Source organism: Megalops cyprinoides, chromosome 5 (genome assembly GCF_013368585.1).
Source record: "Megalops cyprinoides isolate fMegCyp1 chromosome 5, fMegCyp1.pri, whole genome shotgun sequence".
Lineage (NCBI taxonomy): Eukaryota > Metazoa > Chordata > Actinopteri > Elopiformes > Megalopidae > Megalops > Megalops cyprinoides.
Genome location: NC_050587.1, coordinates 29,721,254 through 29,825,742, shown reverse-complemented (window position 1 = coordinate 29,825,742; position 104,489 = coordinate 29,721,254). Strand labels below are relative to the sequence as shown.

Genomic DNA, 104,489 nt, shown 5'->3' with positions numbered 1-104,489 from the left:
GTCAAAATATAATTCCAATTTTAGCAAATGACATAATAAATAACAAGCTAGTCTCCTTTTCAAGTTATGTTAATAATACAAATCAGTCATTTTGTCCTAGTGATAAATGATATTGTAAATCATTATAGGCATAATTATTTGTTTCGAGGTCACAGATGTGTTCAAACCATGTTTGTCATGGTTTGCCTAACAGCTTTTTTAGTGGCCATTTTGACAAATTATAGTTTTGCTGCATTACTGTCTATCTATTTATTTTATTTAAGTTAACCTCAGACACAATTATTGCATTTCATTCAGACAGAGATGTTTTTTTCCTTGGTTGCTCCAGCTTAACCACAAATATTGTTAGTTACAGGCACTGTTTTATGCTAAACTTACAAAATAAAATATGAAACATACCTGAAAAAGACTTCAAATATGGAGCCACCTTGAAAACAATTGGGAACCTCATGAAACTGATAATACTGCAAGTGAGAGCCTCCATTAAAAAACCTGCAAAAATTAAAATGGCATCACAACACAGAAAGTGGCAAATGTGTCGTTTCATGTTGGATTGTCAGTGACATTAATATGTTAATACCTCCATGACATTTTTTAAAAACTTACTACTGAGCTCAAAGAGATTGAAGATGAGGATTGATGATTTTAAGGACTGAGACAGTGTGGATCCTATAAATTCATCTTTTCAAAGGTAATTACTACCAAAAGATCACTATGCGAAATTATTAAAACAAGGTTGAATAAATAAAACTTTCAGTTTCCACTGCATTAGTGGACAGCTGTTGCATTAAAACTGTGTGCATGGGTGACCATGTTGAAAGCGGAGAGGACAAACTTACCTTCAGTTAGGCCCCATAAAGCGAATGCAATGGACATCATGAGGCATGGAATGATAACTTGAAGACAGCACAGCAACAGAGCTCTGTTGCTTTCATCTGAAATACGGAAACATTCTGTACGCAATCATATACCCTTCTATCCTGTATTGTCTGAGAGATACAACTATTTTTTCATTTGTTTTTTTTTTATTTTTTTATTGTTATTGTATTTTGTCAAATACAATAACAATAAAGACATGTATTCATATGAATTTCCTAACTGCAGCTGTAGTCTACTGTTTTAAAGTGTCACATGCTTATCCAAACACAGGTTTTCTGGATGTCTTCACTGGATAATTATGTTTTGATTCAGTTTTAACTGATGTATAATTTATAATTTACCAAGTTTACAAGTTTTTACCAGTGAACTCATTAAATATATATTTTTAAACTGACAGAATATACATATACAGGAACACTGCACAGCACATAATTAGGAGTATTTTATCATCAGTTCAAATGATATATATGCTTAATTACTAACTAACAAGAAACCATACAAGGCATGATCTGGGCCACATTCTACAGTCATATGACTAGCAAGCAGTAAAATGAGTGAAAACAAGTGAAAATGTGAACTGAACACACATTTACCTTTCTTGATTATATGCAGAAGAGATGGAACACCCACTGAAATTGAAACAACTGCAGCAGTGATGGACAAAACCAGCACAGAATTGTGTAAGGAGGAAAAACCTGTAAGATACAGATTTCAATTTAGCAAATTTTGCACAAAGGAAAATTGTGGCAGCATTGCTTGAACATGTGATACTCATTGCTCCTGTAATATGGGTAATCTGTAATATGGGTATCTCAAAGACCATAATTAGCTCTGATCCAGGATTAAATCATACATGAACGGCATATAAAATTAAGCTGCAGATTAAAAGGCAATCAACGCATCTCTTTTTCAACACTTTTCCCACCTAACTGACACTCTGCCAATTGTAAAGTAAACTCACCTCTCTGCATCATCCTCACATGCCATCAAGTTACTTACCCAGTTCTTTTATCCACGCTGTTGCATTGACTGATTCTGTTATTGTATGGACTTTGCACATGAATTCCCCCCTGTCTTCAGTTCTCACATTTCTCAGCTTCATAGAGAAGTTGCCTTTGGGGATCTCCTCAGTGAAGAACTCGGCACGTCCACTGTACCTCTCATGCTGGGACTCAGGTCTGCTCTCCCTCTCAAGGAACAGCAGCACCAGGATTTCTTGGTCAGTCTTTATCCACTCAACCTCTAATTCTTCAACAGGCACATGGGTGTCCACAGAACAGTTAAGAATCACATCTTCACCCGCATACACAGAAACAGCCTCATCTGCACCCGTCACTACCAGCCATTCTGCAAAATACATCAGAGAGTTCAGAACAGAGCTTCTTGCAAATAAAGAGCAGTGTCTGACAGCTCTAAAAAGGAACAAAATTTAAATGGAGCAATGTCTTCTCTGATACACTTTTGTCCAGTATTACAGTTAGCTCTATGTTCTTTTACAGTAAATATTTTACCAACAGTTGAGATTGATTTTTTTCAGGAGAGGCACACAGGCAACTTGGCATAATATATTTCCTATTTTTTCCCATTGCTTGTATAGGTGATATAACACATGTGCATGGTCACTTACCCATGACTAAATCTGCATAGGCTTCCCTGGACTCCTGGCTTGTGTGAACGACACACTTGTACTTGCCTCGGTCTTCAGGAGTCACATTCACAAGCAGCAAAGAGAAATTGCCTTTGGGGATTTCATCAGCAAAATACTCAGCTCTCCTACTGTATCTTTTATCCTGTGACTCTGGTCTGCTGTGTCCATCTTGGAACAGGTGCACCATGGTCTCAGAGTCTGTCTTTTTCCACTCCACCTCCAGCTCCTGCAGTGGTAGTGGGGTGTCCACAGAACATGGCAGCATCACAGACTCTCCAAGCTGAACAATTAGAGGCTCAGTCGGGCCGTGCACTGAAAAACCTGGAGAAAAGCAAACAATGCTTAACTAGCAAAAATGATACGAGAACAGAAAGCACAAATAAATGCCTTGGTACCGTTTAAAATAGTTTACAAATAATATACACTACCACCAGCATAGTAAAATGTAATATCAAAATTATAATTTAAATCACTAGTTTTTTAAACAATATTTTAAGAATAAAAAAGTTATAGTCCAAACTAAAGCAAATAACTATGTAATGTATTTCCTGTTCAAGACAACAACACTTCCTCATTGGACAGATGATTCCGGTCTATGCAGGGCAGTACTCAAGACTTATCGTTTTATCGGTTTAAATATCGAATAAAAACATACGCAGTTTCTGTTAAAATGTATCATGTTAAGGAGTTTAGTTTACGGTACAAAGACGGGTCATTGAGCATACCCCTGGAACGAGAGCACTTACCGTCAATTCTGGCGACGAACAGCATCAATAGGAGCGTGCTGAAAACTGGAATTTTCATCTTTACAACTATACGAATTTGTCCTATACCTGTTTAAATTAGTGAAACAAAGAGCAGTTAACCACAACTGAATTCGGAAAGGTCAACAGGCGTCCATGTTAACAACGCACGTTAAAATGGCACTCGTTTAACTTTTACTTTCATTTATAGATTGCCACACCTTTATCATGCGTTAGCAGTCAGCAGCTTGCTCACTGTCAGCAGCTAGCTCTAAAACGGAACAGAACCGGGGACGTTTTTGCACGAAAAATAACAGGCGTCTGAATTTGCTTATTAGGCAGCGCAATAGTGTTATCAGATTCCGTAAAGATGCATAGATTTCAACTAGTTCTCCCCTTTTTGAGAACTAGGTTTCTTGTAACCGTTTTGCATGTCTTTCTGTGGTTTGTGTACAGACAGTGTTTTCATCATGGATTCAAGATTCAAGAACTTTATTGTCATTGTGCAAGCACAACGAAATTGCAAAGCAAGAAAAGGCACCGCGGTAAGAGGAACACAAAGCCACTGCGTCCGTGCGCGCCGCCATTGCCGCCATATATCATAGGTTATTCTATGAATTATAAATGTCTTGTACTTCTCCCCTCCTCCACTAGATGTGCAAGTTCAGTCTCATAATTTTATAAGTTTGACATAGCTATATGACATATTTGTTACCTAAAGAGTAGTAACAGTTTTACAGGAAGACGATAGTTTGGGACCATTGCATCAGGCTTTGAGTTACGCGTGCGACTTTGGATAAGTGAGAGACTGCTGATCAGGTGTCTAGCCAAGAGCTCAAAATCCATTAATTAAAAATTTTATAATGCCACACAAGTTTACACATGAGGCATATAGGTTACTTATGGAACTAGGAGCTCAGGTGAAAAATTTCCCCTAACACTATAAAGCAAACATATGAAAATAAATGAATAAAGGTACACAAAAAAACAGTGATTAACACATTAGTAAATCTGAGAAGGTAGGTAATGCACACAATCTACAGTTACTCTTACTGAATTACAGAGCATATGTCTTTCTGATGATGTCACCATTGCATGACTTGAGTCACAGTATTAAAACAGCACTCCTTCAAGTTGACCAGTTATCAAGGGATACAAAATGAAAAGTCTGGTGATGGAAAGTTTAAAGTGGTGAGTCCTCTGTGCAAAACAACTGAGTTTGTGAAGGAGGAAAGAATAGGTGGGTACAATACCTGAATTAGTTTGGCAGTGTGAAGTGTTGGCATTACTGTTTTGGCTGTATTAGTTGAACAGCACTCTTAATTCAATCCTTAGTCCTTAATTAACCAGTTCATTTTTCATCTCGGGGTGTTTTGAAAAGTTTTTCCGACCTACCTCATGCACTTACACCACATTGTGTTTTGGTTGCTTTGTCTCTTTTCTTCACTGGCTCCATCCCCCTTAGAGGGAGTGATTCACTTCCTTTCAGCACAGGTTAAAGGGTTGTGACGTCACCTGGGTGTTAGGAGATGGGAGCTCTTGTTGGTCGGCATTGGAACAACTTGTAGTGGCCATTGTTTGTCTGCCGAAGCATCAGCATCGTTGTGTACATAACCTCATTTGGTGTTGGAGATAGCATCATTTTTGTCCATACATGTTTGTCCCTGTCACTAACTAACCGGGAACTTATATTTATTCATTTATTTTCCTCTGCTTTCCTTTTTAGGAACTGTGGAAGGTTTACCATGGTGTTAAGGTTATCAGGTACATCAATTAACCAGAACAAAATGTAGATTGCCCAAATGATGAAATCCAATAACTCATATTCAGAATAAAACTACTAACAAAACAAAACAAACAAAAACAGGCTTTTGCAACTTTTATACCTTTGCTGGTCAGAAGAACCTGTCACCGCAATCACATTTCCCCAGTTCCAATGAAAATGCACCAAGTTTGGCATTGATCAGCTTATTGGAGTGAAAATGCAGTCTGTTCTTCAATTCAATGCAGTTCACTCAGAAACACAGAATTGCCCATGTAAAGCTGAAATAAATTTAACACTTGTACTATACTATAGCTTTGAAAAGGTTCATTACGGGCTAAAAGTCCAAGATGATATTGCATGATGCTTACCTCTCTGCAGTACTTCTGTGTTCTGGAACAGGTCTGCCTGAGGCAAACTGAGCCTCGCCGAACATTTCCGCACCGAGTACTGTGGCTGTCCTCATGCTTGTGTGAGTGAGCAGGAGTGTGCCGTTATATTCACCAGCATAGGTCTTTGTGCATGTCTCTTTCAGTCATTATCAGTGTGCTGTATGCTTATCTGTGTCTGCTTATATGATTCTTCTTTGTTTAGTATATGAAAATGTGTACATATATGCAAGGATGAATTTTTAGATGTGTATATATGAACCCATTTTCATATTTGTATATGGATGTGTGTGTGTGTGTCTGTGTGTGTGTGTGTGTGTGTGTGTGTGTGTGTGTGCATGAGTGCATGTTTGCCTGTACATACGTATGTTTCTGCCCCCAGGGGTTTCCCTGGCGTCTCTTTGAGGAGAAGACTGAATGCAGCCTGGTCTTGGCTGTACCCTACCTTGACTGTCTGTGCCTCTCTGTTTCTTGCAGCATTTTGTTGTGGTGCTCACAGAGCTCCCTGTGACCAGTCATTGCTCACAGTGAAAAATATGTGTCATGGCCCAGAGGTAACTCGGTCCAACTAACTAACAAACCAACTAACACCTTCCTGACAAAAGGTCAGAGACAAGTTTGCACTGAACTCTTAACAAAAGATAGTTTTCCACCCATGTTTTTATATAATTGACTTAGAGGGGCTAATGGTAATGAAATAAAGGTTTAAGTCTTATTCCATTTTGCAGACCCACCACAGTACATGAAAATCAGACTGCACTATTCAGAAAATAATTTATGACAGAGTCATTATGGAGGATATATTACAATTCATAGTTTAAAAAATATAAGTGCTTGCTTTGCAGAAATTAGGCTGAAAGGCACAAGAGGGTATATCACTCTTGCCCTTCAACATAATTTCAGTAACATGTCAAGGAACTAAGGAAGCAGTTATATTTTCTAACTATACCCAGGCAACTAAGGTAGGGCTACATCATATGGGTAATGAGTTCCCCTCCCTGCAATAAGATGCCAGGCAGGCTCTTCATGACAAGCTAACCTGTTAATCCAAGTACAGCCAGGATGGGTTTGAAACCCTGGCCTCCGCCAGCTATGAGCCAGCCAATGTTGACAGCTGCCTGTCAGACTTGATGAAGGCTCGGCTGAGCCAGATGCATTTTTTTGACTTACATTATAATTTATATTACATTCTAAATTATATTCAGGACGAGTCAAAAGTTTGGACACACTCAGTTAAGATTATGGGAAACATGCATTCAAAGACACTTTTATCTAAAGACTTAAAAGGCTTAAATGCTTAAATTAAGCATATAAATGGTGAAGTTGGTGCCTATGTATGAATTTCTTCCCAAAAATATTAAATTTTAAAAATAGTAAAATAGTTTCTGGCTTCTTTGAAGAATATAAAATATATTATAATTCTAATTTGCTTAACACTTTTTGGTCACTGCATAATTCCAGTTTTGTTATTTCATCATTTAGATATCTTTATTATTATTTTAAAATGTGGAAAATTGCAAAACTCATCTATGTGTGTCCAAATTTTTAACTGGTACTATATGAATAGCATTTATGCAGAAAGAGTAATATCAGAAAGAGTAGGATCTGTCAGCAGGATAGGAGAGTTTTGAGGTTTACTGTCCATACAGGACAGGCTAGTGCCCTGCCCAGGGCCAAAGGTACTCGGTAAGGGGCAACAGAGGGAACTGGATATCCATCTAAGTAACCAAGAATCTGAAGTGACAGTGTGTTGCCATATGAAGCTGCTCGTTCCTCAGACTTGTGAATTACAATTTTGACTGTAACAGATCATATACAAGAGGAAGGCACAATAAATCATGCTGATAATGAGTATAACAATACTGTACTATTGAAAAATAATGGTGATAGTTTTAGGAGACGGAGTTGCTAGAGCAGTGTTAGCAGTTACAGTAGTGTTGGTACCCCAATTTCTTGTTTAGTTTTCATTTTACAGGGTAACAGACCACAAAGTAGACATATGTTTATTTTTGTGTACAGTCAATTTATAAACAATATCAATGTCTGCTGACTGCAGGCACAGCTATAATTGTACACGTGAGGGTTTGTCCTGTCATGGAATGTAAATTATAGTATATATCTGATGCCTGTTGTCATTAATATTAAACTACAAATTTGTGCTGGGCCTTTCACAATTGATGAAATGTCTTTCTGAAGTTCCTTAGATTGATAAATCATTGTGGGTGTAGAACTTATTTCTGTGTTTCAGTTGTCTATACTATGAACTACATGTGGTTTCTAATAGTCTTTTGAATCAACTGTCTGGCCACTGTACTGAAATGGTTCTTCCTTCTGTCACAAACACCCTTCACACTGCAAGAGCTGCTTCCCAATCTGCTGTCCTGATCCTCCTTGACCTTTCTGTAGCTTTTGGTATAGTAAATCACCATGTCCTCTTGGGTACTTGAGCAGCTACTGTTCTTAGGTGGGTTTCGTCTTACGTCTCAGGCTGCACCTATCACGTGTCTTGGGGAGGTGCCATTTCAACCCTTTGGAGTCTTACTACAGGAGTCCATCAAGGTTTAGTCCTCAGCCCATTTCTATTTTCATCATACCTAAGATTGCTTGGTTTTGTCATTTCTTCTCTTGTTTTTTCCTGTATCACTGTTATGCTGATGACGCTTCACTGTTCTTCTCTTTTCTCCCATCTGATCCCTGGATTTCATCACGCATCTCAATTTGCCTGGCCGTTGTCTCCTTGTGGATGGCTAATCATCACCTGTGACTCATTTTGGCCATGACAGAACTTCTGTACTTGACACTGACAAATATCATGTTTTGTTCATATAAACAATGTAATATGTTGTTATAAAAACCACTTGAAAGCATTTTGATAAAAGTAGTTATTTGTATATTTTCTGTCCATGAATCATGAATTCCACACTCATGGCTCAGAAGCAATGCAGTTTCAAGAAAATAACAGATGCAAATATGCAATATGTATGTACAGAACATATTGAACAGAATTTGTACAGAATTTCTACACACATTTTCTGTGTACACATACCCCATGCTTTTACGTATAAATCCTTGACACAACATTGTTTGGTATATCAATGTAACGTAAATGTACACGCTTTCTTATTTGACTGTATGAGACATGTTTATACTTTAAATACAGCACTACAGTCATTCAGTACAATGCAGCAGTTTAAAAGACCAACAGATTCAATTAAGGATAAAACACTGCTTCATTACTTTTCGGGGTAAATAAATCAAGGGGTTCTTCATGACACAGGAAGTGAATAAAGCTTACAATATGAGGCACGTGCAAAATCTAGAAGCATTCAAACAAGAAAAATTCTAGATAAAAGCAAGGGGGTTGTGCATTAGTACTCAAGTACCGTATGGTCAGAAAGACCTCAGTAGTTAATGCCTGCTTCAATCATGCCAAAATGCACTTTGTTCCTAACCTGAATGTCAAAATCTCAAAAAGTTTTTTTTTTTTTGCTTGCATAATTTTTGTTAATTTCAGTCAATTTCATTAACAACAAAAACTGACGGAAAGTGCACTGGGGTTAGGCTGAATCTGTCCCTGAGATTTTGGACACAGATCTGTGTCCTTGTGATGGTAACCAAGGATCCTTCACATCTTACTGAGTGTTTTGCTCTGCTTCCTGCACACAGACAAAAAAGAGCTATTAAAATACAAGAACTTACATAATGAAAGTGTATGTGATCTGAACTACTGCATGAGAAGTGTATATGGTTATGGTGTGGGATCTGAAGTTAATATGGGAGGTTTTGGGTTCACTCTTATGAACTAGTACTTATGTGCTATTGTATACATGGCAATTTGCCTTTCTTTAGGATTAAATGTAAACATTCCCACACATTGTAATTCTGCAATTCTTAATATTTTTAAATAGTGCAGGGCTTTCAGTGTCAGACATTCCTTAAATGTATACCGACATATTAGTATACAGTAGGAAAACTGAATATTGACAACAGGTGTCTTTCCTTGAAAACTAACTAACTAATAAATATAGGTATCAATGTAAGGAATTTGGGCATTTTCTGCACTCTCCACTACTTTTTCAATTTAGCATTTGCAACAAATCAGCCACTAGTAGTAAACTAGTATTTAGTAAAAACTAAATCACAACAAAAGAGTGACACATTTGTCAACATCTCAGGACTAGGGCCAGAGAATATTAAAGTTTCTTTATAATAGATTATATAGGCATGATATAAAACAGTTGAACAGGACTGTTGCTTGTAGATGGTGAATAAATTGCTTGATTCTAAATGGACACCCTTACAGAGCACAGAAATCAAAGTCATTATTGGACACATTATTTGGGATAATGCCTGTGTTTCTAAACTGTATTTAGTACAGACAGCAAAACCTTGCGTATTTAACCATTTATTAATCAACATGGATGAGCCACTTGTCTACACAGTCATGGCTGTGTTTTGGGAATTGACTGGCAATGGGAAAGGAAGGCGATAGTTTTAAAAATGTACGAAAAGTATATATTTTATATGACTACTCTTAAAACAGTTAATGGAAATATAGAGGGAAATATTGACAATAGACTGCTTCATGGTAAATACCTCCAGAGAGTGTGATGCATTGTGTGCATCTGGAGAGAGCTCTACCATTTCTGTGGCTTCATGTGAGTTCTACAAAATGAAGAAAAATCAATCATTTACTAAGGACCATGGACTAGCCATTTGGCTACATAGTCATGCCTTTGTTTTGGAATTTGTCTGCCAACAAGAAAGAAAATAAGTTGTCCTGAAAATGTGAAAAATGTGAAAAGAAACTATGTATTTCATATTACTATTCTTTAAACAAGTCCCTTGGTTAATGGAAATACAGAGGCAAATATTGAAAATAGACTGCTTGATGGTAAATACCTCCAGTGAGTTTGACAGATTGAGTGTATGTGGATGAAGATCTACTATCTCTTCCTCTTCACATGAGTTCTACAAAATGAAGAAAAAACAATCATTTACTAAGGACCATGGACTAGCCATTTGGCTACACAGTCATGCCTCTGTTTTGAAATTTGTCTGGCAACAAGTAAAGTAAAAATGTAAAAAAAATACCTCCAGTGAGTCTGACACATAGGATATAGGGAAATCTCTCTCTTCTATCTCTTCCTCTTCATATGAGTTCTACAAAATGAAGAGAAATCATATTAAAATTATACATGACATTTCTGAAATGTGAGGAATGGATTTTATCAATCTACAGATGCACTTCTGAAAAGTACTTCTCTTGGTATTTTTCACTCATGACCAAAAATGCTCAATCATCATTTTTTGTAGTTATTATTTAATCAATACTGAGTTGTAAGTATTACTCTAACGCACCTGACTTTGCTGAGATGATGTTGGCACAGAGGTTTGTTGTTGGTCTCTCTGAACAATGGACATCAGTGCTGTTTTTAATCTTTGTAAAATGAAGTAAAGATGTTACAGCATCATGCAAAAACAATTTCATTCAACTTGTAGCATCAATTTAGCACATCTGTTTGAGGTATTTTATTCGGTCACACTGCACATTAAATGCAGCTACAATAAGCACACATAAAAACTATGTAAGTATAGTGTAACATAGGCATAGGCATTAAGCATTCACAATATATTGTTGGTGATACATAAGACACATCATAATGTGTTATGTGTTATAAATGATTAAATCAGTCATTATGCCATGTACATTGTGTCATTGTTGCTCTTAATGGTTTTATGATGTGACCACTTATTCTATATTACATATTACCTGCTTTACCTATAAACTGAGGTTTGAGAACAGATGAATATTCAACTAAATCATTTAAAAAACCAAAAAGTTTTTACTTACTCTTCTTTTTCCTCCATGTCTAGTAAAAACAAAAAATAATGTTTAATACACATTTGTATGTCATATATACATTAAAAAAGACATATAATACCTGCACTTTCACATAAAACATGCTACCTGTATTCATGTAAGAGTAAATCCTCCCTTTCCTGCTACATTAGAGAACCACATTATGAAGATTAAAAAAAGAACAAATGGTAAAACGCTTGCAGGACATGGCATGTCTTGCACAGCATAACAAGTCAACTGACACATCAATGGCAGTGGTGGTGGCAGTGGTGCCAAACTGCTAGACAATGTACTAGCTAGCAAAAAGAAAATACTGGCACTGCTTTTGAGGGCATCTCTCTCTCTCAGGTTCTGTGAGAGCTGTGTGTCAATCATTTTGGTTTCTTTTGCTGTTGCCAGAGATGGAGATTTTGATATTTTACTCTCTAGACATCTAGCTAGGTAGGTAGGTAACTGGCAAAGTGGTTAGACTCACTTTCTGACTGTTCCAACTGTGTCAGCTGTTTCACAGCACTGTGCACAGTCTGGAGCTAGCTACCATTTAAACCATAAAGAATGCAGTTATCAAATAGAGGTCTGAATTGTGATGCTGATCTCCACTTTCATATGACAGTTACAGTGCAGTGTGTTGAAAAGAATTATTTACTTGCTCGCTGGCTAGCTACTTGTTTTCAGAGAATACCTGAGATTTTACCACCTGTTCGCTAACCTCAGTAACGCATAATACTTACAGGGCACATGCCAATTTGATTTTATACAAAACCATATGACAAGGAACATTATACACAAATACACACCTCCCCGGCCTAGCCCATGCATACATTCACACATACACACCCACACTGCAACCAACTGCAAAGCAGAATATACTGGGGCCTGTTGTGATTAATGGCAGATCTGACATGTATAAAAAAGTAATTTACCATTCTTATGATACTTACAGTATGCATACAGCTGTAAACAGTATAAACCGGTAACAAAGATGGATTCAAGTGGCAAGACGATCAACCGCAGATCTTTCACTGTTCGTTCACCTTTGTCTGAAATATGTTTACTTGAGTTATTACAGAGAAACCCTAAGATTGTTTTTAGGATTTTCAGTGACATCAATCAGTCATGTTTCAGTCCAGTCACATTTTGAATTGCTATTTGACATCACTAAGCAATAAAGTCCAATTTACACAAACAGTCCATATCAGAGTGGTTTTAATTAAGGCATCAATTACATCAATATAAACTGGTGCACCCTCATAGCTATTTTATGCCTAATTTTTGGTTTTGAATCCTTGATTACTGATATAAATAGTAACACCATTACAGACACGTTCCATGACAAGATTTCTAATGTACTTACTTGCTTTTTGAATTAGTTCAATTGCTAGTGCAGCAGAATTCAGGACAGTGAGGCCAGCAGCCCCAAAGACGTACACAATGATTTGAGGTTTAGCTGAAAAGTAAAGCATGCAATAGCATGAAAAGAGGATTGTGTTTCCATTTAGGAAGAAAAATTACAGATTTCTGTTGTTTCCACTCTGACTAATGTGCAGTTTGAGGATGTATTCAAAGATGCCACATTTTTATCTGTATCCCAAACCTTATTGTTTGCTGTCAACACATCAAATGGGATTCAACAATCAGTGTGAATAAAATAAATATATAAACACAGCAGTAAATAAACCTATGTACTGTACCAGGTAAATTCCAACGGTGCCAAAGGCCTGTTGTCGCAGTCAGAATGTAGAGGAACGCTATAAAACACATCCATGCAGAGCGTTCTGCAGCAAGATATTTTCAGTTTATAACTGTACAGTAGTGGGCAAAATGTCAAATTTATGACATAATATTGACATCAAAAACACAATTTGAATTTTATATCACTTTTCATGGACAGGTTATTGTATAAACATGTCAGAGTGAATCCTTCAGTCAGAGTGAATCCTTTACTTTTCAAACATGAAATTAAGCAGTCAATTACAATGATTCTCTCAATATTGACAGCTATATCTGAATGAATTAGTTAAAAAGAACATTATTTTTCAATATGTATCTGTATTCTGTATGACTAAAGAAAGTGCCGACCATTCTTCATTAATCATGAGGAGCAGACATAATATAGTGATTTATATATCACAAAATATTTCCATACCTTTATCTTTTTCCAAAAACAAATACAGATTACGGAAGCTCAATGTAATATGAAGTAGGAAAAAAATCACACGGAAGATTTTCTTAAATAAATCTGGAAGAGTAAAAAAGGTGTTGCCATTAAGGGAGACTGCCAGTCACATTGTTCTATTTACTCTATCATCCTGTTAATAATGCTAGTGTAAAATTTTATTTCACAACTTATACCAGTTATTTTCTATATTGCACCAAACCTGACTTCACTGTTCTTTCCCTTGGTAGTGTGCTTTCAGTTAACTTTGGACTGGTTTTGTGAAAGAGTGATATCATTTAAATTTATTGTTTATTACTCCTTTAGCTTGTTATAACATTGCTGTTTTATATAAATTACACTATAATATCAATTGTATAAACTGCAGCAATTTCCACTTCTTAACCACAATTCAAAATAGTCAAAACATTAATGACTAGAAATATAAAATAGTACACTTACATTCATGTCTTCTGCAGCACATGCATAGAGTTTTCATGAAAAAAAAAGCGTCATACCAGAAGGGTAATGCAGCAATTGCCACAAATTCTGACAAATAAAAAGTATTCATTAGATACATTTTTGTGCATAGATGGTGGCTCATTCTCCTTTATCCAAAATAAAATTAATCGTTTTTGATGTTGAACCAATATAACAACACCAATATATGTATCAGAATGAACTGTATAGATATATTTCTGTATTTCCTAATCTACTGTATTTCCTAAAGCTAAAATCCCAGCCAAAAAGTTGTCATAGTGTACTCTCTAAAGCATTTGGTATGGATTTTAAAAACCTTGACCCACTCTGTTATCACCAAATTACACATCCTGTGCAAAAAGAACCTGAAGTTTAGATATTGAGTAGGTCTAACAGCGCACTGTTGGATGCAAGCCACTATTTGTATAGTTTGTAACTCAAAACAGGTTATAATCTCAAGTGATTACATGTCTCTCTGAGCTGAACAGGTAAAAATTATATTATTGCAATGGCCCACTCATATAAAATTATGACATAAGTATATTAATTATATCAGATATTATCATAAAATTATTTATATTTCTCTAGTATTCAGAGATTTGTAAATTGATCAAATGAATAAAACAAATACATGATTTAACAGATCTAACTCTCTTATAACTTTTTATATACATACAGTATAGACAAAATGTTAGTATTCAAATATTTAATGGGTACATGTCATGTGTGGACATTAAGAAAATTACACATACTGCTTCCTTTCATGGCTTAGATACAGAATTAATATGAGGGCATATAAATATATAAAATGAATAAGAAAATTTTCTTTTCAACAAAGAAATGCAAATTATTCACATTTTTAATATGTAACTTACCTAGCGTGAAATAAGCTTCATCATGTGTCAATATTAAGAACATTATTTCCATGGACATGAGCAATAAATAATCTTCCAAAAGTAGGCCTAGGGGCAGAAATGGACAAAGTCATACATCTTTAACCACTGTGTAGACACATACCTCCTGCTTGTGTAACAGTAAAAAGCATAAACATGGAGCTGCATTTCACATCTCATCTTCCAGTGCCACTAAAATTACTGTCTTAGTGGGTTTCTCACAGCCATTTCTTGATTTCTGTCCCAAACAGAAATCAGTAAACAGTAATATGCCTTGCTGTTGATTTTTTAAATCTGGAATGCGCAAATCTTTTTCCCCCTTTTCTCCAAATTTGGAATGCCCAGTTGTATCATAGAGATACTGCTTGTCCTTATTATCTCTGCAGACAAGCCAGGAATTCACAGGTAAGCAGATGCTTTCTACTGACACAACTGATGCAGAGTGCTGCTTTGTTTCACACTGCAGTGCACATGAGCAAAGCTTGAACAGATCTGAGCTGGAGGAAGAGACTTAATGCACGACTTTATACAAGACTGTGGGAATCTGATTGTCCAGCAGGACAGCAGAGATCACTGGTGTGCAATGAGATGGACAAACCCCTGGCCGATCCACCCACCCTGATCCCAGGTGGAATGAAGTCAATTTCTTCTGCCATTGTGGGCTTCCATCATCATCGGACCTGGGCTACAGAGCTCAGCTTGTGTTGTGAATGCCTTAACCTACTTGGGAGTCCTGCCTTGCTTTACATGTAATTTCAAGCACTAAATTCAGTTTTTGACATTGCTCAGATGTTGAAAGAACCGATAACTTTGTGTTTCGGGACAGACGGCCCAATCATAGAGAAAATACACTCTTGCCTTAGAAAAGCCTCCTGACAACATATAACAGTTTAAAGGCAGTTGAAAAACCTTTCAAATTTTGAGAAGGAACAAGAAGCCCCCACACCACATTTTGTCTCATAGTCCTACATTTAATACTTTTTTATGCTTCAGACTGAATTTGAATCAAGGTGGCAATGGAGACTTTGTCTTTGAATTACAAAAACATGCTGGAGGATGGAAAAAGTCTTCCATGATATAACAATTTATCACGTATGGATGCCAGTTCAATCCCTACTGTATGTAAGAATGCCCTTTAGGGATAAAGAAAGTACCATACCAGAGTACCTCCGATACAGTGGATCCCCTTGAAAATGGTGTATATTCAAGTCCTGTGTTATTCTCATTCTGATCTACACCTGTGGTATTAACTTAACGTGTTCATTGTAATTAAGCCTGCTGGAGAGCACTAATCACTGACAAGCAGCTTGGCAGACCAATTCTAACTCGTAACTGCTGCAACAAGCAGTAACAAGCAGTGAATTCAGTTTTTGAAGTAAAAATTCTATACAGCGTGGTTGCCAAGCCCCAATCAGTTTCGGGGAAACTGTCTTTTTTCACCACAAAACGATAATATTTTTTTCACATGCCCTTTTTGGTGCTTTGTTTCCAATAAAGTTCCACATGGGCACTTCCTGTATCAAAACGCAGTTGCCATAAATATCAAGGGTGATGTTGTTAAAAAGCCATAAGAGCCTCTGCTAAATTACTGTAATGTAAGGCATAGGTTAAAGATCTTACAGACAAACTTGCTTTTTAATGTACTGTCATGCATGTTAAATCTGAAAATGTTGAAGAATATTCACCATCTTGGGTTATACCTGACAGTGAAATAATCAGACTATTCTCACATTTTGAAAGAGTTTTAAGGTTTTCAACCAAATGCACTGGAACTCATGACCATCCTGTACTTAATAATCCATGTTAAACAAGAAAAGCAAATACTTTGCTTCCCTCAGTTTTGTATGATGCATGATTTTGACATCAGTGAAAGATCACCTATCTGGACTTGTTATGTGAACACATATGGACCAAAATAGACAGGCACATGAGGATAAATCCATAATCAAATTGAATGGGAGAGACAGAGGAAACACAAGAATAAGGCTATACCAGTGCATGAGGAGGGAAAAACTGCCAAAGAGAGGGGTGATTGTTGTCAAACAGAATGAGAGACCATGTCTGCTTAGATACATCACCTCATTAAATTAGATGCTGCATATATGTTCCCATAAAAGAAATAAAGGCCATCATCTAGTGCTTAAATGAAGAATTTTGTCTGCGTCCAGTTTGTTGTAAACTACTTTCCTTTATTGAATGAGTTGAAGCCAACTGCTGCTTTCAAATTCATTCAGATTTGAAGTGGCAAATAACAGCACTGCATGAGAAAGGTTTGGGCTCAACTGAAAATAGGGTAAGATGCATTCCCAAGAAGCAGAAGTAATTGATGGAATCTGCAGGTGCTGAATTTAGATATCTGTATATCACATATTTCTTATCTTCGGAGGGTTACACTGTGAAGTAGAAGTTGCATTAGATAAGTCGAGACTTGTGTTTTATTTCCTCTTTTGATTCACATACTGATATGTTAATGTAAATGTAAATAACAGTGGGTTGCAGGCAGAGATTGTAGGTTACTGATGTGCTTTGTGCATTTGCACATAAAATACATATATATGTAGTCTAGAGGAACTAGTGTTGGGTGGCACAATTTGTACATCTGGTGGTTCAGGTAGGAAGCATATGGTGGGGCACACAGCCTGTGAACAGGTGATAAACTTGCTTCTGCTTTTCGTATGCCAATCACTCCTCAATTGTTTAAGACACCGAGATGCCATTATCTGGGCTCCTGCATCTAGTGTGTATTGATGTTTGAATGCTGTTGGTTATGTTAGGGGGATCAATGTGTTTGTAGAGCTGGTATTGCCTCCTACATGGATCAAGTTCTCCTTTAAATAAAAGTTGAGCCTTATTGCTATAAGGAGTAGCTTAGTCTTTGATCATAAAGCATTGTCAAACCGTAAAATTAAGATGAATTATGTAATGACAGAAATTTCACAGGTTTCGTGTGAATGAATGAGGCTGAATGAGCCTGCCGTGTTGATGCTGTCCTTAGCCAGCAATGCACTTTATTGTATCTTCTTTTTCAAGTCTGCTTGCTGTATTAAATTGTCACAATAAACTTTGTTAATTTTTATATATTTCTTAGTGTATTTCCAGTCTATTTGCCTGCCAAGAAGTTGCATGCCCACTCAGTTAAGTGCAGCCCATTGAGAGGAATGCAGGCTGTGCAATATGGCACTCTTACAAGGCAGGTTACCAGCTTCTGCTTTAAGGTAAGTTTTTTGCATCTATATAGATATATATGTTCCAATGGGCAAATACAATAAAACATTGATTGTATCTATGCATTTATACAGATGAAAAAATTACTCCTCCATTTTTGTATTTCGTGAAATACATTCTTACCTGAACCAAAAATTATATCGAAAAACCAAAATGACATCATTGCAATCATCATTCCAAAGCCTTCCCTTCCCTTTGTTTCTGCTGTAATTTCTGTAAAAGACCTATAGAGAAAAACTAAAAGAGAATTCAAAGACAAGAATTAAATTTTGTACAAAAACACTGAACGATGATTAAACAAACGGGGATCATGAGATGGGGGGGCTAACATACATTCTTCTGAGAGGCTGTGCTGTCTTATGCCCCTACCTAGACCTCACTGTTTAACTCAAAATGAACCCCATGCCAACCTAACCTCCCCATCGGTCATCGTCAGCTGATGAGACGACTGGGATTGAACACGGCCCATACTGCTCAGCCTTGCACCTGGAACAGTACCTTTACTGGTTGAGCCACTCAGAATACCTACTTTGAAATTTTATGATGGTTAAATTTACCATAATTACATTTTCACTACGCAGTGGTGGAATAAGCTTCCACAATTCATCAGTTCTGCCAAGTCCCTCACTATCTTCAAGAAACATCTGAAGACACAGCTCTTCCACGCTCACCTGATCACCTGAAACATTACCATCTACAGCGACTTCTTATGTCTTGAACTTTGTTTTCCTTTTAAAAAAAATTCAGATCTGCTTTAATGCAGTTGCACGTCTACCAGCTAGCTTTTAGCCTGTCTGGGCAACTATTGAAACTTGGTCATGCAGTGCATCTAATATTTTTGACTCCTTTAAATAGCGTTTTGCTTGCGTTGTACATGCACACATCGCCATCTTCTGTGGGAAGATTAAAAAGGAAAAAACTTTCAAGAGTAAATAAAACCAAATATTTAGTAATCAGACAAAAGGACAATTTCAGAGACTCTGTGTATGTATGAAAAAATATGTCTGAATGGAAAATTGCACTCCTGAGAAACATTTACTGAACTACAAGACCTGAATGTGAATGTGATAATATGATAGACCACTATCTCATCCTTGATATGTCTGAATTATCAGAGACTTTCACGCAGAGATTGAATGAGATTGCAGACAGAAAGCACGACTGACAGAGAGTGAGACTGATCAGAAGAACACTTAGAGCAGGTTGTTACTGGTACACAAGTTACAACATGTTTTTCTGGTGTGCAGGAATAATTTTATACCTGTCCTTATGTGGAACATCATAAACAACACTAAATTGGAGAATTTGGATAGGGTCCACTTTCATAACATAAACATTACATTTTCTTGATTAAATCTCAGTAAACCAGAAAATATTTGCTAGAAATTTTGCAATGGCCTAAAATATTTTTGTGGTTTTGGATCATATTACAAATGATATCAAACACATTCCTTTTTATTTTCTGGAAAATGTAAATTAAATATATTTCTGAGTGGTGGAAATATTTGGAGATACATGTAAACTAGTGTTACAGTTACAGGAAATCCATATTTATTCATATATCATGCATACATTTTTGTTTTGTCATGTTTTCTTCCTGTTTAATTAGGGGTATGAATAATAGAGGGAAGTGTACAAGTGAAATGCAACCTACTGTAACCTACAGCTGTTACTTATGAACTGCCTATCAAAAACAAACACATGCACTTCTGCCCTGCAGTGCTGTTGTATTGTGCTGTTAATGTTATACTGTTAGTATACCTGCTGTGGAGTGGATATAAATCTGAAAACACTTCCATGCAGCTCTCTGTGTTCATACTTTGCTTGAAAATGCGTGCATTGTTAAAATTATATTTTTACATCAGGCAGTAGATAAACTTTTTATGTAATATGTATTGTATTGGTGTATCATCTTTACATTAGCTTATATTTGTGGTAACTCCATTTAGGATTTAAAACATAATCTTAACATTGTAGACTGTCAATGAATACAATGTACATTTCACTTAATATGCTGTTCGATCAGCAGGGCCCAAGTGCACTGTGTGATGCAATGTTCTAACTGAACATATTAACATTTAGTGATATTTTTGTTTTCTTCAGAACAATAACCATAGGCTCTATTACAACTGTATTTTTGTAGATGGATTGGTTTAATCAATTATATTAGTTCAGCTACTTCAGCAAAACAATACTCAACTAAACAAGACCTAACACATTTGATTGTGAACCACAGTACATGTAGAACAATAACTTGTTCTTCATGTTCTTTTTGAACCATGGAATATGGTCAAGAAAAGCCCAGCCAATGCTTTTAATTATCAAAAGTATTATATTTATACACAGAGCGCACACTTACCAGAACTGATGCCTACTATAATGAACATAAATTCAAATGGGACACTCTTTTTTTCAAATCTCTTGCGCCATTTATCTGTGATAACAAACACAAGAAGCACTTTCAGTAGACAGCTGAACCCAAAAGTATTCTGACTCATTTCTGTGATAACAGGTGATTCAAGTTCTCATTCCATCTACATTTCTACTGAAGTTGAAACTTGTCCCTGTAGCTGAGCTCCCGTTTCTGCTCAAAAGGAAGTTCCCTCTTAAGAGCCATGATGTTAACTAGCTGCTTAAAAATGAATCATTATTTCCTAAATTAGCTGAACATAAATTAAAGTTCCATTATCAGGAAACATAGCCGACTCAGTTAATTCACTGAGGTTCAATTTGTCAACCATCTTCTTGTCTAGAGATATCAAACAATGACACAATTTAATAATTGTCTAAATTATAATTATTAAATCTTCCCACTACAGTTAGGTGCAATGTTTCATGCAATTTACAATTAAATATATCCATAAAACTTTTCAACACCCTGTGTCATAAACTGCAATATTTTTAAGATTTTTGACAGCAGTCACACATTCAAGTGTGCCAACTGTGAGATGAATGAGTGAATGCTTTAAAATATCTGATGTAGACAGCATGAGCAACACAGGTAAGATATTGTGAAGAATAAAAGTTGTTTGCACACATTTTCTGATACCATAATGAACCAAATATTTATTTGCATTGACTTTTCTGCTTTGAGGTTTTTTTTTCCATGTACGAATTCAATCATTAATGATACATTTATTTCTGAACACAACATTTATGATAATGCATGGAAATATATAATTCCATCCATCATGTCAAAATATAATCCCAATTTTAGCAAATGACATAATAAATAACAGGCTAGTCCCCTTTTCAAGTTTTATTGATAATATAAATTAGTCATTTTGTCCTAGTGATAAATGATATTGTAAATCATTATAGGCATAATTATTTGTTTCTAGGTCTCAGATGTGTTCAAACCATGTTTGTCATGGTTTGCCAAGCAGATTTTTTGTGGCCAGTTTGGCAAATTACTGTTTTTACTGTTTATTTATTATTTATTTAAGTCAACTTCAGACACAATTATCTCCATTCCATTCACACAGAGATGTTCTTTGTCGTTGGTTGCTCCAGCTTAACCACAAATATTGTTAGTTACAGGCACTGTTTTATGCTAAATTTACAAAATAAAATATGAAACATACCTGAAAAGGACTTCAAATATGGAGCCACTTTGAAAACAACTGGGAACCTCATGAAACTGATAATACTGCAAGTGACAGCCTCTATCAAAAAACCTGAAAAAAATAGTGTCACAACACAGAAAGTGGCAAATGTGTAGTTTCGTGTCAGATTGTCAGTGACATCAATACCTGTAAGTTAATACCTCCATGACATTTTTAAAAACTCACTACTCAACTCAAAGAGATTTAAGATGAGGATTTAAGGACTAACACAGTGTGGATCCTATAAATTCATCCTTTCAGAAATAATACGTCCAAAAGAACGGCATATGAAATTATTAAAAACAGGTTGAATAAATAAAGCTTTCAGTCTCCACAGCATCAGTGGACAGTTGTTGTCTTCAAACTGTGTGCATGGGTGACCATGTTGAAAGCAGAGAGGACAAACTTACCTTCAATTAGGCCCCATAAAGCGAATGCAATGGTCATCATGAGGCATGGAATGATAACTTGAAGACAGCATAGCCACAGAGCTCTGTTGCTTTCATCTGAGAAATAGGAATATTCTGTATTCAAACATATACCCTTGAATACTGTATTTTCTGAGTGATGGAACTATTTCTTCACAGTCAAGTACAATAACAATATCGACATATTTTCCTATGAATTCCCTAAATTCCAATTTTAACTGAAGTGTAATTTGCAACAGAATCATTTAAAAAGATTTCACAGGTGAACTCATTAAATAAATATTTTAAACTGATAGAATATACACATACAGGAACACTGCACAGCACATAAATAGGAATATTTTATCATCAGTTTAAAGAAAAAATATGCTTAAATTAAAAATAAAAGGAGAGCATACAGGACATGGTCTGGGGCACATTCTACAGTTATATGACTAGCAAGCAGTGAAATGAGTGAAAACAAGTGAAAAGATTAACTGAAAACACATTTACCTTTCTTGATTATACACAGAAGAGCTGGAACACCCACTGAAATTGAAATAACTGCAGCAGTGATGGACAAAACCAGTGCAAACGCAAGTAAGAAGGAAAAACCTATAAAATACAGATTTAAATTTAGCGAATTTTGCAGGAAGGAAAATTGTGGCAGCATTGCTTGAACATGTGGTCCTTATTGCTCCCTTATTGCTCCTGCTCTGTAATAGAGATATCTCAAAGAACGTAATTAGCTTTCACCCAGGATTAAAGCATACATTAAAGATATAAAATTAAGCTGCAGATTAAAAGACTATCAATGTATCTTTTTTTCAACACTTTTCCCAACTAACTGAGACTCTGCCAATTGTAAAGTAAACTCACCTCTCTGCATCAGCCTCACATGCCATCAAGTTACTTACCCAGTACTTTTATCCACGCTGTTGCATTGACTGATTCTGTTTTTTGTACTTTGCACATGAATTCCCCCCTGTCTTCAGTTCTCACATTTCTCAGCTTCATAGAGAAGTTGCCTTTGGGGATCTCCTCAGTGAAGAACTCGGCACGTCCACTGTACCTCTCATGCTGGGACTCGGGTCTGTTCTGCCCCTCATCAAACAGCAGCACCATGATTCCTTGGTCAGTCTTTATCCACTTAACCTCTAATTCTTCAACAGGCATATGGGTGTCCACGGAGCAGTTAAGAATCACATCTTCACCCGCATACACAAAAACAGCCTCATCTGCACCCGTCACTACCAGCCATTCTGCAAAATACATCAGAGAGTTCAGAACAGAGATTCTTGCAAATAAAGAGCAGTGTCTGACAGTTCTAAAAAGGAACAAAATTTAAATGGAGCAATGTCTTCTCTGATACATTTTTGCCTAGTTTTACAGTTAGCTCTATGTTCTTTTACAGTAAATATTTTACCAACAGTTGAGATTGTTCCTTTCAGGAGAGGCACATGGCCAACTTGGCAAAATATATTTCATAATTTTTTGTAATTGCTTGTACAGCTGATAAAACACATGTGCATGATCACTTACCCATGGCTAAATCTGCATAGGCTTCCCTGGACTCCTGGTTCGTGTAAACGACACACTTGTACTTGCCTCGGTCTTCAGGAGACACATTCACAAGCAGCAAAGAGAAATTGCCTTTGGGGATTTCATCAACAAAAAACTCAGCTCTTCCACTGTATCTTTCGTCCTGTGACTCTGGCCTGCTCTCTCCATCTTGGAACAGGTGCACCATGGTCTCAGAGTCTATCCTTTTCCACTCCACCTCCAGCTCCTGCAGTGGTAGTGGGGTGTCCACAGAACATGGCAGCATCACAGAGTCTCCAGGCTGAACAATTAGAGGCTCAGCCGGGCCGTGCACTGAAAAAGCTGGAGAAAAGCAAACAATGGTCAACTTCAGCAAAAATGATACGAGAACAGAAAGTACAAATAAATGCCTTGGTACCGTTTAAAATAGTTTACAAATAATATACACTACCACCAGCATAGTAAAATGTAATATCAAGATTATAATTTAAATCACTAGTTTTCTGAAACAATATTTTAAGAATAAAAAAGTTAGAGTTAGTCCAAATTAAAAGTAAATAACTACGTGGTGTACTTCCCGTTCAATACAACAGCACTTCCTCATTGGATAGATGATTCCGGTCTGTGCAGGGCAGTACTCAAGACTTATCGTTTTATCGGTTTAAATATCGAATAAAAACATACGCAGTTTCTTTTAAAATGTATCATGTTAAGGTATAGGTATTTAGTTTACGGTACAAAGACGGGTCATTGAGCATACCCCTGGAATGAGAGCACTTACCGTCAATTCTGGCGACGAACAGCATTAATAGGAGCCTGCCGAAAACTAGAATTTTCATCTTAGCAGCTATACGGATTTGTCCTATACCTGTTGAAGTTAGTGAAACAAAGAGAAATTAACCACAACTGAATTCGGAAAGGTCTACAGGCTTCCACGTTAACAACGCACGTTAAGATGGCACTCGTTTAACTTTTACTTTCATTTACAGATTGCCACACCTTTAACATGCGATAGCAGTCCGCAGCTAGCTCACTGTTAGCAGCTAGCTCTAAAAAGGAGAAGAGCCCTGGACATTTCTATATCAAAATTTTCCTATCAGGCAGCCTTATAGTGTTATCAGATTCTTATAAAGATGCATAAATGCTGTTTTTTTTTTTCTTTCGAAATCGTTGAATTCCAACAAATTTCAACCAGTTCCCCCCTTTTTGGGAACTAGCTTCCCGTTTTGCGTGTCATCTTGTGATTTGTGTGCTCACAGATATTGTTTTCATCAGAAGTTGTTCTATGAATTACACGTCTTGTACTCCCCCAAGGATGAGTTCAGTCATGAGTTCTGTCACAACATTGTAAGTTTGACACGGCTATTTGACATGTTTGTTACCTGTTTTGTATTAACAATTTTACAGGAGGACCATAGTTTATTTGGGGACATTGCAACAGCATCTAAGTACTGTGCGTAACCTTGGCTAAGTGAGACGCAACTGATCAGGTGGCTAGTAGGCTAAGATGTCAAAATTCATGATTTAAAAATTGTATGATGCCACACGAATTTACATAAGAAGCATATAAGCCATTTATGAAAGTGAGAGCTCAGGTGATAATTTTCCTCTGTCAATATGAAGCAAACATAAAAAATAAGAAATCAAGATCAGGGATCTTTTGTTGGATACATTCTGCATGTTTATATAAAACAATAGAAAACCCACGTCACACTAAGGTAGTGTACACAGTCCACAGTTGCTCTTACTGATGTACTGAGCATTACATTAAACTACAGTCATTTAAGCAGATGCTCTTATCCAGATGGACTTAGGATAGGATACATTATTTACTTTAATTTAATTTAGTATGTTATCCTTTTATGCAGCTGGATATTTATGAAGGCAATTTTGGGTTTAGTACTTTGCCCAAGGGCACAGCAGCAGTTCTTCAGCAGGGAAACGAACCAGCGAACCACCAACTTTCAGTTAGGAGCCGTGCTCCTTACTGCTACACTCCACTGCCACTGAGCATATGGCTTTCTCATGATGTCACCATTCCATGACTTGTGAAGACTTTCACTTTATTAAAATGGCACTCCCTCATATTGACCAGTCACGGAGGGATCTAAAATGGTAAGTCTGGTGATGGTAAGTCTAAATTGGTGAGTCCTCTGTTCAACCAACTGAGCTAGTGAAGGAGGAAAGAATAGGTGGGTACAATATCTAAATTAGTTTGGCAGCATAAGGTGTTGGCATTACTGTTTTGGCTGTATTAATTGTATAGCAATCGAATTGGATTCTTAGTCCTTAATAAACTGGTTTCATTTTCAGGTGTTTCCAAAAATTGTTATGACCTACCTCACACACTACACTGCCTTTTGGTTTCTTTTTTCTTTCAGGACTGGCTCCATCCTCCCTAGAGGGAATCATTCACTTCCCTGCAGCACAGGTTAAAGGGACATGACCTCATATCGGTCTTAGCAGATGAGAGCTCCTGTTGGTTGGTATTGGAACATGGTGCAGCGGCCGAAGCATCAGTATCATTTTGTACCTCGTTTGGTGTTGGAGACAGCATCATTTTCATCCATGCATGTTTGCTCCTGTCTCTCACTAACTGGGAACCTAACACATATTATTCATATGTTCTCCTTGGCTTTCCTTTTTTGGGAAATGTGCAGGGGTTAGCGTGGTGTTGAGGTTGTTGGGCACATCAGTTAACCAGGACAAGCAGTAGAGTGCCCAAAATAAAACTACTGACAAAACAAACAAAAGACAGGCTTTTGCAACCCTCGTATCTCTACTGAGAAAAACAACCTGGCACTGCAATCACGTTTCACCAGTTCCACAAATTCCCCAGAGTCACAATGGATACCATTCTCCTCCATTTCAACTATGGAATGTGCCATACTGTAAAACATTGCACGGGCACCTCAGCCGGGCTTACCAAGAGTGCCCAGTAACGTGATATCCCCTCATCTGGGAACTTAAAACATATTTAGTCATTTGTTTTCCTTAGCTTTCCTTTTTTGGGAAATGCTGAAGGGTTAATGTGGTGTAGAGGTTGTAGGGTACAACAATTAACCAGGACAAGATGTAGAGTGCCCAAGTGATGATGTTTATTAACTCAGAATTAATTCAGAATAAAACTACTGACACAAAACACAAACCAAACAAAAAGACATACAAGGATATTTACTAGACAAAACAACCTGTCACTGCAATCACATTTCTCCAGTTCCACAAATTCCCTTGTATTATAGTGACAGTGGAAATCATTCTTCCCCATTACTAACCATGAAATGCACAATGCACTGGCACCTTGGCCAGGCTTTCCAAGAGCATCAGTGTCCACCAACTTGACAACCCCCCCCCCCCCAATGCACTCTGGCAAGTTAAACACACTCACGTAGGCCTATATTTTTACACTGCTTACATGTCTCAATAGAAAATACATTGCAAGTTTGAGCTGCTGAAGAGAGAGAAACATTCTGCACAGATGTTGTTGTGATTCATCTAAACACAGATAGCATGCATTCACATGAGTGTTAATCTCCTATATACCGTAACCTCCACAACTCAAATGAAGGCTGTTAATTTAACAGGTGACTAAACATGGTCATCAACCAGTATCATGTTGTCCATAACTTTTAAGCACAACTAACATTAATTTTTGTTGCTCAAAATACTTTATTTGTGCAACATAGGCTACTTTTTTTCCAATAAGCAGTCTTGAAAAACAGAACATGTGAGTGTGTGTTATGAAGGAGGGAATGATGCTGAACTGAATGGAACACAGGAGATTGGCACCAGTCTGAGACAGAGCTGCCCCAACAGGTTACTGGAAACAGGCCCTCTGACAGCGGTGTCCTCCAGGTCCCGCTTCCCAGGTGAATCCCTGGTGAACCGGTTGTGTCACTTGGGATTGTTAGCTGCCTACCTTGAAGCAGTGCCTTTTACTTGGTTTTGGTTTTCAGTCTTTTCTTTTGTTTCTATCTCCTTCACACATTCACATGCACACGTACACCACACGTTGTTAGGATTTATATCTAGCATAGGAGAGGCCAGGTTAGGTGGCCAGGCTGGGTGTAGTTCATAACACAGTTAAGGTCACTTAAGTTGTAGCTTTAAATATGTGTGTATCATTTTACAACTGCCACAGAATAGTTTTACCAATGGTGTTATTTATTTATTTGGTTTTGTTTGGTACATTATTACTTACAGCAACTTTCAAGGTCACAATGCCAATACAATTTATTGCATGTGATAAGAGCAGTAAAACAATGCTAAAATTCAACAGAAAACTATATCACCCTTTTAACATTTGTATCCAGTTGTGCTCAAAATGATCATAAAAGGAAACATTTTATCTTTGATAGTATGGACATATTGGCTAACAACAAAAGAAAACATAACATATTGTCACACTAACATGCATACAATGATGAGGAGCCAAGTGTAAGATAATAGTTGGTTGAGGGTAGTAAGATGTTTTCTGAACAGGTAGATTTTCAGTCCTGAGAGAAGATGGTGAGTCATTCTACACCACACATTGACGCCATTGTCCTCCAAGAGATAATACCTTATACTGATCTATCTTAGACTTTCAGCCTCAAGTGCTCCTCAAGTGCTTAATGTCACCTGAAGGTAAATAGTTACAGTCATGTTATGGTCGTTGTGCTTATCTTTTACAATGTAAATAGCAAACTTTTTTTTTTGTTCTGAGACCCCTAAAAAGGTGATGTTCTACAAGATGAAACCAAAGAGCTTGCTTTGCATGTGGTAGTATGACTTGCCAGTTTTGATGCATGTGCACTATTACTGAGCCAAAGCATAAGTTCCAAGTTCCACACACTTATGTGTTGGGTTGTAATGATTGAAATGGGTCATTTTATCCCATATTTGTTCTATACTTAGTTTGTGCATAATAATAATAATAATAATAATAAAAACTCATATACAGTATACAGGAGTTGTACAGAACTATCAATGTGCACCATCTAGTGGAGACAACAGAGTGTTGCAGGCAATTCAATTTACCACCGGGGGGTTAACACTGTTGCTATGACTTGAAAAGGTTCATCAAGGGCTAAAAATCTGAGCATTTAAGATACTGTTGTATGATGTTTACCTCTCTGCAGTACTTCTGTGTTCTGGAACAGGTCTGCCTGAGGCAAACGGAGCCTAGCCGAACATTTCCACACTGAGTGCTGTGGCTGTCCTCATGCTTATGTGAGTGAATGGGAGTGTGCCATTATTTGCGTCAGCATAGGTTTTTGTGCATGCTCCTTCAGTCTTATATGATTGTTCTTTGTTTAGTACATGAAAATGTGCAAGTACCTATAAAGTTGATTTTTTAGATGCATGTACGTGTATGAACCCATTTTCATATCTATGTATGGGTGTGTGTGTGTGTGTGTAATTGCATGAGTGCATGTTTGCCCCCGGGGGTTTCTCTGTTCTGTCTAAGAGGAGGAGACTGAATGCAGCCTAAAAATCAGTCAGGCAACCCTCAATTGATCAGGCCGTACACTGGCAACAGCTTAGGCAGCCACAAACATTAACATACAAGTTAGCTGCACATAAAATACTGTGCTGGGCCCTATAGCCCCAGTAGCCTATTAATGAGAGCAAAGAAAGCCAGGAACAGGGCTGGGGCCAACCACAGCAAAAGACTAGCTGAAGGGTCCAAATACTACACACCACAATCCAAGTAACACCCGAGTGTTCCACAGTAAGGGACTCCACCACCAGGGAAGACAGCCCGCCAACCACTAGGCCCAACAGCTCCTGTCCAGCAAGAGTTAGAAGAAAAGAAAAAAAAAACCCATGGGGGGAACAAGGAACAACGGGTAATTGCTGGTTCCTGAGAGTACAAGGGCCACTTATCTTTTTAACCAGGATGAACACCAGCGTTGCCTTCCCGCCACCCCAACACTGTATACTGGGCCAAGTAAGTGCAACCCAAGGGTCAGCTGTAACTGAAGGACACAGTAGCTCTAGAGTAGTTAAACCAAATGGGAATCAAAGACAAAATAAAGACCAAGATCAGGAGAGAAATGAAGCAGCCAGCAATTGCCATACACATCAGGCAAAGAACCAAGTAATACAGACACCAAAACTGATAATAGTAAAACAAAAACATAGGGACGATACAGCAAAAATCAGCGTGGAGACAGCAGCGCCGCCGGGGAGAGGGTAGTGCGTGTGGAAACAGTGTTGCCAACTACTTTCAATGAAAAGTAGCTAGTCTAATCGAAAAGTCGCTGGGCGACATCATGCTCTAACATTTGTGACGCCATCGCGTCGTATTTGCATTCTGCCTAGTGTCAGATGGTGTCAGCTCTTTACATCTGGTTGCTTCTCTCCTACTCTGTGCTCACATATACTGTATTTTAATACAGCCGAATTCCCAATAAATTGGTTCTCATTTACATATTTCTGTTGTCAGACAACGGTACGAGTATGAAATAGTGACTGAAACGCGGCCCATTAAGACTACATGTTAACCAGCAGTCACTTCCAAGCTGCTGCTCTGCTAAAATTCTGATTTTACAACCCCGACGTCGTCTGACAAAACCACCACACACAATTTAAAGACAACGGCTATGTTGTGATTTCGGCTATATTTACATGTAAATGATCAGAGAGTTAGAAGTTAGAAGCGATTAGAATCTTTTTAAGCCTCACACAGACCTGGGTGAAGTTGGCACCCCAAGTATATAAAAAGTTCGAAATGGTATTACTGGTCGTTTGTGCTACATTTGTGTCGTAAAAATTTGTTTGTGCCGCTGTTTTTTTTTTAGATATAACAAATTATAATGTATGTGCTGTGACGTCACCCAGCACCCCAACGTTCTCCGAATTGCTCCTAAATGGTCACGTTAGTTTCTGCTACGTTTGTGCAATGATGATTTTCGTTCGTGCAGGGATCGTTCGGTCGGTCATGCTTTGGATAAATTGTACTTCATGGCAAAAATTCTGTGACAACTTCCAGAACGCTGCTTTCTCCACAACGAAGACAGTGGGTTCTACTGTGCAACGTTTTGCTGGTTGGTGCCCTGAAAAAACTTTGGCATTACATTATTTCCTGATAGGCCTACACAGAGCGCTTCAATGCCAAGAGCAATAACATTACATGGGATCCTTACGTTGCAGTGCTATTTGGAAATATCCAACACTTAAAAATGACAAGCACTTGTAGCTGTTTTAAGCCAGCTAATTACTTACAAGGCCTGAGTTGTATTTGCTAATTAGCTGGTTAACGTTAGTTACATAGTAGCCGTCAAGGTAAGGTGGGGTGCCAGCTTCACGCAGGTCTCACACAGCGCACGACCTCCGTGTAATAGTGAGTGATAAGACAGTGATAACGGTCAAAACGATCAAAATAAATTGTTTAAAAACAAAGGAGGCGCAAACAATACATGATTAGTGATAAGTCCTCGGCAACACTTTGCACATGCGCAGCTCATTCACGTCTATATCAGCTGCCATGCTGAATGTGCTGCTTCATCTCTCTGCCACTCACTGAAGAGTAGACGCAGAGAGGGGTGCGTCTCTCGCTCGGAAAGTAGCTAAGGTTTCTCCAAAAAGTCACTAGATTAGTCGCTAGGTGCTTTGAGAAAAAAAAATCGCTAAAGGGGTCTGAAAAGTCGCCAAGTTGGCAACAATGTGTGGAAAGGACCATCCACCGTCGTGCACAGCCGGGACTATGAATGCTTCCCGAACGGCGAGGGGTGTTCACTCACAGCGGCCCAGATGCTGAGAGAGAGCTATATTAGCTAAAAGCAAAAAGGGAACCGAACAACATAAGCTGATTCATTTTAATTTTGCCTACCTTGAACGAAAGCGAAACTGCCTTGAGCAGAGACTCAAAGCGGAACAATGCTACTCCGTATACGCAGCAAAGAGACGAGCCAACTGTGCTACAAAGCAAAGAAGCGGGGTAGATGTAACGCCAGTGACTCATGCTATAAACGTACCGTACAGGGAAAAAACGCGGTAACTCAAGCAGCCAGCCAAACTGTACACGCCACCAACACGGAAACCAAGTTCCCCGAGACAAAAAGGGAGTGAGAACAAACGCGCATCCAGAAAGCGGTCTCCTACCGCTCGACAATTAAAGCGCCCTTGAATCGGCACATTCCGCACGAGGAAAATTAAGTGAGCAGAGAGAGGAGGAAAACCTAATCGGCTACATAATAATTATAGTTTTAGTAGGAGAGGCTACAGCAGTGGTAGTAGTTATAATAGTGTTGATAGCCCCAATTTCTTACTGAGTTTTCATTTTACATGATAACAGACCACAAAGTAGTCTTATGTTTATGTACAGTCAATATGTAATCAATATCAAAGTCAGTTGACTGCGAATAAAGTATTCGCATGAGGGTTTGTTCTGTCACGGGATGTTAATTGTACCATATCCAATGGCTGTTGTCATTAATATTGAACTACAAATGTGTGCTGGGCCTTTCAACATTCATGAAATGTCTTTCTGCACAGTGAGACAATTCCTTAGAATGAATTTAAGTCATTTAAGTAGATCGCATTTGTGTTGTGTCTTTTCAAATACACTAATACAAAAAGGTTCCAGGAGGAATAGCATGGTTCTTCAGGCATCGCTGTGGGGATTACAAAATGTTTTCATGAGCTACCTAGATGAACAACCTCACACGTTGAATTCTATGAGCAATCCTATTAGATAACATATTTTTAATGAAGCTACATAAGATCATTACAATGCCCAATTTGTACAGTAGTGCTAATAATTCACTGGTGTGGTGTATGTGGACAGAAGCCATTGTAAATGCATATACATTCTTCACAACATATTTAAGAAGGTATCCAACTTGAAATACTAAAAGTAGATTACTGTCATTGTCAGTGTAAAGCATATTTCTGTGTTTGAGTTGTCTATACTACGACTACATGCAGTTGCCAATATGTAGTGGATGCAGTTTCCAATAATTTGCCTAGCCTGTAGCTCCTTGTGTATGGCTAATCATAACCTGTGACTCATTTTGGCCAAGAGAGAGCTTCTCTATATCCCTGCTAAGTCTTCTTCTTTCCAGGGCCTGACCATTACACTGGAAGATACCACAGTGTCAGCCTCCTAGACTGTCAAGAGGCTCGGGGTGACACTAGACAGTGGAGTGACGTATGCTAACCACATAGTGGCAGTCAGTAGAGCCTGCAGATTCTTCGTGTACAACATCAGAAGAATCCCCTCTACCTACTCCACCCAACTCCTGATCCAAGCCATGGTCCTTTCCTATCTGGACTACTGTAACTCCCTGTTCGCTGCCCTGCCTGCACTTGTGATCAAACCCCTGCAGCTCATTGAGAATGCTGCTGCTCAGTTGGTCCTCAGTGTCTCTGAATTCTCCCTCATTTCACCCACTCTTGGGTGCCTCCGGTGGCTACCGGTAATGACTCCCATCCATTTCAAACTGCTGGTGTTAGCCTACCAGGCACTGTGAGGTTCAGCGCCTCTCATCATCAGTCCTTCATTAGACCCTACATTCTAGCTAGGCCAGTGGTTTCAACCTCTTCAGGACGCTTGGCTGCCCCCACCTCTCGCAATCATGCATCCTGGTTGAGTCCTCTATCCATATTGACCCTATGTATTGCAATGATCTTCCTGTTGTCGTCAGCACAGCTGAATCACCAGCACATTCCTTCAAAGACTGAAGACCCATGTTGTCAGACAATACCTCATTTTCCCTATACTAGTATCATCTCTTGTTCCCCTTTTATGTAAATCTATTTTTTGTTTTTAGTTTTACTGTTTGTAGTTTTTTGGAGGTTTGTAGTATTTCATTCTCATAATAATGAAGATACTTCATTTCATTACATGTTGCAACATTTATATTTATTTTCATGATCTTAGTGTGTTTGACACTGACAAATTTCATGATGTTTTGCTCACATAAACAATGTAATATGTGGATATAGTTTGCTGTTAAGTAAGCCATGAGCTCGGAATTCATGATTCATGAACAAAAAATATGCATATGTCATTTGTTCCAAACTCATGGCTCAGAAGCAATGCAGTTTCAAGAAAATAACAGATGCAAATATGCAATATGTATGTACAGAACATATTGAACAGAATTTGTACAGAATTTATATACACATTTTCTTTGTACAAATACCTCATGCTTTTACGTATAATTCCTTGATGCAACATTGGTTTGGTATACAATGAATGTAATGTAAATGTAAACATTTTCTTATTTGACAGTACAATTTGACAAGACAATAACAAAACAAAACAACAACAACAAAAATTGGCAGAAAGTGCACTGAGGTCAGACTGGCTGAGATTTTTGATACAGATCTGCGTCCTTGTGTCAGTAAACAAAGATCCTTCACATCTTACTCAGTGGTGCCCTCTGCTCCCTGCACACAGACAAAAAAGGAGTTACTACAATACAAGAACCTACATTACGAAAGTGTATGTGATCTGAACTACTGCAGGAGCAGTGTATGGTTATGGTGTGGGATTTGAACTTAAAATGGGAGGGTTTTGGGTTCATTCTTAAGAACTCATGCTAATGTGTTATTGTATACATGGTCATTTGCCTTTGTCTGGGATTAAACGAAAACATTCCCACACAGTACATTACTGTTATTTAGCAGACGCTCTTACCCAGAGCGACTTACATTGTTTATAGTTTTAGGTGTTATCATTTATACAGCTGGATATTTACTGAGGAAATTCTGGATTAAGTACCTTGCCCAAAGGTACAGCAGCAGTGCCCCAGCGGGGAATTGAACCAGCAACCTTTTGGTTACGATCCAAGGTCCTTACCACTATGTTGCGCTACTGCCCCATTATAATTCTACAGTGGGTAACATTTTTAAATAGTGCAGAACTTTCAGTGTCAGACATTCATTAAATGAATACTGATGTTACAGTAAAACTGAACATTAGCAGATGTCTGTCCTTAAAAGCAATAATTAATGTTGGCATCGATGTAGGTAATTCAGGCATTTTCTGTACTCTCAACTATGTTTTCAATTTTGCCTTTGCCACAGATCAGCCACATAGATCACAAGAAAAGAGTGACACATTTCTCAACACCACAGGTATTTAAATGCCATAATTTAAAACAGTTGAGAACAGGACTGTTGCTTGTAGGTGGTGAACAAATTGTTTGATTCTAAATGGATGGTATTACAGAGCACAGTAATGAAAGTCATTATGGGATATATTAATTGGGATAATTCCTGTCTTTTTAAAATGTATTAAAGACGGAAAGAAAAACCTTGCCTATTTAACCATTTATTAAGGACCATGAACTAGCCATTTGTCTACACAGTCACGCCTTTGTCTGGAGAATTGACTGGCATCAAGAGAGAAAGGATGAGGTCTTAAAAACATAAGAAAACTATGTATATTATATGACTATTTTTTGAATAAGCCCCTTGGTTAGTGGAAATACAGAGGCAAATCTTTAAAATACACTGCTTCATGTTAAATACCTCCAGTGAGTTTAACGCATTGGGTGTGTCTGGAGAGAGAACTGCCATCTCTTCAGCTTCATGTGAGTTCTACAAAATGAAGAGAAATCAATCATTTGCTATCTGGGAGAGAGAGCTGCAATTGAATATCAAACCTACTTGGGATAGGGTTTGGGGCAACACCTCTTTTCATCACGTAATCTTGCTCATCAGTCCATTTTAAACTCATTCACAGAGACTACACTACTCCTAGGAAACGGTTTCAGATTAAATGCACCGAGGATCCGTACTACCACCTATGCAACAATAGGGCAGTGGGCACAGCTATGCATGTGTTCTGGGAGTGCCCTATCATCTCTGTGTTCTGGTCTAGCGCAGCCTCATTGCTCTCCGATGCTTTGGGCTGTGACATTACAGCCCCACCCTCTATATTCCTCCTGAATGATGACTGCCTGTTGCAGCTCTGTCACACAACGCAGACTCTTTCTTGCCACACTGACAGCTGCAAAAAAACTATTTTGCTGGCATGGTTTACACCCACCCTTCCGCTGTTTAGTACTTTGATTGCTAACATCCTTCACATAGCTATTCCTGAGATATCGAATGCAAAGCTTCAGAGAGCAAGAGGTAAAACTATTGATGCCTGGACAAGCATCATTGACTTCATGGGAGTCTTTGTGTAAACTTTTTTATTTCTTTCATCTCTTTATTGACTTGTTTATCTGTCATATTCTGTTTTCTTATGTGTATCTTATGACTATGAGTTGTTTTGTTTGCCTGTTCATTGCACAGCCCAGTCTTGCTTCTTAAAATGAAGAATATAGCACAAAAAAAGAAATCAATCATTTATTAACTACCATGGACTAGTTATTTGAACACAGTCATGCTTTTGTTTGGAGAATTGACTGGCAACAGGAAAGAAAGGATGAAGTCTTAAAAACATAAGAAAACTAGTCATTTTGTATGACTATTCTTTAAACAAGTCCCTTAGTTAATGGGAATAGAGGGCAAATACTGAAAATAGACTGCTTCATGGTAAATACCTCCAGTGAGTGTGATGCATTGGACATATCTGGAGAGAGAACTGCCATCTCTTCAGCTTCATGTTGGTTCTAAAAATCACTTATTAAGGACCATAGACTGGACATTTGTCTACACAGTCATGCCTTAGTTTTGAGAATGGACTGACAAGAAAGAAAGGATATATTCTTAAAAATCTAAGAAAAGTATATATTTTGTATGACTACTGCATTGCAAGTATTACAGTAACACACCTTATTTTGCTGAGATGATGCTGGAACACGGGTTTGACTTTGGCCTCTCTGAACAATGGACGTTAGCTGTCTTTTTAGTCTTTGTAAAATAAAGTAACAATGTTACAGCATCATGCAAAAACAATTTCATTCAACTTGTAGTGTCAATTTAACTCATCTGTTTGAGGTATTTCATTCGGTCACATTGCATATTAAATGCAACTACATAAAGCATACATAAAACCTAAGCCAGCATAGCATAATGTAGGCATTAGGCATTTATAATACATTGTGCATGATAAAGTGTTATGTGTCATGAATGCTAAAATCAATCATTATCCCATGTACATTGTGACATTGTTGCACTTAATTTTTTTATGATGTGACCACTTATTCTATATTATCTGCTTTACATATAAATTGAGGGTTGATGACACAGGAATATTCAACTAAAACATTCCAATGTTTTTCAAATATGTGGCATTTATTGGTACTTTGTATGTTTTGAAATATTGTAACGAACACACATCGTAAACTAAAAAAGTTTTTACTTACGTCTCTTTTTCCTCCATGTCTAGTAAAAACAAAATAATTGTTTATTACACATTTGTATGCTCTATATACATAAAAAAACAAATTATTATGCACATATAGTCACATTGGGGCCAATTCAGACTTAAGGGCTTGTTGAATGTTTTTTGTGGGCCTCATATGTTTTTCAGTTTTTGGGATTCATACTTAAATTACATACACACATATCTCTTCAAATAGGTGGTACAAAGTCGTGTCCTGTGATTAAATGGGGCGGCAGTGTAGCATAGTGGTTAAGGAGCAGGACTCGTAACCAAAAGGTTGCGGGTTCGATCCCCGCTGGGACACTGCTGCTGTACCCTTGGGCAAGGTACTTAACCCACAATTGCCTCAGTAAATATCCAGCTGTATCAATGGATAACATTGTAAAGAACTGTAACCTATGTAAGTCGCTTTGGATAAAAGCGTCTGCTAAATGAATAAAATGTAAATTGCCCTGGAAAACCACACCTGGTGGTGAATAGATTTTTAGTTATAAGTCCTCATTGCAGCATGCAGTTTCAAGACACTCACTTTAATCATATCAAGTTAAAAATGTCAGTATCAAAATGTCAGTTTTATTTTAAAAAGGGAAAACACTATAGTATGCTTAGTTCAGAGTTGTTGTTTATTTTTATTTTACACTTTATTCATTGGGTAAAGTTAGATCAATAAGACAGCATTATAAAGATTAAATATTATGAAGCTATAATGATTACAACATTCAAAGATATTGTTCAATTCTTCATATGAAACAAACCATTGAATATTAAGTATAGTGGAATTTTTAATAAAATGTGTGTGCTAGCATCCAGCATGGGAACTAGTTGAAAAATATGGACAGTGATGAGTAAGTGTCCATGGTCTCAACTGATTAGTTAGTTGTTTAGACCGCTACCTAGCTATCTTGCTAGGACAATTGTGTCCACTGTCTCATGGCACTGTGCAGTCTTTCCATTTGCAGCTGTTTATAGAATGGTCCTGTGTAGAATTGTCAGTATGAACGGGTCCCTTACCATTTAAATTGTATCGAATGTTAGCATGACTGAATTGACATGTTTCTCGCTCCTTTCAAATACGACAGCATTAAAATGTAAAGCATTTCAATAAAATGAATACAATTTGTATTTACTTCCTAGCTAGATAATTACTGAACTTTCAGATACAACTTGCCGGCTGCATTCATAGAAGAGGAAATCCTCCATTCTCTGCTACATCAGAGAATCACCTTGTGAAGATTTGGTCAAGAAAATGCTTGCAGGACATGACGTGTCTTGCACAGCATAATGAGACAACTGACACACAAGTGGCAAAGTGGTGCCAAACCACTGAATAAAAGAAAATACTGGCACTGCTTTTGGGGGCATCTCACTCTCAGGCTCTGTGAGACCTGTGTGTCAATTATCTTGGTTTCTTTTGCTGTTGCCAGAGAATGCACATTTTGATATTTTTCTCTCCAGGCATCTAGATAGCTAGGTAGGTAACTGGCAAAGTGCTCAGAGACACTTTCTGACTGTTCCAGTTGTGTCAGCTGTTTCACAGTACTGTGCACAGTCTGGAGCTAGCTACCATTTAAACCATAGTGAATGCAGATGTCAAATAGAGGTCTGAATTGTGATGCCGATCTCCACTTTCAAATGACAGTGTTACAGTGTAGTGTGTTGCAAAAGAATTATTGCCTTTTGTGTTCGCTAGCTAGCTACTTGTTTTCGGAGTTTTTACCATCCGTTCACTAACCTCAGTAACGCATAATACCTACAGGGCACATGCCAGTTTGATTTTACGGAACACCATATGACGAAGGACATTATTTACAGGTATTTATGTACATATCTGCCTGCACAAATGGCCAATGACCATGTTAGGGTAGCTGAATTAATTTATCACTCTGGTTGAGTCAAACGCTCATTAATGAATGTGTCTTGAAGTCTTTGCCTTCAAGTTTAAGACAACAGAGTGAATATTATGTTGTGTTTAAAGAAAGTAAAAGTTCAACATTTCATTGATAGTCTAACCATGCACAGTTATTAAAAAGGGGTGAACTAATTCAAATGTAACATTAAATATATGTCAAATGGAAACTTGGTTTTCTATTTTAATTTTCACTGGACTTGGTCTCTCTAATTACCAACAACGTTGCTGTTACACACAATGACCAATGTAGCGCACAAACCCTTTCCCGCACAAAAATGTTACTGAGAGAAAAGTTTTCAGTCAGAATATGCATATCTTGGAAAATAACACACCTTCATTTTGGGCAACATGCCCCCATTTTGGGCAAACCCCTTTCGCATCCCATGTCTAAATGCACTTAATATTAACAGAGGCTAACAAATCTCTGTGCTGCTCGAAGCACTTAAGTAGGGTTTATGTACAGGCATCTCAAGTCTGAATCGGCCCCATATACAGTTATGTAACAATATAATGCTAAATTTGACTACATTGCATCTACATGTAATGCAGGATATATATGAACATGCAAACGAGAATAAACTGGAGCCTCTGGTGATCAATGGCATATCTGTTTAAGCGTATTAAAAAGTAATTTAACATCCTTATGATACTTACAGCATGCATACATCTGTAAACATAGAAACCCGGTAACAAAGATGGACTCAAGGGGCAAGACGATCAACCGCAGATCTTCCACTGTTCGTTCACCTTTGTCTGAAATATGTTTAGTTGAGTCGTTACAGAGAAACCCTACGATTGGTTTCATGACATCAGTCATATTTCAGTCCAGTTACATTTCTCTAATACAGAGTGGACCCATCATGTTTAGAATTGCTTTACATTTAACACTACAAAGCACTAAGAGTCAATATACACAAACAATTCAATGTAGAGAGGTTTTAATTAAGGCATCAATGACATCAGTATAAATTTGTGTATACTTATACAGTTATTTTATGCCTGATTTTTGGTGTTGAATCTTTAATTACTGATATAAATGGTAACACCATTTCAGACATGTTCATAATGCACTTACTTGCTTTTTGAATTAGTTCAATTGCTAGTGCAGCAGAATTCAGGACTGTGAGGCCTGCAGCCCCAAAGACATACACAATGATGTGATGTATAGCTGAAAAGCAAAGTATACAATAGAAAGAGAAGAGGATTATGTTTCCATTAAGTAAGAAAATTACAGTTTTGTTTTAAAGTTACTCTGACTAATGTGCAGTATGCCCATGTATTCAAATATAACACATATTTATCTGTATTCAAACTTGAAGCAATAAGCTATTTACTTGCTTGCTGTCAATACATAAAAAAGGAAGCCTGTCACAAAGAATTCAGCCTGTTTTCGTTATCGGATAACATGAGTCAAAATAGTTCAAAAATCTACAATGTAGATTCCACAATCACTGTGAATAAAATAAATATATAAACACAGCAGTAAATAAACGTATGTACTGTACCAGGTAAATTCCAGCGGTGCCGAAAGCCTGATGTCAAACTCAGAGCGTAGAGGAACGCAGTAAGACACATCCATGCAGAATGTTCTGCAGCAAGATTTTTTCAGTTTATAACTATACAGTAGTGGGCAAAATGTCACAATGATTTTTAGGACATAATTGTTTCATGCTTTGAATTTTATATCACTTTTCATGGATTTGTTACTGTATAAAAATACATTTTTCAAACATAAACATAAAATTAAGCAATTACAATGATTCTCTCAATATTGGTAGTTATATTTAAATGAATTGCAGTTCATACAAAGATTATTAATGTGAAGTGTTATCTTTTACTCCTTTCTTACATTGATATGCATAATATGCAAATGACAATATATTTTTCAATACGTATCTGTATGCTGTATGTCAGTGCTCCCACCCCCTAGCTGTTGTGTCTTTGTTTTCCTTGTTTTCTAGCCCTGCCCCGCTCTCCGCCCTGTCTCCACCCACCTGATCATCTCCACCTGCCTGCCTGCACCCCTGCTTCCCATCACCTCATCAGCCCAACCCTATATCAACCCTGCTTGTCTCTGTCTTGTTTGCCAGATTGTTACTATGTTTCCCTGTTTGGATTTTCTGGTTTTGCCTCGCCTGCTCCTCGACAGCATCTTTGCCTGCCGTTCTGCTCTGATTGCCTGATATGGCCTGCCTTCTCGGTTTGACCCTGCCTGATTTCGACTGCCTGCTTGTTTGACAATTCTGCTAATAAACGACTGGAATCAGAGCACTCGTGGTCTGCGTCTGAGCCCTGACACTGTATGACTACAGAAATTTGCTGGCCACTCTTCATTATTCATGAGGAGCTGATATAATGTAATTAATTGTCATGAAATATTTCCATACCTTTATCCTTTTCCAAAAGGGAATCCATATAATAAAAGGTCAATGCAATATGAAGTAAGACAAATATCACACAGATGATTTTCACACATAAATCTGGAAGAATTAAAAAGGTATTGCCATTAATTGAGACTGCCTGTCACATTGTTCTATTTAGTGTGCTATCCTGTTATAATAGTGTAAAATTTTATTTCACAAATTACACCAGATATTTTCTGTATTGCACCAAACCTGACTTCACTGCTCTTTCCCATGGTAGTGTGTTTTCAGTTAATTTGTACTGGTTTTGTGACACAGTGATGTCATTTAAATTTATCCTTCATCATTCTTCTGTCTTCTGTTATAATATTGCTGTTTTTATAGAAATTACAATATAATATCAATTGCATAAACTGCAACCATTTCCACTCCTTAACCACAATTCAAAACAGTGGAAACATTAATCACTGTAGGTGTACAATAATGTACTTACATCCACAGCTTCTGTAACGCAAACAAGCTCTCATGGCAACACAGCCCACAAGCCCCAAAAATACTGCAACAATCACCAGTAATTCTGACAAATAGAAAAGTATGCATTAGAGACATTTTTATGCATGGATGGTGGCTCAGTCACTTTTGAAATACAATTAATTATACTTAAGAAAATATGGAAACAATACGATAGCACCAATGTACATATCATAATGAACTGTACAGATATATTCCTGTATTTCCTAATCTCCTATATTTCCTAAATCTTTCTATTTTTCTCAAAGTTAAACCCCCAAGAATTTGGTACGGATTTAAAAAAAAAAAACTTGACCGACTTATCATCAGTTATCACATAAGTTACACATCCTGTGCTAGACAGAATTTGGTCTAACATCCCTTTGTTAGATACAAGCTACTATTAGCATAGTTTGTAAGACAGGTTATATTCTCAAGTAAGTCTCATATGGCTATGTGAGCTGAACAGCTAAAAATTTATACTATTGTAATTACCCCATTCATACAAAAGGATATTATATACATAAATTAATTCTATCAGATACTATCATGAAATCATTTGCATTTCTCTACTATTCATACATTTGTAAGTCTGACTGTGATTTCTTCTTATGAACATATATACAAGATGTTAATATTCAAATATTTAATGGGCACCTAGCAAAAAAGCCTTAATCATGTGTGGACATCAAGAAAATTGTTCATATTGCCTCCCTTTGTGGTTTAGATACAGCATTTATTATGGGGGTACTGTATATATTGGTATATATCTACATATATTTATGTGTGTGTACATACATACATGTACAACAAATGCAAAGAAACAAATGTGAATTATTTAAATGTTTAATATTTAACTTACCTAGTGTGAAAAAAGCTGTCCCATGTGTCATCATTATGAACAGTATTTCGATGGACATGACAAATAAATATCCTCCCACTAGGGGCAGAAATGGACAAAGTCAGACATCTTCAATCACTATGTACACACATGCCTCCTGCTTCTGTGCTCATTTCAATTCAGTGAAAAAGCATAAACCTGTAACTACATTTCACATCTCATCTTCCAGTTACACTAAAATTACCGTCAATGGAAGTTTTCTCACAACCATGATGGTGCTTCTAGATTTCTGTACCATATAGAAGCTAACCATGGCTATCCTGGTCCACCTCTGTAATGTGTCTTGCTGTACATCTTTAAAATCTGGAATGCACACAGCTTTTTCCTCCCTTTTCTCCAAAATTTGGAATGCCCAGTTGTATCATAGATACGAATCATCGCTGATATCTCTGCTAACAATCCAGGAATTCACAGGTGATGACTTCCACCAAAGCACATGATACCAAGTGCTGCTTCGTTTCACACTCACAGATGTGAGTTGGAGTAAGAGATTTAATGTGTGGCTTTATACAAACAAACTAAGTCATTCAGTATGCATAGATAGCCAGTGATTCTACACATTCACAGCTAAACCTTAGTTACACTTTCGTGACTAGGAAATGGGAAAATGTATTACTTAGAACACGTATTCCTTCAAACACAAAATGCTTCATTTCACACTACAGTGCACACGAGGAAAGTCTGAACAGATGTGACTTTGCATCAGTAAAGGAAATATCTGTGTAGGGATCAGAAGAGATTTCTGAAAACAATGGTGAACAGAATACGTAACTTGAATAAAGATTTTTTGTTAAGTTGAAATTCTTATCAGCTACATAGGATGGTTGCCAAGACCCAATACGTTCAGGGGGAAAAGCCTTTATTTCAACACAAACAGATAATTTTGATGGAATCTGCCAATGCTGAATTTAGGTATCTGTAGGCTATATCACATACGCCCAGGCTTGGGGAGTAACGGAATACATGTAACAGCGTTACGTAATTAGGATACAAAAAAGGTAACTGTATTCCGTTAATTACACAAAAAAGACGTAATCACATTACCGATACATTTAGTAAAATGGGGATTATTATCAGGATTACAGTTTAAAAATACATTTTAAAATAAAGAACAATATACTAACATGCACATGTACACACATTACAACACTTAACGAGTCTCACAACAGCACTCTGGTCTCGAGTGAAACCATAGGCAATCTTACAGTTGCCAATTCATTATCATGGCCTCTAATGAAAAAAAAAATACTCTAACTGGGTGGAAATTTCGCCATTAGTTTGTCTTTAAAGCAGAAAAAGGAACTACATCACAGTACATTGCAAGTTATGCCTTACAGCTGTGAAAATGCTGTCATCATCCAAGGACTCAACATATAATTTTAAGAAACAAATATAGGTACGACCAACCGCTAATGTTAACTACACAGAAATCCAATTAGCTAAAGTTAACGTTAACGTTTGTAACGTTAGTTACTAAAGTGCTTGAAAGCTAAATTAGCTAGCTAGCTACTTTCAAATTCAACTGAAAAGTACAAATACCACCTTACAAGACAAATCTAGCTAGCTAGCTACAATACAAACAAAACAATAAACGTTGTCACATTGCGCTGACAAATACAAATATCACCTTGCAAACAAACACACAGCTAGTTTAGCTAGCTACAATAAAAAAACAACAACGTTGAACGCTAGATAGCTTGCTAGCTAATTTGGCTTTCACGCACTTTCCTCAACTGTTGTAGCTATCTGGCTAGCTATCAAACTAATACAGCCTCATCACGTCTCTTCTGACAAAATATTTAATTTTACCAAAGACACTGCAAGCAACCTGTTCTGACAACTTTAGTAGCCTACTGTTAGCTAGCTACCAAATTAACATTATAGTTAATAAATTCGCATAGTTACCGTCAGTGTGCGAAATACCCGGTGGCAATCGGGGGGCCCCCTACCCATACCTGCCAACAGTTAGGTTTCAAAATACGGGAGGTTTTTTCGGCGGGGGGTGTTGAATAGTAAATAGTTGTATGTAGTGTGTAGAATCTACACACTAGGCCTACATACAGTTATTTACTATGCTAGTTGCTTGTCTATGCGACGAATTTTACACTGTAGATTGTGTTTCATAGACGATCTGGCAACTTGGGTAACGTCAGACAAACATGCAAAATTTATGAATCCGTGTATGACGATTAACCATAATAAAGTTTGCCATGGAAATTACGGTATTTTCCCGGGAGAAACAACAAAACGGGAGGGCGCTGGGAGATGGCTTTTGACTCATTGCAATGAGAAGCAAATACATTATTTTGTGTTTACACCCCGCTTTGTACGAAAAATAATATCTGCCCTATGTTGGAGACAATGCAGAAATTTGCTGATTTTGAAACCAGATTACTCGACAACACTTAGTCACACAGAGAAATAACTATATACTATAACTCTATACTATAGTATCATCGGAAAGGGTAGGTTTTGTTGTTTATTTTGATATGCGGTATGTATAGGGACTTCGTGCCTTATTCAACTGAGAAGCAGGAGTGTGCAAATGGGTGAAGAAATTAGTAAAGATATTACTTTTCAGAAGTTTTATCCGTCTTCATAACGTGATTACTTAGGTATGTACAAATATGTGACTAGCATCACCACAGAGCTCAGTTTCCGCCCTTTCTTGTGATATGTGTTCCATATCTATGCAATGAGTTCATGAGTAGGCTAATTCAAACAAGAGTAATGGGTGTGCAGATGGATGGATTGGACAGTCTTTATTGTCCCCGAGGGGCAAGTTGGTTTGCAAACAGTAGTCAGCACAACCAACACACATCATTAAATAAATAAATAAAATAAAATTAAATAAAGAGCATAAATACATATAACATACAGTAGATTGTCATCATATTAAACTGCAATGAGATATAAAACACTAAGAGTCCATTAGTCCATTGTTAAAATGTGTGTGCAACAGCAAGTAGACCTACAGCTTGTTTAAAAACCCAACAGCTGACAGAACAAATGATCTCAGATATCTGTTTGATTTGGCCCTCCTAGGGAAAGTGTACCTCCTCCCTGATGGCAGGAGACAAAACTCTGCATGAAGAGGGTGTTGAGTGTCTGCCAGAATGGCCTTTGCCCTCTGAGTGGCTCTAACTTGATAAACATGGCCTAGATGATTCAAGTTAGTACCAATAGTCTTTTGGCAAAGTTTATCAATCTTCCCCAGCCTATTTTTGTTAACCATGCTGAGGTTGCCAAACCAACAGATCATTGCAAAAGTTAAAATTGACTCAATAAAAGATGAATAAAACATTTTCAGGAGCGATCTGTCAATGTTAAAACCCCTCAACTTTCTCAAGAAAAACAGTCTCTGATTGGCCTTTTTGCGTATGGAGTCAGTGTTGGCATCGAAAGTCATCCAAGATGGTGCCCAAATACCTGTATTGGCTTACTGTCTCCACAGCTACACCATTGACACCAAAGTACAGCTCCAACATCTTCATCAAATTTGCGGATGACACAACTGTGGTGGGCCTCATCACCAACAAAGACGAGGCTAACTACAGGACAGAGGTGAGCCAACTTGCCAAGTGGTGCGGTGACAACAATCTCTCCCTGAATGTGATGAAAACAAAGGAGATGGTCGTCGATTTCAGGAGAGAGCACACCCAGCATCGTCCTCTGACCATCAATGGTGCAGCTGTGGAGAGGGTGAGTAGCACCAAGTTTCTGGGTGTGCACATAACAGAAGACCTCTCCTGGTCAAACAACACCACATCACTGGCCAAGAAAGCTCAGCAACGCCTCTACTTCCTCCGCAAACTGAGGAGAGCCAGAGCCCCAGTTCCCATCATGTGCTCCTTCTACCGAGGCACCATTGAGAGCATCCTTACCAGCTGCATCACTGTGTGGTTTGGGAGCTGCACCACCGCCAACAGGAGAACCCTGCAGCGCATAGTGGATGCAGCAGAAAAGATTTCTGGTGCCTCACTCCCCTCCCCCCTGGACATCTACAACACACGCCTAGCGCGGAAAGCACAGAGCATTGCTGCCGACCCCACTCATCCTTCGCACACGCTCTTCAGTCCCCTCCCATCGGGGAGAAGATTCAGAAGCCTCCAGGCCCGTACCTCAAGGTTGAGGGACAGCTTCATCCACCAGGCTGTTAGGAAGTTGAACTCTCTTCCCTCCCTCAGCCATCTGCTCCAACACAGAACTGAGCTTTGAACCCCCCCCCCATACTGAAGCCTGGACTATTCTCCACCCATCCTTACTCCCAACATTAATCATCACACACACACTCACACAGATTTGCACAGTCACTTTACTTATAAAAACAGTCTACATCGTATTCCTGTGGAATATGTAGTTATATTTATATTTTTTATATTTATTCTTCATATTTATAAACCTACAATGTGCCTGGATGCCCTTGCTGTAAATATGTGTAATTTGTAGCAATTCTTGTTCTTGTCTCTCAGTGTCTTCATTGTGTTATGTCGAACTGTTGTATTGTATTGAGAAACGCAATTCCAATCCTCCGTATGTCCTGTGCATATTGGAGAATTGACAATAAAGTTGACTTTGACTTTGATAAAAGCTGGTGCCGTGACAGGAGGGTTTCGGTGGAAGTCAATAAGCATCTCTTTTGTCTTAGAGACATTGAGTTGCAAATATGAATCATCACACCATTTGATGAAATTGTCCAAGACTAGACCAGGGCCCACCTCATGGTCCTGCAGGAGACTGACAATCCCCAATTCATCGGCAAACTTGATTATAAACCTTGACTCAAACATACTCCGGTAGTCATTGATGTAGAGCACAAATAATAAAGGCGACAAAACGCACCCCTGGGGCGATCCTGTAGAGCACATCAGGGCCTCAGACAAAGTGTTCTCTGTGACATTTCCTTTGTGCAACTATATAGCAGAATGTTCCAATGGGTACATACATGAAAGAATTGATTTTATCTACACATTTATAGAGAAAAAAATACTCCTCCCTTGTGTTTTTTGAAATCAGTTCTTACCTGAATAAATAATATCCCATAACCAGTATTGCAATATCCAAGCAAACTTATGTGGAATTCCTTCTAGGGCCCTTCTTACTTTAAACCTGTAGATAAAAACTAAAAGAGAGGAGAAAGACAAGAATTAAAATTTGTACGAAAACATTGAACAATGATTAAACAAAGGGCGATCATTAAGTTGAACGTTTTTCAGGCAAAATGGTTTACTGTGATGTATATTCACCAGTTTATTTTTTATTATAGATATTCATGCACACTCAGTGAAGTGCAGCCCATTAAGAGGAATGCAAGCCGTACAATATGTCACCCTTACAAGGCAGGTTGCCAGCTTCTGCTTTAAGGTAACCGTTGTGCAACTCTATAGCGGAACGTTCCAATGGACACATAACAAAGCACTGATTTTATCTATACATTTATACAGATGAAATAATTACTCCTCCTTTTTGTGTTTTGTGAAATTCTTACCTGAAGCAAGAACTATCAGTATGAACAGTAGTAATGTCCCAGCAGAGATACCTCCAATTGTTGCCTGTCCCCTTGTGTCTAGGGTCTTTCCCGTAAGAAACCTGGTGAGAAAAACTAAAAGAGAATTGAACGACAAGAATTAAATTTTGTACAATTTTTTAAAATTTATTTCTTATTACATACATTTGTACAGAGATTGATCAAGATTTCAGACAGAAAGCATGATTGACAGAGAGGGCGATTGACCAGAAGAGCACTCACAGCAGGTAGTTACTGGTACACAAGCTAGAGTTGTACACCATGTTTTTCTGGTGTTCAGGAAAGAGTTTATTACTGGCCTCATATAGAATATCATAAATCACAGTAAATTATAAAATTTGGCAAGGGTCCACATTAATAACATGAACATTAAATTTTCTTGAGTGGATACTGCTGGTAATTTCTTGTGATATAATGCAGATATGCACATTTATATGTGTGCATATATATTGTTTATTTCACTCACATTGTTGCTTTCTATTTGTATTATTACTGTTTTATTTTGATATAAGCTGCCTGGAATGCCAATATTTGGCTACTCGCATAGTTCAGTTGCAGTTTTGCTACTTAAGCTCTACTGGTGACCAATATATGCACGTTTGGTTTACTCTGGGTCAATGGTCACAAGTCTCAGGTAGCAAAGAGTAAGAGTTATCATGCTTTGCTCTACACTTTTTTTTGTATTTAAGGATTTTGCTTGCATCTCAGTTGGGGAGATGCTTTGGCAAGAGAGGTTTTGGAGGAAGGAGTCCTTCCCCCCTTATTTTTTATATAGTTTTTTGTACTTCATCACTTGTTTTTGTGTCTCAAACTTGCACCAGGGTGAACTAAGTTTACATTTACATTTATTTATTTAGCAGACACTTTTATCCAAAGCGGCGTACAAAAGTGCATAGTATAGTGACAGTATGGGGACAGGATGTGTACAGTTCCAGTTCTTTAGTTTACATTGTGCCTTGCTCTTTATACGTCCTCTCTCTTTTAAGACATGGCTCTGCCTGGTGTAGCTCATCCAGCTGGAGGGAATGGCTTTAATTTTCTCACCTGGAACTGCAGAGGCATCAATAACCTAGTTAAGCACAGTAAGGTGCTCCACCATCTTCATCAATTGAACGCTCACATCATCTTTCTCCAAGAAACTCACCTCAAGGTGTCACAACACTCAAGTCTTGTTGTAATGTATATGTAAATCTTAGGTGCAGATGGGTGGGCCAAGTGTTCCATTCCTCATTTCAGAGTAAGGCAAGAGGGGTAGCTATTTTACTTCACAAATCGGTACCTTTTACCTGTCCTAATGTGATTGCTGATCCCAATGGGAAGTACATAATTGTCAGTGGTAAGGTGTTCAATACAAATGTACTTCTCGTTAACATTTACGCTCCCAACTGGGTCAATAGTGATTTTTTAAAATTGGTTTTCTCTATACTCCCTGATATATTCTCCCATATGTTGATCTTAGGCGGTGACTTTAATTGTTGGCTAGACCCACACTTAGATCGAGCCTCCACTAAACCTACTACATTGTCAACCTCAGCTAGGGTTGTTCGATCCTTTATGTCTAAATTTGAAGTCTCAGATCCTTGGAGAATTAATAACCCATCTGGAAATGCATATTTTTTTTCTCACCGATTCACCACACATTTATGCGAATAGACTACTTCCTTGTAGATGACAGACTTCTACATTCCATATCTTCATGTTCATATAACCCAATCGTCGTATCTGACCACGCCCCTGTTACTACGGAAGTAGTCTTTCAAACTGTTGATAACCTGCGACCGCTTGGTGATTAAATCAACCGCTTAGTAATGAAAACTTCATCAAATTTGTCTCAGACCAAATTGACTTTTTTATTAATACAAATAGAACCCCAAATATCTCTGCGTCTACTCTCTGGGAAACTTTGAAAGCATGTCAGAGGCAAAATTATCTCCTACACCGCACACAAGAACAAACTTAAAAAGGATAGGCAATCTGTGTTACACGCTGTATTGCCCAATTAGATGACATTTACGCCGTCTCACCACCTCCAGATATTTATAAGGAGTGTTTAACTTCGCAAGCAGAACTTGATACGTTACTAACAGACCAGGTCACTGCACTGTTTGCCAAGTCTAGGAGCACTTACTATGAACAAGGGGATAAAGCCAGTAAATTATTAGCTCATAAATTACATCAATTAACATCACATCAGATTCCTAAAATTCACACATCATCTGGGATATCATTAGACCCTAGGGGTATCAATTATGAGTTCAAGAGATTCTACCAGTCTTTACACACTTCTGAAAATGAGACAGATGTATCAGAATTGGATGATTTCTTCCACACTCTTGCTGTGCCTTTGGTCAGCCAGAATTTGGTTAAAAATTAGACCAACTGATCATTGTCGAAGAATTGTCTAACGCTGTCAGTTCCCTTCAATCTGGGAGAAGTCCTGGGCCTGATGGCTACTGTACAATGAAACATTTGTAAATGGCGCTCTCCTACAGACTCTCACCCAAACTATTTGTCTTATTCTGAAAAAACAAAGACCCTCTTGACGGCGCATCATACCGTCCAATTAGTTTGTTAAATGTCGACTGTAAAATTCTAGCCAAAGTTCAGGGCAGGGCGTCTCTAAACAGTTCTCCCATCAATCTCCCCTGATCAAACAGGATTTATTAAAAACAGGCACTCATTCTTCAATCTTCGACGATTGTCATATCCCTAGATGCGGAGAAAGAATTCAACCGGGTGGAGTGGAAATACCTTTTTACACCCTAAACAAATTCGGTTTTTGGCTCCAAATTCGCTACTTGGATAAGATTTTTGTACTCATTCCCCCAAGCTTCTGTCAGGACCAATAACACTCAATCAAGGTGTTTCCCCCTGCAAGGGTTGACACGACAGGGTTGCCCTTTAAGTCCCTTGTTGTTTGCCCTCGCCATAGAACCCCTGACAATAGCACTTTGTTCCAACCCCCTCATTAAGTCAGATACGGACAGGAACACAAACTGTCTCTGTATGCAGATGATTTATTGTTATACATATCTGACCTTTGTGTTTCTGTTCCTGCTCCCCTTGCCACTTTCACATCCTTTGGTCACTTATCAGGGTATAAACTGAATCTTAGTAAAAGCGAACTGATGCCACAAAAAGTTTCCCTCTAAAATTGTTCATAATAGTTTTACTTATCTTGGTGTGCACGTCACAAACAGATATGAAAACCTTTTTCAGGCCAATTTTGTCCCCCTTTTCACCTGTACTAAGGACGATTTGGAACGCTGGTCTGTTGCACCTCTCTTTAGTCACAAGAATTAATTCTGTTAAAATGAATACCTTCCCTAAATTCCTATATCTCTTTCAGTGCCTACCGATCTCTCTTCCCAATACATTTTTTAAAAAAGTCAATGGCCTAATTTTATCTTTTATATGGGATAAAAAAAACTCCTAGGATGCGAAAACAGCTCTTGTAGAGGCCCAAATGAGACGGAGGTCTAGCGCTACCAGACTTCAGGTCCTACTACTGGGCTGCTGATCTCAGGATTGTTCAGTACTGGTTGCAGAGCAAAGAGATATCTACACCCCCAAATTTGGCTAGAGATGGGAGGCCTCCTCATCCACACCGGCATCATTGTCTTCCCTCGCTCACTCCTCCATTACAGGCCCTTATCACTCCTTTACCAAAAATGCATGTGTCAAAACAACATTGAGGATCTAGAACCAATTTAGATGCCATTTTGGGTTTCAGACCACCTTTTTTTCTGCCCCAGTGGCCTCAACCCTGACTTTTCCCCCATCTATGGTTGACAGTGCCTTCTCAATGTGGTCTAGTCTTGGTATTAAAAGGTTTAGAGATCTCTATATTAACAATACATTTACTACGTTTGAGCAGCTATCACCTAAATTTGGTCTTCCCAGGTATCATTTTTTTAGGTTCTTACATATCCGGAGTTATATCCGCAGCATATAGACTCGATTCCCTACTCTTCCTGGTGATATACAGTTCCCCTTCCTACTCTGAAAGGTACCCTGACAATGATCTATAGACAAATTTGTTCTTTACAAGCCACCTCACTAAACTAAATCCTCATGGGAGTAGGTACTGGGTGAGGAAATATCTGATGAATTATTGGTAGAGTCACTCAGTTTAAAGGCAGCTGAAAAACCTTTCAAATTTTGCAAAGGCAACTGTAAACAACTGAAATATTGAACAAGAATCCTCAACACCACATTTTGTCTCATCGTCTGAAGTTTAATAATTTTTTCACATTTCAGACTGAATTTGAACCAATTGGCCAAACAAACTAATGTTGAAGAGGTGACTGGGTTTTTGGAGACTATGCATTGAAATTACAAACACATGCAGGAAGAGAAAAAGAGTATTTCATGATCCTAATTTAATAATTCATCACATATGGAGGTTAGGTCAGTTCCTACTGTATGTAACAATGCCCTTTAGTGATCAGATGGGAAACTGCTATACCAGAGTATCACCACTGCAGTGGATCCATTGAAAATGGTGTATACTGAAGTCCTGTGTTATTCCCATTCTGATTAACAACTGTGGCATTAACTTAACATGTTCATTGTAATTAAGCCCGCTGGAGAGTAATAGAGTTACACTAATCACTGACAAGCAGTGTGGCAGACCAATTTTTTCATGTAACGGTGATAAAAAACAAAGTATTTCCATTTATTATGCTATGGATATGATTTTTAAAAACACATACCTTTGGGTTTTCACATTTTGTGGTCTTAAATAAACAAGATTTTAAGGCAGTGTGGGGCTCTCTGAAATTAATGAGGTCCCAGGATGCAGCCTATGAGATGGTGAGAATATGCACAGACAAAACACACTAACCCATCAGTAAAGAAAATATCTGTGTAGGGATCAGAAGAGATTTCTGAAAACAATGGTGAACGGAATATGGGCAGCAGTGTAGCATAGTGGTTAAGGAGCAGGACTTGTAACTGAAAGGTTGCCGGTTCAATCCCCGCTGGGACACTGCTGCTGTACCCTTGGGCAAGGTACTTAACCCACAGTTGCCTCAGTAAATATCCAGCTGTATAAATGGATAACATTGTAAAGAACTGTAACCTACGTACGTCGCTTTGGATAAAAGCGTCTGCCAAATGAATAAATGTAAATGTAAATATGTAACTTGAATGAAGACTTTTTGTTAAGTTGAAATTTTTATCTGCTACACAGGGTGGTTGCCAAGCCCCAATCAATTTTGGGGAAAACGTCTTTATTTAAACACAAACAGACAATATATTTTCACATTCCCTGGAAAAAACAGAATATTCTTCTGCCTTTGTTTTCAATAAACTTCCACTCAGGCACTTCCCATATAAAAACACACTTGCCATCAACATGTTGAAAACATGCAGAATATCGAGGGTGATGTTAAAAAGACATAGGGGACTCTGCTAAATGACACTATATTGTAATGCATAGATACAATCTCACAGATCTGTAATGTTTTGACCCTTTGTCTTGTAACCTGCTTTTTAATGTACCCCCATGCAAAAAGTAAAATGGAGTTAAAACTGAGGATGTTGGGGAATATCACCATCTTGGACTACACCTGAAACTGAAATAACCAGAGTATTCACATGTACATTTTGAAAGAGTTTTAAGTTTTTCAACCAAATTGGAACTTCATGACCATCCTGTACATCATAATCTATTTTAAACATGGCAAATACTTTGCTTCTCTGGTTTTGTATGATGCATGATTTTGACATCATGGAAAGATCACCTATCTGGACTTTACACATAAAGACCAAGACAATATGAATATATCCATGATCAAATTGAGGGGGAGGGATAGAGAAAACACAAGAATAATGTTATACCAGAGCATGAGGATGGAAAAACTGAGAAAGAGAGCTATGGTTTTTTGTTGTCAAACAGAATTAAAGGTCATGTCCACTCAGATATGTCATCTCATAATATGACATCCTGCAAAGGTGTTCCCATAAAAGAAATAAAGGCCATCATCTAGTACTAAACTGATGGATGCTGTCTGCTTCCAGTTTATTGCAAACTGCTTTTCTTTACTGAACTGATTTCAAAGCCATTCGAATTTGAATGGGCAAATTACACCACTGTATGAGAAAGGCTTGGGCTCGATTGAAAGCAGGGTAAGATGCATTCCCAAGAGGCAGAAGAAATTGATGGAATCTGCCAGTGCTGAATTTAGGTATCTGTATATGACATACACCTTATCTTAAAGAAGCTGCATTAAATAGGTGGGTATTTCTATTTGATGTGGGTAGTATCATTTCCTGTTCATTGATAAGATCATTAAATAACAGTAAGTTGCATGAAGAGATTGTGGGTTACTGACATGCTTTCAGGTCGGGTCAGGTAGGAAGCATATGGTAGGGCACACAGCCTGTGAACAGGTGATAGACTTGCTTTCTGTTGTGGATCACATGTTTATCCACTGTTATTTAGACTCTTCTTTAAATAAACATTGAGCTTTATTGCTATAAGGGGTAGCTAACACCATGATCTGAAAGCACTGTCACACTTTGAAACTGAAATGATTTATGTAATGATAGAATTTTAAGACAGGTTTTGTAAGACTTGTGAGCCTGAATGAGGCTACCAGCTAGATGCTGTCCCAAGCTAGCAGTGCACTTCATTTTATCTTAAAATTATTATTTATCTTTTTCAATTCAATTGCCTTCTGTAGAGTAAAATACTGTATTACATTGTCACAATAAAGATTGATATTTTTCATACATTTCCGAGTCAGATTTTCTAGTCTATTTGCCTGTCAAGAAGTTGCATGCCCACTCAGTTAAGTGCAGCCCATTGAGAAGAATGCAGGCAGTACAATATGGCACCCTTACAAGGCAGGTTGCCAGCTTCTGCTTTAAGATAACCTTTGTGCAATTATATAACAGCAAATATAACAAATCATTGATTTTATCTATACATTTATACAGATGAAATAATTACTCCTCCTTTTTGTGTTTGTGAAATGCATTCTTACCTGAAGAAAGAAATACGGGTATGAACAGTAGTAATATCCCCAAAACGATACCTCCAATTATTGCTCTCACTCTGTACTGGAACCTGTTGAAAATAACTTAAAGAGAATTGAACTCAATTAATTAATTAAATTATAGAATTTAACTAGCATCCACATTAACAACACAAACATTAGATGAATTTAATATGCACAGACAAAACACATTAACACATCAGTAAAGAAAATATCTGTGTAGGGATCAGAAATGATTTCTGAAAACAATGGTGAACAGAATATGTAACTTAAATGAAGATTTTTGTGTCAAGTTGAAATTCTTATTAGCTGCACAGGTGGTTGCCAAGTGCCAGTCAGTTCTGGGGAAAATGTCTTTATTTCAACACAAACATATATTTTTTTCACACTCCTTGAAATAAACTCAAACTATTTTTGTTTCTTTGTTTTCAATAGATTGAACAAGTTGAAGCCATCCAGCTGCTGCTTTGAAATTAATTCGAATTTGAATTGGCAAATTGCACCACTGTATGAGAAAGGCTTGGGCTCGACTGAAAGCTGGGTCAGATGCATTCCCAATAAGCAGAATAAATTGATGGAATCTGCCAGTGCTGACTTTCAGCATCTATATATCACATGCTCCTTATCTTAAAGACATTGCAATAAATAGGTGGGTATATCTGTTTGATGTTGGTAGTATAGTAAGAGTCTGGAACACCAAAACGTGTTTTGTTACGACAAAAAAGCAGATTCGTAGCAAAAGACAGAAAGGTTTATTTGCACAGCCGGCCGTGGGAACATCAGCGTTGAGCAGAAGTTCGACAGGTATAGCATTTAGTTCATTTTTATACAGTTAATAGCAGGCACATTTAAATATGAGTTATGATGACCAGCGGGGGTGCTGCATAGCTAAACAGATCCCTCTCTAATTGGGTATTTCCTCAGCCCTGTAACCTTATTGGCTCCGTAGGGTTCACAAGAGGTGCCGTTTGGCTCCGGTTGGATGTAGCAACATCGCTTTGTATTCAAATACATATCGCGTGTCTGCGGATCAAACGCCATGCCGTTCCACAAAACTGTCTCCTAACAGTAGTATCATTTACTGTTTTGAATCCCACACTGATAAGATGATCAAATAATAATAAGTTGCATGGTGAGATTGTAACTTGCTTTGTGAATTTGCACATAAAATACATATATAGGTCAGGTAGGAAGCATGTGGGTGGGCACACAGCCTGTGAACAGGTGATAGACTTGCTTTTGTGATTCATACGCCAAACGCTCCTCCATTGTTTGAAACGCTGAGACACCAGTAGTTGGGCTCCTGCATCCTGTGTGCAGCAACATTAGAATGCAGTTGGTTATGATGGGGGAGTCAATGTTTTTGTAGAGCTGGCGTTGCCTTCTATTGTGGACCATGTGTTTAGCCACTCTTTTTCAGGGTCTCTTTTAAATTAATGTTGAGTGTTATTGCTATAAGGGGTAGCTAATACCATAACCTGAAAGCACTGTCACACTTTAAACTTAAAATGAATTATGTAATGATAGAACTTTAAGACAGGTTTTGTAAGACCTGTGAGCCTGAATGAGGCTACCAGTTTGATGCTGACCCTAGCCAGCAGTGCACTTCAATTCCATCACCTTCTGTAGAGTAAAATAATGTATTTAATTGTCACAATAAACTTTGTTACTTTTTTATACATTTCGGAGTATGAATTTCCAGTCATTTGTCTGTCAAGTGGTTGCATGCACACTCAGTTAAGTGCAGCCCATTGAGAGGAATGCAAGCAGTACAATATGTCACCCTTACAAGGCAGGTTGCCAGCTTCTGCTTTAAGGTAAGCTTTGTACAATTATATAACGGAATGTTCCAATGGGCAAATATAACAAATCATTGATTTTATCTATGCATTTATACAGATGAAATCTTTTGTGTTTCGTGAAATCAGTTCTTACCTGGATAAAAAATTATAAGTATGAACAGTAGTAATATCCCCGCAAAGATACTTCCAGTTATTGCTTTTCCCAGTGTGTTTAGGGTCCTTTCTGTAAGAAGCCTGGTGAGAAAAACTAAAAGAGATTTGAAAGACAAGAATTAAACTTTATACAAAAACACTGAACAATGATTATACAAAGGGGGGGGGGGTCAAAAAGTTGAACATTTTTCATACAAAATGATATAGTATGATGTGTATTCAGCAGTTTTGTTCTTATTATACACATTTGTACAGAGATTGATCAACATTTCAGACAGACAGCATGACTGACAGAGAGGGCGATTGACCAGAAGAACACCCAGAGCAGGGTGTTACTGGTACACAAGCTAGAGCGTACACCATGTTTTTCTGGTGTTCAGTAATGAGTTTATACCTGTCCTCATGTGGAATATCATAAATCACATTAAATTACAATAATTTTTCGAGGGTCCACATTAATAACATAAATAATACTTTTTCTTTAGTGGATACTGCTAGTAATTTCTGCTTGAGTTGTTGATGAGTTGTTTTCAAAGAGTATCTGTTGTCTTCCTTCAGGGGAATGCAATTAAAACTAATGCCTTGCAGAATACTTAATCTGCTGTTAATTAGGTTTCAGAAATTAAATCTGAAATCATTTATTCTTAAATTAAATAAAACAAAAATTCATTCCCATGAAGAGTATACCATGCCATTCCTGACCTTCCCCTGTAGCACCAGGGAATCTTGGAAACTTGTCATACTTGAGCATGAAAGTTGCATGCCATTGTCCCCCTCCATCACTGAATGCCTTTAAACATTGCATTATTTAACAATTTGCAGCAGCATCAACAACAATTTTGGTTAAACCTCAGTAAATTATAAAATATTTGCTACAGATTTTGTAACGGCCTACAAAATTTTTAAATCATATTATGATTCATAATGATATCAGACACATTCATCTTCACTTTCTGCATAGCTTGTTCTTGGTTAATTAGGGGTGTGAATAATATAGGGCACTGTGTATGTGGAATGCAACCTATTGTAACCTATAGCTGTTATTTATGAAGTGCCTATCAAAAACAAACACATGCACTTCCGCCCTGCAGCGCTCTTGTATTGGGCTGTTAATGTTATACTGTTAGCTTACCTGCCTGTGGAGTGAACATAAAACTGAAAACACTTTCAGTGTCTGTGTTGATGCTTTGCAGGAAAATGTGTGTGTTGTGAAAATTACAAAAGATACATTTGTATATCTGGGTAGCTGATAAATAATCAACTCTTATATACCATTAAATGCAATCACCACTCTGCCAGTTTGTCTCAGTGTATTTGTCTGTTTCAATAATGCCTGTTTGCATCTGCTTATCCTGGTTTTCAACTTCTTGCCTGTTTTCTTTGGATTTTGAACTGGCCCAGTGTTTTTGGTTTCCTGCCTGTGTATTTTCTGGTTTTGACTGTTTACTACTACTGATTTTGGATTTGTCACATAAACACCTGGTGTGGCGCCTGGGTCCTTCCACCTGAAAGCCTGACATATATATTAAATTTGCAAACCTGACATCAATGAATCCAGAATTTGAAACCGAAAGAACTCCTCCCAACATGAACCTTTTACCTTCAAATTTCGGCAAAATTCTTCTATATTATACAATCATTTCCTGATATTGTGATGAAGCTAATTTGAAGTAAAAACAGAGCTACGCCAATTCTAATAAAATAATGAAAACAACAGAGATGAATATTTTCGAATTGCAGTCCATATTGGGAGAACTGAATTGATGTTCTGCACATAAGAATGTAAAGAATTAACTTTAAAAAAACTGGGATACTAACTTGCAGATTACTTAGCCTTACTACCACAACAAATAGCTATAAACTATACAAGACCTATCACCTTTGATTATTAACTATAGTTCATGAAGTAAGTTAACAGATACAAATAACTTGTTCTTCATTTCAAACCATGGAGTATGGTCAACAAAAGCCCAATGTATGCTTTTAATTATGAAAAGCTTTATATTTATACACAGAGTGCATGCTTACCAGAATTGACTCCTGCTACCATGAACAGAAATGCAGCTGGGACACTCATGTTCTTAAATATCTTGCGAAATGTCTCTATAACAGAACAAGAGGCACTTTCAATAGACAGCTCATTTCTGTGATAACAGGTGATTCAGGTTCAGATTACATCAACATTTCTGATGAAATTTTGAGCTGCAATGATAGTTAGAAATCCTGGTAGCTGAACTTTACCATTTCTGCTCAAAAGGAAGTTCCCTGTTAAAAGCCATGATCTTAACTAGCTGCTTATCAAGAACAAAAAATTATTTCCTAAATTAGCTAAACATAAATTTGAGTTTCATCATCAGGAGACAGCCTACTCAGTTAATTCACTGGGGCTCAATTTGTCAGTCATGTTCTTGTCTAGAGATACATCAAAACAATGAGACAATTTAATAATGAAACATAGTTTAAAATCTTCCCATTACAGTTTGGTGCAATGTTTCATGCCATTTCCAAATAAAGACATCCATAATATAACATCTATGTTGGTCAAGATTTTTGACAGCAGTCAGACACATTCAAGTGTTCTCACTGTGAGATGAATGAGTGAATGCTTTCAAAAAATCTGATGTCGATACAAGAGGTAGCATGAGCAACCCAGGTAAGATATAGTGAAGAATAAAAGCTGTTTGCTTGCCATTTTCTGATACTATAATGAACCAATTATTTATTTTCATTGAATCTTTTGCTTTGAGTTTGTTTTTATGGGTGAATTCAGTGATTAATGAAAAATTCATTTGAGATCACAACATTTAAGATCCATGGAAACATATAATTCCATCCTTCATGTAAAAAAAAATATATTTTTTGTGATCAGGTTAATAAATTAGTTTTAGCTGCGTCTTTATTTCCACCTCAGACACAATTAACTCCATTTCATTCAGATAGACATGTTTTTTTCTCCTTGGTTGCTCCAGCTTAACCACAAAAAGAGCCTGAAGGTTTTCAGATTTTTTTTTTTTTTTACCAAATATTGTTGGTTACATGCACTGTTTTATGCTAAACTTACACAATGAAAAATAAAACATACCTGAAAAGGACTTCAAATATGGAGCCACTTTGAAAACAACTGGGACCCTCATGAAACTGATAATACTGCAAGTGACAGCCTCCATTAAAAAACCTGCAAACAATAAAATGACATCACAACACAGAACGTGGCAAATGTGTAGTTTCATGTCAGATTGTCAGTGTCATGAACATGTTAACAACATGACATTTTTAAAAGCTTACTACTCAATTCAATGAGATTTAAGATGAGGATTGATGATTTTTAGGATTGAGACAGTGTGTATACTATACATTCATCTTTTCAAAGATAATGACTTCCAACAGAACAACATATAAGGTTATTAAAACAAACTGTAATGAATTAAGCTAATTTTCTCCTGTGGACAGTTGTTGCATTAAAACTGTGTGCATGGGCGACCGTGTTGAAATCAGAGAGGACAAACTTACCTTCAATTAGGCCCCATAAAGTGAATGCAATGGACATCATGATGCATGGGACAATAACTTGAAGGCAGCATAGCAACAGAGCTCTGTTGCTTTCATCTGAGAAATATAAATATTCTGTATTCAGTTATATACCCTTGTATACAGTATTGTCTGAGTGATGGAACTATTTTTTCACAGTCAACTACGATAACAGCTTGGAGATTTTTTTCCTGTGAAATTCATAAACATAAAAAATTATATTTTTAACTATAGTCTGGTATTTCACATTGTCACATGCTTATCCAAACACAGGTGGCTTGCTGGATGACCTTAGTGTAGAACACCGTTTCATTTAAAATAATCATTTTAAAACATTTTACAGGGGAACAAAACAAATATTTTATAACTGATAGAACATACACTTACAGTCACACTGCACAGCACATAAATAGGAGTGTTTATTATCAGTTTTTATTTTATCATTTATTATCAAAGTAAAATCATGCTTAATTGCTAGCTAACAGGAGACCATACAGGTCTGAGGCACATTCTACAGTCAAATGACTAGCAGGTAGTAAAGTAAAAGTGAAAGGCAGTAAAGTCAAAACAAATGAAAAGATGAATTAAAAGCACATTTACCTTCCTTGATTATACACAGAAGAGCTGGAACACCCATTGAAACTGAAACAAATGCAGCAGTAATGGACAAACCCAGCACAGACTTATGTAAGGATGAAAAACCTGTAAGATACAGACTTCTCTTTAGCAAATTCTGCAGGAAGAACAATTGTGGCACCATTGCTTGAATATTTGCTCCTCATTATACCTCCTCTGTAATATGGGTATGTCCAGAGAGTACCATGCATTTTATGGTTCTTTGCCTGGTCTGGGTTTTTATGATTCCTGTCATCACTCAGGGCCAGACCAAGGGCAGATAAGATCAGTCAACAAATACACACACATAGCAGGCAAGAGGGTGAATGGCCTACCACCATAAATACCCCAAATCAGTGACCTCAGGTCACATACCTAGTTAAGATAAGCACCCATTGCTTTAAGAATTGCAAGAAGTTACCTAGAACCCAATCAGATACTTTAAAATCTCAAACTAATGATTGCCTGTTTGGATTCACATTTGATTTTGCCAGGTAAAAGTGGAAGTAGGGTGTGGTACGCCCGCTTTGTTTATTGGTAAGCATTAATCTGCCCCTCAGATGTAGAATCCTTGGCTAAATGGTGGCCACAGTCATGTTTGGTTTAATCTGAAAGAGGTTCAGGTACCAAATACTTTTAAAGAACACTGCATTTTCACTGCACTTTTCATTTTCATCTTAAAGCTTCTTCTGCATTTTCAGCCAATCTTAAAGCTACTTCTCAAAAACATTAACATCCAGATAGGCCACAACTGCAGAGCGTTGCTGCCTTCTTAAGTCAGGCCTAGAGCAGGCCTCAGTTTTTCAACTTTTCAACAGAACAGTTGCTCAGTTTTTGCCACTCATTTTTTTTTGCCTACACTCAGCCTTGATGTTCAGCCAGCTCACACAGATGCTCAGTCATCCAGTCCGTGGCTCCAGTTTCTCCTGCAACTTTTTGGATTTTTCCTTTTGGAGTTTTGCTGCTATTGTGAGTGGTTCCTGTGTTCTTTCTTGGGAGAGGTAAACAATTGGCTTGGGTAATTTTCTTTTCACGCATTCATTCATCCATTCCGTGATCCATCCATGTTCTTGTTTTGTTAATGTCATTATGTAATTTAGTGTCTGTTATGGTAGCACACCAGGTCTGTAGCCCAGACTCTGAATTCTGTCGTTGTCTTAGTGTAACTTCTCAATAAACCTTTTCAATTCATTCCAGTTGTGATTGTATAATTCTGACAAAGGTTGATCCACCAGACTGCTAATTTCCTATCAACGAATTTGGCGATTTAATTGATAATTAATATCTATAATAATAATTTTTAAATTATTTTACAAGTTGGTTAAGTGAGGAGTTTTAGTAATTGGCGTCATTTGTGTTCGTTATTCAGGGTGCCGGACGATAAGCAAGGGAATTCATTTCTAAAACCGCTGGGTTCAGACCATTGAATTTTTATTAAATTCTCACTTCCCCAACATGTATCTCAAAGACCATAAATAGCTATAATCCAGGACTAAATCATAAATGAAAAGAATAAAAAATTAAGCTGCAGTTTAAAAGGCTATTATGACATCTCTTTTTTAACGCCTTTCCCAACTAACAGACACTGCCAATCACACACTGAACTCACATCACTGCATCAGTCTCACATGCCACTTACCCAGTTCCTTTATCCATGCTGTTGCATTGACTGATTCTGTTATTGTATGGACTTTGCACATGAATTCCCCCCTGTCTTCAGTTCTCACATTTCTCAGCTTCATAGAGAAGTTGCCTTTGGGGATCTCCTCAGTGAAGAACTCGGCACGTCCACTGTACCTCTCATGCTGGGACTCAAGTTTGTTCTCCCCCTCAAGGAACAGCAGCACCAGGATTTCTTGGTCAGTCTTTATCCACTCAACCACTAATTCTTCAGCAGGAACATGGGTGTCCACAGAACAGTTAAGAATCACATCCTCACCCACATACACAAAAACAGGCTCATCTGTACCCATCACTACCAGCCATTCTGCAAAATACATCAGAGAGTTCAGAACAGAGCTTCTTGCAAATAAAGAGCAGTGTATGACAGCTCTAAAGAGGGATAAGACATAAATGGAGCAATGCCTTTGTTACAGTTTTGCCCACTTTTACAGTGAGCTGCATGATCTTTTACAGCAAATCCTGAGACTGTTCTTTTCAGGAGAGGTACATGAGCAAAATGGCAAAATTTTTCTTTTTTTCATTACTTACATAGCCAAAATAACACATGTGTATGCTCACTTACCCATGACTAAATCTGCATATGCTTCCCTTGACTCCTGGCTTGTGTGAACGACACACTTGTACTTCCCTCGGTCTTGCTGAGTCACATTTACAAGCAGCAAAGAGAAATTGCCTTTGGGGATTTCCTCAGCAAAAAACTCAGCTCTTCCACTGTATCTTTCATCCTGTGACTCTGGCCTGATCTCTCCATCTTGGAACAGGTGCACCATGGTCTCAGAGTCTGTCCTTTTCCACTCCACCTCCAGCTCCTGCAGGGGTAGTGGGGTGTCCACAGAACATGGCAGCATCACAGAGTCTCCACGCTGAACAATTAGAGGCTCAGCCGGGCCGTGCACTGAAAAACCTGGAGCAAACCAAGCAACACTTCAGCAAAAATGATACCAGCACAGAAAGTACAAATAAATGCTTTGGTACCGTTTTAAATAGTCTACAAATAATATACACCTCTACCAACATAGTAAAATGTAATCTTAATGTCATAATTTAAATCACACGTTTTTAAATATTTTAAGAATAAAAAAACAGAGTTAGTCCAAATTAAACTAAATACGTAACGTAATGTATTTCCTGTACAATACAACAGCACTTCCTGATTGGACAGATGATTCTGGGCTGTACAATGAGTACTTAAGACTTTCGTCGCCTTAAATATCGAATAAAAACATATGGTGTTTATGTTAAAATGTATCATATTAAGGTATTTAGTTTACGGTAGAAACACGGGTCACTGAGCATACCGTCAATTCTGGCGCCGAACAGCATCAATAGGAGCGTACAGAAAATTCGGATTTTCATCTTTGCAACATTACGAATTTGTCCTATGCCTGTTGAAATTAGTGAAACAAAGAGAAATTAACCACAATTGAATTCGGAAAGGTCTAAAGCCGCCCGCATTAACAATGCACGTTAAAATGGCACTCGTTTAACTTTTACTTCGTTGGCAGCAAAATGCGGGCGACAGGAGTTTTATAATTGCGGGTATTCATTGGCAGCACATATGTCAATTACCAAGTCGCCAATCAATTGGCTTTAGGAGAGGAGGGGATAACTATGCAAGTTCTGCTTACCGGGATGAAGGCAGGTGATCTGCTCCCGTGGGAGCAGCATTCATTTCCAGTGAGCCGGGATGAAATGAATTCCATTACCGGGAAAGGACGCAGTAAATTCTTTGCACTAAAAAGTTATACCGCTGTGGAAACATTACTCGTTTCCGCATTGAACTGGCTATATTTGTTTTGTCTCTTGGGTTAAAACTACGACTTGACTAGAGGAACTGAAATAAGTGTAGCACCTAAACTGGAGCTTTTGCAACCTGATGGTAGCCTATAAATCGTCTCATTCATTTACTGCCCGAATTGTTTTGAGTGTCAATAGGCTGCTTACATGGTTGTCTTCCATAGTGTGGCATTTCCCGTGGGTAAACTTTGCTGATGGCGAGATGGCTTGGAAATGTAATTTCATGTTTCATCTGACTTGGACCCGCATTAAGCTGAGCCACGAACCTGTAAAGTAGGCTATGTTGATGGCAATGTTAACTTGCGGAGATGCACTTCTGTTTAACGTGGCTGGCAATTCTAATGTTTTGTTTTTCTTTAAAGGAACCGTGCCAGTCACTGTTTTCAGGGTTATTTGTTTTGGCGAACTGCATTTTAAAACCTGTCCTTTGTCTGAAGCTTCCCCGACGAAAAGACGTGGGCTACTTAGCTGTGCTAGCTGGCTAACCTGTACGGGAGCCGGGGTCTGCTTTGGGGCGGTTTTTCCTGTCCTGGCCGCTCGGTGTCTGGGTGCATGGCTACACGATGTGCACCATTGGGTGGTGATATTTGAGTGCTATTTTCACTTCGCGGATGCGACTGCAATGTAAGGACGATCGGGTGGCGTGTGCATGTGGTGCGTTCTTCCCTGACTGAACATGCATTTTTGTTTAGTTTAATATTTTGAATAGGGATTGTGTGTTTTGATTGCGGTAAAAATAAAAAGTCAGACTGAGGGCGTAGGTTAATTGTTTCGACCGACCCCTAGCTACGTTTCTCGCCGCGATATTTATTTTGAATGAACAAAGACACATTAGAGTTACAGAAAACTTTATTCGCTGTGCAGTATCCTTGTGTAAGTGTACAAACAGAAAAATTACGCCCTCTGTTCGAGTCCCAAAGTATAGGAACTAGGCGATCGCCGGCTGTCTTGCTTTATTTCCTATCGTCGTCACAGCCGCGGTATTTAAAAATGGTCTCACGCAATGAGGTGTGCTGAAACAGTATAATCCGCATTTCTCTCCGTTCCGCCCTTCTGTCTCCGTAAATTTCCCCTTGGATCTGTCTTGCATCTCCATACAGCCTATAATAGGCTTTGTAAGGGCCCACTACAGGTCCTCGCCCCCTCTGAAATGAGCCATCGGCACCGCCCCTGGTCACTACACTTTCATTTAAAGATTGACTGCCTTTATTTGATATTAGAACATTTCTCACTGTCAGCAATCAGCAGCCTACTCTAATACGGAAAAGAGCGTTGGACATTCTTGTAAAAATTCATAAATGCTGGGGGGGTTTCTTTCAAAATCATTGAATTTCAACCAGTTTTCCCCTTTTTGAGAACTGTAGCTTCCTTGTAACAGTTGCTTGTTATCTTGTGGTTTGTGCACACACAGACACTGTTTTCATCACAGGTTGTTCTATGAATTACAAATGTCAATGTTACAAATTACAAAAAAGCGCCACTAGTTGTGTCTGTCTCATAACATTACACGTTTGACCTAGCTATATGACATGTTTGTTACCTGAAGAGTATTAAGTTTCACCGGAAGAGATAGTTTGTCGGGGACGGGATTTGAATAATTTGTGCAACTTTGGCTAAGTGAGAGACTGCTGGTCAGGTGTCTAGCCAAGAACTCAAAATCCAGGATTTAAAAATTGTATGATGCCACACAAATTTACACAAGAAGCATATAGGCTGTAGGGCTGGGCGGTATGGCCTCAAATTTATATCATGGTATAATGTGAAGCATATAATAACATATAGTCATTTGTTTTCCTTAGCTTTCCTTTTTTGGTCAATGTCGAAGGGTTAATGTGGTGTAGAGGTTGTAGGGTACAACAATTAACCAGGAAAAGATGTAGAGTGCCCAAGTGATGATGTTTTATTAACTCAGAATTAATTCAGAATAAAACTACTGACACAAAACACAAACCAAACAAAAAGACATACAAGGATATTTACTAGACAAAACAACCTGTCACTGCGATCACATTTCTCCAGTTCCACAAATTCCCTTGTATTATAGTGACAGTGGAAACCATTCTTCCCCATTACTAACCATGAAATGCACAATGCACTGGCACCTTGGCCAGGCTTTCCAAGAGCATCAGTGTCCACCAAGTTAAACACACTCACGTAGGCCTATATTTTTACACTGCTTACATGTCTCAATAGGAAATACATTGCAAGTTTGAGCTGCTGAAGAGAGAGAAACATTCTGCACAGATGTTGTTGTGATTCATCTAAACACAGATAGCATGCATTCGCACGAGTGTTAATCGTAACCGTAACCTCCACAACTCAAATGAAGGCTGTTAATTTAACAGGTGACTAAACATGGTCATCAACCAGTATCATGTTGTCCATAACTTTTTAGCACAACTAACATTGCTTTTGTTGCTCAAAAAACTTTATTTGTGCAACATAGGCTACTTTTTTTTCCAATAAGCAGTCTTGAAAAACAGAACATGTGAGTGTGTGTTATGAAGGAGGGAATGATGCTGAACTGAATAGAACACAGGACACTTGGCACCAGTCTGAGACAGAGCTGCCCCAACAGGTTACTGGCAACAGGCCCTGATCCCTGAATGCCTGGTGAACCGGTTGTGTCACTTGGGGATTGTTAGCTGCCTACCTTGAAGCAGTGCCTTTTACTTGGTTTTGGTTTTCAGTCTTTTCTTTTGTTTCTATCTCCTTTACACATTCACATGCACACGTACACCACACGTTGTTAGGATGTATATCTAGCATAGGAGAGGCCAGGTTAGGTGGCCATGCTGGGTGTAGTTCATAACACAGTTAAGGTCACATAAGTTGTAGCTTTAAATATGTGTGTATCATTTTACAACTGCCACAGAATAGTTTTACCAATGGTGTTATTATTTATTTATTTGGTTTTGTTTGGTACATTATTACTTACAGCAACTTTCAAGGTCACAATGCCAATACAATTTATTGCATGTGATAAGAGCAGCAAAACAATGCTAAAATTCAACAGAAAACTATATCACCCTTTTAACATTTGTATCCAGTTGTGCTCAAAATGATCATAAAAGGAAACATTTTATCTTTGATAGTATGGACATATTGGCTAACAACAAAAGAAAACATGACATATTTACATTTATTCATTTAGCAGACGCTTTTATCCAAAGCGACTTACATAGGTTACAGTTCTTTACAATGTTATCCATTTATACAGCTGGATATTTATAGGCAATTGTGGGTTAAGTACCTTGCCCAAGGGTACAGCAGTAGTGTCCCAGCGGGGATTGAACCGGCAACCTTTTGGTTACGAGTCCTGCTCCTTAACCACTATGCTATACTGCCGCCCGCTACACAGATTGTCACACTAACATGCATACAATGATGAGGAGTCAAGTGTAGGATAATAGTTGGTTGAGGGTAGTAAGATGTTTTCTGAACAGGTAGATTTTCAGTCCTGAGAGAAGATGGTGAGTCATTCTACAATTCAGATTAACGCCATTGTCCTCCAACAGATTATACCTTATACTGATTTATCTTAGACTTTCAGCCTCAAGTGCTCACAAGAAGTAATGTCACCTGAAGGTAAATAGTTACGGTCATGCTATGGTCGTTGTGGTTATCCTTTACAATGTAGATAGCAAACATTCTTTTTTGTTCGGAGACCCCTAAAAAGGTGATGTTCAACAAGCTGAAACCAAAGAGCTTGTTTTGCATATGGTAGTATGCCAGTTTTGATGCATGTGCACTATTACTGATCCAAACCGTAAGTTCCAAGTTCCACAAACTTATAGCTAATGTGTTGGGTTGTAATGATTGAAATGAGTCATTTTATCCCATATTTGTTCTATACTTAGTTTGTGCATAATAATAATAAAAACTCATATACAGTATACAGGAGTTGTACAGAACTATCAATGTGCACCATCTAGTGGAGACAATAGAGTGTTGCAGGCAATTCGATATACCACCGGGGGGTTAACACTGTTGCTATGACTTGAAAAGGTTCATCAAGGGCTAAAAATCCGAGCATTTAAGATGCTGTTTTATGATGTTTACCTTTGTGCAGTGCTTCTGTGTTCTGGAAACAGGTCTGCCTGAGGCAAACGGAGCCTCGCCAGACATTTCCGCACTGAGTACTGTGGCTGGACTCATGCTTGTGTGAGTGAACAGGAGTGTGCCGTTATATTCACCAGCATAGGTCTTTACGCACATCTCCTTCAGTCTTTATCAGTGTGCTGTATGCTTATCTGTGTCTGCTTATATGATTCTTCTTTGTTTAGTATATGAAACTGTGTAAGTACATGCAAGGTTGAATTTTTAGATGTATGTGTGTATATGTACATGTTCATATTTTATATACAGATATGTGTGTGTGTGTGTGTGTTTGCATTAGTGCATGTTTGCCTGCATGTATGTATGTTTCTGCCCCCAGGGGTTTCTCTGGCCTCTCTGAGGAGACCGAATGCAGCCTGGTCTTGGCTGTACCCTGCTGTGACTGTCTGTCACTGCCTGATTTTTGCACTGTTTTGGTGTAGTGCTCGCAGAGCTCCCTGATACCAGCCATTGCTAACAGTGAAAAACGTGTCTCTGAAGCAACAATGTGCTGCCTTATATAGCAGCTCGTCCCTTGTACTTTTAAAATACAATTTTGACTCTAACAGATTGTATACAAGAGGAATGCCCAGTAAATGTTGTTGATAATGAATTTAAATAATACTGTATTACCGTAAAAAAAATATTGATAGTTTTAGTAGGAGTAGCTATAGCAGTTATAGTAGTTATAATAGTGTTGATTTCTTACTTACCAATTTCTTACTGAGTTTTCATTTCACAAGGTAAAAGACCACAAAGTAGTCAGATGTTTATGTTTATGTACAGTCAATTTGTGATCAATATCAATGTCAGTTGACTGTTAATAAGGTATTCTGGGTCTGAATCTACAATGAGGCCTAGGTTTAATTGTCAACATGAGGGTTTGTTCTATCATGGGATGTATGTATACCATATCCAATGGCTGTTGTCATTAATACTAAACCCCACATGTGTGCTGGGCATTTTAACATTGACGAAATGTCTTTCTAAAGTTCCTTTAGATTTTTAATTTAAATCATTTAAGTAGATCATATTTGGGTTTTTTCTTTTTAATAACACTAATGCAAACAAGTTCCAGGAGGAGCAGCATGGTTCTTCAGGCCTTGCTGTTGGGACTACAGAATGTTTTCATGAGCTGCCTAGTTGAACGACACCCCACATTGCATTTTTGTGAACAATCCTGTTAACACATTTTAAATGAAGTTATGTAAAATTTCCAAAGGTCAAGATTTGTAAAGTAGTGCAAATAATTCATTGGTGTGGTGTATGTGGCCAGAAGCAATTGTAAATGCATGTACTTTGTTAACAACAGATTTAAGAACAGTGGTTTTCTGGATTGCTATCATTTCGGGCGTGCTTTCCAATAGTCAGTTTAGATGTAGTTGGCTCAGGTGCTTTCTACCCCCAGCACACAATCCAGGATCATTTTACCCGGCCTTAATCCTAACCCAACAATTATGTGAAAAATGTTGAAACTGATCCAAGATCAGCGCTGCAGGTCTACACAGCTCTGTCCTTGGAGTTACGTCATGCTTTGAAAACCTTGCAGTCTCTCTCCACCATCAGTTATATCTGCACATATTAAGATTACTGAAAATCTTAAGGTAGTGTACTATGGGTACTGCAAAACTGGGAAAGCAAGGATTGCATACCACATACGTTTTAAAAGCAGGATATCATGCTACGTATCAGCACTTCAGAACTAGGCAGCGAGCTTCAAGCTATACAGTGCCACCCACTTGCCAATGACACTGCCTACAAAGTTACCTTATCATAATTCGCTCACCCAAAAAGTGATTGTTTGCTTGTAGCTACATAGATTTTCTCTCCACTTGGTGTGTTTGCATTGTCTGCAGTGGTAGCTGTTTGTGGACAATTAATGAAAACTGTGGATCCCTAATCTTGTGTGAATAATTTTATAATAGGTGCCACATCTTTTGTATTTTATCTTTGTCATTCCTTTCACCTCTTGCTGTGGTTCTAATCTACAGGAAACATTAACAGTTTGCAGAAAGACAGCTTGGCAAAATATGTCAGCCCTTTGAATGGTAATTCTTCGTGGGCTATCACCCAGTCTACACTGCTCCTAAAATCAAACACAGAACAGTAATCGGTAACATCAAGACTGCCCGATACAGCTAACAAGAACAAACGTAGTATACCCTACACTACACAGTGGATTAATAATGTCCTCGTATTTCACCCTATTTTAAACCATGTTTGGTTGGATTAAAACACATTCTGTATGTTTTCATTAAAGCAAAGGAGCCATGTGCGTTCACACAAGGATTAATAATTATGAAAGCAAGTCTGTAAATGGGTGATGTCATCTGAAAAATGATCAGTGAACCAATTTTAAAACAGAAGCAGGAACTGCAGGCACTGTTCATCGGCAATTACTCCTGTGGCGGATCACCTTAAAAGTACCTTTACGCCATCTAGTGGTCTAGAGGTGCTGTTGTTAATTTAGGGGAAAGACTCAGTTTGTTCATCAGAGATTGGATGAAACCATTTCTGTGGCTGCTTGGTTGCTTCCAATAAATAATAATATATTTTACTTTAACATTGCAGGTTTCTGTCGGAAGTTAATGGAAATCCAGTTTTTATTACCCTTTACATCAGATGTTTATGTATTTGATAGAGGGTTCCTCTAGCAGTGGTTCTCAGCTCCGGTCCTGGGGACCCACTGCCCAGCATGTTTCAAATGCCTCCCTGTTCCAACACACCTGATTCAAATGATCAGCTTGTTATCAAGCAGCTGCAGCAGTTAATACCCAGTTAATCATTTGAATCAGGTGTGTTGGAGCAGGGCGGCATCTAAAACATGCTGGGCAGTGGGCCCCCAGGACCGGAGTTGAGAACCACTGCTCTGGAGGATAACACCTGGCCCCATTGCACAGACTTCTGAAAGGAATGATACATGAGTCTTTGCAAACCAGTGAGTCAAATTAATTAAGACATTCAAAGTAAAATGGTTTGAGTTATTTTTAAAATAAAGATAACAAGGAATCACTGTAATGAAGTGGTTCAAAATGGGGGAGTAGGGTGCACAACTAATGATACTGTACTCGTGTGCAGTGCAATGAGGAGCTCTGTTCAAAACCAGTTTTGCATGAAGGGGCAGAATGGCTTAGGGGATCAGAGCTCATCCAGATTTTTGTGGCTTGAAGAAGCTTCACATACCAGCATGTCTGCTGGAGTCGTTGCCAATCTGTCCACAATCTTCATTCCAGTCCATCTCGAGTGCATAAACTCTGTCATTTCTTTTTAAAATAATCAGTGCAGGGCCACTGCATATTTAACCCACTGGCCTCTGGTGTCAGGCCAGACACTCTGACCATAAGGCTGCTGAATGCGTGTACATGGAGATAAATACACAGGAGCCATAAACTGAAAGGGAAACTATGGAGAGCATAAAGATAATGGGGGACCAAGCTGGGTCCTCCTTGTGCTTCTGTCATCCACCTGATCAGCAAAGTTGCATAAAGGTGTCACTCATTGTGACAGAACTGCAGTTATGTTGCAAAGAGAGGGAATAAATTTGCACCAGACAAGCTACAAACACTGCCTTATTATACAGATCCAGTGGGATATGACTGGACTGGTCACAGTTTGTCCTCTTACCAAAGTCTGGCCCACCCGTGTGAGACAGCGGTGAACCAGAATGAAATGCCGCTGCACCTGCAGGCTGAGTGTGCAGTATGCAAACATGATACCTGTGAAAGGCACTCCATCAAACAATACTGTATTTTACATTACGTCACATTCATTTAGCAAATGCTCTCATCCAGAGACGTCCAGCATAAGGGAACAGAAGTGTATCCATTCAAGTCAATTAAACGAGCAGTAGTGTCAGACCAGGCTATTTTCTGTAGGAGGCCCATGAAGGACTCACAATGCAGTATACTTTATCATCATGCAAAAGGTCACCTTATTTGATTGCATGTCTGTTTACTTTGTGATAAAAAATAAAGACATTACTTTGACAAATATGTATCATTTGTACAGTTTATAAACAGGTGCTTGATAGTTTGTATACAAGATTACTAAAGGATTTTAACCATGTTAACATTTCACATAGATCAGGAAGTTAGGTATTACAATAGTTTACCAATAATTTAAAAGAAAACATGTCAACATTTGAAAGATATCTTAAAAATAGCTTTTCTTGGTTGACTACCATTAAATTGTTTATTACCTACTAATCAGATAGAAGGTTTTGATGAGTATTTGTTATGGATTTGAAAACAATTAATACAAATACTCTGGGTCCAGACATGTCTGAGCAACTTCAATCTCAAGGGCTGCTGGATAAAGAGTTTGTTTTATTTCTGCTCTCATTTTTCTTCTGGATTGACTGGACATTGGGCAACTACATGTGTGTTTTATTACCTGTGACGACATTGTTTAAACATATTGTAAAATAAGGCGGTGCAAACCACAGAGCGATAAAGCTTCCCTTTAACTTACACTTCATTCATTTATCACACATTTAAGTTTTGTTCAAGATGACTCAAGATGACTTAGTTTAGGATATGCTACACTGTTTCTGCATTCAGTGAATACAACTAAAAATCCTGTCGGAAACAAAACACTCCTGGCTGATCCAATGCGTAGGTCAAACGGTAATAACATCATCAAGGACCGAAAGCGAAGGAATAGCATCTTAATTAGTGTCTCCCTATGTGTTATTTGTATATACAAGTATGTGAGACAGCTTTAGACAATCAGCGGGAGAGCGAAATCCTAATCACAACAGATATGCTTGCATCTGAGTTTCTAGTCCCCCCTGTTTCACAGCAGAGTTCACACCTGCTGAAGAGGTGATATCTCCTGTGGAGTGGGAGAGTTCAGACAGAGGTCTGGATACGGTACTGTGAATTTGCCAGGAAATACCAATCTGCAAGGTTTATCTCTCCTGAGGCATCTTTCTGATGTGCTGCAATACCATTATTTTTAAGTGTTTTCCCAAAAATAGTTGTATACTGCGTATAAGACACATTTGTTATGCAGTTAGGGATACTGTGATCTAGTGGTTGTGATTTATGGCACGTTGTACTTGGCTTCCCTGGTTTAGTCAGGTTACACATGTTAACTTGGGGTACGGCTTCAATAGTGTTACGCTCATACTCACTAGTCTGAGAGTGTTGTTAGCCTGGTCTGACACTGTTGCTCATTCAGTGTGAAAGGATACACTTCTGTTCTCTTGTGCTGGAAGTCAGTCTGGATAAAAGCCTCTGCTAAATGAATGTAATGTAATGTAATGTGATGTAATGTAATGTAATGAAGACCCATAAGCCTGAAGACAAAATTTTGAACTTAACCCGAATTGCTGCAGGACATAAAACACCATACCATACCGTAACACCGCTTTCTGTTGCCCAACAATTGAAGGTAACTGTGCATAAGTTGTGTTTGTAGGTCAGTAGGGGGCACTCTTCTCTCTGTCTTCTCTCTCACTGTAGCAGCTGCTGTCTTAAATAAACTTTAAACAAATTAATAAATTGGTAAATCCGTGGATCTACATAAATGGATAGCACGTAAATAGACGCTATGTAATTTACCCCGAATAAAAGCATATGTACAGAAAATATGCCGATTTTGCGACGTTATTGTTAATTCAACATCGAGATAATATGTTAATTGTGGAAAGCTGAAACATGCATACGTGATTTTTTTTTTTTTTTCAAAGAAAGGAAAAAGTTGAATTCTATAAACATTACATTTAAAAGAGGGCTGTATGTCGCATAAGAAGATTCTTCCTCTTCTGAGCCAAATATATTATTTTTTTTACCTAATGTTCAGATGAGGGTGTACTTGAGAGTATCGCACAAAGTTTCAGAGGGTGGACAATGCAACTTTGAAGTCTTTGTTCTGCTGTCTGTGTACGGCATTGTAGCTCACAGTATGTGACAAAGCTCCGGCTTTGCCTTGCTGTGCAGCTGTGGGCTCTCCGCTCTGTGCTTGGCGCAGGCGCGTTCCCTCCTCTCCGAGCTCTACATTGAGTGTTTGCATTGTGTCTGAACTGCCGGCGAGCTTTAAAAAATATTATACCAACAGCAGCAATGTCGGGTAGGTCGGTCCGCGCGGAGACCCGGAGCAGAGCGAAAGATGACATCAAGCGGGTTATGGCCGCTATTGAGAAAGTACGAAAATGGTAAGAGAGTTGAAAAAGCCATTAATCGTTATCTAAGAGCAGAAAGCCCCGCTTGTGGGGGAGGAGAAACCGAGCGAGAGAGAACGAGAAGAAAGAATCAAACGAAAGAAGGGTCATCTTGAATTGAATTTGGTCGGATTGTTCCGTCTGCTCAGGTGTGCTGAAGCGCTCACGCGTCGTGTACTGCACGCCCGGAGCGATTCCAAACCGAAAGATTTCGGTAGTTTTATTATGGATTTTTCCATTAAGATTTAATGTGGGTTGAACCCCAGAAGCCATTTCGTTGCAGTCACATGAAGCCTTTGCTGTCTTCAGCCTGGTGAAATGCCGGGTGGAGTGCTGAATGTTTCGGGATACTGGCACGGCACAAATCATAACATAATCTCCACTTTGTAACTATATGACGACGGCGCTCTTGAGTCAGAATAGTTTTATACAGTCTCGGGGTTTTAAATTTAGCGCTTAGAGTCGCTCTTTAGTTCAAATAGATATAGTGCGCGGTGGGGGCTGGGAGAGGGAAGTAGTGCATGGCTGAGCATGCAATATGTCTCTGACTGAAAAACATATATTACATCGTTTTAGTTGATTATAAGATTAGCATCATCATCAGATGTTTAGCATCTGATTTAAATTTCGATTATAAACCTATGGTGTAGTTATTCGTGTTATTCCAAATTGACGTATTTTTTTCGTTGGTGGACGATTTTAACCATGGATGTAACCTCGGGGTTGCATTAGAACAGAGGAGGAAAAGCATTTATTCTGTTGTACTTCTAAAGCGGATATATTAATTATGCCGTTTAAAATAAGGTCACTGGATATGTACGTAAAATGTTATCGTGTTATCGGAATATATCCCACCAACCCAATTTCAAAAAGAAACTATTTCAGGATTTATTTGTGCTTTGTAAGATGATATGTATTTTATTAATAAAATATAAAGGCCTTAGTATAGTTAATGCATTAAAGGCTTATTTCTGATAGTCAAAAACCAAATGCTGAAAAAAAATAGTCAACGTTGTTTTGCACATGGTTGGAAGAATCATGATGGAAGTTTGCTGAAGCAAACAAAAAGTTGTCCTTATTCATCCATCTTGTTGCTGTCATTTAAAAAACATATTTTGCATCCCTTGTGATGTTTTCATAGGTAGATATTGCATGAGGAAAAAATGACACTCCCTAAAGTGTCATTTGTGTTTACAAAATTTTGGACTGCATCAAATGTTTCTAGAGAAAAAAAGGCCAACGACCACTCATGAGACTGAAGGGAAAAAATGCTTTTGATAAAATTCCTGTTAATTCCATCAGGGGACATGCACACATGGCTAATTTACATATTCTGAGCCAAGTGTCTGACACTAGGGATAAAATTGATGCTTGTATATGGGGAAAAATGCAAGCATATATGCATACTTTATATTATTAAGCGTCATAGGCTGAGGCAGTTTATGCTACACTCAATGTTTTCTTTATCACATTAACAGTTTCAAGCCAGTGCATTGATTCTGTGGTATAAACTGGAATGGCAAGTTTTGAAATATATAGTACAATTCTTCTGATTTTAATTGGGCTAAGAGTACCTAACTTTAAGGCAAAGAATATTTGGGACAAGATGGCTTAGCATTGGGTGTTTAATTAACTAACAATTCCTAATTATAACCATGTTAGTTGTACTTTTGTTGGTTAAACCCACATTTGTCAAGGTCATGAAGACCAGGAAATCTTCAGCAGAGAGACCATGCTGTGTGTGCTGTTGTGCAGATTGTGTATTTTGTGGTACCCAGATTTTTAAATTGTATAAGAATTATGTTTATTTATGTTTTTTTGTATTCATGTGCTTATTGATAAGATGTCTATCGGCCAGAGGAGGGTGGTTTTCAAATTATCTAATGATATTTAAGGGGATATGTCTATTGTGTATGTAGCACAGTTAATATACATATTTACAGATGGTGCCTTATATTTATGGTACCCTATCCTATATATTATAGTAATTATTACTATTTAATCATCTTAAATTAATTTAGAGGAAAGAATTAGTAGTACTGTCTACCCATAACTCCCCATAGACAAGGCTATATGGTGTTACCGGACAGCAACAAGTCAGTCACACCCATCAAGTTTTTATCAGCATGGCTGCTGTAACTTGCCATTTTACCAATGCACATTTAAAGAAACAACAAAAATGTATAGAAGTCTTTGTAACAGCATAATCGTAATAGCAAAATGGAGAGTGTGGATAGATGAATGTAGGTAAAGGGAACAATTGAAATGGAACAATTGTTCAACATGAAAATCGATAATCAACTGCAAAGACCTCTGGATTTACACAGTTACCATTGAACATGTGTGAGCTTTTGTTTGCAAGCAAAAATTGCTTTACTGTGAAACTCCTGCATAGTAAAGGGCTCATTTTCACTGTGGTGTATTGTAATTTTTCCTTTAGGAATTCAGAGCTGAACAGTTTTGTATTAGCACTAGAAACGTTTGAACTAGAAGCTGTTTTACTGTGAGAAAAATGGCTGTATAAAACTTGTTTCATGGACTTATTACTGTATATTTTCTACATATATTTATGGTGACACTGCCCAGAGACTTGTATTTGTGTAACGTAAGAGTGGTGCAGGATTTTCACCTTTTTGACCGCTGCTGCTGTTGTTTTATGAGGTTACATGCTTATTTAGAGATTAATAGAATATGTAGAATATATTACTTACTTATCAATGGGAACACACTTTCTCTGTGATGGAACTCATTTTGCAATAGTAGTGAATGAAGAGGCTAAAACTGGAACATCACATAATTGTTTAAACTCCCTCTACTTGACTCCAAACCACAACGAAAAATATCAGCGCTGTACTAATTCTTCATGCTCATTAAGTACTTCTGTGGTATTGTTGAGTTGCTTTAATATTTGAATCTATGTGTTTGATGCTGATTAATCAGTGTGAGCTGGACGCAACATTAAAGCACCTCTTTGGAAGTGTGTTGATCATTAAGGTCTTTGTGCTCCAGCACAGCCATGCAACAGGGTCAGCTTTGTCCTGGGTGTCCTGCCGTGGCACCTCTCACAGTGCCACCAGGGACCCCATGGTGCCAGATTGGACAGCTGCCCAACGCGAACAATTGAACGCATCCTCTGTGTCTAGACTGCTTGGCTGGCATGCCCGATGCCGAGCTTATCCCGTGGGCGGAGCTGGATAGGGGCATGGGTTGCTGTTTTCGGTGTCTTTTAGAAAATCGGTTGTCAGTGTTCCTCTAAAAGAATCGTGGCACACTGGTTCATAGGTAGAGAAGTATGGCATTGGTGGAAACACGGGTAACACAGTGGATTGCAGTGTGTTGAATTTGTAGACGTAGCGATGTGGTGCTGTATGTAGTGAAACTGTTCTTTATGTTCATGTTGTTAGTTTCCATGAAAGTCAGTAATATGTCTGGAATCGTCCAAAATATAAGTAGCAAAAATTTTGTCAAAATGACAGATTGGTGTAAATATTGTATAATAAGTATATTCAATCATCTATAAATGAAAAGGCAACAACTGAGATTTTATGACACTATATTTTAAAACATATAACACAAAATGTATTCCTCACATTTTGGGTTCCATAGTCTATACATCTGTGTCATTCTCAGTGTATTTTGGCTTTTTCACAGGGAGAAAAAATGGGTGACAGTTGGTGACACCTCTCTACGTATCTACAAGTGGGTCCCAGTAGCAGAGCCCAAGTCAGATGATGTGAGTTCTGACTCTTTGCCTCAATGCATAGAACTGCAACATTTCAAAACACATTTTGATTATATTGTGCTTATAAAACATGATCCCATAGAAAATGGAAAATCATTGACATTAAACAGTGGAAATTTCTAACATATAGCCGCCATCAATAAACATGAGTCTGAAGGAATGTTTGGTTTTTATCACAACCTTGCATTTTAACTAAGAAATGCACAAGAATTTAAGATATTAATTACAGATTTAAAGGCTCGTGAGGATGACCGGAATATCTAGTGAGAGAAGGTAAAAAAAGATTGATGCTTTTTTATTATGAATTTTTTGGCTTTATTATCATTAATGCTTGTGAATCATTTGGTGTTGATATATTCTTGTGCCATGTATTGCTTAGTAGTTAAAGTTGGTGTGCCTTCTCTTGCAGAAGAGCAAGAACAAGAAGAAAGGCAAGGATGAGAAGTATGGGTCAGAGGTCACGACCCCAGAAAATAGCTCCTCCCCTGGGATGATGGACATGCATGGTAAGCCATTGTGGAATTGTGGATTGTGGAAATGTCCTCATTAGCAGTTGGGAATTTCCATTTATTTGGGAAGGCTATTAATAAGTTGTACCGTATTACACTTTAATCCTTACGGGTAAAATCCTCTCGGGAAATTCAGCTTGTCAGCCCAATTTCCATCTGCCGTTCATCCAGCTTGCGTGTCCTTGTCTCTCCCAGACGACAACAGTAACCAGAGCTCCATCGCAGACTCCTCCCCCATCAAGCAGGAGACCAGCTGCAGTGCCAGCCCTGCCCCTGAGCCCATGGCTGTCTCCCAGAGCGACAGTAACGAGGCCAAGAGTGACCAGAGCCAGTCCCCTGGTAAGGAGCCGCTGGGCTCTGACAACAAAAGAGGTCAGTCCAAACGCAACTGGGTTCAGAGCAGCGTTCGTCTCCCTGGTCTGTCTTGCCCAAACGCAGCACTGTGGCATGCAGTGACCTCTCGTTTTCTGGTCCAGCTGCGGACAGACGTCCCAGAGCATTTTGTCTGCTGTGGTCAGCTGTTTTATATTTGAGCAGTTGCGTTCAGCTTCATTATAGGCCTCTCTGGGTTTCTGCAGTGTGTTTTATTTGTACCACAGGGTGGTGCTAAGTGATTCTGTTTGAGCTTCCTGGCCTTTGCATGCATTGTTTTAGTCTTTATAATTTAACGGTGCTTTTGTAAAATGTAGGCCATGTGTTATTTCTCATGTGAACTGTAGTGTGAATTGACACAGAGGAGCTTATTTTCAAAGCAATAAAACAATCCCATAGTTCCAAGTCTGCCACAATGGAAGTCTTGAACAAACTGCTGAATGCATTTGGTTGGTGTCATTTGAAGCAAGAATGTACTTCTGGTTTATTCAAAATTGTTATTTTTACTTAATGCCAGATTTTAACATTGATATTTACAGTTACAGTCTTGCCAGCCTGACAAAAGTATATAACCACCCAAAATGGAAATCTTAATACCTGTTTACTTTTATACTTATCTGTTTACTATTTCAAAAAAGTCATGGCTACCCAGTGCATAACTTGTAACAGCATAAGTAGGTCCTTAAAAAGTTATTAGTGTAGCCATTTTGTGATTGAGCATATTGTTTGTTAGTTTTGAAAAATACATGATCAAAAAAAATGTACCAGTCCTGTAACTACAAGCTCTGCCAGCTGTGTTGTGAAGATGGCCAAATCAGATTACACAGAAGCAGAGCAGATACTTGTTCAACTTGTTCAAGTGCACCAGCTTCCTTGTGATCACGATCTCACCTCTCTGATTAAGTGTGTACACTCTATTGATTGAATGTACATTACAGATAATTCAGAGAGGAATTTTTTTTGTCAATCTTATGGAAGCGCCGATGAAGTAAATGCTCTTTAGCAAATACATCATAACCCATGAATCAGGAGCACCAATCAGCATTCCTATAGCAATTTCGTACAGCATTCAAAATAATGCAGAAAAATTTGAGATGCACAGTAAACCCGATGGCACAAACCAGAAGTAACATACTCATCAGGCTGAAAAAAAGGTAGCTGTGGAATTACTTACAATGACAGGCCTCTACAATTCTTAAACGTCCGTCTTTAGTTTATCATGGATTTTGTGACCTCAAAACCAAAGGAGAATACCTGGGAAAGTGGTCCTGCAGATCCAAATGCTGATGAAGTGCAGCAGTAAATCATTCAAGTAAATAATGTCAAGGAGACGTAATCATTCATGCCACTGGGGAACACAGTGTCTAATGTATGTATCCACTTTGTTTCATGGTGTAGAAGGAATCGGTTCCTCTTCCCCACTCTTTTTGATGTTTAATTCAGTGCCAAGGATCCCTAATGTGCATACATCATGAATGTGTGAATTAATTCGCCTTGCCATTGAAGATGATGCGAAATTCCACATTTGTGCTCATTGACCTAGTTCTCAGTTGCTGTGCGGTGCAAAACAAAGACCGTGTGCACATTTTACAATTCATTTAGTTTAACAGGTGATTATTTGTGTTACTATACATTAAAACAAATATACCTGACTGAATATTTAATAATTCTTTAAATTTTGTCTTCTTATTGCAAACTAAATGGTTTATTTACTATGGTTAATGTATGTGCTTTACTTTTTTGTACCCCACTAATATTTTTTGAGGTTTGTCAGAAGTTGGTGTGTCCTTCAGTTTGAGCCACAAACTGAATTTGAATACTGCTATTCTTACATATACACAACTGCCTAGCTTTCTAGCAAACAGTGCTAGAAAGGGAAGAACTGCAAATTAGGTTAGCATTCCAATTGCATTAACTAGTTCACTCTGTTAATATGGCCACATACAGTATATTTAGCTGGTGAGTTGCGTATAGATTGTGTGTATTTCCAGACAGATGTATTAGTCTAATAAAGTACAATGAAATTCATATAGCCAGAAGTGAGAGGCCTCAGACAGCTGTTCCATTCTTTCTGTTTTGCAGGCAAGAGTCACCCCTCCTCTGATACCTCTGTGTCTGGCGTGAGCAAGAAAGATGCCCAGTCCTCGGGGGAGAAAGAACTGTCATCGGAAGCTGCCAAAACCACTCAGGTATAGCTCACCTGCTGCCTCCTTCATGTGCCATTCGGTTAAATCTAGCTGAGATTGAAAGGTAATAATCTGTCTTTGTCTTTTTCTTCTTTTTTTGGTGCAGGAATCAGAAGATGGAGCTCCTCCCTGTAAGAAGGGCAAACTGGATTCTCCCTCCCGAGACTTTGAGGAGAGCTAAAGGCCCCACATACAATCTAATTCTCTCTAACACCTCTATGTGTATCAGCCTGCCCCGGCCCTAACACCCCTCCTTCTTGTAAGGGGCAAAGACAGCATCGCTCTCTACTGATCCTGTCACGTCCCCCCCCCCCCCGGTCCCCCATCCCTCCACTCCCCCCTCAGTATTCACTCATGGCAGCCCAGATTGGGTCTGCCCCCCACCACACCACAATGCTCTTCCCAGCCTATAAGAGGGGAATGGGGGGCTTTTGCACCACAGCAATCTGCAACACTAGGCCCACCGAAAACACTGAAGAACTGCATCTGTGAAAGACACCTGTAAAAGTCATCCCAACCTTTCCTCTTCTCGTTCTGTCTGTCTGTTAGTTTCTGTTCAAAGCGGTTTTGTTTTTGCTCAGGAGGGTCAACGCACTGTTAATTATCGTCAAGATCACAGATGGTTTCCGCTGCTGTAGTGTTATTGTTATTAGTCTTGAAATTTTTAAGATTCTCTCTTTTATTTAACGATAAGTACAGCAATGAAATATTTAATGGATGGTACAGGTCACGTTTTTTTTTTTTTTTTTTTCTTGTGAAGACCATAGCACGTAGCATAGGTCCTGCTTGGTCTTGTGCCTTGTGTTACCAAATCAATAAGCTCTTGTTCATGTTGTTTTTTTTTATACATGTTTTTTAACTTTTGTCATATTGTTGTTTTTAAGGTGCCCTATTTTTTTTTTATTTTTGAACCACATTTGAATAGTTCACCCAAGCAGTAACTGTTAACGATTACCATAAGGAGGCTAAATATATCATTAAAATACAGGTTACAGTTGCAGCAGCAATGGGGAAAGATGGCAAAAGATTTTATTTGTAGTTCTATTGGAATTGATTTTATAATGTGACTATTGTTTGCCTGAAGGGGTTGAGCATTAGCATTCTTGGGTAAAATGGATTGTGTCAGAGCAAAGAAAAACACTGCATTCTGTCTGAAATCTTTTTCTTTAATGTACATAATGGTAATCAAAATTTACAATAGTAATGTAGTTCATATTTTAAAGTATAGACCAGCAAAGAACTTTATGCCTACCTGGGCATTATATCAAAATAGGTTTCTATGTCCAAGCTCAAGGCAATTAATTTTCTGAGTATAAAAACTTTACGCTGTTCTTTTCACAATACTGGACATTTACTTGAGTTGACAGGATTTCAGTTGAATACTCTGTATGTATATGATTTTGTGTAGATATATCTCTTTACTTACAAACAAATAAGGGAACATTCCACTCTTGCAGCCAAAGTTCTGCATAAATTTAAAACGTGTGGTTGTCCATTTTCGGCATCATAGACTCTGTACATAAGATAATCTGTACATTTTCTAATGTTCAACCCCCATATGCTCTGGTGAAAAGGGTAAATGTAAAGACTGCTGTGCTAAATATTAGTATGCAGGACATCCCTGTGGCTCTATCTGGTTTTCTATTGGATTGTCCCTGACAGTTCAGGGCATTTGCCCAGCTATTCATAAGCCATTTTGGGACTGTCCTAATTTATCACAAAACTCTGTGCTACAAAATGAAAAGTTACATCTATGTCTGGACATTTTGTGATTAAATTTGTGAACACTATTGCTACTTAGCTCTGCCCTAAAATTGCATTATGAATAGGATACTCTTGTTTTTTTTTATAGTTATTTGATAGAGATCAGTTTTGGTACTTTTATGAAGACCTGGGAGATGGAGTTGTTTGTATAGTTAATTTTTTTTTTTGTTTTTAAGTTTATTCAGTTTTTATTTTGAAGGAAGTTATGCTAAATGGAACGATATTGTCAGACAGCACAGATTGGATATGACTTCTGTTTTGAGCATGCATGTAGAGGGAACTGTGTTTCTGAGGGCTGACTGTCAAGAAGCGAAATGCATTGCTTTGATTATTTTGGGAACTGTGAGTAGCGGTCTTCCCTCGGCTTCCGGAAATGTGTCAGTCAGATCTGGGACAGAGTGGTCTGTATCTCCATCTCTTCATATTTTAGTTTTCCTTTTAGCCCCAAGGGAGCTTGAGTGGTGAATGCAGACTTCTCTTGCTTTTTGCATTGAAAAAGAAAGGGAAAAGAACATGCTGGACAACACTGTGGCACTCCTAGATCAATTACTGCTTCTAACGGGGGCAAAAAATCCAATATGGAACAATTCACTTTATTGCATTGGATTACAATTAGGACTGAGTAAGAAAGCTCTGCAAATACCTCATTCACAGTCCAGCGGTGCTGGCACATAGACACCATGTACGGACTTCAAAATCATGACATTCTTTCTGCTTGAAAATGAAACATTGGATGTTTTGTTTTCCATGTCACCATTGTTTCAAGTCAGGCTATTGGCTTTATTTGTTCACCTTCAACGATTTGAACCTATTGCCAGATGGAAAAAAAAAATCAAACAAGGACTATAAAATATATATATATTTTTGGGACCATGTTTTTTCTTTTCTTTTCAGCATTCAGTAGTATTGTCTTGTACAGAAGTTTGGTTTGACTTATTTATTCCATCAGTAGTGATTGGATTTATCATGTCCAATGGATTTTTTAATAATAAAAACCACAAAATACTTACCTTTTGAAGAATGCATGTTTCTCTTCCCAGCAGATTCATCTGTTCTTAGTGATACTGGTAAACTCATCTTCTAAATAAGGTGTAAAAATGTATTGTGGATATCTCTCGAAAAGCAGTCAGTGTGCCACTAATTTATAGCAGTGGTTCTTACACTTCTTGACCCTGGATCCCATCCAAAAATGAACTGCCTTGCATAACTGACCCATCAGGAGAAGACTACAAAAGCAAATTAAATATTTGAATTAAAGATACACATTATTTAAATGGAGCAAATACTATGCCATTTTAAAACACCAATGCCTAATTTAAGTGGTTGCCTACTATTAAATTAAACATACTGTATTGGCAGTGTTAATTGCTTGCTCATTTTAATATATCTGATGCACACATCCTAAAAGACCAATGAATTTGGTTGCTTTGGAGAGGCAAAAGATATTTTTAGTATCAGCGTATAATGCTGATGCACTGTGTAAATGGTTATAATTGCAGTCTCATTACTGATGCCTAATTTCGCTCACCTTTATGTGACTCAGTATAAACCTGTGTGGGATCTACATAGGGTTTTGACCCAGGCTGTAGTGTGTAACCTTGGACGCCAGACAGCACAACTGACAAGAGCAGAAATGTCCTTAATCAAAAGCTTGTTATGACTGGAGGAGGTGATGTATGTGTCCATAGTGTACCCCTCTGCTAGACTCTTGCCTGCTGCCACATTCTCCCAGTAACAGCAACCTCAGCTCACCAACAGGCTTCAGTTGCAAGTATCTAAGTCATGGCTCTCATGTAGCAGAGTGGTCTGAGCAGAGATAATAAGCCAATATCTCCATGACTAAAGACTACAGTTTAGGTAGCAAATGGGACACTTTTCAAGACACTAGGTGATGATGTCACTGTCCTAAGTATGATCACAAACATACCGAGTCCAGCTATACCTGACATTCTTGTAATGTCTACCACAGTTCAGTGTGATCTGACTGCCTACCCCCCCCACCACCACCATCAGCGTGGTGTAATGGTAAGGAGCCCAAAGTTTGCCAGTTCAATTCCTAGATAATGTAAAAATCTTAGGCGCAGGAACACACTCTGGAAATGAGTATCTGCTAAGCAAATGTAACTGAGGTGACTGACAAAGAATCCTGCGAACTGGAGCTTCATTTACAGAGCATTGTGACCTCTTCCCTCCCTTAACTCACTAACACTGATTTCAGACAGGGGAATTCCAGAATTTGGAGTGGGAACAACAGCTAAGATCCATTATCTACTATTCTTCTTATTAGTGGTGGTGGTAAACAGGGGCTATTGTTTACAGCCAGTTACTGTTTTCATTTACCCTGAAAAATAGTACGTGCCGGTCTGCATCACGGACCATCTTTGCGCATGAAGTCCCTGACATTCCCACCTAAATCCTGACGATCCCTTCTGGAAAGTGCACCCCGCTCAGATCTCTGATAATGCAATTGTAAAAATACACAATGAATGACTTGACTGATTGATTCGCAACTGCTTATGTTACCCCTAATAAAGTCAATCGCTAATGTTATGTCGGGTAATTGTACGTCCAGGGGGAAACATCGCAGCGCTGATGTCTTAAGGTCTTGAACTTGCAGTCCTATCAATTCCATCCCGTCTCACTGCCAAGGATCCATGCATTTCCATTAAGTCATGTTTGTGGGCGTTGCTCTGTCTGAACAGAGCCAATCATTACAAGCACTGTTGCGACAGATGAGCTGTCTCTTCTTGCTGTTGAGTTTGCTTTCTCAGCGGGTGAGCCACCTTAGGCAGCTCACAACGAAAAGGAAACTGAGAAGAGCGAAAATTAATCTCATTAATTTCCTTATCACTTTCAGCGCGGACGAGCTGGCTAGTTACAAGGACATGACGACTAGGGAGCAACAGCATTACCGCCGACAGACTGTGAGTTTCAAACAAGATGATGATTCTGATGCCGAAGAGTCGAAGTCGGATGGACGCGAACTACAGATCATACACAGCGGCCACTTCATGGTGTCTTCCCTGCACATCGAGCATCCACCAAAAAAGGGCTACGACTTCGACACGGTCAACAAGAAGACCTGTCAAACATACCACTTCGGAAAGGCCAGCACCTCGCACCTATCCATCGACGCCTCTCTTACCAAACTGTTCGAGTGCATGACACTCGCTTACAGGTAACATAAGAAAATTAGTAAAGTTAGATGACCTGCTTAGCTACTATTTGCAGCGACTTTAGTAAATTGCGAAGACTCGAGTTTCCCTGGAGCTGGTTGCTAAGGAATGGTTATCGCTGGTTATCTGGCTGGTATAGCTTGTTGTGTACCTGACTAGCTATGGTTAACTACCTTGGTGCTGGGAGACGGGGCATGTGTTGCTTTTGGTTTTTTAGCGGTGTTGCACGTTTTTTCTTTGCCGTGTTTCTCCCCCAAGCATCCTGCGCAGCTTCCGCAAAGTTGTCCGTCTCGTCATTGTGCTTTTTGTCACTACATCCTGCCCGATTCAGTGACGTGTTAAAACCTGACAAACTTGTGTTTGTTTTCGTAGAGAGTTAGCCTGCTAGCTATAAAAAAGCAGGAACCGCATAGTCACGTCTTCCTAAAACGGAAGTGTTTGAGGCGAACACATTTTGGGGGAGGGGGTTATTGGCCAAACTCATTTGCTTTAAACACCTACTATGCTTGTATATTTATTTATATGAGACATCGAAGCAGTGTTTGTCAGTACTTTCACTTAAAAACTGTGTCGATACATAGTGCATGATGTTGCCAGGGTGATCAATTTAATGCGCTTGTCGCTGATAAATGATATCTTTCATTTCATCTTGTAGGTATTACTCGTGCAGAGACGGAAATATAATACAAACAACATACTGTAAACAGAAATGTTTTATTATCTGGGCCTCACGTTTTTATTAACTTACCTTACAAAGATGGAAATAGGCATATGCCTGGGAAATTGGGACAGTTGGATTCTTAATGAATGCATTTAAAATAATGTCTATCTGCTAGCCAGGCTGGTGTTTCGAAAGTATCTATCTGATGTTAACTGTCATTAGCAGGATGGTCATGATTATCTAGCTGTTTTCAACGAGATAATGTTCAAAATCAAGCTTTTAGCACTACAAATGATAAAGCCATTGCCATGTTGATAGATGTGTTGATAAACTGTATTAAATGTAAATATGAATTTATTATTACCTTGCTAAAGATGAATCATTTTGCTAACTAGATTTACATGTCTTTTGTAGTGTTGCATCTGAATACAGAAAGCTACTTTCTCCATTTGATTACATAGCTTACCAAACAAACTGTGTAATGAGAATTGATTATATTAAGTTGTGTAGTTGTGTGTTCTTTATGATATGTAATAGCTAGAAACAGACAAACAGAAACATAAATGGAGGAAGCATGGAATTTGAACATTGACTGTATCAGCAGCATGGTATAGTGGTAAGGAACAGGAGTCATAGCCGAAAGGTTGCTGGTTCGAGTCCCTGCTAGGACACTGCTTTTGTACCCTCGGGCAAGGTATTTAACCCACAGTTGCCTCAGTAAATGTCCAGCTGTATAAACGGATACAATTGTAAGTTTGTAACCTGCAGTATGTAAGGTAAGAGCGTCTGCTAAATGACAATAATGTAAGATTTTTTTTCTTTGTGGTGTTCCCTCCATGGTTTGGCTTCTTCTGTTGGTCCCAGTGTTTACACTGTTACCTGTCGTATACCTAGCAGCGAGTCTTAGGCTGCAGCCTCATCCGTTGCTCCATGTGTTCATCCAGCCTTACAGTGCACAGTCTGACTGAATTGTGGGAAAAAGCCTCAGGACTATGGGTCTTTGAAACTTTGACCATATAGTACTCATAATTGCCTCCTCTCGGGTGTCCCCCATGTGAACGATCGCCTTAGCATTTTAGGAGATAATGACTGATATACATGTATCTACTGAGTTCTCACTCATTACTGCTAATCAGCAATGAGAAGAGGGGTTCCCCGTCCGATGTTCCTAATCCCTACCATTAGCGTTTAAACTTTGTGTTTAGAAACAGCCCAACAGTCAGTTAATTTGCATGAAAAAGCAGTGCAACTCTTGAGTCAAATTGGATACAAGTAGTTTCATCCCATCCATGACATGTGCTTTATCACTCTGCGAGTATGCCAGATGGGATTACCTTGTGCTGTATAAGGCTATTATCATGGTGTATAAAACCGTTAATGTGTGCTGACTTGGCATGGTCTGATAGACTGCAGAATGCAGCTGTATAAGATTTTTTTGTCTGCTTTTCATGGTGCTACAATGTGATTTGGCTGACCGCCAATGCAATCAACTGTGTTCTTTATTCACTTCATAGGTTTCCTGATTGTATTTGCAAAGGGAAAAAAGACAAACTGGATAGTTTATTTAGGTTGTCTCATAATCAGCTGAAGGCGAAATGGGTTATAGTAACAATACAGTGGAGAGAAACAGACTTGATATTATGTGGAAAAATAAGTCTCTGTCCTGGTGACTCAGTCAGTTGAGTGAAAGAGTGAGTGGCAAGAAGACAAGCTCTATCCTCTCCGTGGTGTAGTGGTCTTCAGCAGAGGAGGCCGACCTGACAAGGCAGAGCAAACTAAATAGAGTCAAAACCCCATGGAGACCCCTGTACCAGGCCTCTGTCACAGCACTGTGCCTGTGTGTTTCGGCTTGTGGTTGCAACCTTGCTCATTGCAGTGGTGGTCCACTGACCTAGGCCAGCAAATTGGGAATGTCACAGTGTCAGAGCTGTGACCAGCCTGTGGGAGACAAATGTGCTGTACAGTAGGACACTCTGACAGGTTTACAGCTCCTGCATTTGACAGCTCTGGGGTCAGTGAGTATGTGTGTAGGTAACTGATCAGTGTCCTGCACTACTTGAGGAGGTAGAGGGGTGTGTGTGTCTTTCTTTTTCTAACTGTATGAGTGTGAGTTAATGCTGACCCCATGATACGAAATTTACAGTTATGCTTTTCACCTTTCTGTAAATGAATGCACAGACACATTAGTCACATTATTAACCCTGACTCACCACCAATAAACCATAGGTTGGGAAACCATCAAATGTTATGTTGTTGTTGCTTGCCCTCACAGTATATTGGCATTCTCTCAAGAGGAATTTGCTTTCAGCCATGTATGGGTGAAGGCCTCTCTGTTTAGATATGCTAGGACATTTCTGTCCTACTTTAAACAAAATGTTGAATCAGAGATGGACGGCAGTGAAGCAGGTAGCGGGACTTGTAACCAAAAGGTTGCCAGTTTGATTCCCTTCTGGGGCACTGCTGTTGTACCCTTGGGCAAAGTGCTTAACCCAGAATTGCCATCCAGCTGAATGAATGGGTAACATGCAAAAAATTGTGACCTATGTCGCTTTGTATAAGAGTGTCTGCTAAATGCAAATAATAATATAATAAAAAATGTAAAAAGACATACTGCTACTTAGGAGAAGGGTACTAACCCACTCACAGTAGATGGTGGAACGTACTTTGCAACTCCTCAGTTCTTCTCCTTTGAAAAATGATAAATTATTGCTTTTACCATTTTACTTAATAATTGTTTCTTGTGTGAAAAGTATAATAATAATTCTTTTATAAATTTGAAACACGGTTAGTCCCATGTTAAACGCTTTAAAAACAACAATAAAAAGTTCCATTTTGTATGGAGTGAGAATGCACTTGCTCCATGAGTCATAATTCACTGTAATTTGATTTTGGGAAGAGCACTGTGAGATGTGTCAAAGGATGAAGTTAATGAACACAAGGTGAAAGGGCCAAAATCAACTGTGTAAACTGAGTCTAAGCAAGGCTACAAATGAAAAGTCACTGCAGGCATATTTTAAAGGGTTTATTATATTGCATTGTATTTAAATTGTAGTAGACAGATAAACAGTAGAATGGTAAAATTGACATTTTTCCTTATTTTTCCTTCACATTTCTAATTGAGTATTGATTGATTCATCCCTCTGTGATTCAACATTTTGTTTAAAGTAGGAGAGAAACCCCCTGGCAACCTGATATAGATCATAAAAATCTGTCTTGGTTTTATCTCTGGTTTTATTTCAATGATTCTGGTAGGTTGAAAAGACCAAATGAGATGGCAGGCTGGGTACCAACACTAAGCTGATGACAGGCGATGTCCAAATCTTTTGGGATGAAACAGTTTGCGTCAATTCTGAGATGGTTTCCCAATTTGGTGTCTTGCTCAATTTGTCTGCTTTCAAGCCACCTCCCCAACGCCCGCACGCACGCACATGCACACACGTGCGTGGGCTCCAGTCCTCTTCGTTTTCACTGCTTTATACGGTTGCATTTGCAAATGCTTTTAACTGTAATGAGTTTTCAATGACTCAGAAAGGAGTGAAATTTGTGAAAATCAGGCCAGGCTATATACTTCTAGTGTAAATGCTAGATGTCTGGAATGTTTGGTTTTGCCTTAATACACCTCACCCAAGCTGGATGACACACTCTCTCTGCCTCAGCAAAATGCTTCCAGGGCTTATTTGCTACATTTCTGTGTCTTACAAAACACATGTACTTTTTATGTGTGTATAACGCAGGCAGCGTGAGGCAATATCTTTTCATTTTTTAAAAACATTTCAGAGGTGCTGAAATGTCTGTCTGTCTCTCTCTTCCTTCCTTTGTTTAAGGAGGGGGACATGCGGTTATGGACCATTTGCTCATGCAGTGGTAGCTCAGCTGATAGTTCTGTTAGTTTCTGGTGTCTTGAAAGCGGGGTGATTTCCATTGCCGCTCCTCTTACCCATCTCAAAGCATTGGCTCCATTTCTGTGACGCCTCTATGAAATTTTTTGTTGTGGTTTTTTTTGGCTAGATAGAGGTGGTCACTAGTTAGATTGACCACTTGTACGTGGTTGGAAACATTGCACTTCCTCAGATTGTGTCTGCAGTGGACTCAGTTTGTGGTTGCCCCGTGCCGCATCTTTCAGCCAATCGGCCTCATGTGGCACTTACTGAGCGATGTAATTTTTTGGAACAAAAATCTTTATTGGTCATTTCCAGTGGGAAGCTGGTGTCGCCAAAATGGAAGAACTTCAAAGGTCTGAAGCTGCTGTGGAGGGACAAGATCCGGCTGAACAACGCTATCTGGAGGGCCTGGTACATGCAGTGTAAGGGCCTCTGCCATTCTGTTACTGCACTACAAATCCCACAGTCCTTCGCACAGCCACCTTCTCAAAATGAACACATTCTCTGAACGCCATTAAAAGGCCGGTCATGATTCTCTCTAGAGTCTAGACAACCATAATTCACTACCTCTGTGGCATCACATGATTTGCAAGGAAGGAGAGAGCCACTGAAAAGCCACTGCACTAATAAAATGAGTAATACAAAAAGTTCATTATATAGTTGTAAATCTTTTGATATTTCTTTGGGTGGTCAATTGCTTAGACTGTAGCCTATAGGCTACTGATATACTATATTGGTAAGATTTTTTTTTCCTAGTTTTGTCTTTATACCATTCAGCTTTTTTCATTCCACAATGTCTTTATGTTGCATAACACTCTGCACTGTATTAATTCCTTTAAGAGTGCTACACAAGTACAGTTAAATTTAGAATTAAGTTTAAAATTTAGTTTTGATGTGCTTAAAATCTTCGCATATACATCAGAAGCTTTAGATGTGAACCACTCCTAAGGCCTACTAGAATACAGCCCTCAGGAGTTTTAAAGCCATTGATTTAGGCTTTGTACTCAAAACGCCCCAGGTGTTTCCACCGCAAAGCCACCTCTACACTCTCAGTGTCACTGAGCCCTCTTTCATCTATGTCTATGACGTAGAGGTGCTCAGCTAGACAGTTTTGGCACAGACAAGAGCAAAATGTTTTGTCCGGCTCCGAAAGCGCTAGTGGAGCTGATTTATGAATTGGGTCTGAGTGAGATACGGTGGGTGTTTTTAACACCTGAATCTTCCCCCCCCTCCCTTAGATGTGGAGAAGAGGGAGAATCCAGTGTGTCACTTTGTCACGCCATTGGATGGATCTTTAGACAATGAGGACCAGCGCCGTCCAGAGGTGAGGCGAGGCCTTTTCCCAGCTTGCCTGCATCCTTTTTAACCTTCACATTATAAGAGCTGTGAGAATTTCAAGACGAGGTGTGTTTCAACAAAAAGAACCTGCTTATGTAGGTTGTTTCTTTCCATAGAAAATGTACCTGTTCTTTCTCTGCTGTGGTTAATGTATACCCATACCTGCAGAACAGACCACACCATCAACATGAATACACAAGTCACCGCTTTGATTTATGTCAGCGGTTTACTTTTTATGAGACAAATGGGTTGGGTCATCCGATCTCTCTGAGCTAGGTTTGTTTGTCAAGCAATTCCAGAGCTAGCAGTCTGTTTGTTTGTGGAAGATGTTCCTGCATAGTTAGCACACAGATGCAGAACATATTGCTGAGAGAACCTGGTTTAGTCTGGGAGTACTGGCATCATTTCCCAGCATGAGATAAAGGATACCCACCGTTTTCTAGGTATATAACAGCATATCAAAAGTGTTTGTTTGGACTGCCACTTAAAATGTAAGAAGTCATAAGTTTTTGTTTTTTCTCTCTCTTCCTTTCTTCCAACCCCTGTTTCTTACCTTCCTCACTTCCTGTTTCTGTCTCTCCCTCTGTCTGTCTCCTTTCATGTTTCTTTCCCTCCTTTGTAGGCAATAGCCATGGAGGGGAAGTATTGGAAAAGAGGAATTGAAATAGTCAGAGAGTACCACAAATGGAGAACGTATTTCAAAAAAAGGGTAGGGTTTTTTTTTTCCCCAATAATACATCCGATCAAGAATGCAATGTGTATCTTTGTACTTTCCTCCTCTAGATAGTCACTGAGCTGGGGAACAGATGCTTTGTACTCTGTAGTAAAGTATGTGATGCATCATATGGTCATACACTTAAATTTAGTATTGCCACGATCAACTCAAGTCTTTGTCACAGCTGCAGAACCACAAGAATGAAGACCTCTCGAGCCTTCTCAAGGTATGCATCAAATTTGGTCTACATGAAACAGTAATTCTTATTTTTATGAACTTTTTTATTTAAAAAAAAAAAAGCGGGACGGGTCTGCTCAGAAGGCATGTAGTCTAGAGGAATCCTCAGGTTCAGTTTTCAGATTTCTTTCAATGCTATCCAGAGACTCTCAAGAAGAGTCGCATGGAGATATCCCATTCCCTTGCTGTCTATGCCATTGTTCTATGTTCTATGCATCAGTTTAGTTCTTTATTAACGTGTGGATCTTATCAGCAGTAATATCAGTTGCAGAGAATATTGTTCAGGGACTGTCTAATAGATGTTGCCTTGTATGTGATACCCTGTGTTCACTGCGGTCTGTCTTGACCGCTTGTGTGTTTTGAAAAACCAAGGGGGGCGATGAGCAGTTTTCACTATTTGGAGAGATCTGTCCAGACGCCCTCCAGAACAAGGAGACTGGGGCCTGGCACAGCGGGCACGTGAACCCAGAGTCGCCGGTCCCCATGGAGATGGACTCGCTCTTTGACATCGAAATGCTGATGTCTGAAATCTCAGACACGCTCTTCTCCACCCTGTCCTCCCACCAGCCCATGGCCTGGCCTAACCCAAGGGAGATTGGTAAAGTCCTACACAAGCTCCCGTCCAGATCCACACCACACACACACCTTCACAAATCACCATGTCTCTGTTGTCATCCACTCAATCCAGTTGAACCCGTCTTGCACCAGCATACGACCTCTTCTACCTGCTTCATCAAGCAGCGCATCCGTACAGACCCGGTTGCCCAGAACCTCAACAGACACTGAAGTGTTGCACACTCTACACACACTAAAGTTAACAAGTCTGAGCAAGCTGACAGACAGCTGGGTGCTGCTGAGGTTAATACTATTATGTTCTGGAAACCATGGCATTAAATGAATGTAATAATATGTTAGGATAGCCAGGTATTTTGAAAAAATATGGTCGTTTGAGAAATGGTAGAACAGTCCATTTACGTTGTGGCCTGTTGTGGGGTCATGCAAAGTCAAGCAAGCCAACTGAACCCACCCTTTTTCAGGGTTGCCTTTGGGCCATGTGCCCCGATCCAGGTAAGCCATAGAGCCTCTTGGGTACTGTTTCAGCCAAATTTTTTTTTTGATCACACACATCTAGCCAATCAGCAACATTGTAAAATTGGGCTTATACATTTAGTGCTGTATGTTTTCAGAGAAGTAAAACAGGGGAGTGGTTCACCATTGCACACCTATGTGATTTTCTTATTTTCAATTAGGGTGATTCACACCAGCTGTCCTACCTGATTTAATAGCTGTCAAACCAGCTAAGCTCTTAACCATCCCATACAAAATCTTAAAGTGCCGTGTTGCTGCGTGTGTCTAACAACACTTTAATCAATACTATAAAAAGAATGATTTGTCCCTATTCTGGATTTTCCAGTCATCTTGCATGAAAGAATCATTGAGAGGGGTGACACTGCACACAGCCCTCCCTCCTCCTTGCCCATATATGCTGACTTCTCCACACAGCTCATGCTGGGAATGCAGACATGATCCAGCCAGGACTCATCAACCTGCAGCCCAACCTGGACTTCATGGGCACCGTTGATCCCTTACAAGGTAGGCTTAAAGTGATCTTGGTCAATATCCTCACACTCCACAGTACAGTGCAAAGATATCTCAAACAAAACAATATATCCCAAAAGACAAGCAGTATAACAGTATTATCACATGATTATGTTATATCAGGAGTATGAAGTGTAAATTGTGATTAAGGTGCTTCTAAGCCCCCCCCCCGGCGCACACACACACACATACACACACCAGTGAAACCTGTCAGTCTGAATTTCTTTGCCATGTCAGCCATATGAATGCACTTTAGTATTTGATCAAAGCTAAATGGCTCCAGATGCTACCTGATTGCATTTATATTATTCTGTTTACATTGCAAATAAGCCATGTTGTCCGTCAAAAAGGTGTTCTTATTTGGCTTGTTTCAGATTTGTTCCACAGTTTTCGTCAACCAGCATTACCCTCCACCTCCTCTTGTGCCTCAGATACCAGTTCTCACACTCAGGTACAACAACCGTCTTGATCTTTTAAAAACAGGGATTTGTTAATGTCTCTGCCTTTACCTGACTGTAATCTCTGTGTGTAATTAGAACACTGAATTCTAGCGCTTGACCAGCTCTCACTCCTGCCGCTGGTGATGTTTTCAGTCTTGTGTCATTGTGATGTCATTCCAGGCCTCTGTTCTGCCCCCTGTGATTGAAACAGCTGAGCTGCCATCTATCTGTGTGACCAATCAGAGCGGTGGAAATCGTACCATTACCGCCTACACAGAAGACTACATGCCCCTTTTTTCTGGGCCTCCGGACCCCGTTCCTGCCCCTGTGACCACTGTCCCACCAGCGCCGCTGCCCCCACCTCCCGCACCCTTGCCAGGTCAGCGCTCCGCTCTGGACAAATCCTCGCCCGCATCCTTTGTCATGAAACCCTCCTCCTCCAAAGCCAGGCCCAGCACAGTCGGCGCAAACGTCAGCCGGAGGTCCACCTTCACCCCTCCCAGGGTGCCTCCTAAGGCAGTGGCACAGCCCCAACCCCCCACAGCAAGTCTGCCGCCTCCTCCAGCTTTCGCTCAGCCCAAACCCAGCCAGTCTGTGGGCGTGAGCAGCAGGATGAGACACGTACAGAGCATTGCGCCTGCCAGCCCTCTCCCTCCACCTCCTCTCTTCTTAACAGGTGACTAAACCTTGCTGTTCAGTAATTCAGGTTGAATGCAATACTCAGCTTTTTCACCAAGCATCGTTTAATTGTATGCTGTTCATAAAGGGTAATTAAGGACTTAAGAACTTAAGTTGCTGTAGATTATGTGTCAGTAACTGGAAGATTCATACCTGCATAGTATCAAAATTACTTCAGTTAATCGTTTTTATTTGCGCTGTGTTTGGTAAGTGTAATGTAACATTTATATCCTTTTTTACAGACACAGTAATTCATTTGCTTGCCCTCTGCATATCAAACAAGTAGCTCAGGGATGCAATATCAAAGTCTTCTCTTCTAGCGTCTTTGTAATCTCTAGTCCACTAGAGGGCAGTGTCATCTCAATCTTTGGGAGGTCACTGTAGAATGAGCTTGTGTCTTCAGGGTCTCTCTGTGTTACAGTCAAAGTGGCAGGGGCCTGAAGTGAACCCCCTGGCCCTGTGCATGTTAATGAGCGCGCAACAGACACAACCAGGTTAGATGTCTCTAACCTACAGAATGTGTGCTTTCCAGGCCCTTTCTCTGGCCACAGCGGCACCGTGATCATCACGCCCAATCCCTTACAAGAAGTGGTCCCCCCTAGCAACGTAGTCATCACCCCTCCTGACATCGGAAAAGTAGGGCGCTCACACTCAATCACATCATCCACCAGATGGCGTCACAGTTTTTTTTTTTTTTTTATTATTATTACATTCCAGCTTTTTGACCTTTATTATGTTTCTGCCTTGCGTGTTGGAAGAGGTTCATGGTAAAGTCACAAAAGAATGAGTTCCTGGACAGGGATTGCCATGCAGGTTAGAGCAGGTCTCCAGCTCTCGGCTTTCCCAATATAGTTGCATAGGCCTTGTCTAGAATGATCCCAGCAAAGTGCTTCTGCTCTGTTGTGTTCGGACAGAGAGTTTTTTATTGGTTGGAACACTGTGAGGAAAGGAAGCTGAAAGCGATTGCTGGCTTTTCCTGTTTGTCTCTTGCAGATCAGTTGTGGGAATCACATTTCTGCTGAGCAGAAGAGACGCTTCAACATCAACATCGGTTTCAAAACCCTGTGTGGTTTGGTGCCCACGCTGAAGACCAAATCCAGTTCTAAACCAGTAGGAAGTGTTTCCATCTGTTTAATGTTACCATTTTTGCTACCTAAAATGTAAAACAACCTCCAATGCTAGTATAAAGTTTACATTACATTGCATTACAATACATTACATTCATTTAGTAGACGCTCTTATCCAGAGCGACTTCCAGCACATAAGAACAGAAGTGTATCTATTCAAGTTGAATGAGCAACAGTGTTAGAGCAGGCTAACAACAATTGAATCAGATTGAAATCCCTTCTAAATTACCCCAGAAGTTTGTCCAAAGGATATGCAGACAGCTGCAGATCATCCCTATTCAATATATTGTGAATGCAGTGTTTCTCTCTGATGTTGTCTCTGATGTTTATTTGGATGCTGCTGACACATGGTTCCACCATCCAGCATCTGTTCTTCACAGTCCCAGTCTCAGTGTCCATGTCCATGTTAATCCATGAGCTGGAGAACTAAGTAGCTGTGGCTTTTGGCCACAGTTTCCTCCCATAACCCAAGCCGCCTTTTTGGGCCCGTTGAAGCAGATCAGCAACGCGGCCACGCTGCAGAAGACGGTGGAGTACATCAGCAAGCTCCAGCAGGAGAGACATCAGATGCAGGAGGAGGCCAGGCGTCTCCGCGAGGAGATCGAGGAGCTCAACGCCTCCATCAAGTAGGTGCCCACGCGGGGGGTGTCTCTTGTTCTGTCATGAGGTGTGTGAGTGTGACGTCATCATTCAGTGCCTGTGCTCCTGTGCTGCTTACTTTGCCATTAGTAATTCTGCAACCCATTTCTTACGCCAATTCTGCTGGTAGAATTAACAAAGTAAGTGCCAAAGTCTAAATTACATGTATATATGTTATACATGATGAACAATTTAGTGCATACCAACAAAATATTAATTGCTTCAATAATTATTATTATTAGTTGTAGTAGTATACTTCTATGATTAATGTTTTAATACAGTAATAAAATACGTAAATGTATGTTTTAAATGGTTATGTAAAACATTTAAACAGTTTCCATTCTTCCATTCCCTTAACCAATGTCTGTGCAGAGTTGACAAAAGTATACCACAGCCGTCGTGATGTGAAAAGGTTTTTTATACAGTTTTTCTTATCTAAAAATATATAGATCAGATCACAGAAAAAAGCTGGAATATATTATCATTGCCAGATCTCTGCACAGCAAAACTACCCTAGTAAAAACCATAAAAACTGTGTCATAGAGCTGCCTGTGGTTATTACATTTTGTGAGAGTGGAAGAGGCTGTAAAGTTATCACTCTATGCTGGTGTTCCGCCCAGCTCCTGTCATCAGAAGCTTCCGGCTACAGGAGTCCCGATAACACGACATCGCTTTGACTACATGTGGGACAAGTTCAATGAGTACGTGAGGAGCAGAACCCTTCAGAACTGGAAGTTCTGGATTGTATCTTTTCATGTGGGCATTCAGCAGGCTCAGTAACCATTTAATTAACAGGAGCTGAGGAGCTCATTTTACACTGTACATAAGCCTATCTGACATGATTTCTTGGCACGTACTTTACTGTTTAACAGCCTGAGTCATCCATTTTAATTCAAGTGCCACAGTAAAAGTTTTGTGAATTGAATTCTGTAGAATTCATGATGACTTATAGCCAAAGTCTCTTGTTTAATCAGAAGCAGGGATAACTAGACAGCAGGAAGGTAGAAAATACTTTTTTTAATTTGAAAATTATTTGAAAATCAATACATTAACCAAGCTCAACTTGACTGAATGTCTTTTGGCCCCTCACTGAATGCCTTTGACCCTTGACTCATACCCCTGCAGTTCAGCATCATCATCAAGCCGTTGTTTGAGTCTTTCAACAGCATGGTCTCCACCAGCAGTGTGGAGGAGTTACGTCAGACCACGCTACGCTGGCTGGACCGCCACTGTGCCCTGCCAGTCCTGAGGCCCAGTGAGTGTCAGGGGGTGGGGGCAACAGTGTATGTGTGTGTGTAGGGGGTTTTCCAGCAAGAGAAGCATGTATCAGAGACACGGCAACTCCTACCAGGGCCTGTTCAAGGAGTCAGTCCATTAGAATGTAATGCAACAGTAACTCTTTCTCAAGGAGCCAGCAAAATGAGATGAGTCAACCACAGAGGAGAGATGAACATGGTGATGGCTACCTATATCTTGTGCAGATTTACCTGTACACAAGGGGGACTGAATGCAGGGCTTTTCCCTGAGCTGAGTATTAAGGGGAGGGAACTCATGAGCCTTTGGTGTGGGCTGTTATGTGATTACCAATGTAACCTCATACATTATCATGCCCATCTCCCCTTGAAGTGTGGAAAGGTTTTGCCTTGACGTAAGAGAGGCAGATTTGCACAGAAGTTAATCTACACATAACGGAGTCTTTGTGGGCATATTGCATGAACTGGAATAAACTGCTTTTGAGGCTAGTCATATCTGCGGGCAGTTTCCAACGGTGCCTTCTCCCAAATATTACTCAAGCTTCCGCTGTACCTGCAGTTTGGAGTATTTGATGGCGCTGATCAAAAAACAGCTGAACCTTTGCTGGACTTTTCCTTTGAAAACAGAAATGGAATAATTTGTTCATGGGCGGAATTTGTTTTTTTTTTCACTCAGTTCAGAAAGACAAGGTGTCACAGGGCTCCCCCTGTTTGCAGTGTAAAATAGCTGTTTGTTTATTTGTTTCTCCAGTGGTGCTGGACAGTCTTCGTCAGTTCAGCACCAGCTCCTCCATCCTGACCGACCCTTCCCTGCTGCCAGAAGAGGCCACTCAGGCTGTCACCCGGATTCACAAGCACACCGGCAAGTCCTAGTCCGGCAGAGAGTAAAGGAGCTTGATAAGAAGGGGGATGAGGCTCTGGGAGCTGGGGTCTTGATCTTTTTCTGTGCCTACATATTGCTAACCTATAACTCCAAGGTTTCCTTGAGGTTGTATTCTCCCTTCAGAGACTCTCCTGAAGCAGTACCTCCAAGACAGCAGAGGGTGTGGTTTCTAGAAGATGCTGGTGCAGTTGTCGGTGTCTGGGCCAATCTGGTGCCCTTTGTGGTTCCTGGCTGGCAGCAGATACCCATGTGAGGTTGTCTTGTCAATTAGAAAGGCCTAATCACTTAAGTGAAAACACCCAAAGGGGCAAGGCCTGGACAAAAGGTTTGTGAGCTGTGTTCCTTTGGAGTTCTGCTTGAAAAAATGTTTTGAAGAAAAAGAGAAACCACCAAACATAAACTCCTACCATCTGCCAGAAAGGGAATGAAGACAATGGTACAGTAGTATCTATAGCAGTTTTATCCAGGACTACATTTTTATTTTTATCCTTATGAGAAGACTGTGGATCACACATCTCCTGAATTAAACTTAGCCTCCGACAATTCCTTTAAGACAACTGCAATGTCTGGACTGTCTCTCCACATCAGACTAGCAGAGCTCACGTGATTGTGGGGTAGGCCTGTGGGTTGGCCTGCGCATCGCCTGAACAGATCCCTACCCTGGTAAGGTAAAATCTGGCAAGCAGCAAGACAGAAATTGCACTAAGTGAAGTGACCGTGCAGAAGGGTGGTTGCTTTGCAGCAGCAGGGGTGGTATAGAGGACACTATAATGTAATTTGATTGCAAAAATTGCAAAAATCACGTTAGTGTGGAAGGCACATTAGTATGGCTCCCTTGTGCGCCTAGAGAGTGTGGGAATAAAATAGTACACTAACGAAGTTATTTATTAGGCAGTAGGTTGTACTCACCATACACCTCAGGAAGCTCTTCTTAGGACTGCTGAATTCCCCTGATTATTCCTCAAGTATGCAGTTCAAAACTCTTTGCAAAAGGATTAAACCCCAGCAGCCCAAATTTGCCGTCAGTATTCTTTTTATTATTGTTTTTGACCTCATGCTCTTGTTTATAGGGGAACCAAGTCATCAGCGGCAATCACGCCCTTTTTGTTGCTTGTAATTCACAGGTTCAGACTTGCATGCTTTTTTCCAATGATGAATAGAAGGGCAGTGGCAGAAAGTTTTATATGATGGTGAACCATGTAAAATACTGTATGTACTTTCAGCTGAACTCTGGTGTAGATTGAAGGTTTTCTGGAAAGAAATTTAAATCTAAGAAGACGACTTACTGAAGCACACCAAACACACACCAAACCAATTACCTTCAGGAGGCAATAACTAGTAGTAGTATTATGTTGAACCACCCTAAGTGCCTTTTGAGTTGTGGTTTCTGTTGATATTGTTGCAATAAAAAAGCATGCGACGTTTAGAATGTGAGAAACAGGTTCATGCATACCTGTGCATATACCTGTGTGATATATACCTCAGTTATTTCTACCAAAAATCAGAAATCGGAAGCCTTAAATGTTTTGCTAAACCTTTGGTATGTTTTTGTTGCATCACCTTCTGTGGTTTTCTTAGCCTGAAGTCTGATGACTATCCTGTAATTCAGAATGTCAATGCAAAATGCTATTTTCAGAATGTTTCAGAGAGGTCTTAAAAGTCATTTTGCTGTGAGCTTTTAAAATGTATTTCAGATAAAGTGTAGCAAAATGTTTAATGCTTAGTTCAGGGTTTATTTGATGTATCTGTTTACAGCAATATGTACTGATGTTGCACCTTACCTTGGAGCATGCAAATTTCCATTTTCTTTGAAATATTCTTACTTTTATATATCTTAGTTCCTGGTGACAACATGGTATTGTGTATAAGTTGGAAAAAAAACTTGCTTGCCTATGGGGAAGATTCAGTTTTTCATTTTTCATTTTTTCTTAAATGCAGATTTAAGAAAACATCACCAGCATTGTATGTATTTGGTGATGTTGGGAACTTGGTCTGTGTAAAGATTCCAGAATATTCACTCTGTTGGTCTCTGTCAACTGCAGTGTGTTAGGCCTGAAGTTACAGCACTGATATCCCCATACAGTCCGGTGTTCCTTAGTGTGGCTGGGCTCTATTTCAAACTGTGTACTGTGTACATACTTTATATTTTTACTATGAATTGACAGAAGCAAAGAACAAGGGCTTGATTGGAATGAATGTGTTTTATTGAGAAAGGTTTTTTGCAACGAGATAGGCAGTGAGTGGTTTCGTTGTGCATTCTGAGAACCTATCCTATTTCCCTGTGTCAGCTTCTATTTTCCTTTTTTATATTTTGTAAAAGAATAAAACTCTTTTCTATCCGAATGTGTGTGTTACACTGATTTTTCTTATCATTGGTAGAAGATCAGGAAGGTCCATATTGTTTGACACATCAACATTAGTATATAGATTATTTGCTCTGCTGACATGACATGCTCACAAGTTATCATTCATTATATATCGTTCATTTTAAGAAGAAACACTCATACTTATAAGAACTGTTGAACAGTTGGTTCTTCATCAGTATTCGGGTGAATTTTTCAGGTTTCTCAAAACTAACGCTGATGTGATGTTTTCCTGTGGTCTGTGGTCAGTGTGTTGAGTGTGTTCCGTGACGCAGCAAAGCCTACCACAAGATATCATAACCTTTTAATGTATAAACCTTTTAGTTGTATTTGAATAAATAATTTTTTTTGTTTGTTTTATAATGGGTCGGAATAATGTATGCTGAAATGTATGAAAAGCACATACTTGAAACATAAAGAAAATTGCACAAGCAATTGCATGACTCCTGTGATAGTTTAACTGCCTTGTGCTGTGTGCGTTATAAACTAAGGTGTGATCAGACGTTGTTTGTGAAAGCATGGTACGTAATGTGATGGCCATTAAAAATATGGAAAATAAAAAAAAAGAAAGTATACACTTCATTCATGAGAGATAGGACAGTAGGTACAGAACCTGGTTCAACACTAAAGTTATTACACCTGCATTTATAACTGATAGCAGTGTACAATTACTGTACTTTTTAAACAAGTATCTCAGGGTGAGTAGGGTTACAGTACAAGCTAGAGTGCTAACAAGCCAGCCAAACACAAAAATATTTCATAGAATTACTGACAATTTTTATTGCCATTTTTTCAGATTTTTCAGTAGTAAATTCACTGTCTAGCCCCCACATTAATCTGGTCATGATAGGTCGGTGAATTTGATGCAGAGAGTTACGGGCAATTCCTTAAGTCTGAGTCTGCCGAAGTGCAGACCTAATCATTAAGGGCTCAGGAATGGTTCAGTTGAGTCCTTATGCATTTGGGTACTATGAAATCGGACAGGTTAATCTGCTAGCAGTTCATGTGGGTACATTCAGATCAGTGTTGAAGGGCTCAGATCAGCAGTTTGGGACAGAACCTACAGTACATGTTGATCTGTGCTACGGTTGAGTGGAAAAGGGTTCTCTTTCATTTTGCGGATAGCCTTAACCTATTCCGATTTGACAAAGCAAGATGGGCTATTTTGACATGTTTGACAGAATGCAGTTTTGGCTATTTTGCACGGTGTGCCTCCTGATAAAGTGGCAAGCCCTGGAAAAAGCAGACCTTTGAATAGCTGGGCAGTTGCCTTAAAGCCCAGTCTCCCCTTCCAATGCAGTTCATATAAAATGGCCAGTTTCTATGGGGTAGCACTGGAGTTCAGTGACAGACTGGTGAGTTAGGATAGGATCTAGGAGATCCTTTGTCTCCTTCATTTTCTTAAGGAGTTTGTAGCATAACACAGCTGTGATAACATAATGAAAATGATGCATGTTCAGTGCAAAGGATGCTGACACATATTCATATGCTCAAAATAATTTATTTACTGCACTCCAAAGGCAGCAACATATTTTGAAACAGGCACATAATTAATATTAATAAATAATTCAGAAAATAAATAATTTAAATACTAAAGCACATACATGACATTTTTAGCATAGTGATAAAAAATTGCTACTGTATGGACTAAAACATACTTTTGAATTCTCTCATCCACTTAATGAGTAGCCGCAGAACCTGGTAGCCAAGTTGTTTCTGGTTGTGCGTGTCCTTTGGATTCTCCAGGTGGATGTGTTCACACCCTTGGGAGGGTTTCAGAGGCAAAAGCTGTTTCTGGATCCACTCGAGTTCATGACTGATGTTGTTTGTTCCATGGAGTGCAGTTTGGTACTTTTGTATTTCATGGAGATATTTTATAAACGCGCAAACTGTGGATTTTTTCGACAGAATCTCCAGACCCTTGACGTCTCGAAATGTATCTCCCCTGATGTTGTTCTTTTCCATCTAAAGAGATGAGGAATAAAAGTTGGAAGCAGTGTTTAGGGGTT

The 104,489-nt window shown here is 38.8% G+C and overlaps 4 protein-coding genes across 4 annotated transcripts; 2 read left to right on the top strand and 2 right to left on the bottom strand.

Annotated features, from left to right (window-relative positions):
• Nucleotides 1–483: 483 nt before the first annotated feature.
• Nucleotides 484–24,430, bottom strand: LOC118778422 (butyrophilin-like protein 2). Its single transcript, XM_036529950.1, has 6 exons — nt 24,373–24,430; nt 23,592–23,933; nt 23,016–23,311; nt 2,507–2,753; nt 1,967–2,127; nt 484–492 (listed from the first exon to the last, which is right to left on the bottom strand). Exons 1-6 carry the CDS (start codon nt 24,428–24,430, stop codon nt 484–486), a joined length of 1,113 nt encoding a protein of 370 aa, XP_036385843.1.
• A 38,356-nt stretch (nt 24,431–62,786) lies between these two features.
• On the bottom strand, nt 62,787–64,215 carry LOC118778421 (butyrophilin-like protein 2). Its single transcript, XM_036529949.1, has 3 exons — nt 64,158–64,215; nt 63,422–63,763; nt 62,787–63,163 (listed from the first exon to the last, which is right to left on the bottom strand). The coding sequence occupies exons 1-3, from the start codon at nt 64,213–64,215 to the stop codon at nt 62,787–62,789; spliced, it is 777 nt and encodes a 258-aa protein (XP_036385842.1).
• A 10,545-nt stretch (nt 64,216–74,760) lies between these two features.
• Nucleotides 74,761–82,049, top strand: LOC118778105 (B-cell CLL/lymphoma 7 protein family member A-like). Its single transcript, XM_036529454.1, has 6 exons — nt 74,761–74,911; nt 78,569–78,650; nt 79,069–79,165; nt 79,364–79,540; nt 81,623–81,729; nt 81,833–82,049. Exons 1-6 carry the CDS (start codon nt 74,820–74,822, stop codon nt 81,905–81,907), a joined length of 630 nt encoding a protein of 209 aa, XP_036385347.1. The 5' UTR covers nt 74,761–74,819; the 3' UTR covers nt 81,908–82,049.
• Nucleotides 82,050–86,235: 4,186 nt separating this feature from the next.
• Nucleotides 86,236–101,754, top strand: LOC118778576 (MLX-interacting protein-like). The gene is made up of 15 exons (XM_036530193.1): nt 86,236–86,668; nt 91,524–91,630; nt 92,447–92,532; nt 93,169–93,255; nt 93,446–93,487; nt 93,871–94,096; nt 95,002–95,091; nt 95,472–95,548; nt 95,718–96,213; nt 96,748–96,851; nt 97,209–97,325; nt 97,841–97,968; nt 98,602–98,725; nt 99,107–99,236; nt 99,986–101,754. The coding sequence occupies exons 1-15, from the start codon at nt 86,376–86,378 to the stop codon at nt 100,105–100,107; spliced, it is 2,229 nt and encodes a 742-aa protein (XP_036386086.1). The 5' UTR covers nt 86,236–86,375; the 3' UTR covers nt 100,108–101,754.
• Nucleotides 101,755–104,489: the final 2,735 nt, after the last annotated feature.

What these genes read in the sequence shown, in the direction of transcription:
- LOC118778422 (XM_036529950.1), bottom strand. Translation starts at nt 24,430, where the DNA reads ATGAAAATTCTAGTTTTCGGCAGGCTCCTATTAATGCTGTTCGTCGCC. An exon ending in CTATGCAGATTTAGCCATGG is followed by an intron (nt 23,312 to 23,591) that starts GTAAGTGATCAT and finishes TGTATTTTGCAG; the next exon opens with AATGGCTGGTAGTGACGGGT. An exon ending in GGGGGGAATTCATGTGCAAA is followed by an intron (nt 2,754 to 23,015) that starts GTACAAAAAACA and finishes CTACCACTGCAG; the next exon opens with GAGCTGGAGGTGGAGTGGAA.
- LOC118778421 (XM_036529949.1), bottom strand. Translation starts at nt 64,215, where the DNA reads ATGAAAATCCGAATTTTCTGTACGCTCCTATTGATGCTGTTCGGCGCC. An exon ending in GTTCGGCGCCAGAATTGACG is followed by an intron (nt 63,764 to 64,157) that starts GTATGCTCAGTG and finishes GGTTTGCTCCAG; the next exon opens with GTTTTTCAGTGCACGGCCCG. An exon ending in ATATGCAGATTTAGTCATGG is followed by an intron (nt 63,164 to 63,421) that starts GTAAGTGAGCAT and finishes TGTATTTTGCAG; the next exon opens with AATGGCTGGTAGTGATGGGT.
- LOC118778105 (XM_036529454.1), top strand. Translation starts at nt 74,820, where the DNA reads ATGTCGGGTAGGTCGGTCCGCGCGGAGACCCGGAGCAGAGCGAAAGAT. An exon ending in CAGAGCCCAAGTCAGATGAT is followed by an intron (nt 78,651 to 79,068) that starts GTGAGTTCTGAC and finishes CTTCTCTTGCAG; the next exon opens with AAGAGCAAGAACAAGAAGAA. An exon ending in AAGCTGCCAAAACCACTCAG is followed by an intron (nt 81,730 to 81,832) that starts GTATAGCTCACC and finishes TTTTTGGTGCAG; the next exon opens with GAATCAGAAGATGGAGCTCC.
- LOC118778576 (XM_036530193.1), top strand. Translation starts at nt 86,376, where the DNA reads ATGACGACTAGGGAGCAACAGCATTACCGCCGACAGACTGTGAGTTTC. An exon ending in ACCTCCTCTCTTCTTAACAG is followed by an intron (nt 96,214 to 96,747) that starts GTGACTAAACCT and finishes TGTGCTTTCCAG; the next exon opens with GCCCTTTCTCTGGCCACAGC. An exon ending in GAGCTCAACGCCTCCATCAA is followed by an intron (nt 97,969 to 98,601) that starts GTAGGTGCCCAC and finishes TGTTCCGCCCAG; the next exon opens with CTCCTGTCATCAGAAGCTTC.